This window comes from Coturnix japonica, chromosome 1, assembly GCF_001577835.2.
Source record: "Coturnix japonica isolate 7356 chromosome 1, Coturnix japonica 2.1, whole genome shotgun sequence".
Taxonomy (NCBI): domain Eukaryota; kingdom Metazoa; phylum Chordata; class Aves; order Galliformes; family Phasianidae; genus Coturnix; species Coturnix japonica.
Window position 1 is genome coordinate 109,912,641 of NC_029516.1, and position 144,179 is coordinate 110,056,819.

Consider the following 144,179-nt stretch of genomic DNA (forward strand, 5'->3'; position numbering starts at 1 on the left):
GAGTTGAGTTAGAATATTAATGCGGGTATAATTCTGGAGATTGATTAGCTGTCCTTAAGATTTGATTTTCAGCAATCTTTTTATGCAAATCTTGAAATGAAGTCATAGGTTTATAAAATACTGTCTCACTGTAGCATGTAAAGGAATCCATGGCTGCAAAGCAATGCTGTTTTTGTCAAAGTGGTGCTAATTTGTGCTGAAATCCTACAGAAAAACAAAACAAATTCACTCACAGCATAAGTGAGCATATCAGTATATATATATCAGTGAGCATATCAGATAATATCAGTATTTTTTTGTTATTTGGCTGTGAATTTCATCTTGTGATCTTGAGATTCATCCCTAACTTTCATTTGGTTTCCTACCTTCCATCTCCTGGGATTTTATTTCCTCATTCAGCTTTCCATCTCTGTCAGTAGAACCAGAAGCAGAAGGGAGCAAAATAGCTGCCATCTTCTTATTTTCTCTCTTGCAGACAACTGCAACTTGTTTTCTTTAAAAAAAAAGAAGAAAAAAAAAGTCTGTTTTCTGAAGTTGTTATGGGCCTGGATGAGTGTTATGTGAGTGCATAGACAGAATGAGGAGATAAAGGAGATAGCCTAGGAAGAGGCATAGAGAAGACCCAAGGGACAAACAGTACAGACGAGACTAGCTTGGAGGTCATGGCTAAAACATCCACCTGCCTTGTGAAGGGAACTTCAGTACAATGAATATATGGATCCTCCCTCATATAAAGAGAAGGAAGATGCTATTTGCTGCCTCCTTTTCATAGTAAGTCTTGACTGTGGATTGTTTTCTCACAGGTACGGAAGTGCTCTAGCCTACACCTGGCTGGCAGCTGACGGTAGTTGAGGCACAGAGGTGCTGAGCCTGTGGAAGATATTCCTTCTGGCCTCAGCGGTTTCATGCAGCCAGCCAGGCAGTTCAGCAGCTGCTTCACTCAAATTTAATTTGCAGTTCTTTGAAAACCTCAAAGCAAGCATTATGGGCTTATAGAAATAGCCAGTTCTGCACAAGACATCTGCAGGTTTCCTGCCAATGCTTTCCTTCATGTTTTGTTGTAGGAAAAATTGCTTGTACTGTAATGTTTTCTTCTGGTTTCCTCATTTTTGGTAGTCTCAGTGAAATGTGTTTATTTGTGTTAACCATTGCAGCAAAACCTGTGGTGTATAGCTTTAAGTCTTCATTTATTTCTTCTGTTCTTTTTGCTGCTTTAGAAAAGGAAAACAAACAAACAAATAAACAAAAATAGGAAAAGGCGGGAGAAGTAAAAAGACTCAATAAAAAGTAAAGTGAGGAAAAGAGAGGAACGAATAAAACAAGGGAAAAGAATTCTAAGTTTCACAGCAGATGTGGAAGCCACACATCAGTTGTTTGCTGGGGTATATTCTCTTATTAGAGTGTGTATTTTTATTTTTAGTGTAAAGATTTTAGGTGTGTATTTATTTCAACTGTAGCTAGCATTCGTTGCATTATTCTGTGTCCCCTGTTCTTTATGGTAAAATATCCACAAAATAGAGGTTTTGTGATTTGTGATGATTTCTTGATCATGTAAGTAAACCAAAGCCAAGCTATTTACAGCTAAGACAATATTCACAGACAGGAGTACTTAGTACTTAAAAGTCTATTTCTACTTTCTTGTGTGAATTGGTGAAAACTGCATCCCAGAATTACTTCATTGTTGCTCCATCTCTCTGTTATGTTGCAACCAGCTGCTGGAGTCAGCCAGAGTGTTGTACTCTGCCTTCACAAATGTAGCAAGTTTACATTCCAGATAAATTCTCAGCATGCCATGCTTTACTGAGAATCTTTACATTTGCACTGCTTAAATTTCCACCAGCAGTGAATGGTCACGCTCTCTCGATTTGTTAAAGCTGATTAACATTTGAGTGGCGTTTTTCCATGCAAAATTTCAACACAGCAAAATCAACAGATAGAACAGATAAGAATTGGTGCTTTACCTAATTTATCTTCAAGTCAGATGAAAGCTTCTGTCATATTAGTTCATCCCATAAATTACAACTCTGTCATTTATTTTTCCCTGTCCATGCTTTCTCTGACATAGTCTCTCCTGTTGAAAAAGCACAGGGTATATAAGATGCCCTCCAGATGGTATGTATCCCATCTCTGTCACTTGGTATTTTGTCTTTTAGACTTTTGCTGTGATTCTTTCTTATACTGGTAAGTGTTTTGTGGGGTTACTCTGCTTTATGTGATCTTGGGTTTGAAAATTCTGTGTCTGACTTCTGATTTTTTTTTCATGTCATCTGTCAGCCTTTTCTTCTTTCCTGGATTAGATGGACAAGTCTTTAAGCAGAGATGTCTTACTTAAAGAAACTAGACCACAGCCTTCAATTTGAGAAGATTAAAGAAAACAGTAAGGCCTAACATAATGAAATGAAACAAAACAATGTCAAAGCCCTGCAAGAACAATGGAGTGCCATCTATCCCTTCAGGAGAGTAGCCGAGAGCAAAGGTGAAGCCTTCAGAGCACTGGAACAGCTGGTAAGAACATGTATGTGATTTGTGTGCTGTGGAGCTTTATCTGCAGACATGTTCTAACATAACTCGTTGCTCAGCTTCCTTATAGTTTAAGAATCAAGATTCTCTGAATTTTATAAATAAATTCCTTGGATTGCATGTATGCAGTAAATGTTCCATCTTGTCACTTCTAATTAGCAAGATATATTTCTTGTAGTGCTTCATTTCATTGCAATCATTCCTTCATATAATACACAATAAATCATGTTTGTGATGCATTTCTCCACTCAGAATGAAAATAAGCATTATGTATGTGTTGTGATGGGAAGAATATCATCAGCGTTTCATTGTACAGAGCTTGTCTGTACAACCGTGACTTCCACAAATAGTCCACTGTAGATGCTTGTCTGTGAACTAATTAATGTCAGATTGGTGTTCCTAACAGTAATGTTTTAAAAAGACTACCAGCATTTCTTTGAAACAGCCCATCCTGTTGAGGGGTCCAGTCTTGCTGATAAAGGGTCCTGCTTGCGTAGCTTTTTATGGGGTGGACTTTACAGTTTGGGGAAGAGCAGCAGGGACAACCAAGTCAGGGTAGGCAGTATGAAAAAGCTTCAGTCTGCCCTTGTTCCTAAAAAACTCATTTATCCACCATGTAGTTTTGATCCTAGAGTGTCTGTGCTTTATTTGTCTGTCTATGCTTTCTCTCTCCTGTATGTTGTCATTGTTGCTTTACCCAGCAGAGAGCTGAGCACCACAGAGTTGTTTGCTCACTCCCCCACTTCTTAGTGTGATGGGGGAGAGAACTGAAAAAACCCACAAAGTAGAACTTGTGGATTGAGATAAAATTATTTACTAAGATAGAGAAAAGAAAAAGGATGGAAATCCCTTTGGCTAGCTTAAGTCACCTGTCCTAATTCTGTTCCTTCTCAGCTCCTTGGGCCTTTCACTGACAGTGGCTTTGGCTCTGTATAACACTGCATAGTGGCACAATATGTATGTATAAATCCATATGTGTATACAGCAAGTGATGCACAAGCAATTGCTCACCATCCCCTGACCAATGCTCAGATAGTCCCCGAGCAGCAGAAGAGAGCGAGATGAACTCCTACACCTTTCAAAACACCATCTGCATGATGTCATATGGTATGGAATATCCCTTTGGCCAGTTTGTACACATCAGTGTGTTATCAGCATTGTTTTTCTCCTAGAACCAAAACATAGCATCATACCAGATGCTCTGAAGAAAACAATTTAATCCCACCTGAAACTGAAACTTAGACCTAAGCAAAAGAAGGCAGAATTATGGCCTTTTGGTCCTTTTCCATGTGTGAGACCTGATGGCACGGGCAATTAGGAGGGGCTGAGGAATGCGATGGCTTGCTGGTAGTGTCACAATGGCTTCTGGCCTGCTGGCATAGATGTATAAAGAGAAACACTGTAGTCAATTTGCTTTAAGGCATGCTGCCCTTCAGCTTGGCCTATGTATGTTTTCCCTCTGGTAGTTAAATTATTCCTACCGCCTGTGAAGACAGAATTGATCACCTCAGTTTTTACACTAATGAATATCCAGTAGTGTGTGATTTCATATTTGATATTTTCTCATAGATAACAGCGCAGTACTCTGCCCCTTAGAGAATCAGAGAATGATTCATGGAGGAAGACCCCACTGGAGGCTGTTGAGCCCAACCCCCTGCTCAGAGAAGGGTCATATGCAACACTCTGCTTGGGTTATGCTTGGTCAGGGCTTGGGTGCACTTTACTAGCTCACATTCAACCTAGCATCCGCTAGGATCTGCACATCTGCCTCTGCAAAGCTGCCTTCCCTCCTAGGGCTGTTCGTCCTCCCTTGATGAGCTTCATGAGATTCCTGCCAGCGTGTTGATGGTTGGACTTGTTAGTCTTAAGAGGTCTTTTCCAACCTTAATAACTTTACAGTTCTTTGATTTCTCCAGCCTGTCCATGTCCCTCTGGATAGCAGCATGACCCTCGGCTGTTCAATACTTAGAAAGCATAAAGGTGTTCTGTAGACAGTCTGAAGATTAGTATTACTTAAAAACAGGGGAAAAAAAAAACAAAACAAAAACCAGCACATATCTTTCCAAATGTCTGGTCAAATAAGAACTTGTTTTGGAACAATTTATATGGAGTACTAGTTTAGTAGAAGACATAAAATTTAAATGGCAGAAAAATAATACTCTGTAACTTCTCCCACATGTAATTTTCTATCCTAGTAATTCTTTTGTAGTAAAGTGTTCCATGCTTTCAAAGAACGAAAAGAAAATGAAAACTGTTTTGTGTTTAATGTTCTGTTTCAAAACTACTGAAACAGAGTAATAATTCAATCTTTTCCTATCTTTGTAGCAATTGAAAGAGGTATTGAACATGTTTGAAGAGAGCTGCTTCTTTTCACTCATAATTTTGGTGTTGTAATGTAAATTTTTATTAGGATTTGATTGCAAACAGGTGGCAGAAGTGGTCGGTTTTCTCAGATACAAGGGTTAGGTAAGAGAGCCTTTGTGATCTATAGGAATGTGCTCTGTCAAAGAAAATTGAGCTTTTGTCTGTGTTGTGAACCAGCAGGATGTTTTCATCAGAGAAGCATAGAAAGGAAAAATAAGCAGCACAGCAAGCAAGACAGGTTCCCAGTATCCACATAAGGATCTGGGGAGCCCACTTGCCTGCTTCTGGCTTCAGCTCCACTTCTATATCCACTTCCTCCTTCCAGCCTAACAGCCCTTACTGAAGCATATTAGGGGCCTGTAAATGTCTCTGTCAGAAGTGCATGTCCTCAACCCCAAGTGGGTTCAGCCACCATTCCACTCAAGGAATGGCTTTAGAGGAAAGAGCCTGCAGGGTAACAATGATAAATGATCTCTTTAGGCTGTGCCTTTTTTTAGTCAGAAAATACTTTTGTACTTGCAGTTTTATGTGTTTCCTGTGAAGCATGGAGGGATCTGTAGAAATTAGCTGAACATCTGGAGACTGAAGGAAATAGATGAAAAAAGAAGCACCACCCTCTGCTTTATGCATGTTCTTCACAGAGAAAAAACTAATCATCCATCTGCTTCGTTTCACTGCCTTTACAGAACTGTGGGCAGCAAAGCTAAGTGAAAAGCAAGCTTTAGACCTGACACATAGTTTTAGGAGGCTCATGGCAAGCTGGATGGATTCTATTGTAAACAGTGCAGTGTCAAAGGAAATAAACTATGTACATGTAAGTAACACAGCCGTGTAACTATTTCTTCTAGCAAATTACAAGTGAATGATGCAGAGGGCCAAGTCTACACAGTGGTCTATCCAGGATAGTTGAAACAGGTCTGGAGCAAGGTAGACTCCCTTTGGAACACGGTGCTGTGCTGAGGCTCAGTTAAGTGGCTTTTCACCAGTCTTACTTGCTGGCATTTCATCCAGCATTTGTCCCTACAGCATCTGGTCCCTAGTTGGCTTGTTCCCTTGCAGTGGGGACAGAATTCATTTGTCGCTGGCTGCATAAGTGTGCCCAGAGTGTCTGAGCAGCAGTACAACACATACAGAAGAACCATTTCCTAACTGAGGAAGTGTTCCATCTGGAATTGAGGACAGATAAATGAAGAGAATAAAAAACATCAACAGTTTCAAGCATGTTTATTTTATTTTCCTATTTAAATCAGTTTCTGATAGATGGATGTGAAAAAGGATTCTGGGGACAGCAGATCAGAAGGAATCCAATTTTTCTGCTGCAAGCTGTAGCCTGGTACATGAAATCTTTCCAAGCTGCCCATGAGGCATGAATGTAAGAACATTCACAAAGCAGAAACAAAACAAAACTAAGAAACCCCAACCTTAAAGCAAGCAAAGCAATAGAAAACAAGTAAATAAAACCCACAGGCTTTTCGTTTTTTTCCAAAACAGGGATAGTTTTGGAATAGCTTTAAAAGAACTGCTAGGAATCCTTTTTCTTGAAGTCCATTTGTTTCATACCAGCTGAACAACGTGTAAGTACAGTCCCTAAAAACAGAAACTTGGAATTATAGAGCACTGATTCAGAGCACAGAGCTCATGTTATTCAACAATCCACACCTGTAGCAAGGCTGGCCTATATATATATTTATATTTTAAATGATGCATTTAGAAACAAGTAAGCTAAACAAAGGAAGTATTTTGTGTCTTCTGTTCTGCTGATAGGTAATTGGAGTGGTGACAGAGAAATACTAAAACATTCAGGAAAGATTAAGATTTTTAGATTGGACAGTTTCCAAAGAAATGCTGCCAATCCTCATCTATATTTTTTCTGAAAAATAAGTATTGCTATTGATGGCATCATGCTTAATAACACATATTTAATTACACCCTTTCTGAAGCAGCAGTTTCAGTGGAAGAGGTATTGAATAGACTGGGCAGGTCAATGATACAAGCAGTTGGTGATAACCAAAGCAAAGCAAACGTGTAGCACATTTTTTTCTGATATAATGTTTGAAAGTATTTTTAAGTTCTAAAGGTATGTAAGAAAAGCTAAAGAGACCATTGTATGAGGGCTGCTCTGAAAGCAATGCCCCCTATTTTATTATGTTGGTCCATGATGTAAGAGATGGATGCTCATGGCATGGCAGTAGAGGTTGAATCTTCCCAAATGCTTTGATAAACCTTGGGGCCTCTGCTGTTTTAATTGCATAATCATGTACCAAACAATAAGTCCAGCAGTCGGCTGTTGTTGTCTTGTAGAAGGATATGAATCAAAGGGCTGGTAGTATTAAAGCTCATAAACAGTAGCCTTCAAATGCAAGTTTCAAAATATAACCTATTTATTTTCATAATGACATCTCTCTTTAAAAGAACGGTAACAAGCTGTCAGCCTTAAAATGCTTAGCAGTTGAATGAATTTTACAGAGAGGCAGAGAATATGTAAAGGTCATTATATTATCTGAGGCAGTAGACAAATGATAGCTAAAAAAGCAAATTATGGGATTTGGGTCTATTGTTACATTCAGAGTGCTGGACAGAGAGACGACTGCTTGCCAAAACCTCTTTTTTGACAAAAGAGAAATTCCAACTGCTGGGTGTGTCCCTGAATTGTAGTTTGATGAAAGCTGATGCTTTCTCTAGCAAAGACATAGTTAGGCTTTGGAACTCACTGCCATTGACAGCTGTTGATACTGAGAATGAAATAAGATTCATAAACCATATGACAGAATTACAAGGTTAATAGGAATAGTCAGGGTGGTAGTGGCTATTGTTTTGAAATGCTGTGGTTCAGAATGCTATTAAAATGCATTCTTCTGCATATCACACAGTCTCTACTGTAAAGCAGAAAGACAGTTCCTCTGTCTGATGTGGGATTTCTCACTCTTCCTCTGATACAGATAAGGCTTGTTGCTCCTTGTATAAAAAAAGATGCTGTTCAATTGGATAGATGCTGGACTGATTTATTTAATAATTATTTTTCCCTATATTTCTATGCCTTGTATAATTGCCACATATGTCTATTTAAAATGATTCCCCAAACAGTTCAAGGCAAAAGCTTTAAGCCCTTTTCCTTTTGTGGACACATATGCAATGTCTAACATGTGATGTTCCTGTTAGTGTGCTGATTTTTGCCATACAATTACAGGAAAAGAAAAAGCAGAGCACATCCCAAATTCAAAGCCTAGAGTAGTGCAAAACTGAGATGTCTGCCTGAATTTTCTTCTACCACTTATTCTTTCCTCACAGATTCCTGAGGAGTGTTTGATTGTGTGGATTTGGTTATCTCATAGATCTCCAGTGGTCTTTTTAAAGCAGTTTCTTACTAATGATAATAAAGATGAGAACAATTTAATGTGGAACATAAAAGGCTTTAATAATTAACTCAATCTCTCAGACCACAGATTTCAGATATAAGACTCAGGTGCAAACTTACTCTTCAGGTTGTTCTTAGCATTTTTGTGGCTTTTAAATCCTGTGTATTGCAGTGTATGGGTTCATGCAGTTGAAACGGGCTTCCCTTCTGTTGACTCTAGTAACCCGTCTCTGCCTCTACATCAGCTGTATCTGTGGGTAGTCAATTGTATCCTTTGTAGTTGCGAGCCATTACAGCCCTTGTCCTGTCTCTCTCAGAAGAGCAAACACCTGTTAAGGCAGTGATAGACCTGCCAGTGCCTACACAGCCACCCTCCGGTTTCAGAAAACTGGAGATGCAAAATAAGACCAAAAAGCCCAGGCAGTGTGGGATATTCTGCATCTTGTGTTCATTTCTCCTGTTCAATAGAATTTCTAATGTTTCCCAATTCCCATCTTTCTGCATGATTCCTCCCTCTTGGAGGCTACCAATAGCAAGTTGGTCTTTTCCAAAGCTGTGCCTCCAGTTTCTTAATGGCTCATCAGTTACTGACTAGACACTTCTGCTCTTTGGCATTGCTTTTGTTATCTGGTCCCTACCACCTTTTTTATTTTTTTATTTTTGTAACTTAAATAACAGCATCTCCAGAAGCGTGTTGAAAGTTACTTACAGAAAACAAAGCAAAACAACACAGATTGTATAATCTCCATGGTGTGGTTTCACCAAGCTCTCATCCTTTGCTTTTGATCAAAGGCAAATCACATGAATCTTATATCCTCCTACTTTCCCTGATCCTAAATGTGTACTTTAAATAAAACCAGATTTACATTAATCCCTAAATCCTCCATTATCTGTCTCCTGTGGCCTCTTTACTTAGTCATTTATCATGGTCCTAGGTTTGTGTTCGTCTCATTTTTCAGTCTCTGTGACATTTTTAATGCTTGCTGGTTTACATTAATTTTGAAAGTGAGATTCTGTAAGACAGAGGATGAAGGATTTGCTATAACTCAAGGGTGGTATTAGATGCATTCTTTTCATCCACACATCTTTCACTTCTGACAGAAAGCAGTCAAGAAGAAACAGTGCTAGAGGACAGAAGGTGCAGCCGAGTTCAAGATGTACAGAATCAAGAACTCAGAGTAATACAGTAGAAACTGTTCATAGCTGATGCTTCCACTTAATGCACCAGAACTGTTTTTCTTCTGCCATTGATATAAGTATGCTGTCTGGGTGAGCAAATTATACCAAAAGAGCTGGGAGAGTATGAGGTGATTTATGGTTCCTCATGCCAGATGAAGCATGTATATGTTCACAGAAAAGGGAAGAATGTTTCAAGGATCACAGATGAGTGTTTCCTAAGACAGTTCTGGGTTTGACTCTGTATGAAAGGTTTTGGGAAATTTTCACCCCATATTAAAGGTCTCTGTTGCCACTCAAGCTGAATTAGATCTGTTGACCTCAGGAAGCAGCTTGGATGCAGATGTCTGTTTTTGATCAAATGAAGCTGGTGCCATTAGAGAGGAGAGGTTGAGTTGCCTTTTTTTTTTTTTTAAATTATTATTTTTATTTTTTTTTTACCCTGTGCTATGCCAGAACTGGCTGAGAACAGGCAGTCTCTTAGTACTTAGCACCAAGACCTAGTTTTCCACAGACCACTTTCCACAATTGTATTCCTGTTGATGTTGTTATTGCTAACTGTTATTGTTAACTACTTCTAAAGTGCTTCCCAAACCAATTCATCCAGTCACATTTCACATGAGAGATGAACTATAGTCAAATATATCTTCCTGTGCTAAGGATCAGTACCTGGCCTGGGGGGGGCCTGTTCCATTCTCCTTCACATCCAAATGTCAGATAAGGCTGGAACCTATTTTCTCATACACTTTCAGAGGCACTGACATGGAACTGGAGCTGCAGCTGCCCCTACTATGAATATAGTTAAAAATATTTCTCATAAGGATAGAACATAAGCTTAAGATCTCCCATTCTTTATGTTAATCTGGAGGATGCTGCTAAAAATGTGTTTGAAGACAGCATCATCACCAAGAAGATTGCTACCTTCTTCAGATCCTTCCTTTCTGAAGACAGTAGGTCCTGTAGGCTTAGCAGGATATGAGAACTACCTGATTTTTCCTTTAAAGACAAACTTCTGATACCATTTTTTTCCCCATTCAAAACAAATATTTTTGTTTCCTGACTGTCTGCCAATTTTAGTGAGGGCCACAGAGAAATGTCCTAGAGCTTATAAAAATTTAAGCAGATCAAGGCTAGAGTCAAGTATCTGTTTCCAACTTGAGGAACCCAGTACTTTCAGTACAAGTGTGATGGGAGTGCCAGGAAATAATTGTTGCTTTGACTTTCTTTATAAAAGTGCACGTGGCTTTTTGCATTTTTCATACTTGATAAGGCCATTGCAATTTATTCTGCCAACTCAGTAGAAGTACTGAATTAATGTTTATTAACTTGTCATCAATAGTTAATAACTCCCTAAAATTGAGCATTGTGTTGCCTCCGGTGTAAGCTCATTCCCAGCACCCTCGATGCATGACAAAAGGCAGTTATAGACAGCTCCTTCATTTTCAACTTGTTTATTTACTTTGCAGAGATACACAGCTTTGTGGCTTCATTCTCTTTAATAAGAACAACCTCTACAGGAGGAGGGGAAGATGAATGCATATTGAAATAACATGTTTACCCCTAACGTTAATTAAATGCCTTTCAGTTTTCCATGAGTTTTCTTACAGAATAATGAGTTCTCTTACAGTTAAACACAAAGCTTTTCATTGCACTGCAGCTGTGATACTTTCCTCAACTATGGGAAAGATATGGGAAAGATACAGGAAAGATATGGGAAAAACTCAGGACTCTTGGTGTTTTTGTTCAAGCTAGCAGTGCATTCCCAGATGTGATGGTGGCTGGATGATACCGGTAACTTTTCTGCTGCAATTGAGTTCTGATTACCCAAATTTTCTACTTTATAAGCTACTCGAAACATCTTATGAGCAGGTGACTGATCGTTGTCATTATTTGCTGTTATTAACTGGATTTCTGCAGACAAACCTCAGAGAGATTTTGCTATTTATGTAAGACAGGTATTCAGTAGTGTTTCCTGCTCTTTAAAGATTTCTGCAAAGACTTCTTTAAAAGCATTTAATGTTTTAGCATATTTTAAAAATATATGTTATCCAAAAGCCGTGCTACAAAGGTAAACGTATTCATTTGCATTTCATTTGCCATAGCTATTATCTATAGTACTTTATTTCTTTTCAGTTTATGGGTAAGGTACATTTTGTCTTAGGAGCTGGAAGCACCTATGTGCAGCTACAGTATCTTGAACCCTTAGTGGCTGTCTTCTGTGCTTTTTACTAGATCGTTTTGACTTTGAGGAAAAGCATTGTGGATGCCTACCTCTCTAGGCAGATATGATCTATCCAACTTTGCTTTATGTACTAAATTAGAGAATAAAACCCTGATTTTGCAACGAATTCTTATATAGATGACTCTCTTCTGTCTTGTTTCCTGGATATTGATGAGCAGGGTACAAAAGCCTTCACTAACAGATCTTAATTCACATGGTTGTTGAATATGAGTGTTAGTGGTTGGCAGCTGTAGCTACAAACATAGCTACATTTTCTTCTTGCTCCTTCTCTAAGACCAGATGCTTGTTCGCAGTGGTTGTCTTTTAAGCAACACAAGAATTACAGCAGCTGCCCAGCCTACAAACAGAGCATGAATTGTGATATGGCCTCCATCACCTTTGGCCATTGAAGGGTGATTATTTATACCAGGTTCAGTAGTTTGTTTGTTTGATGATCTTAGTATTAAGGATCAAATAAATAAGAGCAAGTGAACACTTGGGCGGGGTATACATTTTTATTAGTTGCATTCATCCTGTGGGTAAAGGAAGGCTCTGATCAAAGCCTAGCCTTATTGCAGATATCTGAGTGCAAGGGTTGTTTCATTGGTCAAGGATTTGATCTCTAGCATGCAGGAGAGCTGGATGATTTAAGAGACTGACCCAAAGGAAAGATAACATACAGGAAGGGGTTACCAATGCTGTGAAGTTTAATAGATCTGAATTAAAAGCAATTCATTTCTGAAACAGGAAGTTTATGACAGTGTTGACATTTACTGCCCTCTGGCAGGAATGTAGTAAGTCCATCTGGTGGGTTTGTGTGTGTGGTTGTTGGTTTTTTTTTTTTTCCCTCCTTCATAACAAGAAAGGATTAACTTCTTTTGTTTGCTTTTAACTTACCGGTAGAGGGGAAAGATGCTTGAAAAGTGTCACAAAAGAGGGGGAAAATAAGGAATGCTCCACCCGTTATGAGGTCTGTATATAGAAAAAAAGCTCAATATCCTAGTTTGTTGTCCACAGTGCTCTCTTCGGCACCACTCATTCATTGCCATAACACTGCAGATTGTTGCTTTGTAAAATATTCTCACGTAGGTTTCCTTATATGAATACTTAGTCAAACAGCAAAAATGTACAAAAATATCATTGTCAGGTTTTCCCCATATTAGTATTCCTAAGTATATCGTTTACTTTACCTGAAAAACATTGGATTGAAATTATGGCCATACTGAAGTCAGTAGATATTTTGCCATCACCAGATGAAGAAAGAGAATATTCTCTATTTACTGTCTGCCTGGGGCAGGTAAGATTCGGATATAGCGTGATTGCATTATGCCTGAATTGTTCAAAGTTGGAACTAAGTAATGTCTCCTCATTATAAAAATAAAGTTTTTGGCATTTCTCCTGCCTGTGCACAGAGGAGCATTTTCTACTTCTTTGGCATTAATCTCTGCAAGACATCTGCACCCCACAATTGGCAGGGATTCTTGTTTGCTAAAAAAGGGATGAGGTAATCAAGCTTTGAGTAAACCAGCTGATTGCTCACCAGAGCAGGCCTAGCAGGGAACATAAAGAACAAATACTTAGAAGTCATTAGAACAAGTAACTAGATGAAAAATTGGTAAGTATTTCTGGGATGGATAAATTGTTGCTATATACTACAATAAGAAGCCTGTTTTGAGCTTCTGATATGTGAAATTACTCTCCTGTTATAGCACCAATGCAGAATGCATGGATTAAAAGGAATCCTGACCTGTCCAACTGTGGCATTTTGCCCTCTGCATATCATCCAGGGTCTTTTCTCATGAACCTATGAGAAATGGACAGAAGAGGCAGTCTGGACTCCATCTTTCATCACAGATGGGTAAGTGCCAGCTGGGGGCTGAGCTGTGTCCGTAGAACACTGATCTGTGATAGTGTGCTGTGCTTTGGGTGTATCAGGTGTGTGAAGATAGGTAGCATGACAGAAGTGATATTAAAGTGTTTGGATTATACTTTCTGGCTACTCAGTCTGTTGCCAGCCTTAGTTGTTTGTATGCACCCTGAATAGCCCTGCCCGTTCATTGCAGGATCAATTTAATAGCCCACAGTAACTGTCTTCTGAATTGCTAATTTTTTTCATGTTGACATTACTAAGACTTTCTTTTCCCCTCCTTTATAAATCATCTGTTTTCACGCACTGCTAGAACAATTTCTTCTGGGGAGCTGGATTTCTCTGTGCTTTTCTGTGTTTCAGAAAGCACCACAGAATCTCTGGCTGTTTTTGAGTTACTCATTTCACCACTGTAAACAAGGAAAAAAAAAAAAAAATAAAATAAACTGGCTTATTTTGTATTGCATCTCCCTGCTATGAAGAGCTCAGCAAGCATGTTAAAGATATAATCTACTGTAGTAATGTAATGCAGAATAGAAAGAAAGTAATAGGAAATTCCTCCTTTCCAAGAGAACAGCTTTGACCTGGTGTAAACAAGACCTCTCCACAAATTTAACACATCTGCAGCATGTGAAGGAAAGTAGTTTTGGCATATTCAGGACACAGATCTCAGGAAAATGAAATATGCAGTGTGTGAGACCTTGTTAAGAAGCCCTTGCTGGCACCAAGAGCCTAAAGAGGACCTGAGTGCTGTAATATCTTTAGCTCTATAGTGTTATATAGCCGATTTCTCACAATGAATAAGCTTGTGTTCAGCTTCAGACTTGAGTGTAACAATGAGATAACTTTGAGGCACTGGGTGCACAATCAGTAATGTTTAATTTTGCAGAAAATCTTCTGAGTTCTTCACTGGCTTTATATTTTGTAAATACCACTAACAGATTATTTTTCCCACAACTGTTTTACCTATAACTTCACAAGTAGTTCACTTTTCACTTCATAGATGTTACCATGTTTGTTAGCATTTGTGTTTTCAAGGAGAATCAGATAAATAATTTCAAAGATAGATTAATGATCTATCTACAACTTTGGAGACTTTATGATAAATCAAGCTCAGATTAATTATGGGTTGGCCAGTCTTACTACACGATTTTTTCATCAACAGTAATTGAAGTATTTATATATGGCATGTAATAAAAACAACAGTTCTCTGTGTGTAAAGACTGTTTGGAAGAAATTTTTTAGTCTCTCTTTGAATGTGTTAATGTGTGTGTGTACCCAAAGACCATATGATTGCTCTTTGGAATTTTTGTCTTAGTCCTGTTAATGTTGATTGAGTAACCTAATCTCAGTAGTCACATACTTTTTCGAACAACTTAGCAGGGGAACCATGAGATGATTTGACATGGGGACTAACCTTTCACCCCTTGGGGTGGTCCAGTGAGGACATAAGAGACGGAACATTAGTGGATTAGTGTGTGGAAGCTTGCAATGATGACTGTCTCTTCAGTGATTTCCATAATCCTCACATTATGATGATTCTAGCAGCAGTATAGTTCTGCATAAGTGAAACACATCTGTTTGTGATGTTTTTGTACCCTCACTCAGTTCTATTGTTTTTTGAAAGTAAGGCTTTGTACTGAATTCAGATGCTCAGTGCATATTACCATCATGTGAATATGACTAATGAAAAACAGTATCCAAATGGTGTTTAAAGCACTAATGGCCAATGAGTTGGCTATTTCCTGGCAGCTAATGGCCATCTGGAGGAGGTCTTAATCCATCTGGTCGTTAACTGTCAGGAAATGATTGACTTGGATGTTATTAATGATCTTAATAAAGAAACAGATTTTTTCCCTTCTCAGTCTCCTCACTACCATGCCACCTGGCTCGCAGTACTTAGATACTGTTCCACAGTACTTTCTTTTTTTGTATTTATTGTGAAGTTTCTTAGCCTCTGCTTTCCGCACTTCACAAAATCAGACAACTATGATCCCTACCTGAAAATGTCTACTATCATAGCTTACAATTTTGTGTATGTATCTACGGAGGAAGAAACTCAGGAAATTCTGTTAAAGTGAAGGGAGTTCTACATTCAAAGAGAGGTTTTTGTCTTTCAGATACAACTGATGGTCTGTGAGACAGGCAGAAATAACATATGTTGAAAAAAGCATAGATCAGTAAGGGGCAGGAGAATGATAAGGAGGGAAATAATGGTTACAATTATTTCCTGAGTTAGTAAATTGAAAAGCAAAAACTTGGACAAAATGGAGAGATACCTTGGCCATTTTTGTCTTTTCCCAGACTTTTTTTTTTTCCACTTTATGTTTGAATATATTCTGGTGTGACATTTTATAATTCATTCTTGTTTATTATGAAAGATATTGAGGAAAATCTGCATTTCCAAATCCCTCCACAAAAACTTGAGTTGCCAAGTTGGCTACAGCAATAATTTGAGGTTGTAGTCTGCATCTGAGTGAAGCCTGAGTGAGTTAGAAGAGTGGATTTGTTGAATACAGTGCTTCTACAGATGCAACAGTGGAGAAAATTTTAGCTCATTTCTATTCAAAAATCTCTTTGCATAGTTTATGTATTCATGGAATTATGAACAAATTCTAGTACAGTATGTATTTATAAATGATTTACTTCCTTGATTCTGTCTGTTACTAGGAGCAAAACCTTTGGGAGGAAGACTAACTCATTTTTTTCTAATGTCGAAAGACCTGGTTTTTCAGACCTTTGTTGCAGATTATAATTGGGTCAGGAAATCAGAAACAATACACTGTAGAAACTGAAAAATGGAGCAAGTTCGAAGAAAAACATGAAATGAAAATGTCTTTAAAATGTGATTGTAAAATAATTATATTTGAAATCACATGTTGAAAAATTTATGACTGCTCTAGCATGTGGACCCCATTACATTTATCCTTGTTTCTTTATTTCACTTTTAAAATTTTCTTATGGCCCAGTTTGGCAATAAAAGAGACATACTGAAAAAGGGTTGTAATCGGTTCTGATTTGCAGAAGAGGAACTTATTGTGGATGTACATATTCTTCTTTCTCATATTTGTGCTAGGAACTCCAGTGTTTCCCTTTTGGCACAGCTGTGATTACAATGAGCTGCTTAGCGTATGTGTGGCAGTGTCTTTCTTCTTATAATCAAGAGCACATTTACAAATAAAACCCAGGAGATGAAGGAAAGAATGTTGGGGGAGACACAGTTAAAGACTTCTGAATGGAAACTCTTTGAAAGGCATACAACATAGCTAATTCTTTATTTCAGAAAGAAAAATTATAAGTCCAGTTGAGTTCTCCTGAGTGCATTTTCTGTATTGAGGCTGTGCATTTAGTCACTATGTGAGACTGATTGCTGAGGGCAAATCTTATTTAATGATTTCTGAGGAGTTTGGCAGCTCGCTTATTATTGACCTGGACGAAGGGTGCTCTGTGAACTCCTCTGCACCCTAGCTGGTTCTTCAGTTTGGAGTGATACTCCAAGATCAAGACAAAGCAAAGGGTATTAAATTAGTAGTGAAAATCCTGTCAATCTTCCCCATCCCAAAATAAATGCTGTGGGAAACCTATATGGCTTCATTTTTTTTGCTTTCTCTATAGGCGTTTTTGCTCTTGTAAATTACCTGCCTTTCTTTGATCCACATGTAGAATTAAATCTTCAGGCATACAATAAAATGTGTTAACTGGCAAGCAGTTTAGAGCTCAAAAGGCTATATATGCATAAATAACCCAAATAGGCATTTTCTATTTTAAGTATGGATTAGAAATGTATATTAATTTTAATGATTGTCACGTGTAATGGAAAACAGACTAATTATGTCACAAAATCTATCAATTCTCTGTAAGGGGAAAAGAAAAAGAAGAAAAAAAGAGGCACTTCAGAAAACTTTTGACATTTTTCCAAACTCAGTATTTTTTTGTATTCTCAAATGCTTGCCTCTGCAAGGTTAGGAACTGTTCTATAACCTGACTTTGATGAAGACAGATACTTGCTCAGATTTGAGAACCAAATTCTCTATAAATACCCCTATCTAAATGGCTTCAGGTCTCCAGAGCTCTGTGAGTGGCAGTCAAGCACTCTCCTCCTTTCCCATGTTTTCCAGGCTGGCAGTCACACAACCACATCCAAGATAGCAGGGGGATGTAAAGCAGGTGGCTTTTCATTTTGTTTCCTTCCCTGCTAATACTGGAACAAGCGAGAAGACACAAGTGCAACTGGAGAGCACAGGGTTTGGGTTTCCAAGGCATGTACTGAGTGATGTGTCTTTGGAGTTGGGCAAACATTGCATTTGTGGGGTGGGACAGGGCCATCCCCAGCAATTGACCACAACATACTGAACCTAGGGAGAAAACACCACATGCTTGGTGTAGGTTAACATTTGTGGTGATCTTCTGCTTGGGTGGAGTGAGCTATAAGCAACCTTCCAAGCCTCAGCTGCTGTCTAGAGAAAACATGCAGCTTGGGCAAAACAAAGGAAGGCCCTGATGGAGCGAGGGCTTCAATCAGGCATGGGTATTAGGAAAATTTTATTCTCAGAAGGAGCAGTGAGGCAATGGCACAGGCTGCCCAGTGAGGTGGTGCAGTCACCATCCCTGGAGGTGTTTAAGCAAGTGTGGAGATGTGGCACTGAGAGACATGATCACTGAGCATGGTGGGGATGGGCTGGAGTTGAACTTAGGTCCAACTTTAATGATTTGGTGTTTCTGTGATTTTGATGCCCTGGTGTAATTGTATGAACTGGAGCAGGTAGCCCAGGGAGGTGATGGATTCTCCATCATCAGAGATACTCAAAATCTCCGAACTCAAATTACTTTTTTACATTCAGCATGTATGAATAAAGAACGTACTGCTGCAGAGATCTACAAGAAGTTATCTATAAATTATCTCAGTAGTATTTGGCTAAAATGTTTTAATGTCAAGTAAAAGCAACCACAATATGTTAAAGTGCATAACTTAGTTCCAGAACTTCTCATTGTTTGCCTAGATGGTCCATGATGTTCTGTCCAGGCAGTATGGGGTCTCTGTTTAAAGTCTTTAGCAAATGACCATTATCGTGGAGCTCCATATGTTCTGTTTATGGATGGTCAACCTGTTAAACATAGGTGGCTGAAAGCATTCTGCAGAGACCAAGAAAGTTCACATCTATGATCACGTAGATCACAGATCTGTGATAGATCCTATTTGAGTAGTCTCTGTTAGCATAGAGGAAGGGGAAGCAGTACTCCTTCTTCACCACTGTCAAGGTATTTGTGGCCTGTGAGCACTGTACAAATGTGGTGAAGCTTTCTGTGACTTGTGAGAAATCCAGTGAGGAAAATACATTGTTGGATAGCATAGGGATGAAATAGTAACTACTTAGTAAAGACTTAATAATAATGACTTCACTTCAAAATTTGCATTAGCTTTGAATTGCTTCTAGACCAATTCAGGATTCTTGAAGAAGAAATGTGATTCTCTATCAAGGTCAGTTAAACCTGTTACACCAATTGCTTTTGCTTTGTCAGTTGTATTCAGTTGGCCTGCAAAAAACAAAACAAAACAAAACAAAACAAAACAAAAAACGACATGAGCTCAGCAGCAATGTTACCAGGAATAATCCCTAAATTGTTCACTTTGAAAAGAAGAATGCTCCACTAAAATTGCAGGTTGATCAAATCCAGTAGCAGAATTTCACAGAGCTGGTGGAAGACGTCCATCAGCATTTAAACCTTGGCCAGTTCCTGCTGACCTCTTAACTCTGTTCATTACAGCTGAATGGCTTTGTAACATGAGAGTCCCTCACAGGAACAAGCTGGGCTTCTTGTATTCCATGGTAAAGGGATGAATTTAGGAGCACCTCAGGGCTGTTATGCAATACATCTGGAAGTTCCAAAGAATCTTCATTGTTTTGTTTTGTTTGTTTGTGTGTATGTGTGTGTTTTGTTTTTTTGTTTGTTTGTTTTGTTTTGCTTGTTTTGTTTTGTTTTGTTTTGTTTCTGAGGAAGACAGATGTATATTTTGGAAAACAAAGGCTTCTAACTTAAATGTACTTACAACGTCTTTTCATTTGGTGGGGGGTGGAAGGGTGGGGAGGAAATGAAAATCTTTTCTTATGTACATCTGGAATTGCCTCTTAACTAGATATACTTCCAAATAAGGGTAAGCCAAGTAAACACCCAGTGGAAAAATTATTTTACAGCTTTGCTGTTCCTAGTGGATATTTTCATTGGTTTTATTTATTCAAGTTCTAGTCACATCACTGGCATGGAAGAGATTTCATTAATACTACTGCTTTCTGCAAATAATTTTCTCTGTATAAAACTGTATGAGGTAACTTCTTGAATACCATCATTTACCAAAGAGTATCAGGCCAGGGGTGGTGGCTCTTCTAATTTGCTTGTTATCTGTGAACTCAATGCAATATAACCTGTGATGTGTAACAAGGCCTGCAATTATGATTCTTCAAAGTTTCCCTTAATTTTCTTGACAATGTGCCACCAACAAATCATGTTCCCATAAATGCTGTTAGTTACTCTCCTGTTTCAAATTCCCTGTTTACTTCTGAAGAGTTTGAAGGTATACACTTTAAGTGTACAGAGAAAAGTGATATTGTGCAGCTGTTAAGCAGAAAGGAGAGACAACTGCAGTCTACGAGCTTCTTCCTTTGTGAGGGATGTCACATATTACTGCTTAGTGTACCTATGTGAAGGAAAAGGACACCTTTAAAGCACACAGAGTGAGGACATGTTTTAAATATTAACCTCAAACCTCTCTACCTCAGCCAGGATTCCCATCTGTTTTTTTTCTGTTTGATTCTGTGGCTTCCTGTTTTACTATGAACTTTTCTTTTTCTCCATTCCCACATTTTGTTTATGCAGCTGCCATTGTAGTTACTATTACCACAGCCGTAATGCTACTAATGTGGAAATCTTCAACTACTCTTCTGTTTCTGAAGGATATTACTTCAGAGGAGCAAAGGAAAACAAAGTGTCTTTCAACAGTGGTCCTAGACAATTTTTTACAAACTTGTCAATTTGTATCACAATAACGTTAATTGCTACATGTATTTCTACGTGTATTTTAGTAGGTATGGTACAGTTAAGAGAGAGTGACTTCAAGATCTTCAGCATTGTTCCAAACTGCCCTTTTTCTCTGCAAAACAAACAAACAAATAAACAACCTACATTTCTCTGTAGGTACTGTATGCAGTGGAATAGCTAGCCTGTATCTCTATGTGTATTTCATCTCTGATTTGAATAGAACTCTGTTTGTGTCCCTAATCTCCCCTTTTTATCACTAATGTACTTGTTATTTACTTCTGTAACACAGCAATGTATATCTATAAAGGTCTTTAAAATACACAGTGCAAAAAAAATGACTCAGATTGTCATTGAAGAATGATATTTGTAGAACCTGACTAGTATATCACTCATTATGTCTTCAAGTTCAGGTAAATGGCATTTACAAAATTAATTTAATGTCTTACTTGTTCAGTGTATCATGTTAAAAATAGCTCCCATGTATGTAAACAATATTTTTATTTCCTGTTTCTTCCTTAGAGACATAGAACCTTAGAATCTCTAAGGATGGAAAAGTTCGCTATGATCATCTAGTCCAACCACCAGTACAACCCATCCACCTCATGCGAGACAAAAAAAAAAAAAAAAAAAAAAAGCGGGAGCAAAAGTGAAACTGTCAACTATATAAGCTAGTAAGTGGAGTGGTATGTCTACATACCTTACATATCTGCTGCATCAGTCTGTAGATAGACAATTGAGCCAGCATCTGTGAGAAGGAATTAAACACAGGCAGCTCAAACAATACCATTATTTTTGTGAAATTTCAGATGTGTTGGTGCATTGTTCCTTCCTTCTTTATTTGGCTTCTGTAGATTTGTTAATTACCAGACTGCATTCTATCAACATCAGAGAATTCACACAAGAGTGAATGGGAACAAGAAATACAGAGTGTCACAGCCCCACCAGATATGACTTTTCAGGGAACTATTTGTTTTAATTTTATTCATTTAAAATAGGCACGTCTAAGAGTTAAGCATCTGGTCAGGGCTTGTGCTGTCACTGAAAACAGATGTTTTTGCACAGTGTGAAGTAGCTGAAGCAAGCCTGTGGGTTTGGAAGCAGTACATTCCACATGGCTTGGAAAGAAGCTGGGGCAACATCCTGCAGCCTTCATGCATCTGATTGCTCCCCTCTTGGGAGCAGGACTCCCCACACAATGCACAGTCATGTCAGTCAGAGGTTGCTCTTAGCATTAGCAGAATCTCAGCACAACATAATTCTTTCACATTTGAAACACATTTTTTTCCCTGCTAGTTGCATAAAAGAGAATTCACTGTTATCCACTGGATTGGTTTTGATTTGCATAATAAATCAGTCTTATTTGCAGTACAAGATGCAGTTGTTAGCTGCATTTACACTAGTAAGGAAAAAGATGGTATCAAGTTTACAACTGTGTAACACCACTAATGGACTCTTTTGCCTTTATGGGCATAAGTCACAAATTACATATGAGTACAATAATAAAGGTGGGAAGTGAATCACCTCATATTATGCATTATATGCATCAGACAGGTGTGTATGAATAAATCTCTAGTTGAGTGTTCATGTCTGCATTCAGTTGCTGAAATCAGTGCATCAGATCTTAGCTAGCAGAATAGGCTGGAGGTGGTCATGGCTTATGGACAGTAACCCAGTGAGCAACTACTTTGAAGTTAGCAAGGGGTCAGAGTAACTTGGCTGTTACTTAATGACCTTCTGGTTAAAGGTGGGGAAGAATGTGAATCTCTTAGTAGATCCCTTAAAGCACAAATATACTTACTTGTGTTCTTGCATAATGGAGTTTCCATGCACATTAGTACACAGAACTGTAGTTTCTAAGCCAGCTCTCTGAGAAGGCACAAATGAAATAAATTGAGGTTCTGTAGTTGCCATAAAGTAAGTTAATTTTGACCTTTTGCTTTTGAGATAAATTCAACGTCATTACAACTTTGAACTTAATACCAAGTAGACAGACCTCATTTGATTAAATAGTGGTCCTCTGTTGCTTCTTCCTCTGCCCATTACCATATTCACATTAAGACAGACACTTTAAAAAAATAAAATAATGAAATAGTGCAATGAGTCAGGTTTGATTTGGTTGATCATTTCTTTTTGAGATTCTTTTGCACATACTGGTTAAACTATTTTTATTTTCTTTGCAAAATGTTTTATAAAGAAACTGCATCTCAGTGGTTATTTGTATTGTAACTCTTAGCACAGTAATTTTTCTGTTCTTTTTTGGATGCAGCACTTTCAGTGTCTGTGCTGCATTGATCGTGGATGTAGTGTACTGAAGGGGAGAAGCATTTTACATTCGATTTACCACAGCCACTCTTAAGTGAACAGTGTCCTGCAAGATCTACATTCAGCATTTGGCTAGTTTTAAAAAATATATATTTTTGAGCCTAAATGCACTGGAAGTACTCCCATAATTTTTTAAAAAATATATAAGACTTTTCTACATCTTTATAGTCAAAAAGTCATAGTGCTCAGTTAAATTATGATGATATAAAACTGTAAACAACAAAAGAAAGATATTAGCAGAACTGAGGAAGGCTGGTTTATTTTGATTGCTCTAAGTGGGAGAAATGCAAACTCATTAACCAATCCCATGTAAAGTTCATATGTCAAGTCCTTTCCGTTTTCATAGTCAACAGGGCTGTTCATCTGATAAGGAAGATGTAACATGTTTCTTTAACCTGAAGTAGCTTTCTAAGAGTAAATCCTCTGGGAGGATATTGTACTCTGTGATAATACCATCTTTGGAGGTTTGAACTATCATAACACTTTTAGGACATGCTGGAGGGCTGTGTCGGCCAACAGTACTGAGCCAAAGCCAACAGTCTGTAGTTTGGCTTGAGGAGATTGACTAGCATCCAGAATCAATTTATAAGGTAAGAACAGAAGTTGGTTTGAACTGGTGTAGACAGATGTTGATAAAGGAGGTGTCCTGTGTAAGGGGCTTAGGATATGCAGCATAACTTAAGAGTTAGACCATGATTAGGTTGGTGGGAGTAAGTTATTTTGAAAGAGTCCCAGTGGTTCCAAACATATCTTTTTTCTGGGTTTTAATGTATGGCAACTGGAGAGAAAGATGAAAGAAAATTGCTGAGGTATACCTTTCATTAAAATATAATTAACCAAAAGCATAAGAGAATGGACAGAAAGGGAAAATAGGGATGTGAAAGGCATAGAATACAAGAGACATTTGGAGAACTTCAGAACTCAAGATCTTTACCTCCCTTGCTTATTGTCAGACACAATCACCAGGAAATCAAGTGATTCCTTGCACACAAAACATGGAGGGAATGTGGTTATTGTAACTTGGTGGAATTCCTACCAGCTGTTTTAATGCAGATTTACTCCTGATACAAAAGTGGCCTGTGAAAAGGAAAGGTGGTAGTGGTTAGCTTGCTAGTAGCTGGTGAATGTATGTTCATGATAAACGGGTGAATGTTTCTCACTGTGGTATGGATTGGAAATTTGACATACCAAAAATCCCTTCAATGCAAAGTTAGAATTTTGATAGCAATATTAACTTGGCTGCACTGAATACTAAAGCATAGTCCAGCATGCAGAAAACACAGCACACTTAAGAATTTGATTAATAATTGCAAATAAAGTCCTCTAAAGCCTTCTAACATTAGATAGCATGCACCAGTTGTAGAGTTTTGTCATGTAACAGATCTGCATGTAGGATTCAATATAATATCTCCAGTGAGACTACTATACACCTACACAAATAGCAAACCACAGCTTCTATTAAATGTAATTGCTTTTCCCATCAGTACAGCAGTGTAGTTCAATACAGAACAAAAGCTGTTTTCTCACTTTTAAATAATCCTCCCCACAGCCTGCATGGGTAAGTTGTGACTGGGAAACAAGTCAATTAACAAGAGTTAATGATGGAGGGAGGACTCTAAGGATGAAAGCTGTATGTTTTTCCGAAAGAAAGAGGCTGAATCAAATAGGAAGCAAACTGATCTACAGGGAAATCCTTTGCTAGAGGTCAGTGCTTTGTGATAGTTCTCAGAAGAGGCAGAGCCGGGTGGGAAACCTTGGAAAACAAGGGTGCATTGAGTTAGGTGTATTCAAACTGTGACAACAAGAGACCTGCCTCATGATATTTTAATGGATTTCACAAAGGAAGACATCGTTATAGGTGGGAAAAATGTGATCCTAACAGAGAAAACCAAGCAAGCTCTGGCACTTATACAATAGAATCACTGTGAGAAAAGCAATAAAGTGTGTAGAACTGTGGCAATTATATTTTATGGTCAGGAAAGGGAACCAACAAATATCTACTATGAGAAGAAACTCTGAACATAGCTTTAAACATTTTTATTCTGAGGAGATTTTGGTATTTAAATAAATAAATAAATAAATAACACAAAACACACACACACACAAAAATGAAACAAAGAAACAAAAAACTGGTATCAGAATTGAGTTAGAGAGGTATTGAATGATACTTAAGAAACAGACAACATGTCTAAAATCATAAGGGACTTACAGAAAAATCTGGAAGACTTCATTTTCACCTTGGGGAAAGAAAGGCGTGGAATTGAAATATTTCAATTTAGATGAAGCAACAAGCGCAGATGGGATACTTTATGGATTCTTTAAGAAGTGACAACTGATCTGTAGGGTGATATAGCAAAATAATTTGTAATGTTTCCAGGAAAGTGGCTTTTTTCAGGCAGTATAAGAAAAGAAAGATGAAGTCCCACGAGAGCTAGAGTCAGTGGAGGCAAACAAGCTCTCTAGAGCACAGTCATAGAATCATAGAATGGCTTGAGTTGGATGGGACCTCAAAGATCATTTAGTTCCAACTCCCTGCTGGTCAGGTAAATAGCATCCTGAGTCTTTCTCTTTCTCTCCATTGACTGGAAAGGGAGTTCAGGGTGTAAAGACTGGATAAAAACCTGTGTATTTGTTTAGAAAAGTCCTAAGTTAGATTAAATGAATCCAATTATGGGTACCAATAATTCCCTTGGATTGGTGTGACTGTGTTCAGTGCAATGAGTTCAAGAGGTTAAGTTGGATTGCCCAGGTACACAAACACAAATGTGAACAAAAGTGAGAAGAAATAACACAAACAGAGCTGCAGCTATCACACAAATACACCCTTACCTCCACCTTCAAGGGAGGTGTAGTACTCTCCTGGGAAAACTGTTCATCAGAACAATTACCCTGCTCAGTGCAATTGAGTTGTAAGGAAGCATCAAGAATTTCTTCAGCTTGTTACACAATGCATTTGTCTGTGATGTTGGGAATGAGAAAAGGGTCACCTTTGCAAATTTGCTGTTACTCTTTATCACTTGCATGGCAGCTGCACCCAAGGGTAGATAGTATCCAAAGGCCACCCATAACTGGGTAGCTTATTGTCCACGTCTGTGAAACAAGGCAGCCCTCCCCAGTGCCAACCGCCCTATAAGATTTCAAAACTCTGTATACTGACCTTGATTCTTATACCTCGCTGTACTTTGGTATTCACATCAAAACTGGGAGTGCATGTGTTGGTAATTCTCAGTGTTGAGCTCTCCCCAAAGCTTCTGTTCAGCTTTTTGAACATGATGTTCTGGAAAAAGACAAGATGACAAGATTTGCAAATATGTATGATGCTGCTCTTAATAAAAACAACAGTTTGTGGTTGAGCAGAACAATGTGTTGGTGGATTGACAGCTCACTGCTTTCATTTCCTCCTCAGCCTCTGAGCACTGTTGATGCTGCCGAGTTTTATACAAAAACATGTACAGACAAGGGTTATATCAAGAGATTATTTAAATGTTCCATGTCATTGATCAGATCTGTTTTACTACCTGCTGGAGCTGATTTTCGACACACTACACCACCCTCTTTCATCTCAGCAGTGCCCCTGTGCACATGCTGTTGCAAGACCACCCCAGAAGAGCAACCTGACAGAGAAAAGCCAGAAGGCCCCAGCAAGCAGCTTCACAGCCAAATGGCCTTGATGGTGTGTGAGCATCCCACTGTGTAGCTATTTGACAACAATCAGTGGCTCACAGGTGGTGATTCCAGCTGTGAATTGTGACTAACTGTGTGGTTTCCTCAGTCTGGTGGAGAGTATTGCTGATGCTGATTGCAGTGCTGTAAGCCTTCTGGAGTGCCAGAAGGCAGCAACTGGGTTGGAATGGAGAGTTGCTATCTTGCTTCTGATTCTTTATTTGAGATGAGAATGGGAGTTATCCTGTGCTCTTCTTGGTGCTGCAGTATCCCTCCACAGATATACCTACCAGAGTGCAGTGAGGCAGTGTGGGGTCACAGCAAGAATGTCTGCAATCATATTTCTTACTCATATGTGCATGAAGAGAAGCAGTGCTTTCTAGTTATCTGTTTAACAAATGAATGACCAGAATGATTAAAACACAGGGACACATTTTTTTTCTCTATTTGTGTATTTAATCCTAAATCCCTTGCTAAGAGATGATGGGCAATCTATAAGTCTGCTGAGTATTTCCAACCGAGAAACACTAGTAAGAGTTTCAGTACATATGCTGCAGTGAAATTGGTCTGGTCTGTATGCCTCAGAATGCTGGGAATTACTGCTTAATCCTCAGTGCTGGAAGAAAGGAAGCAGACCAGATGGGAAGTGGAAGCAGTAACCAGTATATGTGACACAGTATGAAAACATTACAATTTGAAATGAAAGGCAGTCTTTCCAGGTAGCTTTCACTGTGGATTTGCAAATGTAATCTGATCACATATTTAGAACAGCTATTTTCAGTTGAAACCCCTATGAACTGTACTGTTAGTTAGCATACTTGGCACAGTTTAGCAATGGAAAATATTTCTTATCTGATTTGGCTGTATTTATAACTGAAATACATGTAAAATGTGTTTTGTCTTTCAAAACCTCTTTGATTTACAGTTATCGTGTTCATAAAATATCAGAAAAATAGTCTGTGAACATCTATGCAATCGTCTCTGCGATTCTTTTGTAAACATGTTATGTATAAATAGCTATGTATTTTACATGTATAATCTAGTCTTGTATAGCTAGAGTGAGGTTACTTTTTTATTTTTTTTTTCCAGTAGTATAGTAGTATCTTAAATGTCTCAGGATGTACTCAAAGCTCTGCCATTCAGCCATGAAGCCAGAGATGGAAACATCAGCAACAGGCTGTAGAAGACAGATTTATTTGTAATTTGAAATGATCTTTCGTATCACAATACTGGTGTTTCCGTACATCTCTTAGAACAAGGAAAGGAAAATTAATTCCATATAAAAGCATAAGCTTTATTTTATTTCATTTTATTTTAAAGACTGGTTCTAGTGATGTTTAGACCATGATTATTTGGAATTATCTGAGAAAATAAATTGTCAAGGAGGTTCTTCATTAAGAGGTAGCTTCTAATATATCTAAACTGCAGATTTTCACAGAAAATCGTATGTGTGTCACTTTGGAAAAGGGCATTCCAATGGTACTGAGTGATTCCAGAGTAACAATGAGGATGCTGTGAGATCATTCTGTGCTGACAATGTATGCCTTGAGAATATAAAATCTTGCCTAAATATGAACATCCAATTCCTACAGCCTCTCCTCCTTTGCACCATGCCCTTCTGAATACATATTAGAGTATTTTAACCATTTCTTACCCATAGCCTCTTTAACAACAGAGATTCTGTGACAGAAAAGATTCTTTAACATTCTTTTTCAGTGCTGGAGAAAAGACTGGCTGGACAGAGCTGCTTGAAAACAGAGGAAAAATGGCCTTTTCCCATTATTGAAACATTTTGGACTGACTTTGAGAAATGATTAATCTGAATATATTTGAGAATAAAATCTTGTTAGTATTTTAAATTGATTATGAATTACGCGTATTTCTGAGCAAATCATTTTTAGAAGCATTGGGAAAAAATACCTTCAGAGTTTACAACAATTTCTTTTCACAACGGTGTTAAACAAAAAACAGAACTTCATCACTTGGTGTGTTAGCACTATGGGCACTGCTGCTGTCTTTGGCCAAACTCGATGGCTTCTTACCACCGGGGAAGTGTTTGTAAGCCAAGTAATTTTCTGGGTTAATTCTGTTTCGCCATGAGGAGCATAAAGCTAGGTGTTGATGGATGGTGACTGTTCAGTCTGAGAACAAAAAACTCTTCACAAAAGCCAGTTGGGTTGGCCATCTTTTATTGCACTTTCAATTGGAATTAAAGGGTGAAGTGAAAAAAGACAGTATTTATGTCAAATACATCATTGAGAGCAATTGGTTGTAATAAAGAGAGGAAGCATGTTTTTTTATGGAAGAGAGCAGAAGTGTTTTCATGTATTAAGGGTGGAAAAAAATCATCCTATTAGATTCAGAGACAAACTTTGTAATATATGCACCTAACACTACACATTTATTTCTCTAAACATCCTCGAAAGATAGAACATTAATTCTCCTCAACTGACATCAGTTAGTTGATTTATCCTTTCATTGGCCTAATGTTTATGAATACTAAGGGAGTGAAACCAAAAATAAATAATAAACATGCCATCTCCAAACTTAAAGTTGCTCCAGATGGGTTTCATTTTCAGACTACCAAGTTGTGACTGTCAAATGCCCTCAAATTGATATGAATCCTGAGATTAACTTGCAGGGTTCTGCTGTCATTATAAACCTCTATGTGCATGTTCCCAGGGTCTTCACTGCAAAGTCAATCATGATGATCCTTGTACTTGTTCTCAGACCATCTGTTATATATGCATATATTACTCCAAGGATTTTGCTTCAGAATATTACAGAGTAAGATGGGAAAACACTTGTAAAAAATAAATGTATAAAGACTTCTGTTGCTGCCCTCTTTCTGTCACACCTCCCACAAACTGATTTCAGTTTGCACCACATTTTTTTCCCTCTGAGCTTCTGTGCTTCTGCTTCTCTACATGTACTCTCTCATCTTTTGCTTTTATTTGTGAAAATGTCTGTGCTGGGAGAGGGAGTGCTCACAACCCAGCCATTGTGCCTTGCAATTACAGCTCCCTTGCCTATTGCATCAGACTGCAGGTTGAAATATTGACTTTGAATTCATGCTCTTGGCATCTACCTCCTTCACTGGCTCTGTGAGCCTTTACAGACAGGCACCTACCTGACTTGAGTAGTTCAGGATCTTCTGATGTACTCAAACAGCAGTCAGTGAATATTTCACAGGCGATTTGGAGGCATGGCCCTTGTTTTAACAGGTGTGAAACATGGCATTTGCTCCCTGGTCAGAGCTCTCTCTCTTCTTACCTCTCCCTGACCTTCTCTGTCCTTCTTTTCTTTATTCTCCTTAACCTTAAAAAGTCTTTTATCTTCCTGTTTAATTTGCCTCACTTCTTTGTAGAAAAAAAACAATGACTTATAAAAGTCACAGGTGAAATAAAGGGTTATGAATGCTATTACATGTCTTAGTAATTAAAGTTTGATTATTGTTCCAGTGGTGCCTTCATAAAAGGCTGTGTAAATACAGATGGATGGGAAGACAAGTTAATACAGAGTTCCCATTGTTATATCAGTTGAAGGAATACAGAAATAAGTCCTTTTCTCTGAGGTAGGGGCGATGTAGGCCAGATTCTTCAGAACCTAGAGTTATACAAAGACACCAAGGAAGCACTGAAACCAAAGAAACTCCTTCATACTTGGACTAGCTAAAGCTTTCTCTCATAGTAGCAGTGTTCCCTGCAATGGTTTTCCATCCTTCCAGGCACTGAGAGTGACAAATATGAACTAGACAAGGGTGATGGGGCAGCTACGGTCTTTGTGAAACTGGGGCAGAGCCCCTCAAAGACAAGAGCAATGCAAAGGTGTGTCCATCATTCAACCCAACATGTCTGTGGTTTTTTATCTGCCTGTTGTTGACAGTTCTCCTCCTGCTGCTTGTGTTTACCAGCAGCATTCCTTCTCCAAGCTAGCTTCAGCACAGCATGGTGGGGAGGTGAACCTGTGGATGTTGTGGTTCAATATTGTTGAAGCTGAGAGCCTCTGCCCTTCAGCCACGGGTGTGTTTGTGGCTTGGGCAGGCGTTCCTCAGAGAACTTTAATGTAGTTAGATTGGTTGCTGACATCAGTTCACCCACCTCAGCCTGGAGCACAGAGGAGGCCCAACACCCAAGCATATGGCCCACTTTTCAGGTAGGTTTTTCAGCCTCACGAGATACAGCATCAGGCTCCTGGTGTACAGGGCTGGTCCTGGGGCAGGCTGGTGGGCACTACCCCACATTCACACCAGCACAACTTCTGCAGAACCTTGCCACAGCACCCGGCCATCAGATTTTGTGTGTTTTAATTCATTAGTTTTGACAATCCAGATTGTTCACTTACTGTGATCTTCCAAACATTCTGCTAATTTAGCAGAAATTTGTGGTCCCAGTAACTGTTACAATAAACTTTGTGTTATTAAAAAATATTTTTAATAACTACTTAATAAACAATGTGTACTGAGTGACCTAAAATTTCTCTGTACTCTATTTTATCTGTTAAGATTCTTGTTGGTAATATTTCATATAAATGATCCAATTATTCTTTTTCTGTTTCAAAAAAGACAGAAATTCCTCTGTGTGTGGATTACTTAGAAATACTGTGCAGACCTACTCATAGAATCATCTTATAAACACTTGAAAACCTTCACTGGGAACTACATTGGTTCCCTGAACACTGCTCCATGCTGAGGCTTGAAACTGTGCAGAGTCCTCGAGTGCGAAGTATCTGATGGAAAAACACACTGAAGTAAAGGCAATGAATTTTCTTTATTGACTTTGAATTTTAACTTTTCAGTCAGAGTATGGTCAATCTAATGGCATTTATTGAGGACAGATGCTCACAAACCCTCAGTCATTTGAGTAGTCCTATTGACCTATGGCTTACTCTTGTATTTAAAGGTATGAAGTATCTTCCTCTTATGTTTTGCTTTATTTCTTCCAGTGGAGACATTTTTTGTGTGTTTCTGTATTAGTCTTGCCTCACAAATAGAGACGCAGGTCTGGACCTATCTGCGGGTATATGATATTTTCAGATAATCAAAGGAATTTACTTTATCAGATGAAAGAATTTCAGCTTGATGAACATGGGTTGTTCAGTGTTGTCAAGAAATTCTTCCCTTCCTTGGGTGTGTATGTATGCAAGAAATGTATAAGTCAAATATAGTGCTGTTCTTCTGTGCATTCCATTCATCAGTATTGGTCACTTTTCTCTTTATTTACTGTGAAACCTTAGAATAGAAACTGCAATGCAAACTGGTAAGCAGTCCTAATAAAAACAATGTACCTGACCTACAAATTCTATCTTACAAATTAGAGGAAAGTATATATAAAATATGATTGATCTGCTCTTAGGCATATCTACCAATTTCAGGCTCGTTTGTCTGTAATCTTCTATCACAAAAATGGTTTATAAGAATCAGTGAATCAGGGTTTTTATGCAGTGAATGTGAGGCCATTACTTTGGAATAAAGACTTATAAGCTTTCCATAATATTTTAAAAATTACACATAACTTTTGCAAATAGAGGCTTAAACTTGTTTTTACTTTTATTTCTCATCCATTCAAGTCTTCCATGTTGATGAATATTTGGAAAAGACTAAGCCAATTTGCTTAAGTTCTTCCTGTGAAGAGCCGACCCACAGCTGTCTATCCATAAGAGGTGAAGCATGAAGTTTTATTTCAGTTAACAGAATTTAGCATTGCTGGTGTCAATGGAACCAAACATTCAGTTACCAAAGTGGAATCATGCTAATAGTCATGTGGATTTTATTGCAGTGCTTCTTTGTACAGTGCTAGATTAAAAATAAATAAATACAGTCAAAGCCTGCACAGAACAGAGCAGGTGGTTTTACAATAGCAAATGGAGGTAAAAGAAACTAGAATGATGTCAGTATTGCATTTGGATATTAAAAAAAAAACATAGGGCATAGCCCTTGAAGGTGCTTGATCACTCAGCAAATTTGTTCAGTGCTGTTGCAGGCAATCTATAAACACAATCTCAAAATAAGTCTAATTGTAAAACTTTAAAAATCATTATCAGTGCAGTGGCAGACAGGAAAAATGTTAGAAAGCTGTGTGGGCTTGAGATGGTGCTGGAGGGAAATAGAGCCCTTGTTCAAATCCTGAACTGTATAGACAACATAGGAAATAGTGAAAGGGATGGGAAAGGAAGCTGTTCCCAAAAGGCCATCATCAGAATTGCTTTGTTGCCTTATCACTTGATTTCTCTTGTTTTGTCATTGCTTTCACTAACAGCCTTGAGCTAGATTTGAAGTCTACTGCAGTTTAGAAAAGTTTTTTTTCCCCTAACCCTGTTGTAGTCTTCACATCTAAGACTGAAGGGAGAGATTAAGTAATTTTCATCTTCTGCCTGCAGCATCCAACTTGCTCTTGTAAATGGGTTTGACTGAGTGCCAGAAGTTCAGTTCAGCATTCATGCCAAAAAGCCCACTGGTGCCAGATCGGGACAGCCTTTTCTGATAAACACTTTGCTTCCAGAAAGATAGAAGTTCAGTCTTTCCAGATGTATTTGAAATTCATTTTAATTTGGTAAGCAGCAGTGATGAACTAAAACACAAACAAAACATTATTGAGGTGTTTCCCTCCAGTGTTTCCAAAACAAACAGTGCTGATTTTCTTGTGCTAAATTGCCCTGAGGTAAGTTCCATGAGTCCCACAGGGGTGGAAATGCCACTGCTGCTCTCACCATGGGGCTGAGGGAGGGAGAGTCCTCGGGTTTGCATCTCTTTTCAACCCAATTTAGTGTAGAGAGCTGATCTTGTTCTCAGCTTTGTGCCCTCCTCGTTGATTTGCAGAGTGCACCACCAGAAGGGCTTTCCACTCTCTATCTCTACAGTCTGTTTTGCTTCATTAATACAGTTTAAACACCCTCTGAGATAAAGGAGGAGTTCCATAGCTGGTATTCAAAACACTCCGTGCTGTGCCTGGGTCATGCCTTTCACCTGCCCACTTAGGCAGAGGAGTGGTGATGCCCATGTGAGAAGCAGCATCCTGGACGCTGTCTGGAGGAAAAGCCCTGCCTTACTCCAGGTGACTGAAGAAAAGGTGGGATTTTGCACCAACCCTCCCAGGGAACCAAGAGGTTCATACCTGAACCGTGCTGTAGGTGGGTTGTATAAGTAATACTCAGTGACCAGACTTTAGGGCATGAGGGACATATTGCTTCCTGCCTGTCTTGGGAACCTGAGTCTGTGTGCAATTAATGATCCCAATAAATGAGAGATGCTGATGGCCAGGTATCCCCTCCACTTAATTGCAGGTCAGTAGAGAGATATTATCAGGAAGTTCTATAGGATGTAGTGCTATTATTTTGGTTGGTTATTTCTGCAGTAGCTGTGCACCTGAGGCTAAGAAGCATCACTTTAGTTCCACAGGGTTTCAGTTCCTGCAAGAAGATGGCTACCAGCATCAGAAGGGAAATGCAGGAACTAAAAGAGCTCAAAGTGACCGTACATAAGCATGAGATAATATGTTCATTTAAAATGACAAATTGAATAGTTGATGTGTTTCAATGAGCGTTGGTGTGGGACCAGTGAAGGAGTGTGAACACAGCCAGCAGTGTGGCTGTGGGCAAGGAAGGAGGGTAGAAGCAGGTATACAGGACAAGGAAATTCACCCAGCTCAGAAGGGAGAACTCCTGCTGTCCTTATACGAACCACAACAGAATGGATGGGGGAGGCCACCAGCTAGAACAGGGGGAACTGATTGCTTTCAAAAAAAAAAAATCAAAAGGCAAGGCTAAAATTAATGCAATTACATCTATGTTTTTAAAACATAATAGCTCAGTTAACTGTCAACAGCTGAAAGAAATGGATTCAAATATTTTTCTCTCCCATCTCCATTTGAAAAGAATGCTTAGGAAGAAATTATGCAAGCTAGTTGTTGTTACGTAGACATGGCTTGTGTTTAAGAGAGCTACTGCTTGGAAGTCTGAGATAGGAAACGAGTGCTCTGAAATCTTAATTAAAGAATTGTTTTATGGTAACAACTGATTCCACAAACTTAAGCCATGTGAGAGTGGAGAAAAGTCTTGTGGGTATCAAATATTACACAAGAGTATAGCAATATGGATTTAACACGCATAATTATCTGGGTCTGTGTGAGTGTTATAAATAGAAATGTTAGGTCTCCCATTTGGTGTTAAACGGGGAAAATATACAGAGGAAATGCATGCAGGTCTTTATTGTATCTTGGGACAGAAATAACATCTCATTTTGCTGCAAGAAAAATAAGTGTATCCCTTTTATATCTGTGATTTCATAAACTTTCATTAAGAGATCAAAATTTTGTTTGTTACTAAAGATCGTTTTTAACTTTTCTTTTTAAAATCCATCCAGAAAACACTATCCCACATAAGAACACATGAAAGAAAAAAGTCATTCTCTCTCTTTTCTGTTCTCTCCCTCTCTTTTCTAAAAGGAGTAACTTAAAATATGTGTGCTGTGTAAGAACGTGTGCTGAAGTTTCATGTTTCAGGTAATCTTCTTTAAAATAATGGGAGTCTAGATTGCATCAGTTAGTTTTAAAACTGCTATGCTATTGGTAGGGACAAAATGGGATTAGAGCCAAAATTTGACTGCGTGGCTGCCAAAGTCTGTATCAGATTTAAGACACATGCTTCTGCAAGCTTCCACGAAGGTTGTGAAAAAAAGTTTTAATACAGAGTTGGATTACAGCTCTCTAGCTCGAAACATTGGCCATTACGCTACCATCTGAAGAGGCTGCTGTAGCACAGAGCGCAGAACAGTGCAGACTGCTTAAATCTTCTGGACCACAGATGGATTTTGAATACCTCTTTGTGCCCTGATGGAAGATATGGTAACTTTATTAGCTGGAACCCATACCTGATCACTTGTGGGAGTGTAGCTGCGTGCACACAGATACCAATCTATTTAAAGTCTTATCATGATTTTCTTTCGAGTGTATCTGAAATCTACTCCAAGAAATTACAGTCTCTAGGTGAATTGTTCAAAACAATTGCTTAGAAGAGTGAAGAGTGAGATATTTACTCTTGCATGTTGGAATCCTTTGTGAATTTCTAACAGAAATTTGGAAGCTTTTCTTGTCTGTTGTGGTGAAATGCATTTCAAAAGAGACGCCTCCAGCTGTATGACAACAATTGCGTAGTAACCTGCGGATTTAAACATCAGAATGTACAAACTGTGGGTGACTGTGAATATTTTCATGATTTCATTTCTGCATTTGCTGCAAGGATCTGACTATGAGAATGGCTCTGTGAAGGTAGGCAATGTTTAATTATTGATAATATTAATAATCCACATTGTCAGAATTACACAAACCTCATGGGCACAGTGCTGAGTTTCAAACTATTTTGGTGAGGGGCTTGTTTATTTTATTTTGTTTTGTTTTAGTGATTGTTGGTGATTAAACAAAAGTTTAGTAGCCATAGAGAAAAGACAATCTATAAAGAAGTTAAATTGGTATTCACTGTTTAGTATTTCATCTCTTTGTATTAGTTATTCATACTTTATATATATATATATATATATTGTTCTTTAATTGAACTCCTCGTATCACTCATGCAAGATAAAAGCAAAATACAAAACAAAAAGCAAATCAGAGTACTTAGAATACTTTCAAAATGCACTTATTTTTCTTTCAGCTATTTGCAGTTTCAGGACTAAGCATCCCAGTGTTGAAAATCTTCCTCTACAAACACTTGTTCATCAGTTGCTCACTTGTTTGCCAGAAATGTTCTTCTTTTGTTTATAGTAAATGATGTCCAAGACTTTACCATAAGCTACAGCTAGTAATTGTAGGGCACAGTGCCTGGGAAAAAAAATCTTTCTTCTGAATGTAATACATGCAAGGAAATTTAAGCTGAACTCTCACCTTGATAGTAGGATTTTTCAGATCTGATTTTCTGAGACAATGTGAGAAAAGCCAGGAAAATAATGTAGAAAAACAAGAATAAAAACTGGAACAGGATTCTGTGTGTGTAGTGTGTCCAAAAATGATTAATTCAGTGTGTGGTCCAGAACAAATTATTTGTTTCTCACTGACAAAGCAAAACAAGCTAGTACTTCTGTTTTCACTTCAAAAAACCTCCTGCTTGCAAGAGATGACCACACACCAGCCTGTGAACTGCACTGCGTGTTGACCTATGGTTTCGAAAAGAAAGGCTCAGTTGTGTGCTTAATTGCAGATTTCTGTTGCCAGCACAAGAAGTTAGCAGTGGTGAGTGATGTGCTTGCAGGGAGACTAATGGCTCACCCCTTTGCCTGCTCCCTATTCACAAACTTTTAATTTACAACCTTACCAATCAGGTCTTTGGAGTCTGTAAGACCATTGTAATCATTCTTATATACATTGCCTTCATTCTTCTGTAAGTTGCACTGCCTGACAAGTCACTGTTAAGTTTTCAAAACTATCAGAAGATACAGTATATGTCATGCTTTAAAGGGCTGTGTTTCACATATGTTGGCTGCTGATTACCAAAAGGAAAAGACTGTGTTTTTTTACACTGCTTGTTCTGGCTCTTTCTGTATAGACAAAGATTTTGGGCTGAGCCACTGATTATTTTTGTTTTAATGTTTTACATTGTGTATTAGATTTCTGGGTTACTTTGGCATTTATGTTGTGGGCTTTTGTGTGTGTGCATGTGTGGACATACCCTGCAGAAAGTCCTGCATGTTACAGTGTTTAATGGTACAGAGGATTATGCATATTCTTACCAATTGCACCTCAGATTTTACTTGTAAAGCAAGAAATGATGTGTTATACACACCTATAACATTTTCTGAAAGTTCTTTCAGATCAACAGCAATACTGCCTGGATAGGAATCATCAGGACAGGCTGTAAGTAATGCACAATTAATGAGACACAGGAAGGGCTGCAGACAGGCAGCCTCTTCCCTTTACCCATTGTTACAGCAGTTCAAGTAATCAAACTCAGCCCAGGTCACTTCAAGTTTCAGATCTGTTGATGGTCTTAACCATCAGCTGGTGTCAGTGTGATATCATGTGACAGAGTTCCGGGGACTAAGTACTTAAATACTATATTTACCCCCTCCACAATGATCCTAAATAGTACTATGAAAGTTAAAAACCTTACAGGTTTCTCATGTATCTCTGTCGTGCTTGACTTTTCTTAACCCTATCCACTTCTGTATACTGTGTATACTGGACTCTTATTCATTTCCCATTTGCATACTCAGTCTAGTAATTCTCTGTCTGCTAGTCCCAGTTCTTTCCATCTCCATTTCTGTCCTGTTCCTGTCTCAGCACCACTGGCTCCCCAGCCTATGCTCTTGTGCCTCTCAGCCTTTGAATAAGTTCTACCACCATGATCCTTCTTGCACTCTCTGTGTGCCACCCTTTTCCCCACTCACCTATCCTGGTCTGGGATACCCTGCTACTCTCTCTGACCCTCAGGAGGTGGCCTCAATTTCTCAGCAGTAATCTCAGTGTCCTACTGAATCCCTCTGTTTTCCAGTTATGTCTGAACACAGTTCCCTTCTCCATCCCAAGCTTCTAGCTGTCTTTCCTCACCATTTACAAACTTACCTCCCTTTTTACTCCAGTTACTACTTCAGGTCTCCCCAAACACTCTCACACTCCCTGGCTAGGTTTTGCACAGCTCTGCCAACATTCATCTTCATTCCCTTCCACACTCAGCATTGACACCTTCCTTTTCCATGTTAACTGACCTCTGAAAGAGCCTGAGGGAGAGGAAAAGTGTGCTCCTGCTCAGCTCCAGGCTGCAGGGTGGTCAGCACAAGCCACATCTACAGAGATTTTAACTACTGAGCATCTGTGAGCTTCTGTTACGTTTGGGTGGATTTTTGCAGAGAGATCAGAAGGCATATCTGTGTCAGCAAATGTTCCTCAGGTGTCAGAACTTAACATTTGTGGTCGGCCACAAGGTAATGCTAGATATTTAAAAAGACACGATTGACAGAAAAGGCTTCTGCATTGATAAAAAAGGAGATTCATCCTCAACTGTGGTCAAACTATTTTGTCTGAGACAACTCACCAGATAGTCATAGAATCAGAGAGTGGTTTGGGTTCGAAAGGACCATAAAGAACAGCTAGTTCCAACCCCCCTGCCATGGGCAGGGACATGTTCCACTGAATCAAAAGTTATTAAAATCATTTAGAAGCAGACATCTGGCATGAAAAGTTTCAGCCTGAACATTGAACATCTGGCAATGTTATAACAACTGGAAACAATCTCAAGATGGGAAGCGGTAGGCAACCTCAGTCCGGGGCAGGTATCCGACACGCCTCCTCAACTGAATTCATGTCAATGTTGGCAATAATCCCTCTATTTCACACTCCGTTTATTGGATTCAGAGTGCCAGTCTGACACATTAAATCCTCAGTGAACAATTAGATTTCCACATGGGTTTTCTGAAGACTGAGCATTAATGTTTTTCATAAGGAAATGCTTAAAAAATTCCTTGTCAAAGTGCTGCCCTGACAGTCTCTTACATTTTCGAATACCTCTGCTAGAGAACCGCAAACTTTACTGTCTCTTTCCTGTCTCCCCCTGCCCCCTCATCATTTTTCCTCTCCTAGATCAGTGACAGACATAAGCTACTTTTTCCAGCATTTTAAAATTAGATACAGAGGTATGTCCTATATTCATCAAAGATGAAGTGACTTTTTCCGGTAATCTGTCAGAGCTACTTCTGTCTTCCCACACTAAAACTGCCTCTCTAATGAGGATCCAGGTCCTGATCTCTGAGAGTCTGAATCTCAAGGCTCCCTGCCCTGTTCTGCCCTTTATTCTATGTACTGAGGGGAAGACAAGAGAAAGTAATGCCCATGTTATAACATATTCAGAGTTTTCTTTTTCTTTTGCAGGTCTTCTCACTGTTAAAAACTTTCTTTTGAGATAGGCAATCCCATGGTTAGTAGGCCTGAAGGTTATAAGAAGACAGTGGATTAGATGGGCTGAGACCTGTAGGTGAACATGGCAGTTCTCTGCTATGAGCATATCTTTTCCCCAGCAAAACTCTTTTTTAACCTCTACACCAAATATTTATAGAATCATAAAATGTTCCAAACTGGAAGGGACCCACAGAGATCGTCATCAAATCCAGCCCCTGGCTTCACATAGGACCACTACAAACCAAACCCTATGTCTGAGTGCATTGTCCAAATGCTTCTTAAACTCTGGCATTCCAGGCCATGCCCACTGCTTTGGGCAGCCCATTCCATGCCCATTGCCCTCCAGTGAAGAACCTTTTCCTAACTCCCACCCTGACCCTTCCCTGACTCAGCTCCATGCCCTTCTCTCAAAACATATTGTTACAGACTTGAGCGGACATTTTTGCTCCAGCAGGTCTTAGATTCAACAGTCTTATATTGACACTGTCAGCAGGATAGAAGTAGAAGCCAGACGCTAAACACAGCTGTCTTCTGGCCTGCTTTGCTGAAGGTAGGAGAGAAAGAGCACTTACCCATGATTCTCAACACCTAAGTGATGAATGCTTTGCCCTTGGGTAAGCATGGAGATGCTGGTGAGCCATCACACAATGAGCTGAAAGAGTTCCAAAACTCTTTGCATTTCTCTCTTCCTAAAGTCAGCTCTAATTTCTCTCTTCAAAGTAGACTTTTCTTTCTTACATCCAGCTTCCTTTCAAGCTTACCAGACTCTTTGGGGTAAAGATGATGAAACCGTGGGTTTCAGAACTGTTTCATTATCTCAGTTCTGTCTTTGCTGCTCTTGATTCTCTGTGATTATAATCTCATATAGGATGTCCAACGAACCAAAAACGTGTAGAAATGTACTTGCAGAGCTCCTGCAGGAATGACTGGCTGTGCTTTTACTTCAGGAGTTGGAAGCTGTCATGGAGGTTGTGAAGCAAGCCATTTTGTTCAGGTCTATCTGCTGCTGACTTTCAGTGCTACAGTGAAGCATAAGAGAACAATCTTGCATTGTTGCTATGCCACATGGCATCTGTCCTTGGCTCTTATCAGTTTGGAGAGGGAGGTGATAATACACTACTGCTTGATCGAAAGCAGTTCACACCCAGGAGAACTAGCAAAAAAATCCCTCTCAGCTGATCTTCCAGTCTGGCCCACCTCAGCTGGGATCATAATTGCCGAGTACATAACAGAGTGCTGAAAAATGCATCATGCTGTTAAGATTGATCAGACAAGAATGAGAAATTCATTCTGCTGTTCAGCTGTTTGAAACGAGGACAGCACTAATTAAAATTTGACATCAGTCATGGATCACTTCTGGAGCTCTGTAGAGCCAAGGGGAGGCAGGTTCAGAGGGCAGTGGAGCAGCTTTCAATTAATTTGTGATCACAGGGCAACTGAAACAAGCAATCAGCTCAGGCTCAGCAAGTGTTGCTGGTCTGAGGCCGGGTTGCTGCAGCCTGCTTGCTCTTTCTTCCCCAGAGGGTTTTGTTTGTTTATAGCCACTGATGTGGTTTTGATGCAGCTCCCAAAGGAGGCACACAGAGCTAGGAGGGGAACAATCTGCCTGAAAAGGAAAAAAAAATTGGTGTAGACTCAGGCTTGTGAAAACTCTGCTGTGCTGGTTGCAAGTTTTGCTCTGGTCACTGCAGCCCCCACATCAGATCCATTAAGATTTGCTGGTGTTTTGCCTCCTGTGTGTCTGCTTGGGAAAAAATAGATACAGTTGTTATAGATGATAACTCATTTATTTCCATTTATTAAAAGTCCCGTGGAATAGTTTTTATAATTATCATTAGATGCTTGAGACCTGTGTTTCTTTTAGACCTCTCTCGCAGGGCAAGTCCAATTACAAAATTGGATACTACTGTTTCCTGGGCTTCACACTGAGATGTAATCCCAAACTGACACCATTCTCTGGGGGAAAAAGTGACTCAAGATACTTTGCTGCAAGGAGGAAACCCTTATTCCTCCCACTATTTGCCAGTCTCTTGTGTAACTTTCCACCTGCTCCTTACCTCCCCAGTACATTTTGCAAATCTTCCTAAGTCTTGTTGAGACTTGAGGGGAATGGGAATAAAACTCTCTGTGTCCCTGTAACAGCTGCAGAGGCTCCATTTGTTCACGGGAAGACCAAACAGAATTTGTTCTTTTCTTTGATTTCTTTGTGAAAGTGGTGTATGTGGGCTTCTGAATCAAGTAACAGCAGAACAACTGAGTACAGTATTTCATTTTGCTCAAATTAAGAAAAAAGCCTGAAGGATGCCTGTGTATTGTTTTCTATTTTCCCCAGATATGACCTAAAGTATATAACCATTCACCCAGTGGGAGAACACCATTTAGGGTCCTTACTGTTTTTGCAGAATGGCGCTTAGAAAAGCTGGGTAACTATCTGAACACATGAGATATGGCAATCCAGTGTGGGCACTACACGGATTAGGAGTGATTGTTCTTGTTATTGGGTCAGGATGGTTTTGTCAGATCTGTGTTTTTAGATCAAAAGTATGCTGGGTTGGTTTTGAGAACTCATCATTGCTGAATACAGAGCAGTCACCATTTGCACGCGCTTGATGAAGGAATCATATCTGTATGGTGTTTAATTGCAAACTCTTGCTGTATCAACCTGGTCTAGTGAGCAACCTAGTCTAATGGGAAGTGTCCCTGCCTATAGCTGGGGGTTGGAACTAGGTGATCTTAGAGGTCCCTTCCAAACCAAACAATTCTATGATTCTATCGTATGTTACAGTGCATGTAGAGAGTATGCCATACAATCAAGCAAAACTTTTCACTTCGATTGGCAGTGTGACTCAAAACCCATGTCAGGATATTTTCCTGAACTGCTAGGGAAATATTACTTAATAAAAACTACAATTCCAGGAAAATGTGCATGTGATTGAGGTAACATAAGTTCACTCAGCATTGGCAGTGGATCTGCTTTGTGAAGTGACATTTGGAAATCCGGCAGTTCATTTGGCTAATCACACTTCCAAAACATTTATCAAGAGTCTTGGGTCAAAAACAGAACCTATGGAAGCTGTAACAGAAGGAACCTTCATCACATTAAAAATATTTTCAAATATTGAAAGAACATACAATCATCTGATATTATTCAATTCTCCATTACTGAAACATTCCAAAATCTTTGTCCAAACCTCAGTGATTTGCAAAGGCTGGACAAATATCAAAAGAAAGTGACTATGTTCTGGATATGTTCTTTCTAAAAACATATATTATGCTACTTTTAACATGTGTATTCTGTCAGATTGTTTGTAGCATCGTGTATGATGAAGAAAGTGCTGTGTAGTGTCTCTAGTTGTATTCTGTGCTGAGCATCATGTCTGCCTGAATGTGTTGCTGCTGTGCCAGATGATACAACCAAAGACAGAGGAGAGCTTGAGAAAACGTACTGTTGGATTCCCATAGCTGTCAGTAGTATTTGGGACATACAAGCAAGTTACTGCCATGAGCATTTTATGACAATCTGTATCTGTCCTTTCATTGACCACACAAATGCACTTTCCATATTTATCACAGGAGAGGCCTAAAGGCAAATTATCTGCATAAATGGCTAGGTTTGAAAATGAAGAAACTCCACACCTGGGTAGACCTATTCTTTTGTTCCATCTGTCTATTTCAGTTTTCCATCATTGCCCACAAAACCAGGCACAAGTGAGTGCCATTTCCTTCAAAATCACACTTTAGCTGCTGTGAGAATGTTTCTCACGAGAGCAAAAGATCTGGTTGTGGGCAGTGAAATTTATTTAATGAGAGATGTAGTTGATTCTCAAAATATTTACTGGCTGGAAAAAAACAAAAAAAAAAAGAAAAAAAAACAAAAAAAACTCATTTTGGTTAAAAATGTAATTAGCTGGCTAAAAGTGGGAGATATTTTGATAAATTTTTATCTGTAGATGTCATCTCTAAAAGAAATAATCATGCTTTCATTTCCAAATCGTGTAACGTTCTGCTGTTTTTACTTCTTTGCTTTGATATTTTGATTCATTCAAACCAAATGTTCAGAGAACAACCAAAATGTCTCATCTCTGAGGATTTTGCTAATGTAATCATGCTACTAAAGTGCAAGAAGTCTGGTCTGTTTGCCATAGCACCACAAAAGATCTTTTCTAGTTGAAAAATATATATATTCAAAATGTAAAACAGCTGTTCTCTTGAAGACATCGGGTATCTAATATGATTTACTCATGAAGGCATATGATCTTCAGCCAAGTAAGAAATTGTTTGTCCCTACCTGAACCACTAATCTTAGAAAATAGGTAATTCAGTCTCTTGCCTTCCCTGAGAACAAGGCTGGAGTCTGGAAGAGACTGGAGAGAGCATTACCATGCTGAATAGCAAAAATGTAATAGTCTAGAAGTTGCTTCTTCTCCAGTTTCGGGTCTTGGTCAAATGATATACTAAGTTTTATCAAGAGATACACTCAATTGCCATGTATCTATCAGTGAGAACTACGAACCCCTCAGATGAATGCATCCATCAGTTCCTGCCCCTTCATTCAGTATCAGATGAAACTATCCATTTTGTCACCTCACATTCCTCCCCAAACCATACTTAATGTACCTGTCAGTCCTTCTTTATGTGCCCTGGCCATTCGCTGCTACTCTTCTTACAGGGGGTGCTGTGCCATTTCTCTTTCAGTAGCACTGACACATGTATGATAAGTAGTTCTATAAACACATTCACTCTTGACTGAGAGAAAGCAAGGGAAAATTATGCTCTAACTCTGGAGGCAGATGGCAGAGGCTTTGGGTGGGGAAACAAGAGTTGTTTCTAGCTCTAGCAGGGACTGATGAGGGTGGAGAGGTGACTTTCAGGCTTTCTATCCAGAGTACAGTTTACTACTTCTCCTGCAGCCAGAATATACATTTCTGATGCATTTATATTTTGCTTGCTGTATAGAGTCCTTCTCTGATGGATAACATGCTATGGCACTGGATACATCTGAAAACCTGAAAGAATTAGATGACAAATTTAGGCCTCAAATTTCTGAGAGGACTGTGGAGAAGAATAAGTGTTGCCCTGGTACTTTCTCCCTAAAACAACTTTGACTATCACATAACTACATCTGATGCTGCCCTAAGGTTTCTCAACTGTAATTCAGTTCTTACTAATTTTATATTTGGGCAAAGACTTATGAGGCCATTTCTAGCATCTTAAAAAAGATATTCAGTCCAATTGTGTATTTCTGCAATCTACTCAGCTATGCTCTTTCATTACAATTTTAACGAGAAAGCATTAGAGACCCTTTTTAAAAAGTGAAAGCTTGGGGTCTGCCCCACTTGTCCCACAGTCTACTAAGAGAATGTCCTGATTATCAACAGTGTCGCTGTGATGATGGCCCAAGTGATGTGCAGTTTGGATGAGTCAGTGAGTGCACTGAGAGGCATCATTTTTTTTTTTTCCTGAGCATTAGAATAGATTTTCTTTAAGGCAGAGAAAAGTATTAGTAGGAAGTCAAAATATCTCATTGTTTTGACTCTGAGGTCACAATTATTCAAAGTAAAAATAGCTTATTTGTGTAGTATTAATACATAGATAATCACACATCCAGAGAGGATAGAGTCAGGGATGAGACAAGATTTATCAAAAATTCATACATGATAGCAAATCAAAATTCTGATTTTAGTGGAGCTGTAGAAATGTAAGATATACTTTTCTCCTCAGAAATGAAATCACAGATTATAAAATTAGTGAAGGCTAGCATCATACATGGTAAAGTTAGAGTCTTTGTGCTATGTTTCTTGTTTGTAAGATTGCAAGTTACTCCTGAAAGTCTGATGCTTACAAGGTGTAGAAGACTCTCACAGAATCACAGAATCACAGAATTGTAGGGGTTGGAAGGGACCTCTAGAGATCATCGAGTCCAACCCCCCTGCCAAAGCAGGCTCCCTACACCATGTCACACAGGTAGGTGTCCAGGCGGGTCTTAAATATCTCCAGAGAAGGAGACTCCACCACCTCCCTGGGCAGCCTGTTCCAGTGCTCCATCACCCTGACTGTAAAGAAGTTCTTCCGCACATTCGTGCGGAACTTCCTATGCTGTACTTTCATCCCATTACCCCTAGTCCTATCCCCATGCAAATTTATTATCCATTTTATCACAATTTTATTATCCATTATGCAACACCAAATGGATACAAGATGCCCTATTACAGGCAATGTGTTATGATAAATCTTGACACCGGTTGGATCCCTGCTATCTCAAAATCAAGGCCTATCACTCTAATCAATATTTTCTGTTTTTTCTTGGTACTCTCTTTGGATGAATGCCATCTTCTGTTTTCTCTTACCTTCTAGTTTGGTTGTAGATGCCAGATTAGGGATTGTCTAATTATTTTGGTTTTGTACCTGATCTCTTACTCCTGGGAGCCACAATAATGCTAGAAATAATAGTAATGATGCAAATAATCAAAAGAAGTTCCTCTTACTGCAGAGATTCCATGGAATCTTACCATCTTCACCAAGCAAATGGCCATGTAATACCTTTAGGAATCAAATATGTGTTGACTCCACAATGGCAGGAGCTGGCCTGTTTTCCTGTAAAGAGAGAAAAAAACTTTTCCACAAGAATTCTCTTTCAATCTAGAGAATCCCTGGCCACATCACAGATGATACTACAAGCTACTGCATGACTGAGGAATTACCCCATGGCTTTGAGGTTGTGAATTAAGTGCATTCCTCCACCCAGGCCACAGCCAGTCCTTTTCTTCAACCATTTCCAGGTCTTTCAAGTTTTGTTGCAGTTGCACATCCTGGTTGTTAATATTTGTGTCCTTAAGAAAAAGTGTACACTGTGCCTCAGCAGCAGGAGAGGGGATGTCATCTCATATGACTGCTGAGTTAGTGACTGTACTCTCCATTCACTCTCTAGGAGAGTGAGAGGCAGTTTGGACACGCTTTAGAAGGAAATGAATGTGCAGCCAAAGCACCTATTTTTCTCACTTCAAGATAATAAGAACCACAAATAACAAGTTCATGCATTCAGTCAGGTGAATGACATCTATAAGATCACATTTTTATTTTTTTTTTAGTTATAGGGGGTTGGCGAGGTTGGCAGGGAACAGTAGGAAGTATATCTCTGCAAGATGAATCTGTAACACAGATGAGTCCATACACTGTCGTGAAAACACTTTGGAGAATGCATCAGAGGAAAAAAAATTCTTTTATTATAGCATGCACAACAGCAAAGTTCCTTTGTATTTTTATGTGGTGATGAATCATGTACCTTGTATTTAAAACTTGACTGGATCTGGTTCTGAGGCAGCACTGTAATAGGGGGAGCATTAGTTCTCAAAAAACACTTCTGTGTTTGTCTTCCACATGACTTCTCTTGACACAACTGTGGCTGCTACTGCTGCATCAAGCACACCACACCCATATACACCTCAAAATGTTCTCACTTGCTGCCAGTACTCTTTGTCAATGTCCAAGTGTCCTCAGTTTGTGATGAAACCTCCTGACCAAACTGGCTAACTTTGAAAGATTTAGTTCAAACTTAGCTCAACCATGTTTGGCCATGTTTGTGATAAAATATCATTAAGAGAACCACGGCTCTTTGCTATGAAACTAAAAGCTGCTTTCCTTGGCAAGATAAAGCTGTTACCTTCTTTTTATTTTTTAACTGCTGAGATGGTGGATCGTAAAACAGTGCAAGGTTATTGAGAGGTTCCTCAATCATTTGTCCTGGCTCCAGGACAATGCAGTGATAATGTTGAAGCTTTCCATTGGTATTTGTGCAGTGCTTGACACAATAGAATCTATGACCATAAATCAGAAAAAAAACATTCCTTTTCAGAAGAGCTGTTATACACATGTATAACTTTGAGCAGAGGCTTATGTTCCAGTGTGGATAAGAAGTGATGAGATGGGGGTTTAAAGAAAGTAGTTTTGATATCGTGTAAGCAAATGGGATGTCCTTCTTGGGTTTATTCGTGGATATGGATAACCTTTATTTTTGCCTGTTCACACATACAAAATATTATTTACCATTCATCAGTTTCCTTAAATAAAAATATTGATAGATACTGGACTTGAAAATAATGAATTTTGGGTCCTAAGTATGTGTTTGGGGTATAGGTCCTTGAGAAATTTAGGACTTTAGTGGGCCTTTCTTTTACTTTTGCTTTCACAGCCTTTCTTCTTAGTTCAAAATACATCCAGGAAATCTTGAATGGGCCAAACATATCATTAATGCAAAGATTATCCATGACATGCCGGAAAGGGTGGAATATGTGAAAATGTATTACTTGTATTCTGCTAGCTCATTCAGACATTAGGGTAGGGTGCATTTTCTTAAGCAGGAAACCTTAAAACCTCTTGCCAAAAGTGGAGAAAAGCATGGTGCAAACTGCTGACTTGTGCCATCTGATAGTAGACTTTAAATACTAATTGTCAAGAAAAGGCACTGTTTGAGCAGTGCAGACTATGAAATTTGCATGTGAGCAACATGACTCAAAAAACCACACAAATGTCTGACTGCCATAAATCAAAGGGTTAATGAACTTGGCATCTGATTTAAGCTAGCTTCCAAAGTGGAAAAGGCCACTGAATGCATCAGTCGCCTTTTGTTTCTTTCCAATACTAACTACTTATAGGGTTTTTCTGGCATCTGAGATTGCTAGGAAGAAGATAGATAGTCCATTATAGTTTCTTTTGGAAGAGCAGAAGTTATAATTATCCAAAAATCACAATACTAACCCAAGTTATCATTTCCTGATGTCAATGACATTGCTCATTGCCCAAAAACAGGAAAACAGCTATTCCTTTATGAGCTGAACAAAGTTTTGAAATATATGGGAGGTTACTGTTTCAAAAGCCAGAAAACTTCATCAGACCTTTAGCTGTGGGTATGAGATTAATTCTGATGCTTTGAAAATCTAGTATTTTCACCTTAATTTGATATACCTTATTGATGAGCTCAAGAGATAAGAATGAAATACTTAAACTGAATACTTCTACTTTAATTCAGTATTTCTTATTGATGAGCTCAAAGAAAAATATTATTAAAGGCAATAATATTATGTATGTAGGTCACTCTGAAAGTACTATTTCCTATTTATTTCCATGGGAACTACAATAGATATGAAGAACACAAGAACACTATTTGATATAGCAAATGCTCAGCTACAAACACTAGTTTTCAACATTGTCATCACCATTACCTCTGTATTTTTGCAAATAATCAGAAAGAGCCGGCATGCCGAGCTCATAAAAATCTACACCAGTGGAAATGACCCACTGTTTCACAGGTGCTATGATGGCATCATTGCTAGGAAAAGGTTGCCCACGCAGTTTATCTTTCATTGACCAAAAAGGATGGAATTCAGAAGGCATCAGATACAGACTAGACAATGAATGTGGTAGAACAGTCCAGCCAAAACTGGCAGTGAGTTCTATGATCTTCAAACTGGTTTGGGCCCTGGCACAACCATGTTGCTAGACAAAGATTTTCTTCTTCGAAGATTTCCAGTGATATGACTCCAAAGATATCTTTTTCTTCTTGGGGTCATGTAATAGGCATTGTCTTGGTCTTTTATCAATTTTTCTTTCTCTCCTTTCTCTCTCTCCCAAGTCTTAATGGAAATTTTCACATTTTTAGGGCCAGTGACTACCATTTTTCTAACTCTATAAGCAATGCCAAATGCAGTGAAGTCCTGTTCCACAACTAGATTTCAGCTATCACAACCAATAAACATGTTGATCACTCATCTCAGCTAACTAGCAAGATCTATGACCTAAAAGAAGGGGAGTGAGGGCATGGCAGAGAGAGAAATAGATGTCCCTTTACACCAAAAGGTTGAACAACTCATTGTGAGTTTGGTCTCATTGAACTTGCACCTGACTTATTTCTTAAGGCTACAGGGAAAGACAGTAAAAATAAACAATATCAAAGGACAGTGGGATCTCAACAGTACAAGATGATAAGAGCAGAGTGGCAAAAGTTAGAGGTGGAAAGTAACTGAGGAGGGCAGAGTGGAGGCAGATCGCACCATGACAGGGAGAAGAATCTGGAAGGAAGAGTTGTATTTATCAAAGAAAGCATAAAAAAATGGAATTAGGGGCTCTGAAAAGTTTGAAATAGCATGAAAAGGTGGCTGCAGTCAGGAGACACAGACGAAGTGGCTCTGTTCCTCTTGCTGTTTCTCAGGATCTGGACCTCCCAAAAATGTCAGTGGAGATTTGGCCTTTTTGCATGCTGCCCATTCAAAATCACTGTGAGGAGGGATAAAGTCCTTAATCGTAACACTTGGTGTAGACTTAGAAAACTGTAAAATCTAAGATTTTCTTCCACTTTCATGTTTTAAAACATCTATGTGCAAAGCCACACCCAAAGTGGGTTTTTTGTTAGTTTGTTTGTTTTCATACAGCCAGAGTATGTTTGTCTATAACTAAACAGGGACTGATTTCATACAGTGGTACATGAAAGAAGTGCTCAGATCTGCATGGTATTAACAATCACACCGTATGCCATCTTTCGTATTACCTGAGGCCATAAAATGTTCTGTTTTCCTTTTGATGCCCTTTTCAAAACAGGCTGACCATAAATGTTTGCTTGGGAAATATTTTATGACCACACAGTATTAACTGACACAGTGCCATGACGAGAGAATCTGAGGCTATAGAGCCATGTCCTGCTGCTGTGTATTGCTGCATCTACAGTCAAAGTGTATAAGGATGGAGACATTCAAAACAATGAAAAGTCTGTACATGCTCTAGAATTAGTTTAAAAGATTATGCTAGGTGAATGCATTGTAATGGTCTCGGTGATGTCAAAACAAAAGTGTAAGGCAGTATTTATTGCACCTGTTTTGGCACCTAGGTAGATTGGAACAAAATGAGATGTTTTTCTTCAAACGTTTTATATCCAAGATAGTTTCAGTGGTACTTGTTTGACCAAAGATCTACAACACGGATAACTCTTGTGGTCTGGTGAGCCTTTGCTTGCTGGCCAGTTAAAGCACAATTTCAAATGAATCATGCTTTAAAGTATTTCTATTACTCTGTATAGGCTGAGTGGGAGCTGAGAGCAACTAGGCTGCAGACTCAATAGATGTCCACACTGTAAAAATCTACAATTCCTTAAGATTCAGTGGTCTCTTAAAATCTATCTGTGTCTTCCATTCACCATCATGCCTAGTGTGTCTAGTGCTCTGAGCAAGAGACAACACTTTATCTCAGTACTGCTATTGTTATGGTAAAGGACGTAAGCAAATTCTGTATTGGGTTGCTGTGAAAGTTATAAAATCAGCAGTAAATTCCATTCCCTCCAGTAAGGAAGGGAAGAAGAAGGAGCACACCTATTATGGCATTGTGCTGGGAGGCAACTGAATATACCATTAACCCCAGAGTCTGGGTGCTTGTTAGGAAATACACTTTGGGGTTGAATAGCCTTGGCCATACTGAGCAAGATTTGAGTTGGCAGAGAAATTATAACTCTGTTCCATGGATTCTATGTGAGTTTTGGATGAACACAGTGTAGTTAATTAGGATTAATCTCTAATGACTACCGAGAGAATACTGTATTGCTCACTGTTCTTTCCATTTCCCTTGTGTACTTCTCCAATTTCCAATAACAGAAAAAGGAGGAACAAAACTGCATACATGGGTAGGCTTTGTCCATACCACTGTAATATATCAACATCAGAAGTACTGTTCTGTAATTACCACAGTTTAAAACCTACTAGATATGCATACAGAATAGAATTCTATTAATAAAACTTATCTTTTCCATACAGTAACTATTTAGTAGGCATAAGGTCAGTGAATTTACACACCAGTGAAATTCTGTAGCTTTAGAAATACAAAAATACTTAAAGCAGTACAAATAATTGAGTTGGATAAGCCTGGAAATCTTTCTGTACCATGTAGCATGTGTTTTTTTCTGTTTTCTATGATCTTAGGTTTAAAATTACTAGTAACCATTAATAAAAATATTTGATATTTAACTAAAAGAAATGGAAATGCAAGGTTAAACTACTGACTTCCACAAGGAATGCAGATACATCTTTTCATTTACAGGATGCCATCATCACATTTTACTGGTTCTCTGTAATTTTGTTCAAGTTTAAAAGTTTTAGATGCTGATCCAGACAGAAAAGCTTTTTACTGTAGACAAAGAAATCTTGTAAATGCTTCAATTTTAATACCTTCGCTCTCAGTGCCACACCACATCAGGTCCTATACTCATCTTTTGTATAGTCAGAGACAGTACGTGGATAGGAAAGAATACAAGCTGTAGTTCTTAGAACAAATTACTCAACACATTGACCTCAAGTTGAATTTCAGCCTTCCTAGATCAGCAAAATTCTGGGTATCTTGTTTCTAAAACTGTGTTGCAGTTCAGTTACTGGTGCTAATTGTTCACATTCCTTTTGACTTATTGGCCATAAGTATTGAGGTGGGCTTTCCAGTTTTAATCACATATGAAATGTATGAGAAATCATATACTTACAAAAAACAACCATCTTTGTAATGATACATGGCAGCTTGGTAGAACACAATACACTGTTCCATATAGGCATAAAAGAAGAGCAAAGAATTTATTCCGAGTTAACTGCTTAGGGATTTTTAGGTCAGTGGAAGGTAATTATGCAAAAAATGAACTTGGCCAGAATGTACAAGTTAACATCTGTATCATTGCAAAATAAATGCCACAGATGTTTTAATAATGAATAACAGATGTGATTAGTGCCTAGGTTTTAAATCTCATCTAAAAATCTTCCTCTTGTAGGTAATTCTTCCCCTTACCTTTTCTCCAGCCTTATGCAGAAAACTAACTGGCTACTGGTTGGGACTGCAGGCTGCTGCCTACCTCATCACCAGCTTCTGTCTTTCGGCTTTGCCTTTAAGACATGGTGCATTATTTATGAGAGCTGGCAGAGCAGCCCTTAATTTGCAAGTCAAAAAGTACAGTCAACTGCATGAACAGAGAGCACAACTGAGAGCACCAGCCCAGTGCAATGCAGTCATGCACAATGATAACCTTTTGCTTGGGTTGAAGGCAATAGTTTTCTGCAGACTCAGTGAGTCATTGGAAATAAATACAAACTGTCTTAGTAAAGGCATAAACACAAATGCTGGAAGGCAGCAGTCAAATAATCAAGCACTGCTGTGGAGTGCTGTGCATTGTTTACCTTAAAAAGGTAAAGATTAACGACTTTAAACTAATGGAGTAGGCCTCTGTAAGGAATCTTCTACCATGGGACTAAAGAATGGTCATATACATCAAGAAGGCAGAAAATGAGTGACTGAGGTAACAGTGCTGCACAGCCAAACATGGAGACTGGAACTGAGGCCACCTTGTCTGCCCTGCATGGTAGGGTGGGAAATGAAATAGGTACCTTGCACTTTGCAGTTTGTTGAATGTTGTGTTTGCCCACCAGGTGGACAGGCCCTTCTACTCCGGGCAGCTTCTGGCTCTATCAACTTCTCTTGCAGTGATGTTTCCTGATAGACACCCATTTTGGCACCTGAGGTGACTTCAGGTGCCATCAGAAACCGGTAGCTGTTGTTCCAGCTTTTCTTAGCTGCTCTCAGCAATGTGCTGCCTCTTGCGTAAGAGCATCCAGAAGCTCTGTAAAGGTTCTGGATTTTTGATTTCCTCCTTTCCTTCCAGAGGACATCTCTGTCAGCATTGGAGCGGTCAGAGCAGCAGATCAGGAGAGCATCCAGCCTGGAAGAGCTCCTTCGAATAACTCATGCTGAGGACTGGAAGCTGTGGAAATGCAGGCTAAAACTCAAAAGCCTGGCCAATTTAGACTCCCGCTCTGCATCACATCGCTCCACCAGATTTGCTGCTGCTTTCTATGATATCGATACACTGAAAGGTAAGTGCAGGATTGCATTTGAGTCTAGCTCCAGCTTCAGGACCGCTGTATCTTATGCAGTAATGGGTTAAGTACCAGGGGTTTCCTAGAAGACACCTGCACTGGAAACAGCAGGATATTAATGGAAAATGACATTGTATGAAAAAATGTCAGGCAATGGCCTGAGTACATCTCCCTTTTTATGGCCAAATCAGGCTTATTGTACTGTATATTGTCCAAAGAAGAGTTCTGTTATGTATGGATCAATCAGTCCAAGGACAGACAGGAAATAAACATGCAAAGAGTGGTCTGGACTGATGGGCTGAGGGGCTTGCCAGCAGCACTGTGCCAGATCCAGGAATTTACTTGCAGTCAGAAACAAATGAGCTTTAAACAGGCATTGAAATTCCATTTATAATGAAGTGCACTCTGATCTAAGGCACTGCATCGGTACTAGTGTCTGGGTGGAAACTGGAGGGAGGAGCTATTGTCCTAATACTCTTACTCTGTTTGAGGAAATCTCCCTGGAGATAAGAAGTAGGCTTTGAAACTGCCAGTCAGTACCTAAGTCCAGGGAATCACAATCTTTTCCCTCTCTTGAAGCAAAAATGAATGCTGTTCCCTGTAAGTGAGAGAGAAGAAGGCCGTTATATGATCATTGATGTAAAATAAAGGATCAATTGCTCTGCTTCTGTCAAGGAGGTGGATATCCTACAGCAAAGCTACTCTGTAGCCTGGCCAAGTACTGACAAAGCTATTTTTTCTTTCAGTTTTGAATCTGAAGCTATATGACCATATCACTTTCCTTTGGGGAAATCAGATATTGCTGATTCTGTTCCAACATCACTATTGCAATAACCACAGCTATATTTGCACACCATTAGTGTCACTTTCATATCTATTACTTCTACATTTCAGTTAATTTATGGCAAAGCAAAGGCCTTAATTTGCTTCTCTAAGACATGGGACAGAAATACAGAGATGAATGCCAGTCTGAACATGGCTTTCATATGACAGGCATGGCTTTAAACTTCTAATAGAACATTTGTATTGAAAATAAAATAAAATAAAAATACACACATACACAAAAACAAAACAAAAGAGACCCTGCAACAGAAGAAAACAACATCCAATATACAAAGGAAGAACAGTTAAGAGGGCTTTAACTATTGACACGCTTTTCATTTTAACACCTTTACAAGTCTGTACATAAACATTAGGAACCGATGTTGTCAGAAGTAGTACCAATGGTCAAACACAATTTTTCTCTATTCACTGTTGCTCATTTAGTGAGCATCGGTATTTCTGGAGAAAAAAGAAAAAAATAATAATCCTTTTGTCAATACAGTGAAAAAACAAAGGATGTCGTAATAGGCTTTCTTCAGTGGCAGAATAATATAACTGTTTAGGTAATGTCAGACGCCTGTAGGCGTACAGATATAACTCTTTTATAACAACGTGGCACAGCTGTTAGGTCACTTCCTACTTTCTTTTTAAAGATCTAACTTTAGACACAGAGATGTCAGCCTATTGGGTCATCTTCTCCATTCCTTCATCCAAAGTGGAATTACTCCAGAACAGAAACGTCTTTGTTCTAATATCTTAATACATTCAAGGTACTAAAGCTCCTTACAAAAACAGAAAAAAAGCCCAAGAAAACAAAGCAAAGCCTACAAACTCGTAAACGTATATTTCTTTCCCATGCTCTTTCCAGTCAGTAAGCACTGACCCCCTTTGCCAAGGGCATCTGTTTTGTTTTAGTAAAGTGTTATGATGAGATGTCTGGGTCTAGGCTATTCACTGCTTCACTATTAGACCATCTCCCACAGCATCCCAGACTCCAGCCAGGGTGGAAGAGGTCAAAGCACAAGAAAAACTTCCTTCAGTATGTCTGCAGCAAAAAATAGGTTAGGGAAAATGTGGACCTGCTGCTGAAATGAGGTAGGAGCCCTGGTAATGAAGGACACTGAGAATGCCAGGTTATTGAACACCTTCTTTGTTTTGGTCTTTACTGCTAAGACAGGATTCTTGGGGATCCCAGACCTGGGAGATTAGAGAGAGCCTAGGGAAAGGAAGACTTCCTCTTGGTCAAGGAGGATCTGCTCAGGGGTCATTTAGGCAACCTTGATGGACACGAATTCATGGGCCTCAATGGAATGCACTCATGAGAGCTGAGGGAGCTGGCAGAAGTGATTGCCAAGCTGCTCTCTATCATCTTTGAAAGGTCATGGAGAATGGGAGAGAACTGGAGGAGAGCCTGTGACACTGCAGTCTTCAGAAAGGGCAAGGAGGAGGATCTGGTAAACTGCAGGGCAGTCAGTTCACCTCTGGCCCTGGAAGGTGATGGAAAAGCTTATTCTGGATGTCATCTCCAAACAAACAGAAAAAGAAATATTATTAGGAGTACTTAACATGTGTTTGTTAAGGGGAAATTAGACAGGTAGTTATGATGTCATGACTGGTTGGGTAGATAAGCAGAGAGCAGTGGATGTTGTCTACCTTAACTTCATCAAGGCTTTTTACACTGCCTCCCAGAACATCGTGTTAGGTAACCTTAGAAAGTGTGTGGGATAGATGAGTGGACAGTCAGGTGGATTGAGAACTGGCAGAGCTCATTGAGTTGTGATCAGCAACAGAGTTTGGTTGGAAGCCTGTAGCTAGCACTGCTCCCCAGGGATTGGTACTAGATAGATTCTTGCTCAAGTCTTCTTCAGTGTCCCAGATGAAGGGCTAGAGTGCACTCTCAATAAATTTGCTGGTTATATGGAGCTGGAAGTAATGGCTGACATATGACATATCAGAAGGCAGTGCTGCCATTCAGTGGGACCTGGACTGGCTGGAGAGTTAGGCAGAGGGGAACCTTATGAAGTTGAACATGGGAAGTGCAGAGCCTTCCACTTGAGGAGGAATAACCACACACATTAGTACAGGTTAGGGGCTGACATGCTAGAAAGCAGCTCTGTAGAGAAGGACCTCGGTGTCCTGTTAGACTACAAAGTGACCAGGAACCAGCAGTGTACTCTCGTGGCCAAGAAAGCAAATGGTATCCTAGAGTGAATTAAAAAGAGCATCACCAGCAGGTTGAGGGAGGTGATCCTCCCCCTCTGCTCTGCCCTACTGAGGCCACTTTTGTAGTTCTGTGTCCAGTTCTGACACAGTCCAAGAAAGAGGAATTCTTGAGAGAGCTCAGCAGGGAGCCACAGAGATGACTGGGGCACCTGAAACATCTTTCATATGAGGAATCCTCAGAGACCCAGGTCTTTTCAGGCTGATGAAGAGAAGGCTGAGGGGAGGATCTTGTCAATGCTTATAAATATATAGAGGGTGGGAGTAAAAAGGATGGAGTTGGACTCTTATCAGTGGTGCTCAGTGACAGAACAAGGGGCAATGGGCACAAACTGAAACATAGGATTTTTCATATGAGCATGAAGAAAAACTTCTTTGCTTTGAGGGTTACAGTACTGAAACAGACTACCCAGGAAGAGGAGATGGACTAGTTGATCTCCAGAGAACTCTTCCAACCTCCATAATTCTGTGGTTCTGTGATTCTCTGAATTCAGGAAATTGTTCCTCCTTTCTAGAGCTTTAGTGATCTCACTGAAAGCTCACCTCACCCCATGCCACCACAGTCTCTCCAAAGTAGCTCAGCTCACCTACAACAGTAGCACTTTCAGACTTCAAGTGCATTTCATTGCACCCAAATTTTGCAGCAGAAAAGATCAGAGTGTTTCATCAAAAGATCATAGTCTTTCACAACAAAATATGACATTCAGTTATTTGATCAGACCTTCCTAAAACATCCCTTCTGTTAAAAAAGTGGTTAATAAAGGGAGGATGTGTACGGATAGAAAGGTCACTGCTTACACTCACTGAAGTGACATCTGAAGCGATTACATGCATGTACTGTAATAAGTTTGGCAAACACTTTATTTTCTATTTTAAGGCTTAGGATTAGAGAGATGTTTTGATTGACTCAGTTACTCCACAAAATTCTATTAGTGATTCTGCTCTTAATTTATGCTGTAGGAAGTAAAATCAGAATCCAGGTCCCAAACTCTTATTTTTTGTACTTTTTGCATGACTGGAAAGTGGCATGAATCAACCCTTGGGAAAGACTTTGCAGGAATAAACAAACTAATTGAAATGTACACGGTCAGATGAAGAAAATAAAAGTAATAGAAGGAAAGTCAGCCAGGAAAGGGAGAAATAAAGGCTCATCTGAAGAAAAGTATAGCATTTTGATTAAAAGTCTTTCAGAGTTTATTTTCTTTCTTTTAGAACTGCTCTGTAAATGCACACACTGCTGGCATAATAGCAGGAAGATGGACAGCAATGGAAATGAAAGCAATTTTCTTGATAGAAGTTGCTCCCTGTCCTTCATAAAGCTGATGAAAAGAGGCAGACAGGAAAAAATTTCCTTGATTTTAAGACAGACTTAAAGCATAAGTTGACTATCAACTTATTCCATAACAGGAATCTGGAAAACAAAAGTGCAAAAAAAAAAAAAAAAAAAAAAAGCATGGCCACCTCTACAAAGCACTGAGGTGGTATTATGTTAAGATTTGTCTCTCACTGCTTCAGCCAGTGAATGCATTATTCCTTCTCACAGTCATTATTTGATAGATGTGCCTGAAATAAATTACTAGCTGACACCAATTCAGTATTCGAAAGATGCCACAGTGTTTTGAATAGATAAAACAGACTTGAATTTGTATTCCTGTTATTCTAACTTGAATTCCCTGAGGGTACTTAGTGTGAGAGTGTTTGTCTTGGATTTTGCTCATCAGCTCAGAGACAGCGCTGTCTGGCTGTCATCCAGTGGGAGCACTAATACTCTCTGACCAGAGTCTGTTAATCATTTATGTGCTTTTCCAGTCAGGCCTGGGCTCTGCATGCCTACTGAGGGGTAAGGGTGGTGAGATGCTGGGACTGCAACTTGAGATGGTCCTGCAGGATAGGATAAGGAGCTGGGGACTGCTTGTGCTGATGAGTTGGCGCTGGGATCTCATTATCTGCCATAAGGTATCACAAAATCTTAGAATGGCTTAGGCTTGGCAAGGACCTTACAGACCACCCAATTTCAATTTCCAGCCATGGGCAGGGCTGCCACACACATGATCAGGCTGCACAGGGCCCCATCCAAGGCGTCCAGGGATGGGGCATCCATAGATTCTCTGGACAGCCAGTGCCTCAGCACCCTCTGAGGAAAGAATTTCTTCCTAACATTTAACCTTAATCTCCATGTTTGAGTTTAAAACTATTCCCCCTTGTCCTTTCACTATAAGATTGTGTAAAAAGTTTCTCTCCCTCCTGTTTATAAGCACCCTTCAAGTACTGGGAGGCTGCAATGAGTTCTCCCCAGAGCTTTCTCTTTTCCAAGCTAAACAAGCCCAATTCCTTCAGCCTGTCTCCCCAGGAGAGGTGCTCTAGCCTTCTGGACCCTCTCCCCATCTTTCTTGTGCTAGGGGCTCCAAACCTGGACGCAGTACTCCAGAGGGGGCCTTAAAAGGGCAGAGCAAAGAAGAGCAATGACCTCCCTATCCTTGCTGGCCACCTCTCTTATGATGCTGCCCAGGAAGTTGGTCATAGCTGGCTCATTTTCAGATTTTTGTTCACCAGAACCCACAAGTCCTTCTCCACTGGGCTACTCTCAAGCAGTTCTTCACCCATTCTGTACATATATGTGGGATTGCTGCAACTCAGGTGTAGCACCTTGCACCCAATCTTGCTGAGCCTCATTAGGTTCACATGGTCCTGCTTCTCAGGTTTGTCCAGGTCCCTCAGGATGACTTTCTATTGTGTCAACTGCACCACTCAGCTGAAGGTACATTAAACCTTAATTAAAGGGATATAATTTAGCTGGGAAGTATTGGTAATGGTTGGATTAGATGATATACTAGGTCTTTTCCAACCTTGATAATTCTGTGATTCTGTGAAACCCCCCTGCCCAGGTAATTCATAAAGATGTTGAAGAGCACTGGTTCCAAGACTGACCAGCTTTCATCCAGACATATATCCATTGACTAGCAATCAGCCCTACTTAGCCCATAGACATTAAGGGACATTTTGGTCACCCCTACTGAATACTGAAAGCAGATAAATGTAGCAACGTCTTTGCCAGGGCAGCTGGCGTAAGTTACTGGGATAATTTTGTACTCTGCCTCTCTCTGGTCCTTAAATTGATCTAAGTAAGTGTAGATGGCCTGTCAGCACTTTATTTTTATTTATGTAATACCTTACTAAACAGAGGTTTACTTTGCCGCAATCGCTCAATAAAAATGGGGCTCTTTCTAGTCATAGATGAAGAATGGCAGAAGACTCAATGTGTGCCAAGGGAAACCTGTGTAGAAGTTGCCAAAGAGCTGGGTACGACAACCAACAAGTTCTTCAAGCCACCCTGCGTGAATGTGTTCAGATGTGGAGGCTGCTGCAATGAGGAGAGTCTGAGCTGCATGAACACGAGTACAACTTATGTGTCAAAAACGGTAAATGAATCTATTTATCTTCTCTCTTTCTGACCCGGCTCTCAAAAAACGGAGGGGAAAGAGGATGTTTGGTTTCTGAAATCCTGTTGTGAAATATCTGTCTGCACTACCATAACAAACAAGAGAATTAATTTTTTATCCATGTGGAGTGAATGCAGGCATGTGCAATAACATTTCACACTCATGCTGCATTATTGAAAATGTCTGTTTATGCAGAGAGATGGAAAATCAGGTCCTGAGAAAGTGATTGCAGGCTCATGTGACATTAAGGGGTTTAATCCTTATTTAACATATTGTTACTTGGATCTGGGACCCTTGAGAACATTGGCTTGTGAAAATCCAAAGGATTAGGAGAGACTGGGAAGTTTTGTTGTGTGGGGCCATGAGTCTGAGAGCTGTATTTTTAAAACTGACATCAATTCCACAAGCCTAGCTGGTAGTTATGGATTTGCAAGCCTAAAAGATGTTTTCAGCAGAAGAGACCAGATGCTCTCCATATGAATGACTTGGGATCTGAATATCACAAATCACAAGCCACTATGGGAAAGAAAGGCTTAAATCAGTAGCAATAAATGTCTGACTTTTAATGACCACTGCCACAGTGTGAGCATAAAGAGCATCTGGAGAGTATTTTTCAGTAGAGTACCTTTAACATCTATGTACAGAGATATCTTGCTCCAGTGGGTGACTGAGCACAGTTCTAAGCTCTACATTTGAAACTGAAGACCAGGGGACTGGTCTTCCTAGATTTATCTTCATCTTGGGCATCCCTACTTTTAAAACCTTTTGCACTTGGAATAATTTATTAAATTCCAGTTATCAAAAAGGGTATTCTTTAAGTAAGAGCAAAGACTGGGGCAGCTATTTTAAAAAGAAGATTTAAGTCCCCATGGGGAAACATTTGAAGGCAGCTGGCCTGACTGGCTTACATATTGTTTCAGCTTTTGTGGATTGTAATTTCTTTGTGTCTGGTTTCATTGGAATATAGTTAAAACAAATCAGGGCCTATCCTGCATGTGGCAATGTTCATTAATTTCTTTAATTCCGTACCAGAAAGAGAAAGTGTTTACAGGCTGCTGGCCACACACAAAAGACATCTGATCAGCTCAGGGAGCTAGGTTAAAAAGTATTTATTTACTTACTTGGTTTTTAATCAGCAGTTCCTAAGTTTGTTGAAGATCTGTAATTCTGCATTTCTTTAGTGCTCTTCAAAACAACCATTTCCTCCAAAGCTCTCACCTAAATTCCACTTCTGGATACACTACCATCAGTTCAGAATAACTTCTCTAGAATCAACAGAATTACTCCTATATAAGTGAGAGTATTTTTTGTCCTCTTGTTAAAAATCCACTGAAAGATATTCCCAAAGTTAGATGCTGTGATATTTAAGTTTAAAAATCTAACCCATAAGATCTAGGAATATTTCCCAGATGCTGAATGTAGATACAGCTCTGAGCTGGCATGCAGAGAAGTACCCCGTGCCTTACTCTCCACTTGAAGAAAGTTGGCCTGTCAGGGCAGAGGGGTTGAGTATAATTTCAGCACCTCTTACAATTTGCTGCACAAGGAACCAGGGCTTTCATTCTGAGATCACATTAATTTGCATACACTGAAGTTAGGCTTCTTGTTTCTTTAGGTTCTGCAATAAACAAAGTTGTTCCCAGGATAATTCCCTATAGAAACCTAATTAAACTGTCCTTCATTTACTCCTGTTTCTTCCTTCTCTGAGGAGGAGACTTGGATCAAGTTAGGGGTCTAAAGATGCAGTGTTTGAGTACTCTAGGATAGTTAATGTCTCCATAAGTGGTTAAGATTTAGATGATGATACAATTAAGAATAAAGTTACCAATGTCCGTATGTTTTTCATCTTGCCCTAGCAATACACAAGAAGCATTTGAGTGTTCATGTGAAGAATTTGGGACAATGTAGGGTATATAGCACCAGTATGATCATTTTAGCAAGCTTATGGTGGACATAATCCATCCCTCACTTCAAAACACTCAGTGGCCACCTGCTTATTTATACCTGAGGTAACTATCGATACAAAAGAGCAGTGGTGAGGCAAACAGTGGCAAAAGATAGAAAGTTTTAATTTAAGACTTCATGTATGAACTGTAAAATGGAAACTGGAAAATAAATAAATAAATATGGTTATTTCACCCACATAGCTCTTTGAGATCTCAGTTCCTTTGACAAGTGTTCCAGAGCCCGTGCCAATCAAAATTGCCAACCACACTGGCTGTAAGTGTTTGTCAAATACCCAGCGTCACCAGTACACCATCATACGAAGATCTGTCCAGTACCCAGAAGAAGATGGGTAAGTTAATCCATTTACAATTTGCTACCTATTAAGTCTGAAGTAAGAAAATTGCTTTGCTCTGTTTTGATTGTTGTAAAGGTGCCTTCACTTTCTGTTATCCCAAACGTTTTTCCAATTATCTTGATTATCACTCAGGATTATAAAGCTTTGATTGAATCTTTTACATAATACTGAATGGAAACTGGAATCCAAAAAGCAGCAGGCTAGCACAAAAGGATCTGCAATCATTAAGATATGAAAATGCTTGAGAGGGGACTCAAAGTGCAGATGTTATCATCCCACTCCACTGGAGCTACTTGGGTATATGTGCATAGATTTTTCAGCTTGACACAAGCAACTCTGTTCACACATTAACTAGCCATAAAAAGAGTGCTGAGGTCAACATAGAAAATTCCACTCTACTTCATGGCACCCTGGGTCAAAAGCATGGCCTGGCAATTCTTGTCCAAGCCTTGGCTTGCATCTGCCAGGTTCAGTGCTCAGACAAAAGTGATTTCACACTTCACTCCAAAGTATGGTATAGCACAACTGTAATCCTGGTGGGAATTTGCTAAATTAACACACTAGAAACACATCTAAAGCGTTATTTAATGTTAACTCCGTTGTCTCTGTCTAGCCTTATATGTAAGCATATAGATAGATGGCATGAATACTAAGACTGCCCTGGGTGGAGCAGAGCTGGAAACAAACAAACAAACAAATGAAAAAGAAAAGTGGACCTGCAAAACAATAGCCGTTTCCTTCCTATGCGTGTAGTCTGAAATACATGCTCTATCTATGCTCTGTCTACTACTACTGTTAGCTGAGATCCAGCCCCATCATCCAATGTCAAGGTTTTCTGATTGCAGAAATAATGCACACAGATGCCACAACTTCACATAATACAAGTGGCAGAACACCAGTAGGTTCATTCTGCCAAATAACTGTGCTGCTGCTCTTTATATTTACTTTTCTAATTTCCATCTGTTCTGGTTTTTGTTTTTCTTTTCCTTCTAGTTGTCCCTTTACAAACAAACTTTGCCATAATGGATGGGTCTGGGATAGTGACAAATGTGAATGTGTTGCAGATGTACAGCACTCAAACAGACGGGAAGGTAAAATTAAATTAACAGTGGACACTTCTGCTTATTATCTGCAGGATGTTTGTGTTGCATTTAGGCTTTGTTCCGCTTCTTTTTGTGAGAGCTACAGTTTTGACTCCACATACTTAGACAGATCTTGTTTACAGTGTATAAACTCACCTGAAAATAAACACTGGTATGTTTATCCCTATCTCATACTTTTTCCTTGGACGTTTTAATTCACTTCTAGTAGCAAACCTGAATAAGAAACAGGAAGGTACTAAAAACATGCAGTGAAGTAGGCATTCTTGATTTATTTTTTTAAATCTTATATTTGCCTTTAATTGTATAATGGACATTATAAAAAATCATTTAACAGTAGAAAGATTTATCCCTGGAATATATTGTGAGGAAAGTCTTGAATTTTCATTATGGGACATTCTCAAGAACAGATGTATCAGGAATAAGGCGGGTAAAAGCAGTTCCTCCTGTTAGCTTTAGTCATTGAAAAAGGTTATATGACCTTTGAAATTATTTGATTGTATTTTATGACTATATTAAAGTGTTTCGGATGCTTTCAAACTGATATATACTCTTTCAAGTCTGTAGAAGGAAATGGAAGAGGATAAAATTGATGCAAAATAGAAACTTAACATGAGCCAGCAGTGTGCTCTTGCAGCTCGGAAAGCAAGTGGTATCCTGGGTTCCATCAGGAGAGGGGTGGCCAGTAGGGATACGGAGGTGATTGTCCCTCTCTACTCTTCTCTTGTGAGGCCCCATTGGGAATACTGTGTCCAGGTGTGGAGCCCTCAGTACAAAAAAAGACATAGAGCTGTTGGAGAGGGTCCAGAGGAGGGCCACAAAGATGGTCAAGGGGATGGAGCACCTGCCCTATGAGGACAGACTGAGGGAGCTGGGCTTGTTCAGCCTGGAGAAAAGAAGGCTGTGGGGTGACCTCATTGCAGCCTTTCAGAACCTGAAGGGTACATATAATCAGGAGGGGTGTAAACACTTTGAAAGGGATGATAAAAGCAAGACAAGGGGAAATGGTTTTAAGTTGAAAGAGGGAAGATTTAGGTTGGATGTTAGGGGGATTTTTTTTACTAGGAGAGTGGTGAGGTCCTGGAACAGGCTGCCCAGGGAGGTTGTGGATGCCCCATCCCTGGAGTTGTTCAGGGCCAGGTTGGATGGGGCCCTGGGCAACCAGATCTAGTAAACATGGAAGTTTGGTGGCCCTGCCAGGCAGGGGGGTTGGAGCTTCATGATCCTTGAGGTCCCTTCCAACCCAGGCCATTCTGTGATTCTGTGATACAAGTGATCAGTACTTCTTTTCACTCTCTGCTTTTCCTGGAAAACTTTACTGCCAAATAAATTTGCAGGAAATATTCTGTGAGGTGTCTAAAGACACCTACTAGCAGTAAGTTTTAGGAATAAAGTTAAAATTTCCCCACGGCCTTTATAAGATTAAAAACAAACAAACAAACAACACAGGCAAAAAAAAAGAAAAACCCAACACATGATTTGCTTAGGAAATTGTACTGGTGAAAATGAAACAATGACAGCAGTGAAGCAGATGGACCCAGAAGAAAGCTTTTCCTCTCTGGTTTGAACTGCATTCAGCAAACAAAACAATAAACCAAGGCAACCATAAAAGCAAGCTGGCAAGCAAGCTAAAGTCGAATCTAATGATTTCATGAAGTGCTCTGTTGATTAAGATGTCCTAAAGCTTATAGATCAGTTTCATGTTACTTTTTTTTTTTCTTTCTTTTTTTTTTTTTTTTCCCTTCCCCTGTAGGATCTGTTCTCATTCTGAATCAGATTATTTGGCCATCAAGTAAAGTAGTTAAGCTCAAGTTAGGCTTTCCACTCAAGAAAGAATTAGTACACTATATATCAGAGTATGTCCAAAGTACACTGAGTAGCCAGAGTCCTCTTAAGCCTTTTCTAAGGTCAGCTTGGAGATTAGAATCTGTGGCTTGTTAAATTATTGCTTTTGTTGACATAAGCCCAATATTTCCTCAGATAAAATATCATTCTGTGAAGCACAATAGGTTTGGCTGTGGCTGGGACAAAATAACTTAAATGATGTGGCCTTTGATGTTGAAATGAAGCAAGGCTGAAACGCTCATACATGCCAAGCTTTATCACCCCAAGGAAGTGGTTTGTTTTCCAAGAATTTGTGGCAGATTTCTTTCCCTCTTCTTTCTTTTTAATTTTTTGGATATTGGTTTTCCAGCATTAAGCAAATAATAATGAAGGTTTCTTTCAAGTAGTGTGCAGGTCTGTTCTGGTCACTCAGATCAGATCTCAGGTTGCAGAGGTCATGGACACAGGTTACATTCCACATTCCATAGGCTAAATCCAATAGTTAATTGTAAAATTACAGGAAATTATCTTTCTACTGACACATTATAAGCCATGACCTTTAACCAGGGATGTGCTGCCAGCATTTTAATGTGGCTTTCAGAAAATACATTCCCTTTTCTCTAGGATTAACCTCATATTATAGTCCAGATGTGTATTGTGAAGGAAGACAGATGAAGTATTAGACAGCGTGTTTGCTTGGCTCGGGTTTGTTTCTGAAACAAAGTATTTTCTCCTTCCTTTAACTGACAAGTGTACACTTGTAGCTCATTGAAGTACTAGACTGGATTACATCTTATGAGACATAGTATTACTTCTACAAAAGTTTCCGGGGGGTGGGGATAGTGGAGTATGCTGAACAGTGAGTATGCCAGTTTGTGTGCATATGCAGCTTTGTGGGGGGTATATACTAAATCCTGGTAGTTTTCTTTTTGAAATCTGCTGTCTTGTAAGGATTTCTGTGTTCCAAAACCTAACATTGGCACTTCTAATATGCACCCCCAAAATAAAGTATTGTTATGCAGGGTTCAACCCATAAGAAATAATAGTACTAGTGAAAGAATCAGCCCACTCCTACCCTGAAAAAGCTGAAAAGTCCTTATCTGCACTGTAAGTAACAACAGAAGACCAAAATAAATCAGAGAGTACATGAGCGCTTTTGACTGCAGCGAATAACCCATCCTCTTCCAGAGCAGAATTTAACCATGTAAAGCTTATTGCTAAAAGCTGTACTTGCTATTGCAGGGCTCCCTCCTCTTGCTGAGCTGGCTATGTGTGGACAATATATGGAATTTGATGAAGAAAACTGTGAATGCATCTGCCGGCAGAAGTGTCCCACAGAATTCATTCAAAGTAAAGAGAACTGCAGCTGCTATTTGTGTAGGGAGAGCCAGGAAAGCTGTGCTCAGAAACACAAGATATTTCATGCTGAAACCTGCAGGTAAGTGTTCCTTGTCACTCAGTGGCTATACTGCAAGCTCCGAGCCTATGTAGATGCTGGAGGTGCAAGTGCTGAATTAGCTAGGATTGCCATTCAGTATAGAATTGCTGCAATTATGTTTATAATAACAATAATAGATATAGGAGATAGAAGGAGTATAAGGTATTTTTAATTAATATGTTTTCAGAAATATGAACAAGGATGCTATCCAATTACCTGTACTTATTATTTTTCCCCTGATTTTAAGGGAATGACTGCTAAAGCTGCACTACACTTGAAATTACTGTGTTACAAAAGTGATTTACAGTGAGATACTGTATCTTGATTTTCTAGGTAGTCCAAACGCACTCTGTGTTCTTTGTGACAGACCAATGCAGTCTCACAGACTTCTAGGGGCAAAGGTACCACCCCAAATTAACACCCACACAATGTACTCAGTATTTGCTATGTTTGTCCTCAAATGATTTCCAGGAGCTAATGAAATTTTGTACAAACACAAAGCCATTCAATTGATAGCATGGGGAAGCAGGAAAATTGTTCTGGGACTGTTACATTCCATGCATTCCCCCAATCCTTTTGAGTAACTAGTTTTGAGGATTCTTTGTCAAAACATAAATAGAAAATATACTTTGAAAGTACTCTTTTTTCATGCAATAGTTTATTTTTATTCTCATAGAGAATAATTTATATATATATATATACTTATATATATATATTTCTTGTATAGCCCTTGTCACATGTACAGATCCAAGAGCATGCAAGTATGCTGTCTGAAAGCTTATATATAGAAACACAAGAGTTGAGTTTCACTGGTTACTAAAGCAGAACTACAGTTTGTTGAATGGTCACTCACACAATCCATTCTCACAGATCTCTTAGATTCATTCATGTAGAGGAAGCTGTGGAAGGAGTAACACCTTCATCTTTAGATTGAGCTCTGAAAACAAAGGCAGGCATAAAGTAGTTGTCAACAGCTATAAAACAGCTAAAAGAATCAGCAGAGTTGAAACATCATCAAAGACTGTCATTTATGGGTTTTGCAAATGGGAGGATATCAATGCCATCACCTGTTTACATTTAGATTCTAGAGATGACTGTAATCTGTACATAGTAATTCTATGCCAGATTACTATGCCTGTTAGCCCTGGAGAACAAAAGCTGAAGCATCAATGAGCAAAGGCACTTCATAAAACAAAAGGACAGCACTATCCAGCAGCAAAGTCTTTCTCCCTGTATCACAGGGTGTCAGCACTATCCTGAGTGTATTCTGTGTGAGAACACTGCAGTGTTCAATGATGAAAAAGCTGAGGGATGTAACAGTGAAGAATTACCATATTAAAATCCTTACCTTTTTTTCTTTTATTTTTTCTCCTTTATCAAACAGCTGTGAGGACAGATGTCCATCCCAACCCAGAACATGCCCAACTGCAAAGCCAACATGTCCCAGACATTGTCGGTGTCCAAAGGAGAAGAGAAATTCTCATGGGTCTCAAAGCAGAGAAAATCCTTGACCCAGCTTCTCCAGCTCTCCAGAAATCCACTGCTTTGCAAAGTAGCTGTCACTGACTTTCAAACAGTAGTAAAAACAAACATCTTCCACATTAAGAGCAGAAGAATGAATCCAGTTTGCATTTATTTATTAGAGTAATCGTTAACTGCAGGTCAGTCCTCTGGGGCATTGATAATTGTTCTCTAAGAGATAAAAACAACTGATGAAATTCTGTCTGTGTGGAAGAAAGAGCAGAAAGAGCCAGTTCAGTGCCATGCTCTGGAAGATGAAGCTGGTGTATTGGTAACAGTCACAGTCAACAGCCAGCCTCTCAGAAATTGAGACTAGATAATCTTAGCCTCTGAATCCTTAGCTAAATGCAACTCTAGGGTAAAACTTTCTTCAGAAATTCAGTGTGCAGGATTTGGCTTCTAATAGGGTCAGCACTGAGTTATTTGATCTACTGTCCAGCTTTAATTATCATTTTGATTCTATTGTACAACTACTGTCAGATGTGCCATATTTAATTGTATATAAGAAAATAAATACATCAGTTATTCGAGTGCTTTTTTATCTTTTTTCTTTTTCTTTTTTCTTTTTTTCCTCTCTTTGTTATTTTAAAACTCTGCCAAACAAAAAGAAATTAAACAAAAACCAAAAGCCACCTCAAGTACAGCCTTTGTATGTTTGTCCCTCTGGGACTGGCTCCTGCCCAAATGCTGGTAGACACAAGGTCACTAAGTCCAATAACTTCAGTAAAGAAGAATCATTTTTCCCACGTCTGCCTGACAGGCATGTGTGATTTATTTATTTGTTCCTGTTGTAGCGTGTTAATCTCCCTAAGGGGACAGCAGCCACACTGGTACTAACTGTTCAGCAATCTTCTGAAGGAAAAGATGTGGGTTTTTTTTCCTCTTAGCTCACCATGGTATGAAAATATGTCCTTCGCACTGAAATTCTTTTTACCAGCGTGAGGCCTGAATAGCAGTGTTTTAACTAAATCAAGTATAAGGACAGTACTATTTTCTGGACCACTGAAATCTGGTTTGAGACGAAATATTGTAAGCAGCAATCCTGAACTGCAAGTGCTGGTCTTGATGACAGAATCATTTTTTTCCCCTTTGCTGAATTCTCCAATTCTTTAGTGCAGTTTGAACAGAGGGAAGACAGGAAATGAAACAACTGCAACAGGGACTGAAATGTTGACACGGCATGACATGGCTTTTGATGTCTTAATTTATAGGGAAAAATAGATTTATTTAAAATAAAATTAGAGCTCAGCCATGTAAGGAGTACTGAACTGTTTGAGAAAGCACTACAATGTAATATACCTTCTCTCTGAGTAAGGCGGTTAAAGTCACTGGGTGACTGCTTCAAGCGCCCTTCAATTCATCTTGTGATCTAGGTCTGTATAAATACACTGGCAGCCTGGTTTTGTCAACCGTGCTGGGAAGCGGCTTGGGATCCTCTCACCAAACAATGTGGTCTGATGTGCGACTGCATGAGGTGAAGCCCTGCAGCAGGGTCACCTCCTTGTCTGCAGTAGAGAGCAGATTCCTCCACAGTTTAGGCCATGTGCGATTGATCCACACTGTGCATAAACAAGGAGAATGGGAGCCCAGTAAAAATCAAGGTGAGCCAGCTGGGCTGTAGAAGCTCAACCTTACATTTCCCTTTCTCTTCTAAGCGAAGCCTCCAAGCTTTGCAAAGGTATTTAGAAGGAGCAAACCACCCCATCACTTTTCATCTCACTCATAGTTGAGGTTACTGACCCTGTGGTTGGTTGCAGTGTTAGCACATTCCTGGAAAAGACAAAGAGTGACAGAGGCATGACGCTTTGCAAGCCCAAGCACCTCATGCTCAGCCAGACACAGACATTTAACTGATTGCACCAGTGGCACATGGAGCAACAATGATCCTTTGTCCAAAACTATATATCAAGCTGAATTCTTAAGCTTCAATAAAGCTAACACATATTCCTCTACTACAGCCCCATTGCCCATGGGCAGTAGTTTATAGTGTCATTTAACAACACAGCAATTGGAAAATGAATGCATTTCCACAGGCTAAATCTAAGTGGAAACCTGCTAGACTTACAAATGAATAATTCCTGAATTCGGTAGAGCTGTACTGACATAAAAAGACAGGATGAGAAGATGCCCTCTGGGTATGCGGGGCTCTGACTTTAAGTGACATCTGGAAAGAGTGAGAGAAATGTAGCAGAAACCTGTATTAATTATGCCTGAATCTTTGTCAGTGCTGATCTGTAGAGCTTCCTCAGCTCTGATCTGCCCAGTGAATACTTTTTCCTTTCTTTCCCCCTCACCCCACCCCACAAAACAGAGCCTCTTCAACCTGAGAGACAAATAAGTCCACTCTGATTCCAGAAGGCTCTTAAAGCAAAGAGAGCTTGAAATGATGTTCAAAAGCCCTGCAGCCTTCCCTTGAAAATAGATGCAGGATGGATGCAACCCCTCATTTCACATAACATATGGCACCATGCTGGGTGGCAAAGCAGGGGCATCCAAGTGCTCTGAATTAGCCAGCTTCACACTCAGGATATGAGAATACCTTTCTCTAATCATACAAGTTAATGCCTTGGAATATGAGCACTAGCCACCCTTCCCCTCCTACGGGCTTCTGCAGAAGGAAGGGCTTAGAAAGGCCCTTCAATCTTCCAAAGGCTTGACTTAGCTACTTCTTAGATGGCACAGTACACTACTGTTCTAGCAGCACAGGGATTCTACAGCTTATCTTTTACAATTAATTTTGATCCTGGCAGATCACCTGCTTGTAAGGCCTCGTGCCAGGCTGTTCTTTGTTGGATACCACATTTATCCATCTTGCTCTCCTGTATGATGAGAAAACGATCACAGCTCAAGCATGTAATGGCTATTAATAACTTCCACACAAATATTATGAGGAAAAGCTCCAAAGATTAAGCATAATGCTGTGAATGCCTATGTTGTGTCATGGTCATCACTATCACAGACCAAAGAATATCTGTGTTGCTAATAGAGTGGCACATTCAAAGGATGTCAATCTTTACACGGAAAGTGATGACTGAAAGGAGGCTCTGATTGAAGATGGAAACACAAGGAGATAATTAGAATTTAATAAGGATTTAGAAAAACTCGTGGTGTTATTTGATTTGAGAATTTCTGGAGTCAATCCATTTCAAAATATTCAATAAACTTGAAAATAGAAATGCTATATGTTGTCTCTCATATCAATACATCAGAATTTAATTGCAGAGATTTAATATAAATATTCAGAAGGCCTAAATGGGATATGTAAAATTCATGGCAGATCTGGTTTTTGACTGATGTCATTAGCTTTTAACTTATGACTAAATGACCTTCTCAGAGGGAAGGTTATTGAACAGAAACATTCTGTTTGAAGTTTGAAAAGCCTTTTATTACTGTGTTCAGCATGACTTGCTTTTTAAACATATGGACATGATTTACAGGTTACATAGCCACAATAATAAAGCTAAAATTTCCTGTTATGGTGTGTCTTAATTTTTATATAATGAGGGATGTCTTTAATGCGACACTTGGATTATGGCCTCTGCATATCCATTTGTATAATAGGAATAGGAATACTTAAATAATGATGGTTAATTCTGAATCAAATGCATATGAGGTTTCTAAACCTGTAAGTTTTTATGAGTGGTTGGCATACGCTTTTTGTTGGGAGTGGACAAGGGAAAAGAATGAATGAGTAAAATATTGTGTTTGAAAGAATCAGTAGAACTTCATCTACCTGTAAAAACTCTACTCGACCTCTACATTACAGAGATACATATGGTCACAGAAAAATGCTGGCGATACTGAAGAATATCAAGAAAATCTGAAAGTACTACCCCCATTTACTTTGGAATTTGTAGTATGTCACGTACTGCAACACTGCTTATAACCAGCATTATTCATAGGAAGTTTGACAGGGCATATATAAATCCCATCACACTCTTAGACACTGCAAACAGTTCCATTTGTAAGTATCCTTGGGGCAGCTGACTCTTAAAATCCTCCTCTGTTTTCCAGCCATTCTTCCCACAAGAGCCTTTACTCATCATGCAGTGCTTCCCTCGTCTGCACATTTTGTTTTCATGTACAACTTCAAACCAAGACTTAAGCCATTTAAATCAATAGCTACTTTGATTTATAGTAGTGTAAAATAAAGAAAAAGGAAACCCAAAATGCAAAACGAAGCAACAACAACAAAAATGTTTGAGGAAGCTCCTTTAGCTGCCAGTTCCATTTATATTTTCTAAATAACTGATAAATGCTTTTCAACTTCAAAATAAGACAAACACTGTCACCTTCTAATTATGGACTCGCTGAATGAATCAGCCTCTGGGGAAGTATGAGGTGGTTACCAGAACAAGTGGATCTGTGTTCTCCTTTGTTACACTATTCATTAAAACAGAAACAAGTCAGGGGTTATAAATGATGTACTGCCATTCATTTTATTTCTGTCAGACTCCAACATCAGCATTTACTCAAAACTTCAATAAAACCTTTTCACTCCAGGGGGGACAAAGTCTGTTTTAAATTAACCTAAAAGGAAATGGCTGTTCTAGCCTATAAAGCAAAATAAGTACATAAAAAGAATGCTGTTGTGGCTTGGTCTAGATGTTGACTTCCATTCCATTAGCAGTCTTTTTTATTTTCAATTTTATCATAATTTACAATACAGTTCAAAGTGAAAGGTTCTCCCAGGTTGAGATCATTGACAATCCACGACTTAGGGCAAACTGTTTCATATCCTAAACATCAAAGGCTACCTTTACCATATTTATGGATGAAGAATTGTATTATAGTCATTCTAGTCCCTATTATTCTAGTCCCCATTGGCATGCGCTATGTATTTAAAAATATATGAATAATAATAAAATATTAGATTAAGTGTGATTACAAATTAAATAACAAAACAGAAGCAAAGTAGGAAACACATCACCTAGTCTTCTGCCTCCACTTGTTTTGCAAAACTGTATTTTTAATTGTCAAGGACTGTATTTCTTGTGCATGGCTTAATTTTACCAGTTCAGCTGAAACTGATGCAGAATAACCAGACCAACCCATCACACTCTGCTAAGTGACTCAAAGATAAAGTATTTATCCAGAACTTCCCCTTGATCCCTGATCTGGTTTGTCTGAGCAGACTCACGTGCCTCCTTTGTTCTTCTTTCTTGGGAAAGCTTTTCTTACTCTCAATGAATGAGCTAGCTGTTCAGGTTCATGCTTCAATGCTGAAATGTGGTTGCATTGCTCTAATTTAGCTTCTCTTTTCAGAATAAAGCAACACAAGTCATGAAACACTATAAAAAGCTCAACATATTCACAAGAACTATGCAAAACTTCTTATCACTGCCGACCCCATCATAAACCACAATATTTCCCTGTAACTCAATTACAAAGGAATATCAAGAAAATCTCTTTAAAGTCATCTTGTTTATCTCCCTCCTGGCATTTTGCTGTGCACACCACTTGAAAACCACCCAAAGCTCACTCCTAAAGCTTTCACAGCTAAAAATTGATTATCCTCCCTACCTGTCCCCTGGAGGCCAATCACCTTATTACCTTGCTCTGCTCCACGTTAATTAAATTACACTCACAGCAGTTGTTTCCAACCTGCATAAAGCTTGAAGCCTGTGGCTTTCTTTGCAAACCTCACAAAGCGTTTGTGTGCCTGAAAACTGCTCCAAATTTTGCTACCTCTAATGGTCAAATAAAAATCATTGCTTCCTCCAGAGAGTTTGCCTTGCAAGGCTACACTAAAGCTACCAAGTGAAAGAAAATTTGTTTAGTTTGGTAGATTTTACAGCATATGCACAACAATTACACTTAGTTTAAATCCAGATATCAAGTATAAAAATATTGTGTTGTTGGAGTGCTTTTTTAAGGAAGAAAGACAGTTTTATTTCAAACGATGTACAAGCAGGCAGGTACTACAGTAATAGGCACCATAAACAGAAATAACAGTGCTGATGACGTTCTGGAGCATGTATATAAGAGGAGCATTATTAGCAGGAAATAAAGCATACTGTGTGCACAGTGTTCAACTTTGCACAGAGGATATTTTCCATCTCTGCCAGCACCAATGTTTTAAGCTTCCAATAGCTCCACCTGCTGTTGTTACTACATTATTTTTCCTCCTTTAAGTCCTTAGATTTACTTACCTTTCAATTAAAACCATCTTGTTAACATTTTAATACTGGAACCATGTAAGAGCTCTGGCACTTCAGTTTTTTGTTTGTTTGTTTGCTTGTTTGTTTGTTTGTTTGTTTGTTTTTTGACTATTTGATGATTCCTGGGATTTTTTTCTTTTAAATTAGGTTGTGTCTTAAAGGTACAAAAAGAAGGCAGGCCTTCTTAAACACCTGATGTACAGATGTTAAAGCACTTGGCCTTAAAGCTGCAGGAAGGGTAATTCAGATCTGCAATTATATAGACTGTAAAGTTTAGCAAAAGTCATTAAAAAACAAACAAACTAAAAAAAATCCAACCACACAAGTCTAGTCTAGTCAACAGGTTGCAGCTTCATAACAATCAATATCAGATACTGTACCATATTTGATCCAGATCAGACACTGTCACATGGCTGCATTTCTGCTGCATTTGTCAGATTACTTGACAAGAGAGCTGATGCTGGTTGTATGCTGGCTGCAGGTGATATCTATAAGGTATGCTGGTACAAAGGTAGCCCATATTTCTGACTGATTTGAACTGTCACAGAGAGGCCGGACACCACTTTCATTGTTTGTCCAGGAATTTTTCTCTCCCATACAGGGAGCCTTTAAGCTGGCTGCTGGCTCAGCTGAAAAGGCAGAAAGCAGCCAGCAACCTGGCTCTGTTTCCAATGATTCAGGTACTGAAATGGTCCCTAAATTGAAGGGGTGAAGAATTTTGGTTGGGCAAAAGAGGATTGTCCACAGCAAGTGTTACCACTACGAGCAATGGTCCTGTGCTGGTAAGGAGATGTGACCTGTGTGTAACCTTGGGGGACTGAAAGCTACTCCTGTGCAAATACACCCCAACTACTTCCAAATCCTCCTACCCTTCCCCATCTGCATTGTCTTGATCTGAGTGGGAATTGGACCTGGGCTCTTGGATGGGAGAGAATTGACACACACAGAAAGCTAATGAGAAATCAAGACTTTAGGATGTGCCTTAAGAGCACAGATGTGAGACCTAACAGACACAGAGCTGCTGATTGACTTCTCATTACAATACTTGCTAATAAAAAGTTCTCCTTTGTGTGTTTTCAAGAACACTGAAGTGATCTCCTTGAGGCACAATGACATCTGCTGCCAGAACAATACTACAGGAGTCTCCTAAAGTTTCCTCCATCTTCTCTCTTCATTAACCCAACTTAGGAAGGTACTTCAGGGAGTATACAGGGACTGGGTTTGTAAGCAGTAATTACTCTGTGGTCACTGTTTTTTACCATCTGCTGTCACTGCCTTTACGCTCCATATATTCCACAGTCTTACTCTGACCTTGTATGTACTTTATATGAGAACATGCATACATAAAGTTCAGGCATTTAGAAGAGAAAGAAATGTGATTCTCTCTAGCTGCTGGTCCCTCCACCTCAGAACAGAGTAGGTTGGACTCTGGATGTGCTCATAATCAACACAGCAACGCTGCCACTGAAAAGTATCAGCAGTATTTTTATCAGTGGTGGTTTTTTCTTACAATTCTGGGTGATTTTTGTTTGTTTTGGTTTGTTTTTTTCTTCCCAGGCTTGCTGGTAGACAGTTTTTTTTTCAGGGTTGTTTGAACATGACAGTTGAAGGACCTTACTGGTACAGGGTGACAGAACTGAACTGAGGATGTGACACTAAACATAACTGGATGTTTAACACAGAATGTAGATGTCAGAACAACAGACATAACATGCAAGGTTAAAACACCCTCCTACAGTGTGAAATGGTCATTGCCACAGAGACCAGCTTCAGGGCAGGTAAGACTGCACAGGGTAAGGGACCTAAAGCAAAAAGGCAGACTAAAAAGCTCTTTTTAGGGCTTTTTTGAAGCCAGCAAAAGCACTGTGCTAGTGCAGGGGGCTGGCAGCTTGTGGGCAGGCTGCTGAGCCAGCAGGGGTGGAGCTGGCACTGCCCACTCTTATCTCTTGAGCTTGACCTTGACCCTTTTCTGTGAGGCTAAAAGCAGCCCTCGGGAGGGTGGAAGCTAGCTTCTGCCCATATAATGTGCTAGGTGAGAAAAGGTGAGAAAAGGGTGTTACTGTCCACTGATAACAGGGAGGGAAGTCTGAGTTTGAGCACAGCCTATGCTACCCATACATTACTGTAGCAGCAAGTATGGGAGCTGGGTCTTGTGGCAGGAAATGTCAGTGTTTTTGTCTTTACTCAAGAGACCAGCTCTCCTACTGATAGACCCTGAGGCTACAGCTTCAAATATGGTATCTACCTCAAGAAGACTGTAGCAACTCAGATGGAGGGCCTGCCCAGAAGTGTGATGGTTCAGGTCTCTGGACTCTGGACTTGATGATCTCTAGAGGTCCCTTCCAACCCCTACAATTCTGTGTTTCTGTGACTCTGGCTGCAGGGAGTGCCAGAGCCTGCTGCTGCCAGGGGAGGATGGGAAGGATGCCACCTGCGTGAGGTGTGAGCAGGTGGATGAGCTGCTCAGCCTGGTGGTAGAGCTTAGGGAGGAGGTAGAGAGATTAAGAACCATCAGAGAATGTGAGCAAGAAATCAACTGATGGTGTGACTCTCTGTGAGAAAGACGCAGAGATTGCACCCCCAAACTGTGGTGGACCCTCTCCCTTGCCATAGTCAAACTGAGAGAGCCAACATGAGAGAAGGAATAGCAGCAGGTCCCAGCTTAGTGTTGTGGGCAACCCCTGTTCCAACCTACCTTGGTTTCCCTAGGTGCCTCTATGTAATAGCTTTGAAGCCCTGAAAGTGAAGGGTGAGGTGGCTGAGGCTGAGGTGTGAGGACTGCTTCCTTCTCTCTTTTTAAGGAGAGGTGGTCAGCTCCATGCTTAAAGACTGCCTCCTCCAGTAAAGAAAGGAGGGTGATAGTCATAGGTGACTCCCTCCTAAGAGGAACTGAGGGCCCAATATGATGGCCTGCCCCTACCTGTAGGGAGGTGTGCTGCCGCCAGGGAGGTTAGTTGATGGAGCAGGCATACAAGCAGTATTTGCCTGTATTCCTACAGAGGCAGGGAAGGAGGCACTGAGCAGGAAAATCCACTTTATAAACTCATAGCTGAGAGGCTGGTGCAAATGCAAGAACTTTGGGTTCTTTGATCATGGGGCAGTTTACTTGGCACCTGGCCTGAGGTCTGCTGATGGGTCTCACCTGTCTCAAAGGGAGAAATGGATCCTTGCCCAGGAGCTGGCAGGGCTTGTGGAGAGGGCTTTAAACTAGATATGAAGGGGGAAGGAGATAAAGCCAGGCCCACTAGAGATGAGTCTAGTGGGTAATGATGGGTAATGGGATTAGGGGAGAGGTGAGGGGCTCAGCTAAAGTGCACCTACACCAGTGCACACAGCATGGGCAACAAGAAGAGTTGGAAGCCACTGTGCATGCAGCACACTATGACCATGTTGTCATTATGGAAACATGGTGGGACTGCTCCCATGACTGGAGTGCTGCAATGGATAGCTAAAAATTCTTCAGGAAGGATAGGCAAGGTAGGAGGGCTGGTGGTGTGTCTATATTAGAGAGTGCTTTGATGTTACTGAGCTTGTGGCCGGGGATGATAAGACTGAATCCCTATGGGTAAGGATGAGGGGAAGGGCTGACAAGTTAGACATCCTTGTGGGCATCTGCTATAGACCACCAAACCAGGATGAAGAGACAGATGATGTGTTCTATGAGCAGCTGGTGGAAGCTGTGCCATCACCAGCCCTTGTCCTCTTTCCTTGTCCTCTTTGGGGACTTCAACTTCCCCAGCATATGCTGGGAATACAACACAGCACAGAAGAAGCAGTCTAGGAGGTTTCTGGAGTGTATGGAGGATAACTTTCTGATGCAGCTGGTGAGAGAGCCTATGAGAGGAGCTGCCCCGCTAGACCTGCTGTTCACAAACAGATGGACTGGTGGGAGATGTGGAGATCAGGAGCTGTCTTGGACAGAGTGACCATGAAATGGTAGAGTTCTCAATTCTTGGTGGAGCCAGGAGGGGGAGCAGCAAAACTGCTACCTGCAACTGATCACAAGTGGTGTTCCGCAGGGGTTGGTGCTGGAGCCTGTCCTCTTCAGTATCTTTATTGATGACCTGGTTGAGGGCACTGAGTGCACCCTCATTAAGTTTGCAGATGACACCAAATTGGCTGGAAGTGTTGATCTGCCTGGGGGTAGGAAGGCCCTTCAGAAGGATCTGGGCAGGCTGGATTGTTGGGCTGAAGCCAATGGGATGAGTTTCAAAAAGACCAAATTTGGCCTGCACTTTGGCCACAACAACCCCAGGCAGTGCTACAGGCTTGGGGCAGAGTGGCTGGAAGACTGTGTAAAGGAAGTGGACCTGGGGGTATTGATTGATGCTCGGCTGAACATGAGCCAGTAGTGTGCCCAGGCGGCCAAGAAGGCCAATGGCATCCTGGCTTGCATAAGAAACAGTGTTGCCAGCAGGAACAGGGAAATGATTGTCCCCTATATTCAGCTCTGTACCTCCAGTACTGTGTCCAGTTTTGGGTCCCTTGCTGCAAGAAAGACATTGAGACCCTGGAGCGTGTTCAAAGAAGGGCAACAAAGCTGGTGAGGGGTCTGGAGCACAGGCCATATGAGGAGCAGCTGAAGAAGCTGGGATTATTCATTCTGGAGAAGGCTCAGGGGAGACTTTATTGCTCTCTGTAACTACTTGAAGGGAAGTTGTAATGAGCTGGGCATTGGCTTCTTCTCTCCTGTAATTGGTGATAGGACTAGAGGAAATGGTTTCAAGCTGTGCCAGGGGAGATTCAGGCTGGATGTTAGGAAATATTACTTCTCTAAAAGAGTGGTCACGCAGTGGATCAGGGTGGTGGTGGAGTCACCAACCCTGGAGATGTTCAAGGAACATTTCAACATTGTGTTTCAGCCTGACCCCAAAGCAGGTTACTACCATAACTTGCCAGGGATCACATTACAGGGTGCTGCACATGAGAACCTCAAAGCGCTTTCTTCCTTGTTCTATACAACTTTGTTGTTTTGGTGTTTTTGTTTTTTTTTCTTGGATTTTATTTAAGGCAAACTTCTTATATCCAGACTCCAGTTTCTGCTGAGAATTAGGATCCCTATGGCCTCCAGCTCCCCTGGCTCTTTTCACAGCTCGATGATATCTTGAAATTCAGGTTCCCACCAGGTGTTTCACCCAGGAGGAGCATTACATGATGATGTCAGATGTACCAATACCGGCCTCACCTTGCTCAACACTGGAAAAGACTCAAACAATGAGCAATGGCTCATTCAACACACCAACACGTCAGCTGATTTTTTTTTCCCTTATTCTTTCTTGCAGTCAGCACCTCCAAACAATGGCTGTCCAAGCTTTAACCCAACCAGCACTGTGGCCTAGGTCAGCTCATGCTCTAGATATTCACATAGGAGAGATGATAGAATTGAACCTGACAAAATTCATACCAGAAATCTTTGCAAGGAGAAGCAGCTGCCAAAGAAAACATTGGGAACATACAACGAAGTCATGAACAGCTCTAGCTTGCTGTGATAACATCCAGTCTTGGCAGCCAGCAATGGACAAGCTTGAACTGGTGTCTGCTGATTCCAAAGCTCACTGGGGTAAGATCAGAAAGGCTCAGCCAAGTGATGCCAGCATCCTGCTGCCCATCTATCACAGAATCACAGAATGACCCGGGTTGGAAGGGACCTCAAGGATCACATTGTTCCAACCCCCCTGCCTGGCAGGGCCACCAAACATACACATTTACTAGATCAGGTTGCCCAGGGCCCCATCCAACCTGGTCTTGAACACCTCCAAGGACGGGGCATCCACAGCCTCCCTGGGCAGCCTGTTCCAGGGCCTAACCACTCTCCTAGTGAAGAACTTCCCCCTAACATCCAACCTAAATCTTCCCGCTTTCAACTTAAAACCATTTCCCCTAGTCCTGCTACTGTCAGCCCTTTCGAAGAGTTTACTCCCCTCCTGGGTGTAAGTTCCCTTCAGGTACTGAAAGGCTGCAATGAGGTCAGTGTACCCTAAGAATGGCTGCGGTGAGGCCTGCAGCTCAAGATCCTCCCCATCTCAATGGCTAACCTATCTGCTCCGAGACACCTCGGTGCCCTGCCTGGATAACGACTGCGTAAGCGGTTCCAGAGCGGAGTCACTGCGGGGCGGCGACTCCTCACACACAAGGTGAACAACGGAAGAAACGAAACCGCCACCTCCTCTCCCTCAGCCCTTCCCACCGACTTCGATTGGTCGTGACTCGACAGCGGGCGGCGATTGGCCGAGGCTGGGCGGCGGGGGCCGGGCGAGGCAGCCTCGCTGTTACCGCGGTGACGCGGCCGTGCCCGGATATGGGAAGGCGGCGGGCAGCGCCCAGCGAGCGGCGGCGGGCGGCAGGTACGTGCGCGGCCCCCCCTGCCAGGCGGGTGGCGGCTGCTGGAGGTGAGCGCTCTCCTGAAGGGCCCGCGGCGGCTGCGTGCCCCTCCGGCAGTGCGGCCTGTGCTTGGGACATGGCCGGGCCCAGCCACGGCGAGGGGCCCGCTGGGGTCCGGAGGGCGGCCGGGAGAGAGTGATGGCACCTCGTCGTTGCCCCTGTGGGAGGATGGGGGCAGGGAGAGCGCAGAGCGTCTGCATGGTGTCGGACTTCTTCTACCCCAATATGGGCGGCGTGGAGAGCCACATCTATCAGCTGTCGCAGTGCCTCATCGAGCGTGGCCACAAGGTACTGGTGGTCACCCACGCCTACGGCAGCCGTAAGGGCGTCCGCTACCTGACCAACGGGCTGAAGGTGTATTACCTGCCCCTCAGGGTGATGTACAACCAGTCCACAGCCACCACGCTGTTCCACAGCTTGCCTCTGCTCAGGTACATCTTTGTGCGGGAGCGTGTCACCATCGTCCATGCCCACAGCTCCTTCTCAGCCATGGCGCACGACGCGCTCTTCCATGCCAAGACCATGGGGCTGCGCACCGTGTTCACTGACCACTCGCTCTTTGGCTTTGCGGACGTCAGCTCGGTGCTCACCAACAAACTTCTGACCGTGTCCCTGTGCGATACCAACCACATCATCTGCGTCTCCTACACCAGTAAGGAGAACACGGTGCTGCGAGCGGCGTTGGACCCCCGCATCGTCTCCGTCATCCCTAATGCTGTGGATCCCACTGATTTCACCCCAGACCCATCCAGGAGGGATGACAGCACCGTAACGATTGTGGTGGTCAGCAGGCTTGTTTACAGAAAAGGTAGCAAAAAATGTCCATTGTATATATCACTCCCATTTGCGCATGTTGGATTTAGAGGTGTATTTTTTTTGTGATACTGAGATTTGTAAACTGAAATTCATAAAGTGCAAAGCTTGGCTTCTATTACTTTACTACCTTACCGCATCTGGGTATGGGGCCTGCAGCACAAGAAAGGTGTGGAGCTTTTGGATTAGGGCCGGGGAGACCATGAGGATGCTTAAAGGGCTGGAGCACCTCTCCTATGAAGAAAGGCTGAGGGAGCTGGGCTTGTTCAACCTAGAGAAGAGAAGGCTTCTGGGGCAACCTCATTGTGGCCTCTCAACGTGAGGGGAGCTTATAAACAGGAGGGAGAGCATCTTTGTACATGGGCAAATAATGATAAGACAGTGGGGAATATAGCAGCAGGCTACGTCATGATGAGTGCTGATACCAAATACAGTAATGGCTTGTTCTACATTTTGTTGCTCCTAAGTCTAGATTTTCTTGGTGGTATAACTTCTAATATCCAATACAATAACATCTTGCCTTATATTTTATGTTCTTAGGTATAGATTTGCTTAGTGGTATAATTCCTGAGCTCTGTCAGAAGTATCCAGAGTTACATTTCCTAGTCGGAGGAGAAGGACCAAAACGAATTGTACTCGAAGAAGTGCGGGAAAGATACCAGCTACATGACAGGTTTGTTCTGAGCATGTTTATAATCACTGTACTTAAGAGGTGGGAAAGACAGCAGCTCCCTGCCCCCTTCCCTCAAAAACTAGAGAAGATGAGAACTACCAAAGGCAAGGTAGAAAGACCAAGTGCTGAGAACTTCCAGAGTTGGACTGTGATCTTGCAAGTTCACCTGATGTGAACCTTGTCTTGTGTCAGAGAAAATCTGAATTTATCACACTCTTAATGTACTTGTAGTATCACTACGTGGCAAGAACTGTTAGATGGCTACTTCATGTTGATGGTATCTGTGAGAATCATTGCTAGTAATTCTGGAAGCTTCCTCTTTACCGTTGCTTTACTTTATTTTGTTTAAATAACCGTTTATAAATAATAAATAAATAAATAATAAACCGTTGCTTTACTTTATTTTTAACTTTTCTAATTTCAGTCTGAAACTCTTCAGGCCAGGACTTATTTACTATGTCTTCCTGTGGTGCTGCAGACATGTTCCTTGGATTAAATGTTACCAAATGTTTCTGTCATGTCTGTGAATATTTCTTTGTTGTTGTATATAGTTTTTTTTATACAGCAAATACCAGGTTCTTGATTTTCCAGTACCTCAGTCAGTAATTATTTCATCTGCTCCTCTCTGCTATGTAAGATACTTGTTTGTTAGTTGTGTTTTTCTTTCTTCTGGTTTCACAGTGTCTCTTCAAACTGATGGTCTTTGATCTTTGCTATTCTAAGTATATACACTTCTTTTTTTTACCTTAGACTTTGACATTGGTCACGCCTCGCACTGAAAATTCAGATAATGTATCTAAACAGAGAAAGGGAAATGAATCTTTGTTATTAATTCTGTGAAGCTGTGTTCTTGTGAAGTGCTAGAAGGATCAGACAGTAGTATTATGAAGGTGGTTGCTCATGAAACAAAAAGAGGCAACTCCTTCTCCACCAACTTTCTTTGGAATAAAAGCAAGAGGGTCTTGTATTTCTTTATTGTTGATCAAGTTTTAGAGAAAATGGAACTAAGGTGTCTGTGTTGCTTCTCTCTCTATGTGTACGCACCATTGGAACTCATTTTCCAGTATATATGTATCTTAGTTTCACCTGGGACGGAATTGCTTTCTTCAGAGTGTCTGGTATGATGTTATGTTTTGTTTCTAGGAGAAAAACAATGCTGATAAGACACCTATGTTTATAGGTGCTTCTGAGCACCTATTGCACAGAACAGTGTTGCACAGAGCCAAGGCCATTCTCAGCAAAGGGCCCAAGTAGTAAGGAAGGAAGAGAATTAGGACAGCTGACTTAAAGTGGCCAAAGGGATGTTCCATACCATCTGACAGCAAGCAGAAGGAGTAGTGAAAGAGGTGGGAGATCATTTCACTCTCCTCTGATGCTCGGGGCGAGCTGGGCATTGGTTGGGGGGTGGTAAGCACTTGCTTGTGTAATACTTGCTGTATACATTTGTACATATTTATGCACATATATATAGTTATAACTATTATCCTTTTTCTTTTCTCTTTCTTAGTAAATTGTTGAGATAAAACTTATGAGTTCTGCTTTTGTATTTTTTTTTTTATTCTATTCTCTCCCTCATTGGAGCGTGAGCAAGTGACTGTGAGGTACCCAGCCACCAGCCAGGTTAAACCACCACAGTGTTTAACGTTATACAGAATTATTACAGTACAAATCTAGTGTTTATTTTGTATTTTTTATTATATACAGGGTACGTCTCCTAGGAGCCTTGGAACACCAGGATGTTAGAGATGTTCTAGTCCAGGGTCACATTTTTCTCAACACTTCCCTCACTGAAGCCTTTTGTATGGCAATTGTGGAAGCAGCAAGCTGTGGTTTACAGGTAAAACAAACAAGCAAACAAAAACCTCAACTATCTAGAATGCATGTATCCATTTCAATCAAAGTTCATGAAACTTGTACAGAGTTAGAAAGACAGACACACCTGCTAACTTTCAGTTTGAATTAACCAGACTATCTCTTCACAATGTTACTGTGTATGTACTGCTTTACAGATTGAAGGGTAGTTTATGTTTATGAAGACTTACTTTGACTTTGCTTAATGAGGAGCTCCTGAAAAATGTCTTACTGGTCAGTTGGACTTATTAAGTTATCAAACTAAACCATTGTTTGATGACTCTTTTTCCTCTGAATCAAGGTCTGACATATAGTGTCATGCTTCAGCTGAATGCAGGGATTCAAGATAAGATGAGAAAGGAGACACTAGAGCAATCACATTAGAAGCTAATTCTGGCTAATAGATAGCTCAGTTTACAGATTGACAGCCAAAAGAAAAAGTTAACAGCTATAAAGAGCTGGGGTCCTCACATTAAAACCTGAAGAAACTTTTTTAACGGTGGACTGGTGAGGTATCTAATGGTTTAACCCAACAGGTAGCTAAGCCCTAGTGGGATGGGGGAAAAAGGTAAAAGTTCTGAGTGAAGGTAAAGATTGTTGAATGGGAAAAAAAAAAAAGGGAAAAAAAATAAAATAAATACAAAGTGATATATGTTGCCAGTCTTGCAGCAATGGTTGCCCCCTCTACCAACTCCCCTATATTTTATTGCTCAGGATGATGTCATATGTTATGGAATATCAAATATATTGGCCATTTTGGGTCAGCTGTCTTGATTTTTGTCCTCCTACCTTCTTATGTACACCCCTCTTCTTGCTTGTAGGGCAGAATGAGAAGCTGAAGAGTCCTTGGCTTAGTGTAAACACTGCTCAGAAACAATGTTGTGTTATCAGTGTTATTTTTCCTCTTAAATCTAAGTATGGCGCCATACCAGTGACTAGTAGAAAAATTAACTCTATCCTAACTGAAACCAAGACATTAGTATACAAGAAGTGCAGAAAATAGAAGGGACTTCCCCCTTCTTGCACTCCAACATTTTTTCATAGTAATAGTACTAATCTGTGGCATTCATTCCCCAGTCATCTGTTTTCCACTCTGGTGGCTGGGAAGTTCTGTGGTTTTCTTACAGTTGCCTGCTAGAAGTGGTTAGAGAACACAAGTCATAGTAATTCCTGATTTCTCATTAAAAATAATTCAGATTACTGAGCTTTTAAAGAAATTCTTGTAAAGGTTCACCCTAGAAACCATAAACGGAAGGAAGATGTGGTAAAACTACTATTTACAAGCAGAGACAACCCGTTTTGTGAGGGTCTATGGAGAAAAGGTCCAAAATCTAATTGAACAGACCTAGTTTTGTAGTGTGAGAAACACCTTTTGGAAAAATGCATCCTTAATCCATCTTCTGTCTTGGCATGTTATCAAATAATTCTAAAGATCATTAAAAGTAATTTATTGTACTAGGTCTTTTCTAGGGCCTATACCTTCAGTTCTCATGGAGGTAAAACTCCCAGAATAAAGCATCAGTCTTGGTGCCTTCATGGCAACCAGTCATTGTATTGTGGGTTTTTTTGGTTATTTCTTTGTCTTTGTGATATTGTTGTATCTAAACAGGGAAACATGACTATCATCACTGTATTTTACTGTTATGCAGCATACGTAGTAATTCTTTTGTTTCTTTCTAAGGTGGTGAGTACAAGAGTTGGTGGGATTCCTGAGGTGCTTCCAGAAAATCTAATTATTTTATGTGAACCTTCTGTAAAGTCTTTGTGTGATGGACTTGAGAAGGCAATTGCCCAGCTCAGATCAGGAAAACTACCGTCTCCAGAAAGCATTCATAATAAAGTGAAGACATTTTACTCATGGAGGAATGTAGCAGAGAGAACTGAAAAAGTATGTATAACTACTTCTTTAATTCTCTTAAAGTATTTTTTTTTCTATGACATAACAGTAATAACTACTCTGAAGAATAGCCTAGATCTTTAGTTACATTTCTACTCGTATATCTTTTTTCCAGTGTCTGCATAGTAAGTAACTCTTGTGGCATAACTGGCAAACATGCTGCATAAGATTTATGAAAAGAGCTCATGACACAGTTTTGTCTGTGATATGCTAATGAGTGTTTTAAAATGAGGAGACAGGAGGTAGCTTAATGTCAGCAGACATATCTGAATATACATGAGCTATGGATGTAATGAAAATAAATTACCATGCTTTTGAAGTCATATTTCAGAATTAGAATTGTGCTTCAGTGGGAAAACTCAGTCATTAATGAAGAGTGTTAACTGCAATAATTTATTCACTCCTGTGAAGATCTGTCACTCCTGGCTTCAGCCCCTATGTTTTGGACAAGAGTAGCTGGAACACATATGTCTTAATTATTTTGTACTGTTACTTAGATAAGTGTCTCTCTTATAAACCTCCTTGAAGAAGTTTCCAATACAATGTCTTTATCTGATCTTTACCAAATACAGTCAGTGGAACTTGTCTTATTATTTTTTAACTGCAAACAATGTTTCAGTTGCAAAGTTTTTATATAAGCCAGCCTAGGTTTCAGCTACTTTTGTAACCCTTCCTTAAGACATGAAGCCAAACTCTGTGAATGGAAATGTTATAACTGGGAGAAGAACATATAGAGCTTAAGTTGCACAAAGGATGGTTGTTTGTTAGCTCATTGCTAATGTATTTGTAGGATGAAATCTGCAGTGTTCTCAACAACAAAGATCTTTTGTGTAATTTGAGACTCAAGTTGTTTATAGTAGGTCCCTGAAAAAAATTTTCTGGCTTACAAAACTATATTGGGAGTAAAATAAATAAATAAATATATTATGATAAGAGTAGTAAAGCACTGGAACTGGTTGCCCAGAGAGGTAGTGGATATCTAGTCCCTGGAGACATTCAGGGCTGGGTTGACAGGGCTCTGAGCACCCTGATGTAGCTGTAGGTGTCCCTGTTCATTGCAGCGGAGGTAGACTAGGTGTCCTTTAAGGGTCCCTTTCAATTCAAGCCATTCTGTGATTCTATGAAACACAGGACTAACCATACAATGTATGACTTAATATGTATATAGTCATTAATAGCATGTATTTTGACGTTCATTAAATTTTATCATAGTACTGTTTCTTTAATTAAAAATCAGTTGTCTGTTCTGGTTTATTTACAGGAACTCTCTATCTTTTCTCCTCTTAGGTGTATGAGAGGGTTGCAGATGAAGTGGTTTTACCAATGGATGAGAGACTTGACAGACTAATATCTCACTGTGGCCCAGTGACTGGGTATATTTTTGCTCTTTTTGCTGTTCTGAACTTCCTTTTCTTGTTGTTTCTGAGGTGGATGACTCCAGATTCCATTATTGATGTTGCAATAGATGCCACAGGTCCAAATGGTGCATGGACTAAACAGTATTTTGGGGGGAAAAGAGGAAGAGTTAAAGAAGAACCTCCAAGCTCCAAAAATGCTCAAGTGGAAAGAAAGAACACAGCAGTCCCTAGAGGTTTTAAGGCTTGCTGATAGATGTTGCTACTTAAATTCTTAAGTTTCTTTCTGGAGTTCTTTGAAAGAAACTTAATTAAAATGTACTACCTCAATTTAGGACTAGTTTTGAGTTCTTGAAAGTATATGAACATCACTTTGCACTTAAAGCTGAGGGAGAACATGGATTTTTATGTGTCAAGAGCCTTTGAGACAAAAAATATTTTTTTTTTCTCTGTAAATTGAATATTACAGACAGTGATGTCTGTACAGTGATATCACTGTACAGACAGTGATAAGCTTTTGTGGTAATTTAAAGAGCAAAACAGAAAAATTATTATTTATTGTAATTTCCATCAATTCCTCATAATTACTGTGATTTTTGAGACCTGTCTAAACAAAATGTACCTTTTCTTTCCTGAGATGAAAATGGCAGTTGAAAACCCTCATAAATTCGTTATTGCTCTGGAATTCCTTATCACTCTGAATTCATTGTTGCCACAGAAATTGTAGAGATGTAATTCTAGCAGTTGTGTCCCAGTGACAGTGGTTTCCCTGCACAGCCTTCTACTTTTGAAGTCCTTTCATGAAACGAGAAAATTGGATTATCCTGTTGTGAAAACTCCATAATGAGTTTTTGATATTTTCTGAATGGCTGAATTTGTCCTCCTAACCTACACATAAGAAAGTGAGGCAAAACTTATGCCTTTTTTTTAAATTATTTTTTCCTTAAAATACTTAGGTAGCTTTTCTAAAATGTACAAAGGTGAAGGAATGATATTGTTTAGTGACAAGCATAATATAGTGTAGCCTTCAGAACCAGCTCAGGCCTGAAAACACCTCCAGCAGACTATGCCAAAGCATAAATTAATGTCTGTATGCGTGTGTGTGTAAGTGCGTGAATGAAAGAGAGAAATATGTGAGAGCTTAACAAGCCTTAACAAGAACCATCCTACTCTTATTTATTATTATTATTTTTTCCACTTTCCATTCTTCTGCTTTTTACGTAAGTGGCATTGCAGTCTCTGGGAGGGACAGTGTTAGTGTGTGTGATTTCACTGAGGCCACACCAGAAGCACTGTCAGACAGGTTCTGCAACTTAAATCTAGAGAGAAGGCATCCCTTCAGTGGGAGTAACCAGTAGATAGGCTTTTCTTGAGGGTGGGTTGTGGAGGAAGTTCCTTGTACCTGTTAGCTGTAAGTGATTTTTAATTGGAACAGCAGAACATGCAGATGTGAGAGGAGGCAAACCTCACTGAAGTCAGACAGCCATCGAACTACCACTGCCTAATGCACGGGCCTGATTTCTTTTTCAACTGAAAAACTGATGATTTTTTTTTTTTTGACTCTAAGTATTATGTAGTGTTGGACATGGTATTAGTGTTAAAATAGTGCAATATGAAAATATTGTTTTCGAACCCTTGAAAGGTAGTATTTGAAACACAGCTTTTGTCAACGTCATCTTTCTTCCCTAGCGAGAATGTACCCTAACTGACATTTGATAATTTCAGTGACCATATATTCACAAAACATGGAAATATTATATGAAATACATGTTACTTACAATGTTCTTTTAATAGAATTTTTTAGCTTTTGATACATAATGTAAAATATGCATCGTCTTTCAACTTGAATCTTTCAAACTCTATGTTAAGGGTGGAGTTCAGTTCACCCTAATGGTGCCACATGTTATGGTAAATGGGTGGAGATAAGGTAATGTTTTACTTACAAAAGTTAGTTACTTTTTTTTTAACAACAACATTCTAGTTTATAGCAACTCTTTAAAAATACTGACTATCATTCCAGGAAGATGTTATGCTATTTTTTTAATAAGATTTTATTGATTCTGGTTTGTTTCTTTTTGTTCCCACAGCAGATACAAAAGCAGATGTAATTTTTCAATGGGATTGTGAGAATCTATTCAAAATAATTCTATTTTTTCTTTTGAGGAACACTGTGTATTTATAACATAATAAAGCAGTTCATCCAAATGTCTGTTTCTTTTTCTATAAAGAATTGGTATTTTTCATTAATATGTGGAAACATAGAATTAGGAAGTACAGAAATATGACGCATACTGCCGCTTGTGGATGGATTTATAATGATGACTAAAATGTTTTGCGCAAGCAAAACTATTTAAGCCACAACTGGTTTTACTACGCATATACTGTTTCCCAATTGCATGTAACTCTTTGGAGGGCTGATTTATTTACCTATCTTGTGCAGTAGAGCAAGGGATGATGTCACCATCACTCAACCGTATACAGCGTTGAAAAGCAGCGAATTAAACAGAAAACTTTATTTAAAGTAATCACAATAACAAGAGATCGAGCAGAGAGAGTTATTTTATTCATTTCTAAACACATATTCCTAAAATGCAATTTAATAAAACTAAAATGTTTCAATTATGGTTGTGGGTAGCGTTGGAGCACTGTGAAATACTAAGAAAGTGTTACCAAATAGGGAGTGATACTCAGTAACATGTTGCATAGAGCAAAGCCTCCTGCCTGGAGGAGGAGGGAAGACCGCAAGCCCTTCTATATAGAAGCTTAATTGCCCCCTTTCGTAGAAGGGACTACATAGTTTACCCAGAAGTGTTTTGAACTACTTTATTTTAGTGATGAAAATTTTGCATTGATCCGTATTAAAATTCTATCCCACAGACACAAGGAGAAGTTGTGTTTCCAATACATTATTTGCAGACACTGTGAAGTAAAGACTGCATGTTGGTAGTTGAAAATTGTGTGCTAAACCAGAGCAAGTATCAAGTGAAGTGTGAATGTAGGATTTGCCTTTTAGATTGTGTTTTAGAGGATATGGATAGATCTGTAAGAGGATAGCTGCACTGTAATGAACTTTTTTTTTTTTTTTTTTTTTATCAAGCTTTTCTTCATCTTTAACAAATAAACTTATTTTTCCTCCTTTTGATATTTATGTTGTTTTGCTAGTCTTTTTATTCATATGCACTTAGGCTCATTAATTGTAAAACTGCATCTTTTTATGATGCTTCAGTTACACACAAACTCACTGTAAACAAAGGTAAGAATGACCCATCCTAAAAGTATTTCACAAATGTTTTTTTAAATATCAATTTTAAATGCTTTAATACATTGCTTGACTTGCTATCGTTAAACTACTCCTGTCATATTTGCTCTGGATCTTTCATGACACCCAGAAGTATGTTGACTTCTATAGTTTTTCTAGTTGTTCTTGCATTGACACAGTCACTTGGATGAATCATAGAATCATGGAATCACTCAAGTTGGAGAAGACCTTAAAGATCATCGAGTCCAACCACAACCTAACCATACTACCCTAACTAACAACCCTCCGCTAAATCATGTCCCTGAGCACCATATACAAATTGTTTCTATACATATCCAGGGATGGTGACTCAACCACCTCCCTGGGGAGCCTATTCCAATGTTTAACTTCCCTTTCTGTAAAGAAATTTTTCCTGATATCCAATCTAAATCTCCCCTGGTGCAACTTAAGGCCATTTCCTTTTGTCCTGTCACCAGTGAGAAAAGACCAACCCCACTCTCACTGTAAGCACCTTTCAGATACTGGAAGAGAGCAATAAAGTCTCCCCTCAACCTCCTCTTCCCTAGACTAAACAGCCCCAGTTCCTTCAGTCTCTCCTCACAGTGTAAGTTCTCCAAGCCCTTCACAAGCCTTGTTATCCTTCTTTGGATCTGCTCCGGCACCTCCATGTCCTTTCAGTACTGAGGTGCCCAAAACTGAACACAGTACTTGAGGTGAGGCCTCACCGATGCCGAGTACAGGGGCAGGATGACTTCCCTAGTTCTGCTCACCACACCATTTCTGATACAAGCCAGGATGCCATTGGCCTTCTTGGCCACCTGGGCACACTGAAAAGGGATATATTTTTTGTTCAAGAACAAAGATCAAAGTTCAAGATGCTGTTTTACACCTAAATCTACAGTTCTTGTGAACCTAACAGGATTATTTTCGCATTCTGACTTGTATCAGCACTGACTTACCTCCAATGGTGATGTGTGAGATTTATTGAACGTTACCATGTATAAACTGGTTGTGCAGTATATACTGGTTATTTAAGCTCGTTTAATCAGGAGTGACTGGTGGAATCCATCTAGATGGTGAGTCATCCTGTGCTAGCATAGGTGCTGGAGACAGATAGAAGGATATTAATTACCATCTGGAATTCCTCTCCATCCTGCCTGGACAGTAGAGGTTTAGATAACCAGAATATATGTGGTGCAATGGGCTATGGGTAGGTGAGATTAATCCTACATCTCCTTGATGAGAACAGTGAGTCAGTACATACAACCCTTTCTAAAAGCTGGAGTGTTGTAACTGTGCTGTCTAAGGATGCAAATAAGATAATGGTTGCATGGGAAGTGATATCATTTATTAGATCTCTAGTATGTATTCTTGTGCAGGTCTATTCATTTAGATATAATGTATTTGTGGGTTTTTTTTTCTTTTCGTTTTTTTTTTTTTTTTCCCAATTATCTTATTAATTGTTAATGTTACTCAAACTATCAATTAGATGTATTAGAAAGACTATCAAGCAAAATAATAGACTTCTCTTTTAAGTTTTTTGAGAGGAGGCTCATTCCTCTCTAATCTTTATTTCCTTGCCAACCTCCTCAGGTCATATCTGACGTATTTCTTACAGCTAAAGTTAAGGTGACCCATAATGAAAATGAGTTCTAAGTCAGACTGTTTTTTCTTCTGTTTCCTTTTCCTTGCAGGCTTTTACATTAAAGATAGATCTATAAAAATTAACTTTCGAATTCTTCAAGCTAAACTATTCACTCACCACATCATGACAGTCATACTGAAGGATTAACTTACCTGCTGGATATTCTGATTTGCTAATTTGGCAATCACTCTTACAGAAGACTGTTGTGGGTTAGGCATCGTGTTGAAGTTCCCAATGAGGGATGCTTTTCCTACCAAGTGCTGACTTGTTCAGTTCAGTCCTGCAGCCTATCGGTAAGTTGCCCAATCCATCCCATTCAAAACACAACACAGTGATACGACCCAAAGGGAGGAACATTTCCTATTTCTGTACTGTGGTTGCTTTTCCTTTGTGTAACATCTCTTGCAGTTCCTATCTTTTGTTGCTCACCTTCCTCCTTCCTTTAGTTCTGTAAATGCCAGATGTTTCTGAGTGATCATGCCAGACCTTGCTATTGCTTATCTGACTACCACCTTCGTCTGCATCAGTGCTTCCTACTGCGCTGTTTAGCTGCCTTCTTACTGATGACTTTTTGAGTTCAATCCAAAAGTGTTCTTATATGCAAGAGATTACATGAGTTTTTCTCAAATGACTTCATCATTTAACTCAAGTCTTTCAGTTGTGCTATTCTGAAACTAGAAGAGTGAATTTTCTGCTATAGAAATGAAGCTTGTCCTTCTGGGATAGTCATTTTTATTGTGTTATTGTTGGTATAGACAACCTAGAGAGCTTATCATTGTTACTAGGATTTCACACTCCTTCAGGGTAAGGAGAATTTCAGCAGAAATTATCTGATCTCCAGTTTCTTGTGTTTTTCTGTAGGCTACAAACTCATACAAGCTTACCTCTTACCCAGCCAGCTAACAGACCTCCTTTGCAACCAGATGTCAGTTTTGTGGTCATCCTTTTTAAGACGTACTATTCCTTTCTGCTCACATTCTCTTGAAAGGAGTTTTGTGGATCTCATAAGAAAGATTTCTTTATTATTTAGGCTGAACATTTTTTGTATTTCTGTTATTTTTTACTACTTTTTTTCTTTATCACCCCATCTTGTGTTTTTTGTTTTGGTTTGTTTTGTTTTCTTCTTTCTCTGTACATCCTATTATTCCATTCCATTCCATTCCATTCCATTCCATTCCTTTTCTCTTCTCCTCTTCTCTTCTCTTCTCTTCTCTTCTCTTCTCTTCTCTTCTCTTCTCTTCTCTTCTCTTCTCTTCTCTTCTCTTCTCTTCTCTTCTCTTCTCTCTTTTCTCTTCTCTTCTCTCTTCTCTTCTCTTTCCTCTCCCTCTCCCTCTCCCTCTCCCTTCCTCTTCCTCTTCCTCTTCCTCTTCCTCTTCCTCTTCCTCTTCTCCTCTTCCTCTTCCTCTTCCTCTTCCTCTTCCTCTTCCTCTTCCTCTTTCCTCTTCCTCTTCCTCTTCCTCTTCTTCCTCTCCTCTTCCTCTTCCTCTTCCTCTTCCTCTTCCCTTCCTCTTCCTCTTCCTCTTCCTCTTCTCTCCCCTTCCTCTCCCTTTCCTCTTTCTTCTCCTCTTTCATCTTTCCTTTTTTTTTTTTTTTTTTTGCTTCTGAGTAAACTTAACTGTGTTTCTCTTTAGTTGCCCAGCTGAACTTGTCCCATGTAATCATTCTGTTTAGCTATCTTGTCACATGGCAAACAGGATTTAAAAAACTGGTGATTTTTCGTGCTTGGATTCATACATGCTATTGTTTCTACCTACACATTATGTTACTGTAAATAGAAAGTTTTGCTTGATATTTATGTAAAGTGTTAAGATACTGGCAAGAATGTAATATTGTAGTTTAAGCTGGCATCTTAGAAAAGTAGTTTCACTTGGAGAAAATGAAAAACAAGCAAAATAACGACACTTCGCTGTGTTTTTTTCCTATCAGTCTGTCCATATTTACACTAAGTTCTGGTGCACCTGAAGGGCAGGGTGCTGCAGTACTAAGTCAGCAATTTTTCTATAAAACAATTTGAATCTCAGGTGTCCAGGGAAATAATAATTTGATGTAAAATTTCACTCTGCATATCCACCAGATCTTTGGGATGTTTCACTCTTTCCCTTAACAGGTGTGTGAGTTTAAGGGTGGAGGAACCTAAGAAAAGAAAGGATACAAACAAACAAACAAACAAAAAAATCTCCCTCTAACTGTACCTATAGGAAAACAGTGATAAAGAAATACTAAAATGAAAAGGAAATGGGCTATCCTACACAGATTCAGTTAATTGCATGCTGTGGAAGCCATTTGTTTTCAGGAATAAAAAAAGTAAGTCAAAAGGGCTCATCCTAAGTTTCAAATAATATACCTTGGAATCAATGACAAATAATGTAGAAATATTCCTGTTCTTTTGAAAGACTAAGAAGCTGGTTGCGAGGGATAGTGATGAACACCGTTCTTTATCCGAAGGATGGAATATACCAGTCTGTTATTGTGTGTTTCTGATTTCACATTTAATATCTTTTTTCACTTGTAAAATAACTTTGACTTCTCAGTCCTGGCTTTGAAAATACGTGGTTTTATTTCAGATTCTTTCACGGTAATGCTTTTCTTTGATATGTTTGCCTTTGTTCCATATGTGAGTACCAGCAAGGCCTATTATCAAAATGAGAAAGACAGAAGAGTAGTCTTCTTGCAGTATGTATGTACTACTTCTGCAAATTTGCCTATGAAACCTTTGTTAGTCCAACTCTTAAGTCAAAGAATAAATACAGTGTGGATGTGTAGGCTTTCAGTGCTATGGAGAGCTTCTACCTGAAAATGCCTTCTAATATCTGAGGGGTTTGGAAAACATTTTTCCATTTGTTTTCTATATGTTGTGGGATTTTCAGACTATTTCATATTTGGTATTGTTATCTAGTATCAAATAGCAGCACCAAATGAAAACCAGTGTATTTTTGGCAACTGAGGAACAGCAAGTTCTGGGGGGTTTAAAATAGATGACATATGATACCAATAATAGCCCGGTGCAGCTTAGCAGACCTGAGAAACTATTCAAAGCAAAATGGAGGGCAGTTCTATACTCCAGGCTTTCACTAACATTTATTTTGCTATTTTTGCTTTGTTTTGTTTCAAACTTTTAATTAAGATTTCCTTGGCTCTGCTGACTCATTTCTATATTGTTAAAGGCAACAGAAAAGAGGCTGCCAGGATAGCAGAAGAGATCTATGGAATAGTCCCAGGTAAAGTAAAAATATAGACACTCTTAAAAGTGAGATGTCTATTTGCTACATATTTATAACTTCGGGATTTAAATCATTAGAGTTTCCATAAAACAAAGAGTTTCTTGCTAAGTGCATAGGGTGAATGTTTTAACCTGACGCTCCTTCCACTCCTGATGTCTTTGCGGTGTTGGTATGTGTTGGCATGCGATAGGTGTGCAAAATTTGAGACTGCAACAGCTACCCAGCTCAAATGAGGACGACATTTGCTCAAGGCACTACAGTAGATAAAAAGGTTGTTCTAGGAAGCATGGCATTCTTTGGTTGGGGATACAGGTGGTTTTGCTAGCTTTACCAACAGAGAATACTTTGGGAAAAGCTTTATTGTGTTGATTTCCTGAAAGTACTAGGAGGTTATAATTAATTACTTTGTGAATCTATGTCAACAAGTCAGGCCATAAAAATGAATAAATCTGAAGTTGTTCTGAAAATTATATAGTGCAGGAATATATAATATATAGTTATATTTACTATGCCACTTAGTCAGTCATTTTACTTTTTTTGATTTCTTTTTTTCCCAAGTAGTTTTACCTCCACTGCATCACTGCTTGTGCATGCGTCTGTATAAAATAATGTATAGATAGTGGAATTACTGGAAGTGCAAACACCTTATTAAAATGACACAGTATTTTAAATTTACTATTAATGAAAGTGTGTTATCCAGCCTGAAGATTTCTTTTAGCATTGTGACATTTCAGGCCTTTATGTGACTCAGTTTTGGACACACACTTCCTGATGAACTGAACTGTCATGAACAGCTACGGGAAAGTGAGTGGGACTGTCTGTGGTGCAAGATGGTCACCCAAAGCATCTCTGCCCAAGAGAAATACAGCTGCAAAACATTCCTTACAGAGCATTTATACACAGGAATGTCTGTCTCTGGGTTATTAACTTGTATGTTGTTCTCTAGAGTGTAAGTTCAATCATTTTTTGCTGCCACTTTTTTCCTGGTGCATTCATACAATTGTAGGCATGTGACAAACACCAGGTTTTCCTTTGTACAGGTTCTCAGCAAAGTGTCTTGAAAATGAGCGGACTACAACATATTTTTATCTGCAAGTTGCCATTTGCAAAAGCCATTAAGGATAATCTTTCAAAATATAGGACCACGTGACACTGGATTGTGTTACAGGCAGAGTTTCACAGCGTCTTCTCTTTGCAGTGTAGTGCAACAGGAGTGCTCCTTAACTTATCTTTAAGTTCAGTTATCCTTGACTTAGAAAAAACAGTGCTTTCCGACATGTCACTCCCACCTATGGAGGGAAGAAGTGCCCTGTATGGGAACTATATTTGCCATACATTTCAGGGAGGTAGGTCTCTGTGGCTAGCATGGAAGTATGCAACAGCGTGTGTTTTCATGAAGCATGTGTATGCATACACATGCCTTTACAATGCATGTGAAAAGTGCTTACACATACTCTACAATATGCATTGGAGTTTTAATAAGGCACTGAAGCTGTTACCTCTGAACTCGCGTGGTGGATGAGGCCCCTACATTTGTCTCTTGCAGTGTCATCAGCCTTCTAACTTTCTGAACTCAGCTTGTGTATTTTAGTCACCAGCATGAGGAGGGAGCTGAGATTTTTTTGATGTTTTCATGCTAATCTTTCTCCATCCCCATCTGCTTCCATCATTTTGCTTGTCGACTCCTACTTGGCCCTCAGGAGTCTGACTGCACATTGTGCTGGCTATCCTTCTAAACCATCTTCCCGCCATTGGAGCCCAGGGGCAGCTCATTAAGTAAATTGAGAGAAAAGTGAAAGCACTATTTAAAACTGTAACACCATGACAAAGTGAAGTGCTAAGGTGATGAAAACACACTGCAAGAATGCTAAGGGCTGTTGGAAAACCCTTAAAGCAATGCTGGCTTTAAACCAGAGGGTGATATGGGCATTTTAGGTCCACCTGTGGGCAGTCACTGGTGTATAATCATAATGGCATACTGAGTGCCCTTGGGATGGCTGGGCTTTACGGACATTGTTGGGAAGGCTCATTGTGAGAGCTTGCTTGGCCAAAGCAGAAACCTCTGCTGTGTCCTTGGCCTGAAATCCCCAGGGATGTTCACATACTTCTCATTGAGATTTATTTGCCTCAGGTATCACCTGAAATGGAGATATAACACTTTTTCCTCTTTCTCTGTTGTGCAGTGTAGTGAAAATGCTGAATGGAATGTGGATTTCAAGCACTATACTTGTGGGGCTATTGTACAACAGAGCACAAATGCAAACACTGGTATTGCTTCCATCCTCTGGCAGGGTAAATGCACTCCACCTGAGCTGGCTATAAGTGTAGGTTGTAGCTGGGCTAAGGACTTATTTCATGGCACATAAATAGATTAGAGTAAGGAAAAGAACAAACCCGCAAGAAGTCTACACAGTTCAACAGCTTAAAATGATTAAGGAAAGAAAATGAAACCTCAGACAGGATCTGATTTTCATGTCTGTTCTGAAAACTTCCAGTGAGAAGAAGGATGAAACTTGTTACCTGCCTGTCTGAGCTGGAGAAGTCATTTGTGAAATTGTCAATTTGAGAAATAAAGCAGACAGAGTCATGCTAGAATTCATCTGATGGACAAAGCGTCCCAGCATCTCTCTGCTATGAGACTCTTAATAAAGTGAAGGGCAGCTGGAATATGACTTGTGACAAAAGCTCCCTAGAACAGACAGAAGCTGATATCTTTCACAATATGAGTGCTGTAGGGCTCTGAAGTCTCTGGATGAGTCCCCAGCAGCATTCAACTTGTGATCTTTGCTAAAGTGTGTCCTTAGGTATTTTTCAAAGCTGGTGTTGAGGCACCTTACCGAGTAGCCAGCCTTCTCCGGAGTGCTGAGCCTTCAGCTGCTCTGCTGAAATCAATTTATTTGCAGTTTCAATGCTGACACTACATTGATTTGAAGCACATTCTGCATTTCTGTGCAACTGCACTTCCTCCCATCCTCCTAGGGGAAATACCTGTTGCACACCTGAATTAACTTTTATGAATGTGCTGTTTCAGGTAGCTGGGCGGACAGATCTCCTCTGCACGATGCTGCCTTCCAAGGACGCCTCCTGTCTTTGAAAACCTTGATCGCACAGGTAAAAGCCTGAATGTAAAGTAAGACAGGGTTAGGAAGCAGCATAGTTTCTCTTGAATTGTATCTGAGTCAGTGAGGCTGGTAACAGGGCTGCGCAAGGCATTAAGAAATACAGGTCCATATAAATATGGATTGGCTGCTTAGTTAAGATGCTGAGGACAAGTCCAGGACAAAGAATGCTATTGCTTGTAGCTTGCTGTATGATGAACAATGATCCTTGTGCTCTTTTTTCAATGATAAATTGTGCAGACTGGGCTTGGGGAGAACAAGAATAATATATACATCAGCTGTCTGAGGAAAAAAAAAACAAAACCACATACACAAAGAAAAAACAAACACCAACAAACCAGCAATAGAAATCTGTAAATTATGCATTGCTTTATAAAAAAACAATCATATTCATAACATATCTAACAGGAGATGTGTTGGCCTCAAACTCGGTTCCAACAGCAACCACGAGTTCAGACAAAAGAAAGAGAGGAGGAAAAAACTTGCAAGAAAGGATAAGAAGTTGGGTAATGAAGATAAACAGCTGTAAAAAGGTCACAATTGTGCTTTGCCATTCATTCTCCTTATCACCTTCCTTCAAACCCAGCTCCCCATTCTGGCAAAAGTGAGTGATTTCCCCCCCAGCTGTTGCTGATTTCCCAATGCTCTCACTCATCTAGTTCCCTCTGCAAAGCCACTTTATAGGAAGGGAAGTGGTGGATTCCCTCTATCTTCATCTGTGCTGTCTTTACACCATCCTGTTCATGGCAGGCACCTGGTGTTGTGATTTAACAGTGGAGGCCTCAGTTCTTCACCAGTTGTGGTTATATACAGGAGAAACACTGGGTGTTGTGGCTGTACGTTTTTTACTTAATCTACTCTTTCTCCTTTTCCCAAAGACATTAATTTCAGGAGTGAAGAATGAGGGTCCTTGCTGATGGAAAGAGACTGAGGCAGTAATGTCTGCAGAGAATGAGATGGTGATGAGTCACAGCAGTTTAATAAATGCAGGGTAAAACTCTTCATGGAGTACCATAGATGTTGCTCATTGCTTCTATAGCTGTACTATTAGACTAAAATGAAATGCAGAGCTATGCTTTAGCATGTGTATGGGACACTCAAAAGTCTGTGCCTTCATTTTACAGCTCTTTAGATAGTCAGAAAGGCTTCTGCTCTCCAGGGGATTAACATTAGGAGCTGCTTGTGACTGTGAGGAGGTGGAGTGCTGAAGTTTTAAGAAAACTCAAGGACTCAGTGAGGCCTGGTCCAGCACTGAAAGTAGCATCTTGTTTTTGAGATATACTAATTAGAATGTATGATCATATGAGAGCAAGGCTTAATGCCCATGTTATTTTGCAGACCACTATAGTAAGATCTATAACTTGGTCTCCATTTAGTAATGGAGAGGACTGCCATTATATCCATTTTATCAGTACTGATTCATTCATTGGCAAGGAATTACTTTAAGCTGTTAAATTTATACCTGAATAATGAATAAGAATAGCTCTCTTCTTATCAGAAGCCTCTAGAAGACATTCCTCTTGAAGATGTGTACTCATCAGTAAATATGAAACTTCTATATCACTATAAAATGGAATGGTCTTAACATTTTAAAAAGATTTTATCTGCCCTCATGCAGGAAAATTTCAACTACAGCCTTCGCCTGAATAATGCTTTCACATTTCTGAAAAATGATTGTATTCCTATCACTGATTTTCTATCTTAAAGTAATTATAGTGGCTGTTTTTTAATGCTTATTGCAGCAGGATAACTTTTACAATGTTATGTTGCTCAATGATATTAATGTCCACTGAAAGCTTTTGCAGTTGCATACTAAACAGTGCACTGCTGCCATCTCGTGAGCTGCCTAGTCTATAGCACATTGAACAGAGGGGAAATAGTGTTATGGAAGACACTCAGGCCTACTTCAAGGCCTGCTTTCACATATGGCTGTGAAATCTCATTTACAAGAAGATTCAGCTGCATTTTGGGGACAGCACACATGGCAGTTTCTTTGTTGCTTGTGAATAAATCCGGTGTCTGTTTCTGTGGGAAAAGATATAAGAACTGTCATTTAGGAAAATGCTGATATTGAAGGATTGTGACCCTAAGTCTTTTCTTCCACTGTAAAAACCCTTCCAATCCAACCAATCTATGATTCTACCATTCTACAGTTCTATGATTCTGTGAACTATGCTGGGCACTCCATATAGTTAGTGGGTGTATTTTTAGGATGGAACACATCTAACCTAAGGCTACTTTGAGATAAGCGAAATCAGATCCTAAGGGTGCCTGTATCCCCCCACTGATAGAGCCCAAGGGACCAACCAAACTCTGAACCATAACCATTACTGGCTATCATGCCTGGGGACAAGCAGCAGACATCAGTAACAGGACTCACATGCATTCCTACCCCCTACTTAGCTCTCTGTCCAGGGCCCAACCACTACTAGTGCCCCAGAATTGCCCCTGAGCTGGACCAGGCCCTCTTCTCATGCCCTGCACTCTACCTTGCAGGGTTTCAATGTGAACCTGGTGACAACAGACCGAGTCTCAGCTCTTCATGAAGCCTGTCTGGGCGGCCATGTGGCCTGTGCAAAGCTGCTGTTGGAGAATGGCGCACACGTGAGTCCTGGGCTGGTGGTGATCACCCCAAGGAAAATTATAAATGTCTTTGTTTGTTTGTTTGTTTGTTTGTTTGTTTTCCTCCACAGTCATCATTAGAATTGCCTCTGGTTTCCTGAGGAATATTTTGGGAATGTCATGTAAGTAAAAACAGATGTGCTTAAATAAATGAGGCTTATCTGTTATTAAAATAACTTCCCCAGCTGGACCTCAGGTAGGATGCACTTTAAAAATGGAGAGACCCAAATAGGATGATATATATGAGAACATGTTTCATTCAGCTGTGTTACACACTTTCCAAGGACTGTTTACATGGCAAGAAACTGAGCAACTGAGATTCTTTTGCAGAAGAAAATACATTAATTACTTTCCTATACTGTACACCAAATTTCAGTCTCATTGAATAATGAAGAAGAAACCCTTTCTGCACAGTTTTACTTGATTTTGGGATACAAGTGACATTACCTTTTTATAACTAGAAGAAACATCTCTGAACTACCTATGAAAGCAACCTGTTCCTTGTACATAAAGCCTCTTGATTTTATCCTTCTTTTTATCTTTTCTTCTCTTTGTGTTCATAAATAAAGCCAACAAAATGTTTGCTAACTTCTGTGCTACGTACAGGCTTGGGGCAGAGCTAACTCTAGCCCTTTGTCTCCCATCTCTTTCCTCTTCTTGATTTGGAAATCATATGTATGCTGCAGAACCCATTGTTCTTTTCCATCTTGCAAAAATAACAATAATAACAAAGATAATAATAATAATAATTATTATTATTAAGGCATGTGGATTTGCTGCATAAATTGCCTCTGAGGGCTTGCAGTCAGACTTTGCAGCTGCTGCAGCACAGCACAGCACAGGTCTATGCTCTCCCAGTGGAGAACGACAGATGATGGCTCTTGCCAGGTATCTGTGTCAGAGATCAAGGAAGGAAATTCTTTCAGTCTTACACACANCTGTGCATAAACACAAATCCTTTTGACCTCCTTTTCTGTTTGGGATTATGACAGTGTTTCTGCGAATACATCTTTTGCTGGAAATGTATTTTCAGATGAATGTATTAAACGTGAGCTATATTTTCATTTAAAAATCAGAGTTGTCTGAGCATGCAATGGATTTGGGCTGGTGCAAAATAGGTATGGCAATACTCAGGCTCTCTGTGTTAAAGAGAAATAATCTGAATTATCTGAGCAACCCTAGGAGTATCTCTCATAAAAAGTGATGATGCTGCCTTATGGTACTAAGTGTCTGGGAAAAAGAGCACAGCTCAAAGAAGAATGTTATATATGTTGTCCCTCACTTTTAAAGTTGCAAATCAAATCAACTCTGACATTAAACGACAAGCATTCTAATGCACTTTAGTTGAGCACATGATGCATGCTGCAAGGGCGTTCCTCTTACACTGGATTGTTCTGAGCATGTCCTGCTGTTTCAGGTCAACGCAGCCACAATTGATGGGATCACTCCTCTCTTTAATGCTTGCTGCAGTGGCTCTGTGGCTTGTGTAAACATGCTGCTTGAATTTGGAGCCAACCCACGGGTCGAGAACCACCTTGTTTCACCCATTCATGAGGCAGTCAAGAGAGGTAACATTCAATCTGTGAGTGAAGCTAACAGCAACTAAGTGGGCAATGCATCTCTTATTTACTTCAAAGCACTTACTCACTCCCCCCCCCCCCAAAAAAAAAAAAAAAAAAAAAAAAAAAAAAAAAACCACCAAAAAAAACCACCAAAACCACACCCTTATACAACACAGATAAATGTACTTGGCTTGTTCCCAGATCTTATGCCTCATTCATTGTACCTGAGTGTATTCTGCTCTGTGTCACTACATTTAAGTGATAGTTCTCTTTTGCTGCATAGGACACCGAGAGTGCATGGAGGTTCTTCTGGCTCATGGGGTTGACATTGACCAAGAAGACCTGCAGTATGGAACCCTGCTTTATGTTGCTTGCATGTACCAAAGGACAGATTGTGTCAAGAAGCTGCTGGAGCTTGGTACGTCCAGAGAAGGAGCTGGGGGAGAGCTGGGGTGGTGTAAGCCACCACAGTGTCGTCCAAATTACTCCTCTGCCATAAACATTTTGAAGTACTTCTGCAAGAAATATTTGGACAGCCTGAATCTGTGAGATAAATTTCACTTGTATTTGTAAAGAATACATGCCAGTGGAGGTGGTGGAGTCACCATCCCTGGAGATGTGAAGAACTGTGTAGATGTGGTGATGAGGGACATGGTTAATGGGCATGGTAGGGATGGGCTGACAGTTGGATTTGATGATTTTAGTGGGTTTCTCTAATCTCTGTGATTCTATGAAATTAGAATCTCCCTACTGGAAAGTTCTAATTATAGAGATCTATCTGAGGCCATTTGAATATGGAAGTGTTAGTTTTCTAAAACAATGTCAGGAAACAGAAAATATCAGTTCATATTGATGACCAAAATCAAGTCTTTTGATTATGAAAGATTAAACTGCAATACTAAGCATTTACCTAATTTTCTTCTCAGCTAATGATGGAAACAGCAGTAAATATGCTTGAAAGAATAATCTCTATAAGCCCAGCCACAACTAATAAGCTAGTGTAAATTTCTGCTGATTGCACTTGCTTGAAGTATGGCCCTGTTGTGCATGGCAAGCTCAGGGCAAGCATTTTGCTAGCTGTGCTCCAAAGCTATTATAGATACCTATTTTCCTCTCTCTAATTAAAATAACATAATCTAAGATAGATTGTACGACACTAACAAATTTGTGATAGGTTTTGATCATCTATTGGGGTGAGAGTCTAAGAATTTCAATGGTTGATCATCTTTGCCTGTTGTAGACAGGATTCAGTGGCTCGGAAGATGCTTAAACAGAGAATATTTGATCTGAGTTTTGCACTGATGTCACACAGTGGTGACAGAGGCCTGGATGCCATCCATCACCTTCATTGAGGCTACCATTGGATACCCAACTTGTATAGTGCAATGTCAGATACTTCTTGCTTTTTCCTTGTGCCAATCCTTCATTCTTCTTCTCTCAAGGAGCCAATGTTAATGCGGGGAAGCGACTAGACACTCCGCTCCATGCTGCAGCAAGGAAATCGAGTGCAGAGATAGTCATCTTGCTGGCAGACTATGGTGCTAACCTGAAATGCAGAAATGCTGAATTCAAATGTGCCCTGGACCTTGCCATACCCAACAGCAAAGTGGAACAGGCACTTCTACTTCGGGAAGGTAAAGGTTTCTTTTGCCTTTTCCCCTTTGCCTTTTCCCCCTTGTCATTTTGAAGTAGAGCAGTATTTATTTTCCCTAAAACCCTTTTCTTAATTGATTTAGTCTTCTCTGTAAGTTCTCTATTGATTTTGAGCCTGTATCACACTACAAAGGAATGAGCAAGCAATCTCTGATTTCTTGCCAGATCTGCTGCCAAGTTAGAGTTTTGGTGAGCAAATTGGCTAGTTATTCTGTGCCTTTGTTTTCCATTTATTGAAGAAGGTAAATGATCCTTATTTATGAATCAAGGCTCTAAGGGCTGAGGATTGAAAACATGCAGGCTCTCTGATATTTCTAGTTATCTTTCCAATCTACTTGAATAAACTTCTAAGCAGAAAGAAATCTAACACTTGTGCCATTTTCATCTCTGCCACATATAGCCAAAACTTTGTGCATCTCCATCCCTGGAGAAGGGACATGCTTTGTTAATTCCCCCTGTCCTCTGAACTCCATGTTTCCTAGCTCACTTGTGCCCTGTTAGCTAATCTTTGCCCCCCAAGGCTCTGCCTTCCTGGCCACAGCTCCTCACACTCCCTGTCAGTGGGGAGCAATGCAGTGTGCTTAGAAAGTCCAAGAGCTCATGGATGGTAATTAATGTCAGTGGGGTGCACAAGCTTTGTGTTGACCGCTGCATGCAGATTAATTTTATGGAGGAAGTCAAATACTGGTTCAGTATTCTTCTGTCCCACTCTCTTTCTCCGTGACATTTCATGTGGTGCTTTAATTTGTCACAGAACGTCATAGAAAGGTTGTCAAATCACATGAGTTGGACGAGACCCAAAAAGATTATCAACTCCAGCTCCCAGCTCCACACAGGACTACCCAAAATTCAAACCTTCTTTGTGAGAGCACTTTCCGAACACTCCATGACCTCTGACACTTGGGGCCATGCTCACTGCCCTGAACAGACTGTTCCATTCCCATTGCCCTCTAGTGAAGAACCTTTCCCTAACCCCCAACCTGACCCTCCCCTGACACATCTTCATGACATTCCCTCAGGTTCTATCATTGTCATGTTTAAAAACTTCCTGGAGGACATTTGCTTGAATGCTTCTCACTTCTTGTGACTTTTGTCCCTGTGTCTGAGGTGTTCAGGCCTGAGCAGAAGCAGGTGTCTCATTTCAATTGCCTTGTGTGATTGAGAGCTTCTGTAGATAAATAAATATGCCAATTAAAAATCTCATCTGTTCCTAAACCACTGCTTGATTTTCACTCTCAAGTTGTACCCCCATTCTCCCTCACAGTCAGGTGGGCCAAAGGGTTCTTCAGTTACTGCTGGTTCTTCCCTTCTTAGAAATGAGATGTTTTTCAGTGCCTGATATAATATACATTCCTTCAGTCTTACTTGCAGACACTTTCTGTATCCAACATTTACAACTCCCCCACCTTGTTTGTGTTTTCTGAGGTCCTTCTGTTTGAAAGAAGCACCCCAGGGAATTCTCTTGAAGAGTTTTCTTTATTCCCCTGACTTTTCTTCCATGCTTATTATTTACATGTCTCCTTTTAGATGTTCCTCATCCTAGCTATTATTTGATGTGAATTATAAAATGTTTCCATTTTCCTAACTGCTCTGGGAGGTGATAGCTTCTTTTCTCACTTCTGTGATGGTAGCGCAAGTTCCCTTTTCTACAAATCCTACAGATTTCTATACATTTATTGTCAGAGGGGAATTAGCAACTGATTTAGGTGCCTCCATTTTCCTGTAGTAAAAGCAGACTTTGGTAAATCTGCTCTGGGGCTGGGAGCTCCATCCTGTTTGCCCCACTGGGGACAGCACCATGGTCTGCAGTAACATGCAAGTACTAAATGAGTCTCTGGACAACTTTCCGGTCAGTGGGCCCTCCAGATTCTAATAAGATATTGTCACAGGATGCAACATTTCCCTCAGGGCTCAGAAAGGGCCAAACCCTGCACAAGAGCTGTGCATCCTAGTATGCTGTCTCCAGTGCAGACTCCCGTAGAGCATTTTCAGTATTTGCTCAAGAAAAGATTCAGAAAAGCTTTGCTGTGCATGCACAAAAATCTTTTTAATGTTCATAGGTTTCAAGCCTCTGAATCAATGTTGACAAAATAAGTCAGCAATGTATGTTGTTCTCCTTAACTTCAGAAAGTCATTGTGTGGTACTCAATTTGATTTTCAGACCTTGCTGCTGTTTTTGACTTTCTGACTTATACTGGGGATGAGGGGGCTTGCTCTTGCTTTTCTTTCTTTCCTTCCAGGCCCTGCCAGCCTTGCCCAGCTGTGCCGATTGTGTATCAGAAAGCATCTGGGTCGATCATGCCTATATACGGTCCATAAGCTGCGCCTGCCTGAGCCGCTTGAGAACTTTCTCCTACACCGATAAGCCCATGACTATCTTTACACTGGAAAAGAAAGAGAAACAAATGGTTGTGTACTCCAAAATTATAATATCAAAGAAAAAAAAATTAATCAAAGACATCATTTACTGTCTACTCTGGGTACCAAACTTGCTGCTGATTGTGCACATTGAAGCCAATGGAAAACACCTTTTCACAGACAATGAATGTTGTGGATACAGCTCCCCCAGTTTATTGCAATATCTATTTTTACTAAACTGAGAAGTTGTAATACATGAACAGCTCAATCAACATGCGTTTGTAGATAGACATGCAGACGTCTACCCACAGACACACACACAGGATTTCCCCTGCATTTAGTGTTGTCTAGTGATTGTAGGTACTTTTTATTTTTTCCATTTAATATCTGTGCAGCTTCTTCCATTTAATTCTAAAAAGCTCACCGTCAAAATTAAAGCTGTTATTCTTCCACTAGTGTGGGAATGAAAACATTCAGTAGTTAATGTTAGGCATATTTATGTACTGCACATCTTTAGTCCTCCTTGACTTTTCTTCCTGACGGCTCTTTCCCATTCTCTAGTAGAGTCATCACAGCGACTTCCAGCAGGCTCTGGCTGTCCAGATGTCCCATCATCTGAACCCAGCTGCCCCCTACACTAATCCATGTTCTCCTCCAAGATGAGAATGATGTTACCAAATCAGGTCTGGAGGCTTGGAGTAAGTCCATGAAATAATTTGTAAGTCTTAAAAAAATACATTTGTCTCTTCTAAAAGAAAAAAAAGTATATATATGTATTTATGAAAGTCTGTTTTACCTGAGATCTGGCTCTGTTTGCTATATGAATAATTTTTGTTAGCTTAATTTGAGGAGAGAACAGCAAATGTTTTCATAGGCATATAGTAGGCCAGTCTGTCCTTTGCAAAGCTTAATGACAACCAGAAACATGAGTTGCTTCTCCTCCTTATTATCTTTGAACACTTTGATGTTTCCCAAGAGAAGTCCTTGGACTGTAGAGCAAGAGAGGGTCAGGGTCCCTAAGGATGGTTGTGCATCACCCAAATCTTCTTGTTGGTTATTACCCACTAGGAGAATAAGTTGGCAGGGCATCTGCTTCCACATCACCTGCTCTAGAGTCTTTCATCACCTTCCTGGGAGAAGGGAATTTTAAAGGAGATTCTGGCCACTGTGATAGTAGTTCAAATCTTATCAGGTTTTGTAGCTTGGACATAGCAGTTAAAGCTGTAGACCTCTCTGAGCTGAGCAACTCAGTATCCAGTGACAGGTGCCAGCATGGCTGTGCAAATATATGTTTATTTTTCTTATGGAGGCTTCTGAGGGCAGAAACATTTCTACAGACCTGAAAGATGATGAAGTTCAACCACAAAATGAGCAATAGTGTATCACTAGTACTGTAAGGCATAGAGGTTAAAGGACGGTCTGCCTACACATAGCCCAGCTTTGCAGGCCCAAGAGTCCAGTTCATTTTCCAGCTAAGAGCTGTAGAGATTTTTTTTAATGAGCTATGCATGCTGGTACCAGTTTTCCCTGCCCCTATGTTCAAAGTCAGGGGAAATGAGCCTTGTGAGCTATAAGGCACTGAACACTTTTCCAGCAGCCATTGAGTGGTTGTCATCACTCTAGCAGAATCAGCCTGTGGTCCAATGCTAACTCCTTAATTTCATCACATTACTTTCCTTCTCTGAGACAAAGGACTCACCTTTCCTGTACTTTCCTATGAATCATTCAGCACAAGTAAGATAAACTGTGCTCCCAGCAGTTTGTGATATTAGGCCTGCAGCATTACAGCCACTAACAAATGTAGTTTTCAGCCTGTGAAGTACCCTGTTTCTGCACATATTGAATGCCGCCTGACAGCGAGAACTATTGCCCATAAAGTTTTCTGTGACATGAATGACCTTGTATAGTACAGTATATCATGGATTTCAGAGATCTGAACACTAAATTCTCAAGAGCTTCTGAAAATCAGATACTGTGAAGAAAGAAATGTCTGTATTTATCTGATGTCAGTAGATCTCTCTCAGGCTTGTCCTTACTTCCAGCTTGCCTACTCTGTTTATAAGCTGGCAGTCAGAATACCATCTGCTGTCCAAATAGAGAGGCAGAGCCTCAGCTGTGTGGGTTGTCAGGCTTTTATTGCAATCAAGGAGTGAAGACAATTTATGGGATCTATTTCAGAACATGTAATGCTGAATTGATTTCCTTCTGCGATCATTGGTGAAAGCAGTATTTCACTTGCATGGGATTTTAAATTGAAAAAATGTATCTTCATTAAGGAGGTGCAAAGCCTACTCAGCCTCTCAAGAAGGTTTATGTTATGAAACAGCAGAAGCTGCCCTATTTTATTGCTGATATTAGGTTCCCATCAAAAAATCACCTCACCTTTGCATCCTCCCAGAGATATCATTCTTCTTGAAATTCCATATATCAGAGATTCAAGTGGATCCGAGCTATAATAAATCAAGAGAGAAGTTCAGAAGTCCTGATATTAAGCAATCTCATTAAAAACTTCACCTAGATTTTTTTGTTCTTATCACAAGCGTGGTTCAGACTAAACATCACCCATTTAATTTTCATTGGCTGTGCTTTGTGTTACAAATCATCATTTGTATCATTTCATGGTATCCTGTTCAGTGGGAAAGTGTTGGGCCATTTATTTATTTCCACCCACAAACATCCATTCTAAGTACAAACTCTTTCAGCTTTAAGGCAGAATCTTCAGCTATCGACGCTCACCAACCATAAACATTTGTCCCAAATGTATTTTGCAGAAATATCTTGAAAAATGTTACCAATACGCAATGTAAACTCAAGAGATTTCCTTTTATTGTTCCCAATCTGCTGGTCCACTTTTCAGTTTTATTATCTATGTTATGAAAGCCAGAAATGTGGACTCAGAAATGTTGGTGAAATGGACCTCACAGAATCACAGAATACCCTGAGGTGGAAAGGACCCATGAAGATCACTGAGTCCAACAGACATCAAACTAATTAGAAGTTGACTTCAATCTATCATTCGTTACTTAGTATGCTTGTTATTGTTATCCAAAGCAAAACAAAGTTAATACAGTTAATAGAGTACAGTCCTATCTTTATCTGTACTCCAAAATAAGCAGTCTTTGTATCTATGTTCTGCCTAGTAAAGGGTGCATTTCCATGACTCCAAGCATTTTTACAGCTCTTTTTGTCTTTATTGCATCTTCTCTCATACCACTCAGCTCTTGTTCATAAGCTACACACTTTCAATCCCAGTTCTGGCCACTGTCTCCTACAGCACAACTTTGCTGTTGGCACTTATCAGCCCTCTGGTCTTTATTGGGTGAAAACCACTGGTGGTGCCCCAGCAGGTCATTAGGGCAAGACTGGCTAGTTGGACTGATACTAATGAAATGAAACATATTTGTGGCTGTTCTGTATTCTGGGCTGACAGTTTATGATGTTGTCGTATATTTTTTTTCCCCAAGAAATTAATGATTTGTACAAGCCATTTGCTCCTCTTTGTTTTTTTGTTGTTTTTTTTTTTTTTTTTGGGGGGGGGGTTCTTTGTTTTTTTAATGTTCTTTAAGAGGTGTATACTTTGTTATTGTCAAATACAGATTATTAGACAAAGAACTTCTGCCCAATTTGATTTCTATTTCTTGAAAATTCCTGCAACTTTAGATTTCATGACATTTGCAGAAACTCTTGATGCATATTGCAAATGAAAGGAGAAGTGTGTCAGTTTTAAAATTGAAAAATGTTCAATAAAAGGTATCAGGAACTGAGGAAGAAAACTTAATTTACATATTCAGCTGAGAATAACATCTGGGGGATGGGAAAGGGATGAATTGGCAGGGCATGTCATTCTAGAACTTTAACAAGTAACACATCAGTCAGCAAAACATTGCAAGTAATGGCTGCATTCTTACCAGCAATGGATAAAGTCTCACATGTGTGGGGGATTCCCTTTTCATCTTACTTTGAAATGAATTAGACTTAAGTATGAAGAGCTTCTCTTCATTGCAGTTTGAGCAAAACTATTGTAAATGCCAAACCTCAGCACGCAGTCAGTCTAGCAATTTTTATTGTTACATGCCTTGTCTGTGATATTCTGCAAATATGGATTCCCAGAATCAGAAACACTAACTTGGCTTACTCTGATTTAAGCACTGAATCAAGGTCTGAGAAACAAAACTATGTTCCAGCCATGTAAAAACGAAGAAAACAATTAAAATGAATTTGGTATTTATAGTAACAAAAGATTTAATGTTTTTAACTGTAAGATGTGCGAGACTCTGTGGTGACAAGGAATAGGATAAAAATGAGACTCCCTAGCCAGTCCTTGAGGGCAAGACAGGGTTTGGACTGGTATTAAACCCATGTTTTACTGAAACAATTCAATGGACTAATATACAGGGTTCTGTAGTTTCATCCTTTCTCTCACATGCAGAGGTTCAGCGGAAAAGATCTGAAGACAGAGAGAAGAAGTGCTCTATCCTTTAATATCTTTTCAGGCCCAGAGGCCATGACAATTTCATCTGAACTCCTCCACAATGCAAGCCACAGAACCTCACCCAGCAATTGTGTTAACCCAGACTGTGCCCTGGGCTACGGCGTGCTTTACAAAAGCTAGCAGCAGAGAGAGCTTCCCACTTCATCCCTCCAATGAAGCTGCCACCCCAGGCCAGGAGATCATGAGGATGGGAGGCTACCTTCTCCATTACATGCACTCATTCTTGTCCATAGCCTGGAGCTGCCAGTTAGTCTGTCTGCGGCGGTGCTGGAGGTGCTTCATGGCCAAGGCTAGTGATGTTCATGTCTCAGTTTGTGGTAATCCAAACTTTTAAAAAATAAGAGAATTCATTAGATGAGTAATGAGAAAAATTTCTACACCAAGTTCTGTTTTTTTCTGGCATGTAGGAGGTGAATTTTGCTGCATCCTACAGATATTCAGGCATGTATTACCTGTGGTTTGCTAAGAGTGCATTGTTGTGGTAGGTGATTCATTCTTCTGCTAGGTCTACCTGTTAGCTATAGAGGTTAACATGCTGTAACAACATAGAAATTAGACAGGATGGGAAGGGAGGGTGACTTAGAGAATTCCAGAGAAAATGTGTTATAACTTCTTCTCTTTGGCCTAGGAGTCTTTTTAAGTTATACACATTGTGGTTATTATTTTTTATTTTTTTTCTCTTAGGAAGAAGGCCTTCTGACTTACTAATTTTATGATGCCCATATCATTCTTTACCAGCTTCACTAACATTAATTCCAACTTTTTTGTTTTCCCTCGGGTGGTGAGGAACTTGCATTACACTTTGTATTTGGAAAGGGATAATGTATGAACTTCCTAAGTCCCAGAGTAAGCTATTTGAGAGCTAAGATGCTAAAAATATTTGCTTTTTACACTTTGCTTACAACTGATGCTTTACTCCAATAAGAATGAGCAAATGGTTATTAATGATTATAAGCTTGAGATATGCATAAAGACTCTGGCTTTATCCCCTGAGCTTTGTGCCTTTTATCACTGAATCCATGTCAAGGATCAGTCAACCCCAAATATCCAAGTGAGCTAAAATTAACAAGTAAGATAATTTAAATTTGCTACCAGTGCTTTCAGTGTCATTACAAATCTACATCAAGGCACATATCTGTGGAACAGGGCCCTGGATAACTACAGTTACTAAGAAACAGATTTTTGGGTCAAAGTTTGCAAAGGCTTCAGTGAAAAGTTTCCACAGAAACAATGCCAAGTAACACCAGTTTGCTTCCAAAAGCAGTTTCTCATAGGCTGTTAGTTTAGATAGAAGAAAATCCATTATGAACTTGGTGGTGTTTTTTTTGGCTAGGAGTTGAAGCTTTCCAGTTCTACCCCTGTAGCACTTCCCATCCACCCACTAAGTACAGGCTTGGTAGCAAGGTAAACAGCTGCTCTATAGAGGGTCCACAGACAGCAGCTTGTCTGACATTTATTAAAGCCTTTGAGCTGATGTGACTCACTCTCTGCAGAACATTTCCCTGTCTGTTCCTCAGTCATTGTTCATGGAAGATAAGTACCTAGGCTTTTCATGCTTGTAAGCAGGTTGGGAACAAATGTTTTTACCATTGCTCATGAAATCTCATTGGGGATTATAATTATTATTATTTTTGGATGTGGCTCCAGTATAACAGATAAAAAGGTTTATGCTAACCTTGAGATATTTTAACAGATAATACTATTTTGCCAGTGCAAATCTCTTGCAAAATTCATCATTGCAAGAAACAGTAAGGTGAATGAGGAAGTGACGGCAAGGTTACTCCAGATTTTCAGATGTTTTCCCCGATGGAGACGGGATGAGAAAATAGAATCTGGTTGCAACGTTCTCAATGTTTCAAAATAGGAAAGGATTCAGACAACTCTCATTTTTTCATCTGCTGAAGAAGATAACTTCCGGGTCTTCATTCACAGTGACAAGGTGCTGCAACTTTGGAAAGCCATTGAAAAGCCCTGGGAGGCTGTGTGAGAATAGCTGAAGAGTGCTGGCCATTCCCATTAGAGGCAGAAGTTTGGGTAGATCTGTCACATTAGTGAAATTTCTAGAGGCAACCTCCAACAAGGTCTGAAAAGCAGCAGCCTTTCTGTGACTGTGGGTAGAAGAGCTTACTACAGTGTAATGTTTTAATGAGCAATGGGCATCTAACCCCAGCAAGACTGGAGAAGATAAGCAGTAGAGCAGAGGAGCATCTGAATTGGATACTCCAACCTATGAGCTCTTGTCGCCTTCCCATCTGCATTGCTGACGCTCTTCAGCTTTTACTGCTGTTGTGTCCTGGTGTTTCATAGGTAGTGGAAAGAGAGAGAAACTGGAGGGAGGCGTAGAAATTGGCTTGGCTTGGTAGGAACCACTGTGGGTCTTGAGATGAGATATTGGTTGGCAGTCTTTATATTGGGAAATATTCTTGGGTGGATCTGAACGGGTCCTGACACCACAAGCATCACATAACAGGACCAACTCAGCTGACTTCTGTGGTGCTAAACTTGCTTTTATTATATTTGGGTTTTCTGCAACATGATCATCTGTTAATCTTATTGTGGAAGTAGTGGAAAACTGTGGTGTCATCATTAATATTTTTAAAATGGAAATCATTGTTCTTAGAAAATGAATGTATTTGGGAATAATTTTGCTTTCTTCAGGAATGGTTATTTTTCACTAGAAAGTCTGTGAACCTAAAAGGTTTGATGGCAAGTGACAGAACTGCCACTGTTTTTCAAAATTAAATATGATAAGCTAGAAAAGAGGGGGAGAAAGAAACATAATTCTTCTTTATGCCTGGATTTGGATTGCTCTTAAATTTAGTATTGGACAAGACCACTGTGCAGTTGGTGAAATTCTACTAGGCTGTGTTAGAAACACCAGCACAGCTCTCAAGCACTATGTTGAGGTTTTTGTTGTAATTATACCTACTGTCTGCTTAGTGGTGTGTACTTGCCACTTGAGAGCATTTCATCACATTAATAACCTGGCATGAGTGATAACCTATAGTTATAACCCACAAGACAAGAAAACAAAGTCCTGGCTTGGAGTGGTTTGGGATCACTATTATTTGGGAGGGGAAAAAAAAAAGAAGCTTTCAGGGTTTGGATTCTTTTTGCATGGTCTGTAGTGTGCTCGTTTTAAAGCCAGTTCAGAAAGCAGTGCCAACATTTATTTTGCAGCATACAAAAACTTACGTAGGTGTTCACTGAGAGATGTTTGGCACCAGATGGTGGAAAATGGAGTGTTACTGCTTGTTCCTCTGCGGGGAAGATGCTCTAATCCCCTCCTTGCCACAGAGAAGATACAACAAACTCATGCTAAGTTTGTACTGCTCTCTGTGATACTGTGGTGCTTCCGAACATCTGTGATGAATTAAAACACAAATCCAGGTGCTCTTGATACCAAGACATATTTGCTGATTCTTTCAGGGTTTGTTGGCTTAGATTTAGATGGTAATTTATGAGACTTTCTTGTTAAGTAAAACTACCAGCTTGCATAATATAAAAGCTTCATGCAGAAGTCAGTGTGGTCCCCAACTGGGATGATGGGATGTTTGCCAAGGAAAGTTTCTGTGAGAGTGTGAGGAAGGAAACATGAAAACTTGACATGCTCAAAAAAAATGTGAAGAAAAAGAACAGCCCCTGCAAGCGGAAAGAAAAGAAGGGAGACGAGAACTGGATGATGCTATGGATTTCATCAAGGGGGGACCTCTTTACCTGTGCCCACTTGGAGATTTAGTGGCAGCTCTGCAAAGGAAACTTGGGTGCCCCTGGAAATGGTACTGGTGATTTAGTACCCCTGAGGATACACTTAACTGCTGTGATTTAAAACATGTCTGTCTCAGATGTTTGCCTTGCTCATTGGCTGGAAATTAGTGCCTTGAAGGAGAGGCAGCAGAATGCGACATATGCTATTGTTTCCGTACTCAAGTTTATAGACTGGAGTAGAAAACTGCTTTTACTGGGTTTTGAGCTAATATAATGGACCATATACAGAACAACTGAGGCCTCAGTTTGTGGCCAGGGCTTCCAACACTTCTAAGGGTGTGGGTAACCTATGCTGAATGTGGGGAATGAGGCAGGCAGGAACAGACTCCTGTGAAGCATAGGTACCCCTGAGGCAAGATTTGGTGGCTCAGGTGTTGCTCAACGCAGAGCTGTCATTGGCTATGAGTTCAACCATGCTCCTAAGGTGGGTTTTGGCTAATCACGTGTACACACATCAGCTTCTTGTTCAGAGCTGGCAAAGGCTGATTCTCAAGACTCAGTTCATGTCCCTTCAAAGCAGAGATCTAAAATAGGTCAGATGAATCATGATCTTAAAATGCATACTTATCTCCATTAGCTCTGAAGCAAAGCTAGAATATCTGGCTTGGACTCTGAATCAAAACTCAACAAATACCTCACTTTGTGCTCAATTTTCCAGATATTTTCTGTATTTCTATGGTTTGTATCCTCAGAAACCAACACGGAATTTGCACGCCAAGACAGATCTACCAGCAATGCATTTGCACTGATATAGCAAATATTAGCTTTTATGATACAAAAAAACTCACTGTACATGCCCAGAATAGTAAACAAGAATAAAGTCTTTTCTGTGATGATTGATGTGGAAAATTTATAAAGCTATTAACAAATGGGAGAAGAAATAAGGGCAGTGGAACACTTGAATGACTTGCTGTCAGCATCTTGCATCACTGAAAGATAAAGAAGAAAAGATTCAGTTTACAAGGTACTCTGTAAACATAAAAAGTAGAGTTGAGTGTCGTATGCACAGCTTCACAGTGCACTTTTATCCATGCAGGAATGTTGCATTTGAATTATGATAGAGGGATTTCTGTAGCTTGCTTTTTGTGTGGAACTTGGAGCTGTGGAGCTATTTAAATGGCAAATAGCATTGTAATGACTAAAAGCTCTGTGTTGTGTAAGCCGTTTCAGGTCTGTATTTGAAAGTTGTGTGCTGTTTATCTGGAGATTCAGGTTGACATTAAAACGTGTTTCTTTGTCATTGGAGAATTTTATGTTTACATCTAAAAACGATTTGAAACTGAGGTAGTTAAATGAGTCAAAGCTTTCTTACATTGTCTTGGTGCCAAGCAAGGCCCTGTAGACCCTATAGAAATCCCCTAATTTGGAGATATTTTATGTAGCTTGCTCCAAAAGTAATGCCTCCTATTTATTTTCATGGACCTCACATGCTGATTTTCTGTCTGACCATACAGCAGGGGGAAACACTACAACAAGGCCAAAACAATGCAGTTTTGCAATTGTAAAGAGAGGCACAGAATCTTTGTCTTTCACTCTGTTCTCTATGTTGGTAATTTGGCCTTTTAGTCATTCTGCCTCTACTACAAACTCAAGTGGCAGAATTTAAAGCTAGGCTCTTCCTAACTGCAAAAAGTACCAAACTTGTCAATGTAGGTGATACAGAAAATCTCCACAGGTGAGATCTGGCCGCCCACAAATTATTTGGGATGTGCATGCACTGGAGAAAGCCTGTGGTGAGATACCACGCAGAACAAGGAGGGAAGAGTCACGAATCTGCATTTTTATGAATAAAAAGAATACTTGACTTTTGCTGGACTCTCCTTGCACTGCCTTAACCCCACTAAGACTGCTGCACAGAACAGTGATTATGGAGGGGACAGACAGGTCTCAGGGGACATCCAACTCTGTAGCAAGAAGTACTTTGTAATGTAGGATATTTCCAGTCTGGATCAAAGACAGGGAAATTCAGCACAGGAACTTAAGTTAGTTAATTCTAACTTAAGTTAGAATTTGGTTTATTGAAGTATCACAGAATTTTTGGATTGCAAGGAAGGGATCTCAAAGCCCACCCAGCCCCAACCCCTGTTGTAGGCAGGGCTGCCTCCCACCAGCTCAGGCTGCCCAGGGCCCCATCCAGCCTCGCCTTGAGCCCCTCCAGGGATGGGGCACCACAGCTTCTCTGGGCAGCTGTGCCACCGCCTCACCAACTTCTGAGTAAAGGATTTCCTCCTAACATCAAACCTAAACCTCCCTCTTTAAAGTTTAAAGCTATTCCCCTTTATCCTACCCCTGGTAATTTGGATCTTTAGATACACACATGCAATTTCTGCTCTCCTAGACCAATTTTTATCAACACGAGTGAGATTTCCATGTGGCAGTTCTGCCTACTTTCACCTGTGCACAAATGAACATATACTCAGGTCCTCTGGAAAATCAGTTGCCATTTGTTGATGAATTTGTGGTTCTTGTTTTAGACCAAGAAATTGATTTAAAATAAAAGGACAGCGGTCAGATATGAAACGCTTCGTGTGACTGTTCCAGGGAAACCGTTTGAAGTGAGGAGGAAGAAATCAGCCCGCTCAAGAGCTGCGCTTCCCCAGCCACAGAGACAACAAGGAGCTTCCAGTGGAGAGCACGGCTCGGCGAGCACCATTTGGTTCCAATATCCGCACGGCACGCAGTGACCACCGCCGTGCGGCAGGAATTCGGCACTCAATCCTTGCTGGGGTCCCGGCTGCTGAGATGGGGCGGTGGGCTCACACGGGGCAGTGCTAGGAGGAGAAAGCGCAGCCTGCAAACCGCTCACCTCGGAATGGTGAGAATCGCACCGGTGTCTCTCTGGGTTTTCTTTGCAAATCCCCCGCAGGCAGAGTTTGCTCAACTAGTTGAACTGGCTCTTTCTCCCTTGTTGTTTTTTGTTTTTTGTTTTTTGTTTTTCTTTTCTTTTTCTTTTTCTTTTTCTTTTTCTTTTTCTTTTTCTTTTTCTTTTTTTGGCAAACCAAGAATTTCCTTCCTGATAAAAACAGCCGGGGCCGGCTCCCCGATTGGGTGAGGGGTTGGGGAGGATATGACATCAGGCACATCTCTCTCTTCGTGCGGTGTGGTCTGCCTGATCGCTGGCTGCTTACCAGCACGGCCAGGGAGGTGTTTCCCTAACTCCCAGCCCAGGTACTTAAGTTTCTGCACAAAGCGGTGTAGTACCGAGTCTCAGCCTGCGGCCGGCTCCTTTGCGCTCATCTGCTGGGCAGATCGCTCCTGCACGAGGGGGCTCGCCGTGAACGATGGAATATAAACTCCTTAGAGTTACCGTGAAGTGAGAAAACAGACACTGGACAGACGGGGCTGAGATGGATGAGGAGGGAATGAATCAAAACGGCAGCAAGTCGCAAGGAGCAGGAGGCCAGGTGCCTGCAACGACTCCATCAGAGGTGCTGATGAGGGGTGAGTAAGGCTCCTGCCTCTGTCCTCACGTCTGCTGGCAACAGGAGCGGGCAGAGTCAGGCTGCAAAGGCGAGCTTCTATCGAAGTTACACTTCAGTGCAGATCCGCAGCCACATCCCCTTGCTCTTGCACTCCCAGAGGGATGTATTAAGCTCGATACTGATTTCTCTTGTGGTGTTTTTTTTTTCTTTCTTTCTTCTTTATCTTTTATTTTTTTCCTGGTGCATCACAGAAAAGCTGTCACATTCTGTAGTGCAGTTCATGCAAGCAGAAACAAATGCAGTAACTGAACTACAGCAAACTGGAAAAGAGATTGCAGTGTGACAGTGTGTTGAACTTCAATTGGTGCCAGCTCAGCGCTGGCTCAGTTCCTCTTTTCTTTTTCTTTACTTCCTCTGTATTTTTATCTGCTTTTTATTTCTTTCTCTTTTTTATTCCTTGTACCCGCTTCTACTTTGTTGTTTTTTTTTCTTCTTTTTTTCTTTTTAACTTTCTTATTCTTTCTGGTCAGCAGGACCAACTGCCCTTGCCCAGACACAGCCACTTGCCCATACAGGTTCTTCCACAATATCTATGACCTGGTGATCAGCTGTGACCAACACTGTTGTAGTCAGTGGTGAAGTTATTCAAATAAATGCCCTCACTCTGACTGTTGCTCTGTTGGCTGGCCCAGAGCCATTGAAAATACAACACAGTGACCAACCAAGGAGAAAGAATTTATCTCTACACAGCAGCTTAGCTAATGATGTTCCCTGCACCCCCATTTTCTGAGACACCATTCCTTCAGTTCATGGTCAGTGAAGTGGGATTATGGAGGGAAATTAAGATAATATGACTTCATAGTGTCCTTCTTTCCAGGGCTATTGAGAACACTTCTATCCTTAACACATAGAACAAAGAGACACTGAAAACTAAACAGAGGCAAACTACAGTTTAAATATGAGCAGTGTGTTGGCTGTGTTGCCTGCTGCTCCTCGTGTGTGTGCATGTGTATGCATGCACTGAGGCTAGGGTGGGAGTGAAGGGAAAGCGACGTCATTACAACAGTGTGAACCAAACCCAATTCACATGGGCCATGAGCTCTGCCAAAATGGAGCCTGGGAGGGAGAAAGCCTACAGGCAACATGGGTGGCTTGGTCTGTTGGGCGCTGGAGCTCAGTATGTTCCTCTTGCTCCTGCCTGGCTCTTAGCAGAGCCAATAAGCTCTGCTGGTGGCTTGCAGTGGGAATGTATTTGGCTACATATATCACGGGTGTTAGGTGAAATCCTTTAAATATGAAAAATACCACTCATAGTATTGTTATACATAATGCCATAGGCTTATGTAAATGTAAATGTGTATGCAAGAGCATGCTTCAGCTGAAAGGATTTCAGAGCCCCTTGTGAGCTACACTGTGTAAGGCTACCATGAAAGGAAAGCAGCCTAGGGAGTCACTGAGCGTGTGGCACCCTCTCCATGATCAGAGACTGGAAAAATGTTTTCAGCCTCTACCACAGAATGAATGCTCCTCTAGAAATGTGCTGTAAGGATATCCACAGGCAGCAGTCAAAGCTTGGTTGTTCATGCAGTTACTGGTATAAGGCTCCCTCTATACCTGCCCTGCCAGGTGGATGCAGTGTCAAGTAGGACCAGAGGTTTCATGTAACCTCTGGGCTGGCTGCAGTTTTCAGCAGTGAAAGGGGAGCTGGATGGCCCCAAGCCACAAAAAGTCAGTGGGTTTTGGATGCTGAAAGCCATGAGGCCTGACAGAGCATAATTGTGGATCAAGGTGCAGGCAAATTTCAAATATGGATTAACAGTCTCATTTTTCCATGAGAGAGCAATTGTACATATTCTGGGAGACAGAAATCTGCTCTGCTGTGGCCATATGTGCAGTGAATGCAACTGTGCCAACTGTGTACACTGGCCTTTCTTCTCCATGGACTGCTCTGACAGCAAAGTATTTGAAGAGCTTTCTCAAATGTCACTGTTAGAGAATTTAAGAAGTCTAGGGCTAGTTAGCAATGGCAGTTATTTAGGCTTTAATCAGGTGCCTGTATATGGTAATAATAGGGATAATTTATATTACTGATACTGTATCTACTGTGCCATGCAGTCAACAGGACCTTTCACCCTTTATTCACAATTTACCTAAGATGATCTTAAATCTGTCTTAGGCCTCCACTTCTATTTAAGATAAAGGACCCAGTCCTGCCTAGTACAGGATGCCCAACCAGGTTAGGACATCCTTGCATATACCCCTTTTATTTTCCACTGACACTGATCACTCTTCTAATTCACTGTTAAGAATTTATGAAATTAGAAGTTAGTGGTCATTCCACAGATCTCTATGATCTGGTTTGGAGTCTTAATGGAAACTTGTTTTTTCCTGAAGAAAACACTGAGTTGGATGGATAAGGGCTGCATGTGTAAAGTATTTCCTCAGACCTTTATATTAAGCTGCAAATTGAGGAAAGGTATGTCCTGTTAAATGCATCACATAATGTTTTTGCCTGTCAAATAAATCTTTCATAAAAGCTCTTGACATGACTTAACAGGTTTGTTACCAAATTTAATCATAAAGGCTCCCTCCCATACCTCCTTCATTCAACCAGAACTACGCTGACTCATTTCCAGAAATTATTTTTGGCATGTGGTATTTTTATGAACATTGGTTCTGAAATATCAAGTTTACTTCAAAGTAGGAGTTAGAATTCTGGTTCTGATGCAAACCTTTTTCTTTTTGCTTCCTGAACCATCTGCCAAAGTGCCCTTATGTCATCTTTTGCATAAGTCCCAATGAGAGAAAATGTGATTCTTTTTTGTGTATGTTTGTTTTATACAGGCACTTAGGATATTAGTGTTTTTAACACAGTTATAGGAATACTTTCTTTATGACATACCTAAGTAAAATTACTTCCTTCATGACCTGGGCCTGTGTTCTTACTACCATTCACTGGGTATCCCACCTCCTGCACTGTCCCTTGGAGAAATGGAGGGATCATGTGCTGAAACACAAGTAGGTCTCGGGGTTGTGGTAGGTGTTCCCATACTGCTGAGGAGTCTCATTTTCTTCAGCATCAGAGAGAAGATCATTTGCAAGTCCTCTTGCTCTTACTCTTTTGCCGTGGCCCAGAGAGGCAGAGCAGCAGGAGATCATGCAGTCCATAAGTCCTTAGGGTGAAATCACATCTCTTTCTTAAAAAACAAACAAACCACCTTACTATAAATACAGTGTTTTTTCACCAAATCTACTTCACCTAAAACTGTGTGCCTTCTTTTCTTCACTAAATGTTCAAGCATGAAAACTAAATTCTAATGCAGGCCCTTCCCTTGAGCTTCCATCTGTATTTGCTTTTTATGGCTTCCACAGCACTGAGAATAAGCTATTATTTAAAATGCACCACTGCAGAGGCTGACACTAGACTGAAAACTGAGACACAAAATCAACAGGTAGTACAATTTGTCTCCTTGTACTTTGGTACTGTCTCTAGTTACACATTGTTGAACTGAGCCCACCTCTGAGCAGGGGTGAATGATTGAGCAGCTGTACCCTTTCCAAAACATGCTCCTTTTGAGCTAATTGTTCAAGCCTAATGAGCTTGTGAAAACAAAGGCACTGGAAATAATTCAAACTGAGAGACAAGCTCAGTCAGAACAAGGTGGTGTTCTGTAAATCATTCTCTTGTCCTCTGAATGGGAACACAGCTGCTCAGCACTAACAGGGGATGAATTCAAAACACACCCAGAGTGAACCCATCCTGTTTTTTTCTCTCCACCCTGCAGCCTCTCCAAGAAAAGCTTGGTGGTTCAAGTAATAAATTAGAGGAGAGGATTACTGGGTTACACAGTTGAAGTAAAGTACACTGATGAAACAGTCCATGGAACTGTTAGACATTCTCCTGTCTTTCTCTTTATGCAGACTTCGTTTCAGACTGGTCTCCTTTACATGATGCATCTATCCACGGGCGTCTGCTTGCTCTGAAGAAGCTCATCAACCAGGTATCCCTCTACCAAGTCAGAATGATCTCTACTGGGTTAATTCGGTTGCTGAATGCAGTCTGTGTCTTACTCTGAAATATCCAGGGTAGGAGATCATGTAGACCAAAATGCAGTGAAGTCTTTGTGTAACGTATTTTTTTCTACACTTCTTTCCTCACAAACTCTGCATGTTAAGCTGAAGACCTTCATCTTGGGTTGCAGGTAACAAGACTTTAACTGTTACCCCTGTGGTCAGCTGCAGGGCTCTTTCTGCAGCTCCTGTGCCCATGACCAGCACTTGGTGCCTTTGGTGGGGGCAGCTCCAGATGCAGACAAGACTCCAGTTGAAGCTCCAGTTCAGGCACCCAGACATCTGTTTCTTGTGCTCTTTGAAGTGCTTGAAGGCCCTGCTCCTCCCAAAGAAGGTCACAGCTGTGGAGAAGAAATTTTTGAACTTCACTGAATCATTCCCTCAAAATTATTAGATTTAGCCAGTGGAGGATAGAGAAGTGTTATTGGAAACTCTTCCATCTTAAGCTTCTAGATCATGAAGACTGATACAAGATATCCTGTGGTAGAGTCAATTCAGTGGTTTCTAATGAGGGGGCCAGTTTTTGTTCAAAAAGTGCCATAATCTAAAGAAAGTATATCAAATGTATATATCAAGAGTACTTCTAAGTTTGTTCCATTCAAACAGTCACAGACTGGAGGTCAGAAGACACGAGCAGACACATAAACAAGAGAGAAATCACGACCCTGTCGAGAACTATTAAAATACTTTTAAATCGTTTTTATTTCAGAGTTTGTTAGCTGTGGTGTAGTAGAGGTAAAATAAAGCAAAATGCTTAGAAGGATGACTGCATTGTTCTGTTGGACACATTGCTGACCACAGCTTTCTGTATAGATTAGTGATGTGGAAAAGGCATGACCTCTGGCACGATGTGCCAGTATCTGTTCCAGCTGAAGCACCACAGACTCTTTCATTGCTTACCTAGCAGTTGAGAAAACTGATTAAATAAAACTGTAAGAATCATTATAGATGAGTGGTGGGTTGTTGCTACTGTTGTTTGTTTTGTAGTTGGCTATAATGATATTTTCTTTCATCAGGGGAGTGACGTTAATCTTGTTACTGCAGACCATGTGTCTCCTCTCCATGAGGCCTGCTTAGGCGGTCATGCTGCTTGTGCCAGTTTCCTATTAAAGCACGGTGCTAAGGTAAGTGCATCATGGACAAGATATTGTCTCCAGTGTTAATAGGTTTTATTATGACAATTTAATGCTACATCATAGAATCACAGAATGGTTTGGGTTGGAAGACACCTTAAAGATCATTTAGTTCCAACCCCCCTGCTGTGGGCTGGGACACTTCCTATCAGACCAAGTTGCCAAAAGTCTCATCCAACCTGGCCTTGAACACCTCCAGTGATGGGACATCCACAACTTCTCTGGGCAACCTGTTCCAGTGTTGTTTTTATTCTTCCCCCAGGTGAATGGGGTTACTGTTGACTGGCACACTCCTTTGTTCAGTGCTTGTGTCAGTGGCAGTGTGGCCTGTTTGAATTTACTGCTGCAACATGGGGCCAACCTGCACCCGCCCTGTGACTTGGCATCTCCCATCCATGAAGCTGCTAAGAGAGGTAACCTCATGGGTGTCAGCGTTGTTTTTTATCTTGCTAGAAGTCTGGGGAAGTGGAGAAAAGAGGTAAAGGAGATCTTCATGATGTAGGCCAGGAATTGTTCCTTCCTACTAACCCTCATTACAACTGTTGCAGTTGCTCCCAACACTGATGCTCACCAAGGGCCACTTATTGCTGCTCTCGGGGCCTCTGGGTTCATGTGGTGACACTTGGAAAGGGATACATTGTCCAAATCAGCTGCCTTTTACACAGAGATCCAAGAGAGTTGTCTTGCCATCTTCAAAAGCAGAAGAGAAATTCAGCATGTTTCATCTCATCTCCAATAGAGATCTGTAACAAGTCAGATATAATGCAGGGGCTTTAGCGTATTTTCAGATTGGATTTGCAGTTTCTTGTTTTTCTGATTGAAAACACTGGAGTAAGGAGAATGGATCAAAGTATTACACTATCACCTCTTGGCAAAACAGTGAATCTTTGCCAAATTACACTTTTGCATCAGAGAATTTGGACTGTTGCAAAATGCCTTATCTCTGCACGTTGACTCTGCCTTTATCCCTTTTAAGGTCATGCGCAATGTGTTGAGCTCCTTATATCCCATGGGGTGAATATAGATCACAACGTCAAACATCTGGGTACTCCGCTTTATGTAGCTTGTGAGAACCAGCAAGTGGACTGTTCCAGGAAGCTACTTGAGTCAGGTAAAAGGAAAAATAAAGAATAATGTATTTTCATTCCCTTTAATGTCTGTCTTTGGATTCTCTTTGCAGCAATGATTTAGAGGAATTCCTACTCTGAAACCTGGATAAGTTTCCTTTTTCAATGTCAGTCCTGTGTTAGTGAGGGGAGCAGGGTAAACAGGGCCTTCTTGACCAAGAAATGAGCTTTACAGCTCCCAGCAAAGTGGTGGATCATCCTGGATTTCATGCTGCCAGTGATGCCTACAACAATGCCATCTTCTCCAATGTCCATGTATTTGTGCTGCTGTAGCTATATGAAGATAGTAGCAAGAAGCTTCCTTTTTTCTTTAACCCTCTTTACTCAATAGAAATGACTGAACAATTTTTGCATACTTCTTTTGCAAATGTTTTAATTCTTGTAAAGTTCATCAAATCCCCCCTGTGGCGCAAGTGGTAGAAGTGCCGCTCTGCTACACAGAGGCTCGAATCCCGGGGGTTGGACTCGATGATCTCTAAGGTCCCTTCCAACCCGCACAAAACTATGAAACTATGAAACTATGAAATGTCTGAAACATTTCCAACATGAAGGAAAAACATTCAGCACTGTATGCTTTTTCTCAGATAAACCCAGCTACAAATCTAACCACTTGGATAATTACACAAGGCCATTTCTTACCTATGGCAGTTCATCCCTTCTAACAAAAGGGGCTGCATAGCAAAATGTAGCCACATAGCTCATAGAAAAATGATGGACCAGCCAAACTCCCTTGAAAAAAAGACACATATAGATGGCATTATTCATGATTTAATCTTTTCTAAGTAAATCAAATACAGATTAAGAATTCACTTTTGCCTATTATTTTCTGGTTTTTTGCCTTTTGTCTTTTCTGACTTCTATGTATAGGAATATGTGCTTTAAAAATGTCATAAATGGTCTCAGATTGGTTCTGCAGTTCACATGTTTTGTGAGATGTTAGCTCACGATAACAGGCTGAGGAGCACTTGGGGATTAGAGAGTGCTTACATCCTCCACAATTAAGGGCCTCAAAACTTTTCCATCCTCATGTTTTTTCCTGAGCAGACTTGGTAACTAAGCACCTGGAAATCAGCTTAAGCCTTCGGTATGGAGCAGGTTGAAATCTTGCATGCATTTTAAAGGAATGGTGAGTCAGGATAGGGAGCAAATGAGATCCATAGAGGGAACTACTCTTTTGTCAGACTTAAAGAAGTCTGTGGGCTGGACTGTGGGTAAAAGACTTCCTTGTGCACTGTTCCTTTGGGATCATTTTCACAACTTCACTGCTTCACAGCAAGTACAAATTATGGGACCAAGACCTAAACGACAGGAATTCACCTCTAGGTGAATGCTACAGTGTTTAAGGATTGCTCAGAGAAATTGCAGCTAGTGCAGGAAATGGAAATAAACCCTAGTGTAGTCATTTCTCCTTGTCATCTCTTTGTATTCAGGTGCAAACGTGAACAGCGGCAAGGGCCTGGAGTCCCCACTGCATGTGGCCACCAGGAGTTGCAGTGTAGAGCTGGTGATGCTCCTGATTGATTTTGGAGCAGACATTTGGGCAAAGAATGCTGAAGGCAAAAGGCCAATGGAGCTGGTTCCACCTGGCAGCCCTTTGGGTCAACTCTTCCTGCAGAAAGAAGGTGTCTCTTAGCACTTGTTTTTTTTCTTCACTTGGGATGCTACCGGGAAAAATCATACAAAGCACCTCACAAGCCTGTAGTATTTTGTACTCTTAGTTCTACAATACAGAGAATAACTAAGGCTACCTCAATCTGCTGATATTTGGACACTGTCTCCTTCTGTGTCAGAGTATAGTGGTGCTAACAGTGATGACTACCTATCTTTTGACCTACAGGTCTGTGAATATTGCATTAGGGAGAATCCATATTGAGCTTTCAGTGTGATGCAACAGAGAGCTTAGGGTAAAAAAAAGTCCCTTGAGTCTGGGATGGGAATAAAGCCAGAAATATTGTATGGAACATGCCAACAAATATGAACAGAAAATCATCTCTGATGAGAGCTGTGTTTATCTGGTCTATACTGGGACTAGGATCCTCAGTTTTTATAGCATGCCAACTTTTAGACACATGCAAAACACCCCATATGTTAAAAATTACAACACTGATCTCCTGGTTGATTGTTGTTTACTTTTATTCTGGGGACAAAACCTGGCATAGGTGCAAAAGTGTCCTTAAAATGATACTATATTCATTGTTCTGTGGGAATTAAGAAAAACTACACAGAAATGATATAATGAACACGAATATATACACTAGATTTTCTTGGAAGGCCAATTATGTACTGTATAATCCAAAAGTATCAAGCTGTAGGGCTAACCCTTAGGAAGTGCTTATTTAGAACATGTGAATGAAATCATGCCGGTCTATGTTGTTTGATTGGTTACAAACACTTCGATGAATGAGGCAGATGCATTTCACTTACTGTTCTTGAGGGAAATTAGAATAAATTCTTTAGTGTCAGAGTCTTGTGTTCTTCTTTAGATGCTCTCATTTAGTCAGTAAACTACACAAACTAATAAACAATCTGGGTTTTCATTATTTTAAACAAATTACTGACCCACAATTCTACTAAGTGTAGATATGGTTATTGTCATAAACAGATTTACACCAAGGTAAAGGTGGAATAATAAAGTGATGAATCAGGCCCTTTGTGGAACATGAAAATAACAACATGGAAACAACTGTGCTGTGCGTATTATGTATGTGCAGTGAACATTTGGTTTCCAGCCTAATCTATGGTGCACAGAGTGGTGATCTTTTCAGTCTCAAATCGCTGCTGCATGAGCCTCGTGACTCCTGAGGCACCACATTTGTCCTGTTTATTTGAGATAAAAAAACATCCCAGGCACACCCTGTGGAGCTGTCATGAAAACTGCTGTGGCTGAGCTAAGGGTTTGGGCAAAAAGGATCTTTGCTAAGCAAAATTCAGCAATTGAAGTTAGAAATGATGAATGCCTGAGGGGTATTTTGCAGCTGACTGGTGTTTTTCTGATGTTCTCCAACATGTCTTTTCCTGAGTAGTGTGATATCTAATGGTCAGCTGATGTCTGACTCCTGTGGCTGTTGAATTGTTGCTACCTAGGAAAGGGGTGTGCACATTGCATTCTCTTGTTTAAATGGGGATCAGAATCTCCTAATGGGCCCCATAGCTCCTCACAGGCCTCATAGTTCCTTATGAGTCTCATAGGTCCAACACACAAATCTTGTTCCCCTCTCCCTGAGTACACCATCACATGCCACGCTGGCATTGCAACAGGGTCAAATGTGCAGCATAGGGCTATCTAACAACCCAAGTATGGTTTCTGAGTGGTTTTAAAGAGCTTACTTGTATCTGCTTTTTTTGTGCTGCAGTCTGCATTCTCTCCTCACCACACTTCGTTTCTCCTCCTCAGCATCTCTGCTTACCACTATCTTATCCACTCACTCATGGTTGCTGGTACTGACACTGGCCATCTCCCTCTTACCTTCTACACTTTCTTCTTATCATCTCCTCCACAGCCCTGGCATCCAAACTTTCATTTGTGCTCACTGCTTGCTTGCATTTACAAGCCTGCCTATGGCAAGGAGACTGAAGCTCAATGCTCTTTAAGTTTCCTTCCAACCAAAGCCATTCTATGATCCTGTGATCTGCCCTTCTCATCTCCCTTTCCCCTGGAAGACCATCACTGCTCTCAGTGCTGGTCAATTGCATGTGCAGCACCAGGCTGTGAAAGTGGTATGCTGGGGTCTGAACAGTGGCAGGCTCTGCCATCAAAAGCACTGCACAGCATCTACCCTTTCATGAAAAGGATAAGCCCCCCAAATAAGCCGTTAATGTCATTATACTTAAATAAAGGAGTTGAAAATAGCACTAGTTTCTTCAGCATGGCTTGTATTTATCAGCATGGGACCGGTTAATCAGAAAGGCTTAAATAAAGGATTATGTAGCATTTCTTTTTCTATGTGTTTGTCACTGTTATGAAATAAGTTTCAAGCAGTGGACTGCAATTCTGGATCTCAATGAAGGTCTGTGGGGTGAATACTTTGAAGGAAGCATCAATCATCTCTTCACAAACAACACAAGCGCTTTAACACTCATGCAAGTTAAAAGGGAAGGAATGATTCTGTTAATGGTTATTATGGGTGTGTAATGACAGAGAGTGATGAGGCTTGAGCCAAATGGTGGGTTGACATCTTTTGGTGGATGTAGGCCTGGATTTCCACTACCAAGTGTGCTGGGGGCTGCATGTGTATGGTGGGCCTTGGGGAGATAAAGCCATATGCATAACATGTCTCCTGTCTCTCTCTAGGGCCGTTGTCCTTGATGCAGCTCTGTCGCTTGTGCATCAGGAGGTGCTTTGGACACAAGCAGCATCAGAAAATAACTGGCCTTCTTCTCCCTGAAGAGCTGAAACATTTTCTTCTTCATGTTTAAGCCCTTCAAGTACAAAATGGTGCCTTAATAGCACAGCAAGGCTTGTTGAAGAAAAATTTCTCAACAGTAGTGTTGCCAACACCTGCAGTGTGATAATATGTGACAGCTACTGGTCCCTGGTAAAGCCCTGGGTTTGAGAAACATGGGAACAACCAACTTGCTGAGTCCTCAGCATCACCCCCAGCCAAACAGTGACTTGAAAAGGAGTTATTCTGCATGGATGTACTGTAGAGCATAAAAATGTGTCTCAGGATCCTCCTAGAAAGGGCAGGAAATGAGTACCACCTTTTGAGACAGACCTCTTGTTCTCTGGGTCCTGGCACAGTTTCAGAGAGCTCATGGCTGACAAAAAGTTTAAAAGAAAGCACATATCCCAGCGCAGCATGAACAGCACTTTGTGTATGTTTAAGGATAGCTGCGCTTTTTCAGCAAACAGATTTAGTGCCGACATCTGTGAGGTCTGTATCCACACCACCATAAGAATAAGGATAAGGAACTCAACTGAACCTACTTGCAAAATTGGACAACACAAGTGATGGATACAGGTGTCTGGTATGAGAGGTTAATTTTTGTGCTGATCAGACACAGGAAGCAGTTCTGTTGGTCTGTGGGACACTAAATTGTACCCTAATGGGACAAAATGATAAACACAAATAGGTCCTTAAATTCCCTTGTTATGGGATACAGACCCTTAGAAATCTTCACTTTTCATCACACATTATCTGAGCTATATAAACATTCACCGTCTGCTTTAAGATGTCAATCTCTACTCTCTCCCTCCTGATGAAAGAGGAAAATAGACGTTTGTCTTTATATTCTGAAAAAAGATGAAAAAAGAAAAAAAAAAAAGAAGAGTTTATTATGGATGGATCCTTCTAAAATCAGTATCTTGCATACGCTGAATCTCCATTGAACAGGCAGGGAACAGACAGCTAACCTAGTGCTTAACTTTTTGAAGATTAATGTTAAGCGTGAAGAATCCCTGCTTTGGTGACACATCCGAAAGCTGGAAATCCATCTTACTACATTTTAGATCAAGAACTATTTATTTATTTTTTACCTACTAGTTTCATCAGTTACCTTTAAGCATCTTATTTTGTTACATTATCAGAGTAATGTTAGTATCAGGATAAAGAGAAGGTGGTGAGAACATTGTTTCTAGATCGCTTTTCATCTGGAAATTTCATACCTTAACTTTGCTTCCTTGAATCCCTCAGATCATGCATAATTAGGATGAATTCTGTTTGCTCAGTTTGTATCATCTCAGTATATTTGCTTATTTATTTTAATATAAATTGTGATCAACACTGGCGAATTACATCCTTATGCATCAACACTTATCCAGTTATGAACTGTACAAGCTATACAAGATGCAAACCAAGTAAGCTAAATACAGGTGAGGTTTGGGTGTTTGTGTTTTTTTGTATTTGGAATCAAATGTAATGCAAGATTTGAAAGACTGTTGTGAATATATTTTATCAGATTTTTTGCTATTATTTTGCTGACAGTTAAATGGCTATCAACACACAGTTGTACAGGACATTAGTTAAAAAATAAATGGTTTATATTCTGTTTTGATTTTCATTCATTTTTTAAATATGATAAAATGAATACTGCCTGATGCTATGGATTTTTGGACTAAACTCTGTGATGCTGTCTACAGGGTAGTAACATAGAGAGTGTTTTTACTAAATAGACATAGTGAAGTTGAGACTAAGATGCAGACACTTCTCAAATCTTGCCCTTTGCTGACATTTGAAGGTGGAATTTGACACTTGCAGTTATTTTTCTACTCAATTGAGGGTTAATGAACAGCAGTATGAGATTTCATAGAGCAGGAAAAGATGTAACTTAAGGTGGTCACTGTCTTCAGTTCACATTTTCTTAGTGACTTACATCAGATTGGTTCTTATGTCTCATAGGCAAGAGGCACATGTAATGATAAGGTTGCCCTTTTGTGTGCCTATGCAACTGAAGAATTATTTGCTGTAAGTTAGCATGTGGTAATCCATTTACAACGTGAAATCCAAGAGACGTCTGCCAGAACTGAGCGTGTACACTATGGGTCTGGAGAGGGGTGGGAGGGCAGCAATTCCCTCTTTCAGTGTGTCTCCAGGTATGCCCACAGAGACCAGCTTAAAGAGAGATGACAATACCAGCAATTTGCTTTACAGGATGCTGTTTCAGCTTGTTATGAAAACTGTTGAAGTAAATAAACACTTTCATAAAATGAGACAACTAATTCTTAACTGGAAACCAGAGACATCTTAATCGTGTAAATGTAATATAAAACTTTGGAGTGTATGCAGAGAATGTCATAGGGAAAAGACCTAGAGGGATGAGGGGCCTAAGAAAGTTGTCAGTATTCAAGGATTACTTCCTTCTAGCTCAGAAATGATGCATCCCAACAGAAAAAGAAGTCAGGCATAAATGCCAGAAGGCCCACACAGATAATAAAGAACTTCTGGCAAAACTCAGGCACGAGACTGAACACAAGAAGGAAGTAGAAGTGGAAGCAGGGACAAGTAACATAGGAAAAATAAAGAGATATTGTCCAAGTAGCCAGGGATCAAGTTATCAAGCTAGAGCCCAAATAGAATTTAGTATGTTCAGGGATATAATGGGCATCAGAATGGCTTCTACAAGCACCTCATTTGCAGAATGAAGACTACAAAAAATATGGGCCCTCTCCTGAAGAGAAGAGAGACTTAGTTATCCAAGGAAGTACAAAGGTCTAGAAAGTGAATGCCTCCTTTGCCCCAGACTTTACCAGTAAGACTGGCCTTTGGGAATCCCAGAACCCAGGCTGAATGGCTAGAGCAGGGAGGATATGCCTTTGGAAGAAAAGATCAGGGAATATATGAGCAAACTGGACATTCACAATTCCATGGGCTGTGATGGGATGAACCTGAGGAGAGTCCTGAGGAAGAAGGCAGATGTGACTGTGAGGTCTCTCTATAATTTTTACCTGAAGACAGGAGAAAAGCAAAATCACTGCTATCTTGAAAAATGACAAGAGGGAGGATCCGGGGAACTACAAGTCAGAAAGCCTCGTCTTGATCCCTGGGAAGGTGATGGAACAGTTCATCCTGGAAACCATTTCCAGGCACATGGAAGAGAAGAAAATCATCCAGATTAGCCAGCATCCATTCACCAAGGGGAGGTCATGTCTGACTGCCTTGGTAAGCTTCTGTAATGAAATCACCAGCCTGATGGGTAGGTGAAGAGCAGTAGGTATTGTCTTCCTGGACTGCAGTAAGGCCTTTGACACTATTGCCTAAAACATCCTCCTAGAAAATCTGTTGAAGTATGTGCTACGTGAGCAGACAGTGAAGTGGATTGAGAACTGGCTGAATTGCTGGACCCAGAGTTCAGTGATACAAAGTCTAGCTGGAGGCCGGTATTGGGTCTATTCCTATTTATCATCTTTAGTAGGGCTATTGCATTAGATGACCTCCAGAGTTCCCTTCCAATCTCTATGATTCTGTGATTCTGTGTAGGCCGCATTACAGCTTTTATGTATTTAAAGACTTATAAAAAAGAATGAGCATAACTTTTTACACAGTCTGATAGAGACAGGACCAGGGGGAATGGCTTTAAACTAAAAGAGGTTAGATTTAGATCAGACAGTAGGAAGAACTTATTTTTAGTTTAAAACCATTCCCCCTGGTCCTGTCACTTAACCATTCTGTGGTTCTGTGATTCTGTCCTTTCAAGTCTCCACTGACATTAAGTCTTTTCAAGATGACATTTTAATTTACTAGTTCAGCAAAATAGGACTGACTCACTGCAAAACAGCAGATTAGCAGTGCTAGAATAGAGACAACAGAAAAAGCTTTTATCCTTAAACATGGGATGTACTGAATTCCCCTCAGCACTCGTGTCCCTGAGCACCCCAAATCCAGGACTAGATGCTGCTGAAGCCATTTTTTCTTGATTAATTCATGCAATGTCTCTGTCAAAACAGAGACTGCCTTGCCCTGCGGTCACAGCCAATACCCTGCTGGCTTTGAATAAATGTTCCTGGGAGCTATTTCTCTGCATATTGTGTGATTATTTGTCATTCTTTGATATATTGCTCATCTCACTGCTCCGAGGAATGGAGCACTTTTACACACGCAGGCAACATTTGATGCAAAAAGATGCTTTGGGGAGTCCACTTTTCTTTAAAATGACAGCAGTGAGCTATTGCTGCAAAGACAAATGTTCCACGTATCCTCACTTGGCAGGGTAACCCTTATTATAACTCTCAGTGAGTGTTTGTATAGCACAGCCAGACCACGCCTGGGCTATGTAACCGAGCAGCAGGATTTTGTTTCTCTTCTAGGTCAGATGAAGCCTTTACTTTCTGATCTGTTCGTATTTTTAAGGTGCTTGAAAATCATTAATCATCACCAATGAAAAAAACAAGCTTAGACTCGTGGCTTTCTCATTTGTGAAGTAAAACTGGGTTTGTGTTCGGTCAGCTGTCTCACTTCACAAATTCAGCTCTGGAATCTCTGCTGGCTCTGGGGTTTTTGAAATCCCTAGAGCTTTCCTTTCTAAGGCCTGAAAAACGCAGCAGTCACAGAGTAGCTCTTTGTCTCATGAAAGCGTGTTGACTGAATCCTGAGGGTTCATAAAGATCCCATAAAATATTATAAACATGATAAATATAAGATTGCAGTGCACATTTTATTAACTTATTTTGGGGAATGGGAGTTGTGTTTTTTTGTCTCTGATGATCTGATTGTCCCCACACAAACACTGTCTGTGCTGCGAGGTTGTGCTTGTATTAAGTTCTCCAGTACCCATTTGCTGCCCCTGAAGCTGCTGTGATAAGTCGACCCTGTGCGTGACCCTATAGGTACCGCTCCAGTGAGTGCCAGGACTGAGGCTGACAAACCTTTTATTTCTCCCAGCTGCTAATACATACTTTTTCTATAAGCTAGTGAGTGGCACATCTGGCTTCTTATGTCTCTTCAATGAGAACTACAGGTTTCCCCTTCAGTAATTATTACTTTCACTTTCATGGTTTTGGAACGGGCAACAAATCACTGCTGCTCCTAAGCTGATCAGTCGCAGTGAGTGCAAGGTGCAAGCATATCCCAGCTTCCTTGGATTTAAGACTATTAGTTCATCCCATAGAGAAGGCAAAGCATTTCTGGGAGCATCCTGCTCTTTGCTCACTGACCACTGGAGGGGGAGAGCAGGAGATAGTGCTCTGAGCTCCCAGACATTATTTAGTCAGCCAGACATTCTACCTTAAACCTCTTCCTGGAAAAGCAAAGATGAGAAAACATATTTTCTCTATTCTAAGCTACAATTAATTGTACTAATTCTGAAACTAGACAGTAAATGAGAACAACCCCGAACTGTTCAATTCATGTGAAGATAATAACTTTTTTTTCTTGCAGAAACAGTGCAAAACACGCAAAATAGTATACTCCAATTGGACTGTTCTTGGGACATATTCTGGGGAAAGTATTAGGATGCAGCTATTCTTGGATATTGTTACTAGAATTTTTTTAGAGTTGATAGAGACAAATGCAAATTCCCTCATAGGAAATAACAAATTCAATTTGCTCACACAGATGAAATAGATCTTTCTCATTTTTTATGACTCCAAACCTCTCTCTCTTGCCCAGTGTATCCAGCAAGACTGGCTTGAGTTCCCTGATGCATGTTTTAATGCAGTGTTTTAAGTATTTCTTTGCAGTGGAGACAGACTAGTGGCCTTTGCTTGCTGCTACCAAAAGTTCAGCTTGAGCCAGTAGGTGGCAATGCTGGCACATGGCATTTTTTTTCACCTATCTATACGTATCTATCTATCTATCTATCTATCTATCTATCTATCTATCTATCTATCTATCTATCTATCTATCTACCTATCTATTTATCTATCTATCTACCTATCTATTTATCTATCTATCTATCAGTCTGTCTGTCTGTCTGTCTATCAATCTACCTACCTATCTTTTACTTTTCTATAATTTCCTAGCTTTTCTACACCAATTGAAGTGTGATTCAGCATCATGCATACAACTCCTGATGTGATAAATTAATGCTGCTTCATATTTACTGTATGCTGATGACATCTACTATTTACAGATGCTGAGAGGAAAATCAGGCTGCTCTGGTAAAAATGCAGGCCGATGCTCTGGTGTGGTCAAGTATCTGGCAATCTGAGGCAGACTGCAGAATTCCCAATCCTTGAAAGGTCCACTCAATTATTTCATTTTTAATGTAGCATTTTGCTAAAGATATTTTACCACCAAGATCTATTAACACCTGACAAAAAAAAGTGTGAAAGCCAGAGAAGTCTTAAATGGAACATCCTTTCCTATTGAAATGACATATAACTAACCAATTAGAAGCTCAAATCTGTCTCAGATTCAACATAAGTACCTATAGAAGTACAACATCCTTCAGAGCCCAAGGAAACAGTTCCAGTTGTTAGTTTCCTAATTTCATAGCCTGCCTGTTAATGATTCCTAGGCAGAAGCTCTAGGCAAGAGTCCTTCTCATTTATTTTCTGCAAGAGTGTTCCTTGCAGTCTGCTCCTAAGACACACACAGTCCAGGGCCATTTGTTGTCGCAAGCAGGACTCATTGCATACACGCTCCATGCCATGCAGTGGCTGATTTCAGGGGAATGTCTTCTTCCCACATTTTCTTTACAGTGCTTAAATTGCACTGCTTTCCACAGTTTACTGCCCAGGAGGTGCGTACATTGCAGAGGATCTACTTTAGATTTACATCTTAAAAATAAATGCCTTCATATAACGACTACATGTAGGCAAGGCTTTTTAAATGTAATATGTGCTGTAAGTTACCATGGCAGATCTTCACTCATCCTTCCAGATAAAGCAATTTAGCAGGAAATACAAGTGACTGCCTAAAGTATTAATTTACCTTGTGCAAACTGAGACAATTAAATAGTGCACACATTTCCTTGAAGCACATACAGGAACTCCCTAGAATATTTTAAATATTGGTGAAAAAAGATATAGGAGGCAGAAGGGGCGTCACCAATGTGTGTTTGTGTGGACTGCAGCTGGCTGGAGTATATAAGAAGTACAGCTCTGCCAGCAGCTTATTTTGTCTCCACAAGAGCCAAAAAGGAAAAGAGGCAGGAGCTCTGTTCTGCTCTCTCTCACCTGCATTCCTCTGAGTTTGCTTTATTAGATGTCACCCTTGCAGCCTGAGCCCAGGAGAGGTGGAGAGTTGTAACCAGCTGGGCGGAAACTGTGCATGGCACAGGTGCAAGCGGAGTCGTGTTTTTGGTTCTTTTAGTACAGGCTTCATCTGAAGTGATGCATATTTTAACACTAAGCTCCAGCTATGGACATCCTGGGGCTGCTGTTCCCTCAGCAGCACTGATCTTTACATGCTGGTTGATAATGCAGTATATGCAGGTGAACAATCTCATTTCATAGGAGACATCAGCCTTTGCAGCTCCTCTATCTGACAGTAAGAGCATAGCATTTCAACTACCATTTTTGGCCCCTACAGAAGTGCAGATATTCCAATATAGACAGGGAGAAAAAGATGCCTCGGTCTAATTTTTTGAAAATTATTTCTGTTCTCTTTTCTGATTCATCACTGTAAACAATTTTCTCTCTATGATCCCATTTTTCCTTTCACTAATGCACTTATTGACTCATATCTATGGGAGCACCTTGCCTCCTGGCTCCTTTTGCTCGCACATTACATGTATTTATTGCTGCATTTCTCTGTAGCGATTTCATTAACTTCTGTCTTATGATTATCCCAGAAATGTACTGTTAGTATGCAGTGCCCTTTCACACTATAGCAGAAGCAAGATCATTCAGTCTCTTAAGTTTTATTAATCTCTTTTTATCATTTAAAAATGAAAACCAGTGAAGTTACTGCAGGATTTTACCTCTTTCCATTAACAGCAAAATAAAACTAATTTCCTCCAGCTTTCTGCTTTATAGCTCAAACCTTTTTTGAGAGCTATTATGATTGCCCACAGGCAAAACAAGTTCAGTAGAATATCAGCTGTTGAATCTCTGAAGAAATATTCATTTGAGGGAGAACTTTGTTTGCATCATTTTGTAGTTACTTAAGAGACAATTCTTTTCCCTTAGACTCATGAAAGGTGACCATTAACATTAGTATTTTTGACATGCTACAAGTATGAACCATGAATGTGAAGACTTCTGAGGATTTGGAAAGTATTTCTGAGAGTCCAAAAGGCAGATTAAAAGAAAAACATTTAGAATATTACATTGGCCCAAAGCCATATTTGCATCCAAATCCAATCAAGGTTAAAAATAGAAAATAGACTTGTGTGGTTTCAGTAATTTTTATACTCCAAACAACAGTCACACAACTTCCCTTGACATTCAGATCCTCAAAGCTATTTAGATGCCATGGTAAGCAAATTTTACTCAAACCGTTCTGATTTCTCCTCTACCTATTACCAACAGACTGGAGTCCTTTTGCTTTACTCAGAGCACTGTGACTGGATGCCCCTCTCATGAAGAGGAAGGAGAGAGCAAAGCAGAAGCAGGGTTTATTTGAATTTCACCCACCACAGAGCAAAGTCATGTTTCATGTGTATCCAGACCTAAGAAGTACCAGTTCATTTGGATGACAGATACTGGTTTTTCTCAGCACAGCTGAGAATCTCAGGCTGTTGCTAAAAGGCCTTACTTCAGTAAAGAGTCCTTATGTACATAAAGAGTCCAAAGTTTTTAGTCTTTTTTTACCCTATAGGTGGACAAGGGAAAAGGGTCAACTTGCTACAGGAATCCAAGAAATTTGGCTGGCTTGTTTCATGAACAAGGGTTGCAGCATAGAAGTACTGGATGCTATGCTTTTCCCAGAGAAAAGACAGGAAAAACTTGACAAAAAAAGTTGCTGGAGAAAAGAAAAAGAAGATAAAACCAAAACAAACTAAAACCGTTTTCTATAGCTTTTTTTTGAGAAGGAATAAAATTGACAGGACAATAATCTTCACACAATGCATCCTCCTACCCATCGTCTGTGTTTGTAAAGGAAGGCACTGGTGGCTTGGCTGGTTATCTGTGCTCTGCACAAAAGCTTCAGCTGTTTCTTCAAAGTGCTTGTATTTAACCAACATATCACTAACTACAAGGTGATTGGATTAATGAACTGCATAGCACAGCCTGCTGTGTTTGAAGAGTTCTCAGGCAACAGCTGCCCCAAAATACAGTTCTGTCTTTAGAATAAAATAAGACACTGGTAGAACACAACAGTGTTACATTCGGGACAGGTTTGGCTTCATATCATCTCTATCTTCAGTTCAGGACACTGACTGATATTTCAGTCCTTAGGTGCTGAGGCCCCAGCTGCAAAGCGTATCTGTTCCCACTAGCGTTAGTTGTTCTGGGTCACTAAGAACTCTGTGAAACACAGTCCTGCAGAGCTGATACGACATGGCTTTGTGGCACAGACATGTTGCTGGGAGTAATCCACAATAATTCAGTAAAAGGAGACTGATTTGAAGCTGCTCTTCTTTATATGTGGTGAACCACATTGTTAATGGGGAATAACATGAATCCTTAGTATAAACTCTCTCCTTTTTAGGCACCTGAGGCTTTAAAGCACAACAGTCCATAACACAAGGGTCTAACAATGCAGCAGCCCCAGCTGGATTTTCTACTCACCCTTCTAGAGAATACATGCTGACCCCTCTGAGGTGGATTCTGTGGTGTCTAACATTGGCTAGGAAGCAGCTTGATTCTCTGAGCAATTTGAACTGGTCCCTCCTGGTCTATCTGGTCTATGCTAGCTCCCAAACCTACCCTTTTGGAGAAGGCTGCTTTTCTAACAGCTTATCTATGTAGGAGGAAATTTTGAGACTGGATTTCTGGGAAGTTCTCTCTATAATACACATGTATTATACAGTAGCCTTAGAGTTTCTTTCCTTTTCCTCTCTGTGCATTAATAATTATAAAGCAAAAAAGCCTCCAAAATTCTTTACTCACCATTTTTCTTTTCCGCACTTGACAAAATAGCTGCAGCTCTTGGAAGACAACTATGGTAAGGCCTCTGCTTTAGAAACAAACAAACAACAAAAAACAGCACAAAAGTTTTTTCTACATCCTGAGCATCTCCTGGCCTCTACATGACTGGCTCTAAAATCACCAGCATCTCATAATGCACCTTTACTCACCCATATGAAGTCATAATCAATAGAACTAAGGCTTCAGAATGAATCCCCGACAAGTTGAGTAGTGCTGGAAGTAATGTTGCTCCTCTGATCCCAGATCCATAGACTGGTGAATCCTGCTGTAGTCTTCAAGAATGTTATAGCTCTTCTTCATCGAGAAACTGTGTCCTCACTGCAGACATGGGTGCTGTAATTTGTTTCTTTCTCATTGTGTTCGCTCCTAGCCTCATTCACTGTAGGCTACTTCAGCCATGTCTTGATGCAGGTTAATTACCTCCAGCTCTCTTCCCTGAGGCTGATCACTGATGCAACCTCCTTTCTGACAAGAACTGTCATGGTTTTATGATTTTTGTTATTGGTATTCCACATCATAACATCATAAAAGCATTGGGAGTTAAAGAGTTAATACCCCACTTGTGTGGACTGCTGATTTTTCCGAATACATGGCTCCCAGAAGAGAACTACTGCATACCCCAGAAGGTATGTAGAACTTATTATATATTGTATTATATTGTGCTATCTATCTTGCATTCCAATATCATACTTAGTAAATTAACCTTCCTCAGACTGTTGCTGCTGTTCTGTTTTTAGGTCCAGCTCCCACCTCCCTACCCTTCCCCCTTTCCCAAGGTGTGGGTTCCCTGCCCTATTAGTTACAAAAGCAGGCCAAACTGGCCCATAAACCATCGACACCCTCCCCCACCCCTTCCCTTTTTGGTCCAGTGGTCCTGGGGGTCTGCTGTCCCCATCATGAACGCAGATAAATCTCAATAACCCTGTTAATGTACTTTTGCAGCACCCCAGAAAGGTGTCCCTGTTCTGCGATCAAGGAAAGGAGTCACAGTGGAATCCTTGTTAAAACAATCCCCAAAATTCTAGACGTCCTGTTGAGATTTCTAGCACTACTCTTTCCCCAGCTGTTTAGTATTAAACACTGTAAATACTAAACACACAGCTGTTGTTGATTTAAGTTGTAGCTGTGAGGAAGTTATTGGTAATCAAGATAGATTCAGAGAAACTGTATGCAACTTGGCTACTTCTGTTTAAATACCATGTTCATGTATCCTGTGTGGTTCTATATATGGACCAGTCTGTAAAGGCAAAGTAAAAGCCACATCTCCATGAAAGAATACCACATTCTTCACCAGAACCTTATGTTTCCCTCCATCTCCTCTGAGAAATAAGTCTAACAGGACCAGCAGCTCCAATGCTCTTCAGAGAACCAGAGGGACAAGCAGTGAATGCTGGAGATGGTGCTGCTGCTTCTGATGCTGGATGAGGCTGAGCTCTGCTCCTCATCCTGGTGGGGTTGTTCTCCTACATGGCTACTGGGGTCTTAATAAGTAGGCATCAGTATCTCTTCCTCATTCTCATCCTTCCCCACCTCCACTTCTATGTATCCTCCAAGAAAGCCAATGGCATCCTGGCTTATATATAGAAATAGTAATATGAGCAGGAGTAGGGAAGTGATCATCCCTCCGTACTCAGCCCTAATGAGACAGAACCTCAAATACAGTGTTTGGTTTTGATTCCCTCACTACAAGAAAGGCATTGAGGTCCTGGAGCATGTCCAGAGAAGGGCAATGAAGCTGTGAGGGGTCTGGAGCACAAGTTTGATAGGGAGTGACTGAGGGAGATGTGATTATTCCTCTCTGCTTTTCTTTTCCCCCTGCAATTAACAACAACCAGAAAAATTCAAACCAATTTCAAAATGCAAACAGTGATCCCAGCAGGCTTCAGTGTTTTGGGCTGTGCCACATTTTCACTGTTGAAGTATCTCAGGGGCTTCTCCCTAATGGCCCAGTGTGCTTCTGGAGCCTTCCTTTCTTTGAGCCCATCACCAAACTCATCCCTGTCTTTTTCTTCTCTCAGTAATTTTCTTTGTCTACCCACAGATTTCCTGTTTTCAGCCTCCATCATTGTACAGACTTGGTCTTTCCTAGTTTTTTTCAGTCCCCTCTGATCCCTTCATGCTCCCAGTTCCAGCCCTAATTTGACTCCAAGAATCATCTTTGATTTCTTACAACATCTGATCCCTTTTCACTGACATTCCCACTCCCCTACCTCACAAGTCTTGTCCTCATTTAAACAAGGTGGCTTTCTGTTGTACCAACCTTAGGAGCCAGCAGAGTGGACAAAAGGAATGGTGCTTTCTGCTCCTTGTTCTGGTGGCCAGCACGCCATGGACTGAAATATTTAGGAAAAAAACCCTGAAAATAACTTCCTCATCATCCAAAACTGAAATTGAAGTTAATGAAAGCCTTAATTTTAGCCTGTATTTTCCAGATGTTAGCAACATCTAGGACACGAAGATGTCTGAGAGTAGTCAGCTGGATTTATGATATGATCTGTTTTATTAGGCAAGTGACATAAATAGGTGTTTCAAAAGAGGAAAAAGTTTCTTTTCTGTTTCTTTCTTCTGGGCATACAGTAGGTAATGGCTAATAAGGCAGAGGCAGATGGGGATTTTTCTCCCAAACTTGGCATGTACTAATAACAATCCCAAAAGGATTGGTTAGAAAGTTGTCAGGAAATAATCTAAACACTGTAAGGCTTATAAGCGTCTTGTGGTATATGCCCCTCTGGACAGCCTGCACATAATCTTTTTTGGGTTTCTTGTTTTTGTTTGTTTGGTTGTTTGGATTTAATACCTCTGGGAAAATCAGACCATTATACATTTATCAGTTGATCAGTGCTTGTTCACTGAGACATTAAAGCTCAAGCTTTTCACTGGAAGATAGGAAACAAAAGATTGCAGATTTAACAAATAATAGGCATAATTGATTCTTAACAACATATTCATCTCAGTGCTCATTTTCTTCTAGCTCAAAATTCCAAAGAACTACAAATTTAGTACTGATGACAAGACCCCCTCTTCTGAATGTTTTCCTCAGTTCTTATTTTAGGGTTTCCCACAAGGCAACCATCTCAACATGTTTCTCCCTCCCTGTTTTGTTAATCATATTTGGAGTATGTATGCAAACATGGCTCTGTAAGGGAGCTTGTATTTTATGTTCTCTCAAACGTTCTATCACACTGGTGTTCTTCCTTGAAAGAGCAGGGGATATAAGGAGCTTGAAAATAATGTAAAGGCTCTTGCTAGAGGTCTCTACAGGATGTTATACCACCTCCTTTTGTCTGGCTGCTGCTTCTTGACTCTGAATTACCCTTTTTGTGTGGTCTGCTGATGCACTCACATCAAATGTCATACAGGCTATTGGTTATAATTGTCTTCAAGTAAGCTTGCAATTGTCTTGCATTATTCTACTAGTCTTCTACTCTCAATGCAATTGGGCATAGATGACAGGTTATTAGTTACTCTGCCTGAACATGGCTGTAGGAGAGCAAGAATCCTCAGTTTTTTACAGCATAAGTTTTTTTGGAATCTTGTCTCATGTCAAGTTTTGTACTTTAATTTCTTGTCTCCATAATCCAGTTTCTTACCTAAAACAAGATAAAGCCTTCTGAATTTGTGCAAGTGTCTGCAGCCAAACAGCTTCATGGAAAACGCTGTTACCTTGGGACATGTAGCATATATGGAAATGCTAATGTGAGCAGTGTTTGCCATTTCTGATCTTTTTTCCTGCCCTTTCAGTCCCCGGCTCTACACATTCTACAATGGTCACGATGATGCTCTTAGAGGAAGCACCTACGTACTACAGCTGTGGAGGTGTTTATCCTTACAGCCTGAATCTTGGCAATTTCTTTATTGCTCCCTGTCAAACTCATCCCTATGGGATAACCACAAAGTCTTTAAGGCACTTTTCTAAAAACATAGATGAAAATGCTCTGCCTCTACAACAGGCTTTTCTGCTGGGTCATTAGAGAAGCTGTGGCAAGCTGAAACTGCAACATCTGAAATACAAATCTTAAAGGCAGAATAAAACTTCAAAGAAGCAGTTTCCTTTTCTTATTGATGTCAGTGCCCCCATTGTATAAACGCTTTGGCCTGAGCCTGGTTCAGTGGCAAAGTGATGTTACGCAAAGGCTTGAGAATTCCAAAATTTTCACAGAGGGGAAAAAAAAACACAACAAAAACAACCCATTCAAAATAGAAGAAAGAGAAGAGAGGAAGAAACATTCCCCAGACTTCTCATTGTCTGGAAGAGCCAGGGAAAATCTCATCAGTGTATATTCATACCTGAATGGAAAATGCAAGGGAACACAGAAGATTCCCTTTGAACACCAGGCAGGACTTCTGTGCTGTGTAGATGATGAAGCACAGGCACAGGCTGCACAGAGGCTATGGAATATCCTCCTTGAAGATCTTCACAGCCATCTGCATGTTAACCTGTCACCCTGCTCTGGCTGTTCCTGCTAGGGTGGAATCTGGAGCAGGTGGACCCAGAGGGCCCTGCAGCCTTAGCCATGATGTGATTCTACGATTCAAGTCCTCTCTGCTTGATGGAGGCAAGTAATCAGGCTCTAGTTACCCCAGCCTCATGTCCAGATTGTCTAGTTTCTTCTCTGCTCCTAGCCTTGTTTAATTCTGTGATAGCATCTAGTATTTGTGGAAGGTGTGATCAGATTCTTTCACAGCATGGACAAGCAATCTAATAATGAAATCTTTGACCATTATGAGGTTGATATTACATTTTCTCCACCCTTTTTTGAATAGAAAAGTAGAAATATAGCTGCTGCACTTCTGTGAAAAATTCTGTCTCAAAGTGTTTCACATTTTTACTTTCACCAGAAAAAAAATTCTGAGCAAGATCTATTCTTGTTGTTTTTTTTTCTTCTATTTTTATTTATTAATTCTATTTATTTATTTATTTATTTATTTAAAATGTATCATTTATCTGAGCTTTTTTCCTGTTCTTCAGAGACTATCACTGAGTCTGTAGACTTCACTATTAGGAAACCTTTTTTATCATATCTGTTTCTCTTTTTAGGAAGTCCCAGATGTGTTTCTCTGTTTCTTCCTGGCTCTCTCACTTTGTATGTGAATTTTCATCTGTGAAGTCAAAGCAGAAAGTATAACCTCCAGCAAAATGGGTTCCAGAAAAGCTGTGAGACAATGTTGGCTCACAAAAAGAAATGAAGTTGGGCTAAGAGAAAGGAGGCTACTGTATGGCAAAATAAT

General features: G+C 40.2%; 4 protein-coding genes and 1 long non-coding RNA gene across 6 annotated transcripts; 4 read left to right on the forward strand and 1 right to left on the reverse strand.

Annotated features, from left to right (window-relative positions):
- The first annotated feature begins 13,140 nt into the window (after positions 1 to 13,140).
- VEGFD (vascular endothelial growth factor D) lies at positions 13,141 to 68,487 on the forward strand. Of its 2 annotated transcripts, XM_015886614.2 has the most exons (8): positions 13,141 to 13,251; positions 13,346 to 13,494; positions 53,074 to 53,284; positions 59,558 to 59,748; positions 61,917 to 62,065; positions 63,065 to 63,162; positions 66,238 to 66,433; positions 67,818 to 68,487. In XM_015886614.2, exons 2-8 carry the CDS (start codon positions 13,450 to 13,452, stop codon positions 67,942 to 67,944), a joined length of 1,017 nt encoding a protein of 338 aa, XP_015742100.1. In that variant the 5' UTR covers positions 13,141 to 13,251; positions 13,346 to 13,449; the 3' UTR covers positions 67,945 to 68,487. The 2 variants fall into 2 exon arrangements, with proteins under 2 accessions (XP_015742100.1, XP_015742089.1); XM_015886603.2 differs by lacking the exons at positions 13,141 to 13,251; positions 13,346 to 13,494 and adding an exon at positions 35,113 to 35,786.
- Positions 68,488 to 80,370: 11,883 nt separating this feature from the next.
- PIGA (phosphatidylinositol glycan anchor biosynthesis class A) lies at positions 80,371 to 90,229 on the forward strand. Its single transcript, XM_015886636.2, has 5 exons — positions 80,371 to 81,304; positions 81,850 to 81,982; positions 83,687 to 83,819; positions 85,515 to 85,721; positions 87,018 to 90,229. The coding sequence occupies exons 1-5, from the start codon at positions 80,635 to 80,637 to the stop codon at positions 87,336 to 87,338; spliced, it is 1,464 nt and encodes a 487-aa protein (XP_015742122.1). The 5' UTR covers positions 80,371 to 80,634; the 3' UTR covers positions 87,339 to 90,229.
- Positions 90,230 to 94,797: 4,568 nt separating this feature from the next.
- On the forward strand, positions 94,798 to 111,265 carry ASB11 (ankyrin repeat and SOCS box containing 11). The gene is made up of 7 exons (XM_015886649.2): positions 94,798 to 95,207; positions 98,242 to 98,321; positions 100,826 to 100,933; positions 102,369 to 102,519; positions 102,797 to 102,931; positions 103,956 to 104,147; positions 106,407 to 111,265. The coding sequence occupies exons 1-7, from the start codon at positions 95,030 to 95,032 to the stop codon at positions 106,529 to 106,531; spliced, it is 969 nt and encodes a 322-aa protein (XP_015742135.1). The 5' UTR covers positions 94,798 to 95,029; the 3' UTR covers positions 106,532 to 111,265.
- A 6,577-nt stretch (positions 111,266 to 117,842) lies between these two features.
- On the forward strand, positions 117,843 to 130,525 carry ASB9 (ankyrin repeat and SOCS box containing 9). The gene is made up of 7 exons (XM_015886661.2): positions 117,843 to 118,225; positions 122,128 to 122,207; positions 123,294 to 123,401; positions 123,673 to 123,823; positions 124,387 to 124,521; positions 125,968 to 126,159; positions 128,829 to 130,525. Exons 1-7 carry the CDS (start codon positions 118,132 to 118,134, stop codon positions 128,951 to 128,953), a joined length of 885 nt encoding a protein of 294 aa, XP_015742147.1. The 5' UTR covers positions 117,843 to 118,131; the 3' UTR covers positions 128,954 to 130,525.
- Positions 123,370 to 139,101, reverse strand: LOC116652472. Its single transcript, XR_004305507.1, has 2 exons — positions 138,912 to 139,101; positions 123,370 to 124,153 (listed from the first exon to the last, which is right to left on the reverse strand). It is a non-coding gene; the product is annotated as an uncharacterized LOC116652472 (long non-coding RNA).
- Between the last annotated feature and the right edge of the window lie 5,078 nt (positions 139,102 to 144,179).

Coding starts and splice junctions, on each gene's coding strand:
- VEGFD (XM_015886603.2), top strand. CDS start 35,697: ATGTACAAACTGTGGGTGACTGTGAATATTTTCATGATTTCATTTCTG. Junction 35,787..53,073: donor ATGAGAATGGCTCTGTGAAG/GTAGGCAATGTT, acceptor CTTTCCTTCCAG/AGGACATCTCTGTCAGCATT. Junction 53,285..59,557: donor TGATATCGATACACTGAAAG/GTAAGTGCAGGA, acceptor GGCTCTTTCTAG/TCATAGATGAAGAATGGCAG.
- PIGA (XM_015886636.2), top strand. CDS start 80,635: ATGGCACCTCGTCGTTGCCCCTGTGGGAGGATGGGGGCAGGGAGAGCG. Junction 81,305..81,849: donor CAGGCTTGTTTACAGAAAAG/GTAGCAAAAAAT, acceptor TTATGTTCTTAG/GTATAGATTTGCTTAGTGGT. Junction 83,820..85,514: donor CAGCAAGCTGTGGTTTACAG/GTAAAACAAACA, acceptor TTTCTTTCTAAG/GTGGTGAGTACAAGAGTTGG.
- ASB11 (XM_015886649.2), top strand. CDS start 95,030: ATGGAGGGCAGTTCTATACTCCAGGCTTTCACTAACATTTATTTTGCT. Junction 95,208..98,241: donor GATCTATGGAATAGTCCCAG/GTAAAGTAAAAA, acceptor GTGCTGTTTCAG/GTAGCTGGGCGGACAGATCT. Junction 102,932..103,955: donor CAAGAAGCTGCTGGAGCTTG/GTACGTCCAGAG, acceptor TCTTCTCTCAAG/GAGCCAATGTTAATGCGGGG.
- ASB9 (XM_015886661.2), top strand. CDS start 118,132: ATGGATGAGGAGGGAATGAATCAAAACGGCAGCAAGTCGCAAGGAGCA. Junction 122,208..123,293: donor TGAAGAAGCTCATCAACCAG/GTATCCCTCTAC, acceptor TTCTTTCATCAG/GGGAGTGACGTTAATCTTGT. Junction 126,160..128,828: donor ACTCTTCCTGCAGAAAGAAG/GTGTCTCTTAGC, acceptor GTCTCTCTCTAG/GGCCGTTGTCCTTGATGCAG.